This window comes from Leptodactylus fuscus, chromosome 8 (genome assembly GCF_031893055.1).
Source record: "Leptodactylus fuscus isolate aLepFus1 chromosome 8, aLepFus1.hap2, whole genome shotgun sequence".
In the NCBI taxonomy this organism is placed as follows: Eukaryota; Metazoa; Chordata; class Amphibia; order Anura; family Leptodactylidae; genus Leptodactylus; species Leptodactylus fuscus.
In genome coordinates, this window is record NC_134272.1 from 28871884 (window position 1) to 29016062 (window position 144179).

Here is a 144179-nt window from a genome sequence, read left to right on the forward strand (position 1 = left end):
GACAGCTTTCTCACCCATTCAAATGAATGGGTGAGAAAGACTCCTGCAGGTTTCCGTATCCTGCCTGTGTTTTAGGCAGGAAACGGAAACCTAAGTACGGAGACCGGGCCGCAGATGTGAACGAGCCCTGAAGCCTGTCAGAGCGTAGCAGAGGTAAGTAACACTGTTCTTTATGTTCCCTCACCTCATTATATGGTTCACGGGCCCATGGTCTTACTTACGCCATGAGCAGGAGCTAGGATCTGTAAGTAAATAGAGGTAATGGCCTATTAAAAAAAAAAATCAGCAGCAGTAGTGGCTGCTGCCGGGCCCCCTAATGTCCCAGGCCCTGTGGCAGCCGCTACCGCTGCTACCCCGGTAGATACGCCCCTGGGAGTGCTCTGACTCTCCCCTATTGACTGTTGTGGGAAGGAAGGATGGCCTTTGTTGAATTTCAAAATGCCAGATCCTTTGTTCTCAAAGTAAATAGGCTTCCCCCAAAACATGTCTGGCATCAGGTTAAGGCCCTATTAGACATACGAAAAACATGTCCCGATTTATGTTATATATAAAAAATAGATGTGGTGTGTATATGTGTACAATTTGTTTTGGTCTCAAATCTTCCAAGACAAGAGATGCCCTTTTCTATGTCGTCCATTGTAAGTTACTTATACTAAATAGTAGAACTTATAGTATGAGTGAAATATGTTTTAGAAGTAGAAATAATTTGGATTATCATGATTTTGCCAAGTTAAACAATGTGTAGTGTAGAATAATGAAACTAGATTTACTAGATGTAATGACAAAGACATTCCAGTAAAAAGTCAACAATGGGTCTGTGCTCTACTCACTCATCACAACACTGATATTGTGATATAGTCTGGAAGTATATTATATGGAAGAAGGTAGAAATTAAGGCCTAATGCACACAAGTGAGTGTGCAGGCTGATGGTCCTACAAGGGGGCGTCCAATGGCTCGTTCTATTCCGATGAACATAGAGCAGGTCCTATCCTGTTCCGTGTTATCAGAACAGAACGCATTGGAAGCTGCCATAGAAGGAAATACAAGCCCATGGGGTATTAGTTAAGTACAGTACCTATACATTTATCATAAAGATTGGTTGGAAGAGTATGATAACTTTTCTGTGTTTCTTCAATTGATCTTGCTGTTTTTCTTCTCTGTCTTATAGCCAGACTGTCACATTGACGATAAAGCTATATTTATAGGCTCCATGTTACAGTAGAGGAGGATTTGAGTAGACTGATGTATGGTTTTGAGTGATAAAATTCAGCATAACTCCAATTAATTTATTTACATTTTCACTTCCTCTGGGTTTAGGAGTCCAGTGGGCGGTCCCATTGATCAGCCTTATATATCTACAGATGAAATGAATGGTCAGTCACTGGTTAGGACCACCCACTGGATGCTCAAGCTCAGAATGAGCAGGAATTAAATGAAAAATTGCAGAGAAAAAATTAAAAAAACAGTCTCTTCCCACAAAACTATACATCAATCCCCTCAGCTCCCATTACTCTATAACACACTGCGTTTTCAATGTGGTGGAAGCCCACTGTAAAGTTTTAGGTGACCACCTGAAATTGAATTTAAATCTGGTCTTCTAGGTGATTGATTTCTTAAAGATAACCAATGTGCCTAATACTGTATATGGTGGGACTAAAAATCTGTATGTGGTAGCGATTATGGGGTGGTCCTCTTAAAGAGGTGGTCTTTTGGAGAGAATTTATAGTCTACTGATGATGTTTCCTTTGTTCTATAAGCTTTGTGAAATATTGTACATTAACAAGGAACCAGTTTCACAAGGAGATCAGAGATCCTTCACCAACAGGCAGCTGTTAACATTCTTCTCGCTAGGCTATCATGTGTCCAGTTATAACTTTAAGTCTTGTCGTGGAACATTAGAAAGACACACAGACCTCTTTCATTACATTGCTGAAGACTACTTATGGCTTAAAAGTGATTTCGAGAAGCAGATTGCAATGTAGTGGGTACTCAGGTTCTTCTACTCCAGGAATGTCCATAGTATAAGGCCCTTCAGGGTGATAGGAGAGGGTTTTTTCTCTGATCTTATAGAACACGACCACTGTGAGAAGTAATATGTATCAAGTAAAGGCTGTCGCTCCTTGGTTGCAACATTTACGCATTTGCTAGCTCCATTGCTAGAGAGTGAGCTGCTAAAATACAGCCTCATTGTATTCTAGGAAGTAGCATACAGACCTGAGGTCATCTTGTATAATGCCAAGTGCTGACTATAGCACACCTAAAGCTAAAACTAATAGTAATAATTACAATGTATTGGTTTTCACGTCAGTACGCTTTAGTTCCTTCTCTTCCGCTTTGCTCGAGACGGCTAGTTATAGTTATGTGGACTGCTTTGTTTTACCTTCACTAGATTTGTGATTCCTTGGATTTTAAACATAGGGTTGGGATTGTAAATGTCCAATATGAATGCTTCTATGGGGAAGAAGACTGCCATGAAATCTTTTTAGATTGTATTTAACTAAGGGGACATTGACACTACCGTTGGATTCCATCAGCAGTGTCCGTGGCTATTGTCCATACAAGATTTTAGCAACGGACACTAGCTGGTCCATCTGAAATTTCCATTCCTTTCAATGGGATTTTATCTTGTGTCCATTTAAATCCATGTCCATTTTTTCAAGCGGACAAAAAAATCCTACATGCTGGACTTTTCTTCAAAAACGGACAGCAAGTGTCCCTTATTTTTTTAACATTGAAGTCTATGGGCAACAGACTTCTAACGGATAATAGCTGTCCGTTTGTGTCCATTATAATAGGTGTCCATTTTTTTTTTTTTTAACAGACACCTTCTGAACGGAATCCAACGGTAGAATTTCCCAGCATATGCTATTGTATAGTAACATATGTCAGTCATAGGTACCCATGTTAAAGGAAACATAAACCACATAGTACTGTATATGTTTTTAATGATGGAAGGAGCATAGTTAATGTGGACAGAGGCAAAAGTAAGGGATAGCCATATAATTCTCCATTCATATTAGCAGAAGTCTTGTCCCAATTTGTTAAGGTCTTTGAAAAGGACCATACACATTGCCTAAAATTTCTTACATGTGGAGGACGCCTCCAGCAATAATCCTTTGGGACAGATAACCTACAAAATGGGGCAGGATTAAAGAAAATGAACCACTCCTTGAACGGGATTCCTGTAGCCTTGGTAGATTTATTTTTACTGTTTTGCTGACTAGTCACTCGATCAGGTGATGGGTGGATACCTCGACAAGAATTTGCGCCATCTGTCCAGCATTATGGTGGCTGTTACCAGTAGATCCTGAAAGAAGGGGTTTTCCCATTAAACCTTTTCTTTGAAGGATAGGAATCGATGGACTATGATACCATGAAACAAACAAGTCTCGCATTCCCAAAATACTTGTACTATGATGGGTTTCCTCTGTTCTCGAGCTTAAACACTAAACTACCAGTAATGTATGCAAACAGTATAATCGATATACCTTTGCTCTTTTCACCTTTGGTCACGTTTGATAAGATGGTGTTTTTCTGTGGGTTGGACAATTTTGAGTTTGCAGAAACATTTGTAGACAATAGACGCTGTGATACGGGACCAGAGACCTTTTCTCATTTCTGGAGTTCTTCAGTAAGGGGGCACATTGAGTTTCTATTCTCTATTCAATAAGTCATCCCAATTTCCCATGACCGAAGTTGTGGCTTTATTAATACTGGAGTAGCCGACACCTGACCCTCAAAGTTACAACATAAGTCTACCAAAAGTAGACTTGTATATCGGGGGCCGTGTATAAACTTATTTTAGTGATTGAAAAAGAGAGCCAGGTATCCATTGGTAAATCCAGCAGAATGTCCCTACAATCCTCAGAGAACACATACTGTAGTTGGTGTCATCTACACTAAACAATGTCCTGCGGACAACTTGTAGGGTGATGGTGTAATTGTGCCTTGTTATTGGATAAAAATGAATAAAGAAAGTGATAGACATATAGATTGTGATATAGTGGATTGCAAATACATATGGATCCAGTAAATTGCTTTATATATTCAGTTACCTGTGGTTATATTTATTGTTCAGTGTCTTCCTCTTCCTGGTTATTTGTCTATAGGTCCTCACAGTTCTCTAGCGTGATACTATTGCACAGAATAGTGTTCAGGCTGAAATCTTCTGACCCTGGTCCAGCCATGTGATGCCAGCTACTGACTGCCACGTAAGGCAATGGCATAAAGAGGTGACCAATAACATGAATGTTTGCAAAGTCCAGGGACAGGTTTAGGTGTTACAGTCTGGTAAGTTGTCAGGGGTGTAACTTGAAAGGATACAGAGACTTTGGTCGCACCTGGCCCAGGTACATTAGGAGGCCCCATCAGGTTTCTTTTCCAATATGAAGAGCTCAGTACTGTGAAAGATACATTATACTTCTACTTATTATACATTATATTTGTGGGGGCCACGGATTTGGCATCAGGGCCTGGGAGCTTCATGTTACGCCTCTGTGAGTGGTAAGGAACAGTCTTAGTAACTTTTTGGAGCTGGTCTTGTTGTTGGTGCTTGTCTTAAATCAGATCACAATACACAAGTGTCTACACACAGCTCATGCCCTTTCTCCACTCACTTGTGGGGGTACTTTCTCCGTTGGACCACTACTCAACTGCAGCACTGTCAACTTTTGTTCTATGCTTCATAGCAATGCAGTGGAAATAGGCTGCCTTTAGTGTTCATTCAAATAACTAACCTCTGCACACCATTGTGGAACATGGTGCTTACCTCACCATGACCAGTGCCTCATTCTGCAGCGGCCAACATGCTGCTCGGCTGGTTGGTCTTCAGAAAGTTCATCATTTCTGGAGGGGAGTCTGGTCATCCATTACAGTACATCTCTGTGACTCTTTCCATTTACAGTACAACTATGGAAGTTTTTTTTTTTTTTTTTTTTTTTTTTAAAAGAAGCCAGGTTCTCCTAATAGGTTGGTGTCCCAAATGTCAGACTTCTGTGTCATATAATGTGTCAAGTACCACCAAATGTGATTTCCATTGTTCTTTATTGTGCCCTTATCCCTCACCAGACATATGACGCTACACTGCTATTATACACTGGCATACTGCCTGTATTTTGTTTTATTTTTACACTGTGTAATTATATTATTATCGTTCCTGGAAATAAACCTGCAGTGCACATTGTAGATGGCTACTACTCTTGTATACATTTCTATGATATACTCGTGTACTAATAAGGGAGCTGGCCGTGAGTACAGTGCTTGACTTTTCTCAGCTGTCCAGTTATGGATCTTGAAATATGTCCTGGTACATTTAATATCCTACCAAGTGTTTGAGGTTACTGGTGAATGCTGCGTATGGTAACAGCCCCCAAATGTACATAACAGTGGCTTATCCATCAGAGCTACTGGCATAGTTTCCAACTGGCCTTGATATCCAGGGACAGGTCCATACATGCGCTTCAAAGCTTTCCTTGCAAGAAAATGTGTTCTTTTCCTCCGGAGACCAGCTGGATTTTTCCATTGACTTGTATATTGTATTATATCTTCATTCTCCAGGCCTCATATCTATATACTTCATAATTCGCCATCATAAATCTCAGTATCTTGCAGTATGTTGCAGGAACTCAGTGTCTGTCATCTGTATTTGCATTTAACCTACAGACTGTATAAGGAGTCTTTCTCTGCAAAATCATATATAGTTGTCCGAAAGCTATTGTACTGCAGCCTATTGTATCAGGATTATAACAGTTCTACTTCCAGGTGTGCAGGGACCTAGTCATGCCTTCCACTTGTTCAAAAGACAGGAGGGTTATATGTAAATTAGATATTATTCACCAAGTGGGCGGGAAAACAAAGTTACCATCCACTTACTAAAGTGTGATAATGTAATGTAATAAACGCTGATACTCACCTCTTCTGGGTTCCATTGCGGCACCTGGCATGCTAACATGGTCCTTTTCTATAGTATTTTGACCTACTGAGTGACGTCATTTGTCCTGCCATGGGCACATGTCATGAGATAGGTGTACTCCACGTATGGTTCAGACCAAGGCACAGGCCTCAGTGGTCCCCCGAGGTCTGTGACGTCACAGAAGAAGCTGGCAGAGGCCCACAATGGGGCACCAGATGCTGCCAGGGAGCCCAAGAGAGATGAGAGAAGGTAAGTATTAGTGTTTATTATTTTACTGCACCTCCCCTGGGCCTCTTTTCATTAAATTCTGGGACCTGAAAATTCAGCTTTACGAATTTGAAGCAAAATTTTCCACTTATCCAAAGTCCACATCATATTCCGCACATGCCAGGCAGTATTATCCACCTCCTAATCACTTCACGTGGAATTTGCCTTAGGGTTGAATGTCATGCTTAGCATCTAACTCCCAATTCAATATAGGGAGGTTGGTTTTAGGTGGAACTTACCACCTCAAAATCGGCTCCAAATACCGCCTGAAACAGCCTCTATTGATTTCAATGGGAGGCAGACGCTGACTTTTTTCTCTACCTGATTTTTTTCTGCTACCAATGCCATACCTCCCAACTTTTGAAGAACTGAAAGAGGGACAAAATGTGCGGCGCGCGTAGTGCGCCGCGGCAAATTTAGCCCCGCCCACTTTTTGTTGACTCCGCCCATTCGTTAATTTTTCATGTGCCCGCACACAGTATAATCCTCCTACAGTCACCCGTAAATTATATGTCCCCCCTCTATCTCTCCCCCAGTTTCATATACACCCTTCATCTGCCCCCAGTTTCATGTCCCTCTTCCATCTCTGCCCCCAGATTCATGTCCCTCCATCTCTGCCCCCAGATTCATGTCCCTCCATCTCTGCCCCCAGATTCATGTCCCCACATCTCTGCCCCCAGATTCATGTCCCCATCTCTGCCCCCAGATTCATGTCCCTCCATCTCTGCCCCCAGATTGATGTCTCCACATCTCTGCCCCCAGATTCATGTCCCCATCTCTGCCCCCAGATTCATGTCCCTCCATCTCTGCCCCCAGATTCATGTCCCTCCATCTCTGCCCCCAGATTCATGTCCTCTCCATCTCTGCCCCCAGATTGATGTCTCCACATCTCTCCCCCCAGATTCATGTCCCCCCATCTCTGCCCCAGATTCATGTCCCCCCATCTCTGCCCCCAGATTCATGTCCCTCCATCTCTGCCCCGAGATTCATGTCCCCATCTCTGCCCCCAGATTCATGTCCCCCCATCTCTGCCCCTAGATTCATGTCCCCACATCTCTGCCCCCAGTTTCATGTCCACTCCATCTCTGCCCCCAGATTCATGTCCCCACATCTCTGCCCCCAGTTTCATGTCCACTCCATCTCTGCCCCCAGAGTCATGTCCCTCCATCTCTTCCCCCAGATTCATGACCCCACATCTCTGCCCCCAGTTTCATGTCCACTCCATCTCTGCCCCCAGATTCATGTCCCTCCATCTCTTCCCCCAGATTCATGTCCCCACATCTCTGCCCCCAGATTCATGTCCCTCCATCTCTGCCCCCAGATTCATGTCCCTCCATCTCTGCCCCCAGATTAATGTCCCCCATCTCTGCCCCCAGATTCATGTCCCTCCATCTCTGCCCCCAGATTCATGTCCTCTCCATCTCTGCCCCCAGATTCATGTCCCCACATCTCTGCCCCCAGATTCATGTCCTCTCCATCTCTGCCCCCACTGTCATGCCGTCCTCTCCTTCATCTGCTCCCAGATTCACGTTCCACCTCCACATTAAACTTACCTTCTCCTCCGCTCCCTCGCCGCTCTCTGCCCGCCTCTCTCGCTGACTCATGCGGCTGAAGGAAGGAGCTGACACAGGTCAGCTCCTCGCTTCGCCGCTGCCCGCCTCTCTCCCTGACACATGCGGCTGAAGCTGCTCGCGTGCTCGCTTCGCCGCTGCGTGTCTCTCTCGCTGACACGTGAGGCTGAAGCGAGGAGCTGACCTGTGTCAACTCCTCGCTTCGCCGCTGCCGCCGGCTCCTGGCTTGTACATCGCGTCTACAAGCCAGGAGCCGGCGGCAGCGGCGAAGCGAGGAGTTGACACAGGTCAGCTCCTCGCTTCAGCCTCACGTGTCAGCGAGAGAGACACGCAGTGGCGAAGCGAGCACGCGAGCAGCTTCAGCCGCATGTGTCAGGGAGAGAGGCGGGCAGCGGCGAAGCGAGGAGCTGACCTGTGTCAGCTCCTTCCTTCAGCCGCATATGTGTTCAACTCAGATCTGCGTCCTCTGGACGCAGATCTGAGTTGAAATCGGGACATACCTCCCTCCAACCGGGACCGCGGGACATGTCACCCAAATCGTGACTGTCCCGCGGAAATCGGGACGATTGGGAGGTATGCCAATGCCTGTAACAGCCATTCAGATTCCAGATCTCATTTTTTATCATTTCTTGTGGAGAAAGATTTTGGAATACTGTGTCATAAGGTGAACCATATGACCAAACATGGAGGATCTATAACTCCATTATATGATGTCCCAGATATGTTCATCTTTACAGCCTCCATGAACATGACTCTGTATTTATTTATTATGCTTACTTATATAGCGCCATCATATTCCGCAGTGCTTCATAGACATTGTCAGTCACTGTCCCATATAGCACTCACAATCTACATTCCCTATTAGTAGGTCTTTGGAGTGTGGAAGGAAACCGGAGTACCTGGAGGAAACCCACGCAAACACTAGGCGAACATACAAACTCCTTGCAGATGTTGTCCAAAGTCTTAGTCTAACCTGACTGTCTTGTGAATTTTACATGATGTAAAACATATATTTGCCATTCTAATACATCCTCTATTCATTAACCACTTACCAGGTTTTATGCTGATATGGTAATGATTAGGGTTGTTCCGATCTTGAGATTTCAGGATCGATTTTAAAATCCGATTTCCGATCATTTTCCAACTGATCCTGATCGTGAAATATGCTCGATCGCCGATTGGGATCCGATTTTTCCCGATCCCGATCGCTCAACCCTAGTCAATGCTTCTCTATGGGAAAAGTCACTTTTGGGGTTGAGCCAACCTTGAGATTTCAAAATTCGATTTCTGATCATTTTCGTAAAATTTGCTCGATTGCCGATCGGGATCCGATCTTTTCCAATCCTGATCGCTCAACCCTAGTAATGATGATAATATTAATAATATGATAATGTGTGATAAGAAGTGCCCAGTAGAGCTATTATACTGGTGCATCATCTGTAAGAGAGTCTAATTTCCCAGTCTACATTGATGGTAGCTCCTCAGACAGTGAAGTACTCTTCCTTCCGTGTAGTGAATTTCTCTTAACCCTTTTTCCATCTTTAGAGGTTCACTGAATTCAATTTCGCTAAGTGCTATTGTATAGGAGAGCCCCTCTGCCCACTAATGTATTTATTCTGTCTAAGGAAATGTGCTCGTGCTCTTATAGGAAGCCCCCAGCTAAATGCTGCTCAGACTGCTCAAGCAGAAATCCATGACATGGGAATATTCGTGTAAATGGATCTGTGCACTTACTATATATATAAATGTATGCTGTGAACATACTGATGGGTATTTTTTCATACACATGTACAGTAAGTATGAACATTAAACTGAAATGCTAGTGACAAGTAATCTGCCTACATAACACCTGCAAAGGTTGTGGTTGTCACCCAGCATTCCCGGATACCGGTATGACAGTGATAAATTTGCAGCTTTTGTACAATATATTAAGCGTCTCAGTTCAGTTTGGAGTTGCGTTACATGGTTTTTCCTTTTTGAAATATGGCTGTGCAAAATAAGCTATTGGCATCCTCCATATGTATATATTTTTATATATGTATGTATATAGTAGTATACCCCCTGACTTCAACTGCTGGATGACGGCAGGTTTCTTCCCTCTTTTTGGATGTTTTATAATCTGCCTTATTTAACCTTCCATTAATAATTTGGCATTGGTTGCTGATTTGTTGGTGTTTTCTATAGGCAAAGGCCGAAGTGGCTTCAATAGGAATGGGAAATATAAAGAAAGCTCTTATACTTCTCCCTTTTGCTAAATCCACTACTGGCTGTGGCTGAAAATCAGAGCAAAATCCGCCACAATCCACCCCCCCCCCCCACACACACACACACACACCCCACCCCCGAAAAGAGAAAGTTTTCTTTGCAATGTCTAGCCAAATGGTTTCTTTACATAAAGAACTTCAGACAAACTTTAGTACAGACAAAGGGGCTATTTGTACCCTACTTTATAGGGGTTGGCCCATGAGAGTGAGGATCCTGTTACCCCATCCAAATGGTGTGGCAGGCCAAGCATGCATACTGATGCACCTTTCATTTTCTATGGTACTGTGCTTGACTATCTTCACCAATTCCATAAAGGTTGAATGGGGTGATAGCAATCATGTTTGGCCTGCTCTACCCTTCAGATGGTAGAATGGGATCCTCGATTTTGTGATTGTTGGAGGCTCTAGTGATTGTATCCCCATCAATCAACATGCAACACCCAGGGGCATAACTTTGAGGGGGTACAGAGGGTGCAGGAACCTTAGGGGGCCCATAAGCACTGGCATCACTATTGACATTGCAGTGTCCATAAGCCAAGGAGACCCACAGATTACCCTAACCACACTAAGGTGGATTAAACTCCTTAGCACCCATAACCATCTCTATCAAAAACTCACTGTAAGGGGGCAACACGGTAGCTCAGTGCACTGCAGCCTTGCAGTACTGGAGTCCTGGGTTCGTATCCTGCCAAGGACATCTGCAAGTAGTTTGCATGTTCTTCCTATGTTCGTGTGGATCTCTTCCCATACTCCAAAGACATACTGATAGGGAAAAATGTAGATTGTGAGTTCTATATGGTGCTTACACAAAAAAAAAATGCTGTAGGGATAAGGTAGGGGGCCCTGGACAAAAGATTTTAGACTTTAGTTACGCCACTTCTGACACCCCTAGTTGTAATGAAGCTAAAGGTTCAAAGTGGTTGTCTCTTTACTTTAACACAATATCGAAAGATTAATTCACACCTGGCAGTTTTCCTGCACAAATTTCTGTAACTGCAAACCTTATTAAAATGTATGATGTAGTCACAGATGTTTTTGCAGGAAACCCTGCCACACATGAAGAAGAAGTGATTCCTTGTTTTCTCCTCTCTATACATGAATACTAATAATGTACCAAACACCTACATAATATATGACAGGTATTGCATAACTGCATTGTCTCAGAAATCTCTTGGGGAGATTTACTAAGCAAAATACACCACAATTCTGGGGTAATTTGTGCCAAAAACTGTCTAACATATCTATGTGTGTGGGTCGTAAAAAACGGATGATACATGGTTGTCATCCACTATGTCACCCCATAAACTTTTATTTCTAATGGATCAACATCATTTAAAAGCAAAAAAACAAAAAAAAACTTCCACTGACAGTGAAAAGAATAGAATGTCTGAATGAGTACAATGAAATGCAGACGTGTGAATAAGGCTTGTGCAGTGGCGTAACTAGGAATGGCGGGGCCCCATGGCGAACTTTTGACATGGCCCCCCCGACCGACACCGACGACCTCGACCACCCCCCTCCTACTCATTCCTGCGCACTCTATTATGTCCCATAGTGGCCCCTGCACACAGTATTATGTCCCTTAGTGGCCCCTGCAAACACTATTATGTCCCTCAGTGGCCCCTCTGCACAGTATTATCCCCCATAGTGGCCCCTGCACACAGTATTATCCCCCATAGTGGCCCCTGCACACAGTATTATCCCCCATAGTGGCCCCTGCACACAGTATTATGCCCCATAGTGGCCCCTGCACACAGTATTATGTCCCATAGTGGCCCCTGCACACAGTATTATCCCCCATAGTGGCCCCTGCACACAGTATTATGCCCCATAGTGGCCCCTGTACACAGTATTATCCCCAATAGTGGCCCCTGCACACAGTATTATGCCTCATAGTGGCCCCCGCACACAGTATTATCCCCAATAGTGGCCCCTGCACACAGTATTATGCCCCATAGTGGCCCCTGCACACAGTATTATGTCCCTTAGTGGCCCCTGCACACAGTATTATCCCCTATAGTGGCGCCTGCACACAGTATTATTCCACATAGTGGCTCCTGCACACAGTATTATCCCCCATAGTGGCCCCTGCACACAGTATTATCCCCCATAGTGGCTCCTGCACACAGTATTATCCCCCATAGTGGCCCCTGCACACAGTATTATGTCCCACTGTGGACACCCATAAACAATTATTATACTCTGGGGTCTTTTCAGACCCCAGAGTATAATAATCGGAGACCCAGGGGGAGAAAAACATTAAAAAACCTCTGTTACTCACCAATCTCCCATCTCCTATGCTGTCGGCCTCCGAAGTAGTCGCTCTTCAATGACGTCAGACGTCACATGACCCGGGACGCAGGCCGGGGTCATGAGACGTCAGACAACTAGGCCGAAGCCTGTACGGATCGTGGAGAGGTAAGTAACAGTGTTTTTTTATGTTTCTTACCTCTCCCGGTCCGCCAATCATTATACTCGGGGGTCCGAAAAGACCCCCGAGTATAATGGTAGCAGCGGTAGCAGCTGTCACTGGGCCCCTAATGTCCCGGGCCCTGTGGCAGCTGCCTCTGCTGCTATGGCGGTAGTTACGCCACTGGGCTTGTGCAAAAAAGATGCCTGGCTTTGCTGAAACTTGGCATGGTTTATTAAAAAGTGATCATGGCCTAAGTTGCGGTACGGTATGCCAAAAAATGCACAAAAATGTTGTCAATCTTTTTTTTTTTTTGTTGTAATCTAAACCAACTAGTAAGTGGTATAATGTTAGACAATCTAAACATACAGTATGTCAAATTTATCAAATAGCATTAGACTCTGATAACATTGGTGGAATTTGAGGCTCTCGTACATATATATATATATATATATATATATATATATATATATATATACAGTATATATATATATATATATATATATATATATATATATATATATATGATTCTCCTATCTTCATTTGATATTATATGTGTATTCTTTGCAGATACTGTACCTACTCACTTTAGCAAGTTGTGATTGGATAATAGTTTGATTCGACATCACACTCACCTCTGTATCATTGCACTATAGCTATGGGCCCATGAGTGGTATGAAACATGTTGGGGGGGGGGGCATTGATTGTCACCATGGACTTTAAGGAATCTCGAAAGATTTTATTCCTATTACGGGCACTGGACTGTTTTCCTTCCAGAACAGTAGCATGATAAATAATAATAATAATAATAATAATAATGTAATATATAGCAATAATAACTCATATGTGCCCTTGTCAATCCCAGGTAAATAAGTGATTATCAAGATTTCTAGACCACAGAAGGATCTTTACTTCCAATATATACCATGCCTATAAATTTCAGGTTCTTAGCCCAGCTGTCACGACTAGGCAGCCCCTTCAGATTACTCCCTACACCCTACCTATATTCATGTGTGTGTAGATATATACGTATATATGTATGAATATAATAAATATGTACGTAATGTATTCTGCACGTATCCATCTATTTCTATATAGATGTACATTTAGGATTTGTGCGCCTCGGATGGCTGCCCTTTTAGCACTTGCAGGCACATGATGGCTGGCTGTGATTGGTAGGCTCGGCTTATTCGTTGATTTCCCAGGGAGGGCCAGCTGCATGTGCGGTGTTCGGTATTGGCTGCTCTTCGCTCCCCCTTCCAGCTCAGCTCATTGTGGACGTCACTGCGAGCTCCGTGCTGAATCCTAAAGCAGCTCATCCCTCTCCATTCATGAATCTCCTGTGACGTCAGAAGAGCCCTGGGCTCTCTTTGCAGTGGGCTGCAAGATTGTGTGGGTGGCATCTTTCCTACCCCTACAATTTCATTTTCCAACCCCCCCTCCACCTCCGTCCACATCTCAGTGTATCTATATTTCCTGATTTGTTACTAGTCCATTCTTTTTCTTGGCATCCTTAAAGACACAACATGGACACCGGTCTTATGCAGCAATGTGAGTATCAGCTGTCAGCGTAACCTCTTTGTTTAATTCCTTACAACGGGGGTACAGAGGTAGTAGGGAGGGTGGGGGGAGTGCGTGTTCGTGCTATGAAGGACAGATGGATGGGTGATGGTCCATCTGTCTCATAAGATCTCTAGGGCAAATAATGATGCTGTGGGACCAGAAACCTGATACCTCCCTTTGCAGGATGGATCCTGCCACACAGATGCTCAGCTGCTGTATTGTAACCATCGCTGCCCTGTCAAACCCCTTTCTAAATGAAGTGCAATTTTCCTTTGTAAGACTATACTGGGCCACAGCTGAGCAGAGATAAGCAGCAGGGGACCAGTAGATTTCTGTAGGAGGCTCACAACCTTTATTATCCTCTATAGCCATATAGCTGGAATCTTCAGAAACCCTGGATGATCCCATCTGCAAGTTTCGGATCTTCTGGTAAATCATCATTTCCTATGTTTTAATATATATATTCTCATTTTGTGAATCTTGGTCCATGGGACAGTTCCTCGGTTATAGATAGTAGGTGAGAGATTATGAAAGATTTATTTCCATTGCATTTTACACAAGTGTGTTTTAGGCCTGAGGGTCGGGGGTGCTGTATACGTTATCATCACCCCTCCCATCAATAGGTAACTTTTATATCTATAAGGAATAATCACAACAACGTAAAAGCATTGCAATATAACTGCTTGTAGAATTGTACTGTATACTTTGTATCAAAGCACCGTATAAAATATGGGGGGTCAGATCCGATCTGGAGCTAGGTTTGTGAATGGGGCTTAGATTGATACGTGCCGTCCCCTTCTATTACTGCCATGTGTCAAATGGAAATAACACTTAAGTAAAGCAAAGTATGGCAGGTATTTGTGATCCCAATGCAGGGATAACTTGATGAATCCTTATTTATTTGTACTTGTTGGTAAGTTGATACATTATTATATATTGATACAGTCTTCTGATACTTGAATACATGATGGTGACTTGATGTATTCTCATATATTGATGCAGTCATCTGAAACATAGCTTCATGTATTTTTATATATTTATAGTAGATGGTACCTTGATGTATTCTTATATCTTGATGTATGGATACTTGCTGGTAGCTCTTATATATGTTGATCCATTCTACTGATACCTGTATACTTGCTTTATATAATCTTATATATATCTGTGCCTCGCATTGAGTTACTGAGATGTCTCATTTTTTCTCCTATGATTAATTGCTTGCAGATTCTCATCCTTCGAGGAGTTGGAATAATGCAGATACCCGATGCACTTTATAGATAGATACCTTTCAATACATGCAATGCTTGGTAGACAACCTATGTTTTATTACTGCTGTAGAACAGCAAACCCCAGGGCATGCTGGGACTTGTTGTGTCTCCTACTGTAACTATGCATTGGTTTATAAAACTTAGTCCATATGCGTAGAAGTAAGACATATTATGTAAGATATTGACATGTTATTCCTTTTTGCATTGTTGAAATGCATGCGTGCTCCTAGCCTAGGAGTATGACACAGGCAGATGCCATCGAATATGCTCTGAAACCTATATTGTCACGTGACCCCCACTAATACATCCTTGACGTCCACGTATGTCCATTATGGGTGATGCAGACCAGAGACTTATTTGTATTATCACATATTCCATATTTAATGGCATATCTCAAGGCATGGACAGGATTCTTGTGTCTAGGGTAAGTGTATCGGTCATCATTAACAATGACAACAAAGGACAGCTCCAAGCCCATGAACCCTGGTATCTATACGATATGCATCCTAGCAATGGATATTTCACTTTACATATCATCTAAAGAGAAACCTCCAGAGGTGCATCTGAATAGGCCATTTAAGGACACAGCACGGCTATTAGTTTATTGTAAAGGAGAATGGCTTTGTGCTAGCGGATACATATATTTATAAAGGTTAGATAAATACTTAATAATTCATGGTATTCCAATGATTTTATTTTGCACCAGCCATGTAGCGGGTAGTTTTGGATTGTAGTAATAGACTTTATCTACATATACAGAGGTTTGTAATGTTTATGCTCATCCACAGCAGTCTGCCATCTTATAATGGGATGTTCAATAACTAAACACAATGATGTGATGGCTTTATCTACGGTTATTCCACAGTAATCATATACAAAGGATGGAGAGACCTCTGGCTACTGAGTCATAGACCCTTCCTCACATTCAGAGATGGCCTGGTACTTACTTTTTCATTCATCTTCAGGCCTTTTCATACTGTGCTACCTGTAGAAAGAGAGAGCGATGAGGATGTTCATACAATCAGGATGTTGATACTACCCCTGGGGAAGGAAGGTGGAGTTATTATGTGAGATCATCACTTTTCAGGGACCCTATAAGCTGTTGTAGAGTCTGTCATTCTGATATATTCACTTTCCACCAATGGCTCCAGCTTGTATACTACAGCTGACACTATACTGTATATTCTTATACTACAGCTGATACTATATATTCTGATACTACAGCTGATATTACATAGTCTTATACTACAGCTGATACTACATATTCCTACAGCTGATACTATATATTCCTACAGCTGATACTATATATTCTTATACTACAGTTCATGCTGCATATTCTTATACTATAGCTGATACTATATATTCTTATACTACAGCTGATACTATATATTCTTATGCTACAGCTGATACTACATAGTCTTATACTTCAGCTGATACTATATATTCTTATACTACAACTGAAACGTCATATTTTGATACTACAGTTGGTGCTACATATTCTTATACTACAGTGAATACTACATATTCTGATTCTACAGCTGTAGATGATACTACATATTCTTATACTATAGTGGATACATATTCTGATACTATAGCTGATGCTATATATTCTTATACTACAGCGGATACTACATATTCTGATACTACAGCCGATACTGTATATTTTTATACTACAGCAAATACTACATATTCATTTACTACAGCTGCAGCTGATACTACATATTCTGATACCACAGTGGATACTACATATTCTTATACTACAGCTGCAGATGATACTACATATTCTTATACTACAGTTGATGCTGCATATTCTTATACTATAGCTGATACTACATGTTCTTACACTACAGCGGATACTACATAGTCTTATAATACAGCTGATACTATATATTCTTATACTACAGTGGATACTACATATTTTGATACTACGGCTGTAGATGGTACTACATATTCTTATACTATATTGGATACATATTCTGATACTATCGCTGATGATACATATTTTTATACTACAGTGGATACTACATATTCTGATACTACAACATATTCTTTTACTACAACTGCAGCTGATACTATATATTCTGATACTATAGTGGATACTCCATATTCTTATACTACAGCTGCAGATGATACTACATGTTCTTATACTACAGCAGATACTACATATTCATATACTATAGCTGATACTACATATTCTGATACTACAGCTGCAGCTGATACTACATATTCTGATACTATAGCTGATACTACATATTCTTATACCACAGCAGATACTACATATTCATATACTACAACTGCAGTTGATACACATATTCTTATACTACAGCGGATACTACATATTCCTATACTACAGTTGATGCTACACATTCTTATACTATAGCCGATACTACATATTCTGATACTACAGCTGCAGCTGATATTTTTTATTCTACAGCTGATATTACATATTCTGATATTACAGCTGATATTACATATTCTTATACTATAGCTGATGTTACATATTCTAATATTACAGCTGCAGCTGATGTTACATATTCTTATACTCCTGCTGATACTACTTATTCTTATACTATAACGGATACTACATAGTCTTATATTAAAGCTGATACTACATATTTTTATACTACAGCTGATACTACATATTCTTATACTATAACGGATACTACATATTCTTATACTATAACGGATACTACATATTCTTATACTACAGCTGATACTACATATTCTTATACTATAACGGATACTACATATTCTTATACTATAACGGATACTACATATTCTTATACTACAGCTGATACTACATATTCTTATACTACAGCTGATACTACATATTCTTATACTATTAACGGATACTACATATACTTATACTACAGCTGATACTACATATTCTTATACTATAACGGATACTACATATTCTTATACTATAACGGATACTACATATTTTTATACTACAGCTGATACTACATATTCTTATACTATTAACGGATACTACATATACTTATACTACAGCTGATACTACATATTCTTATATTACAGTTGATATTACATATTCTTATATTACAGCTGCAGTTGCTACTACATATACATACTGATACTACATTTCTTGCACTGATTATTATGGTATATGTATATTAGAATTGGAAATAATAAGGTTTACTATATTTTCTATATTTTAACATCAGTTTTTCTGTGAGCCACATAATAAATTATAATAATTTTCCACACTTGTCACATTATCTGCATCATATCCCGACTGGCGTCAGGTTTCCCTGGAAACAGAGGGGTGGATGCCGTAAGTCTAGTGCTAGAAAGCAGCCTGTCTATGAGCTGGGAATCATATGACCCTTCTTGCAGCTCCCAACTGTGCCATCCGATAGTGACTGTATGCTGTGTACAATGCACACGTCTATATTATGACCTGTCCAGGGGTGTGATGGAACGTCACACCAATCACAGCTTGGGAACCCAGTGGTGGTAAAAGGTGGGGATAGACTCCAAGTGTATAATTGCTACTAAAAATTCTGATTAACTGGGTAAATGGGCTCCGCTAAAAGAGGTGGAGTTGTGACCTCTTCTATAAAAAAAAATGGATATTTTTCACTAGGCTGCCGTCAATGCCTAACAAATACTGTTAAACACATACAATGCAACAATGACCCCTCATTAAGCATAGAAAAAACGCGTAGGGTCATAACAATGGAGAAAAAGAGTAGCACAGAATAGTATAGTTTTATCTTGTTAGTGTATATACTAAATCCAAATACACAGAAATCTATATGGTAATATAACTCAGATCCCATAAGCTCAAAACATATGCATAGAATTACAAACATCCCAATATACTCTCACCTGGCCTGCACTCCCGCCCAACACGCGTTTCGCTGACAAGCTTCGTCTAGGGGGCATGTCCATGTTTTTTTCGTAACGTAAAGAACATGGACACGCCCCCTAGATGAATCCTGTTGGCAAAACGTCTAGGTAGGCAATACAAAGTTTTAACTCATCCCTCATCCCAATTAGTCTGTGTTATCAGCCCATAAAGGCTTTTCTAGGAGTAAGACATCAATGGGAAATCCTTAGTACAGGCTCTCAATGTCTCATTGTTGTCTCTAGGTTCTGATCCGCTCAAATGAGACATTGATGGTCTATCCTAAGGATACATCATGAAATGCTTTCTCCTTGAAAAACCCTGTTAGAACATCTTAAAGATGGATCTTCTGGCAGCTTTTGATTATCTTGCTTAAGAGCTAACTGAATGTCTACCTTTGTAGATGGGAATTCAGAGATTTTGATTCCATGGCCTTTTCGCACACACAGTTCTTCAGGGTTATGGTTTCAGTAGAGACATCTTTTCCTTAAGATGTATAGGATTTATATAGTACATTTCTGTAATATAAAGTTTTGGCAAATATACTGTAGGACAGAACTGACATTTCAGTAATTGATGGTATCTGATACTCTTGTTCCTTATGGTTGACATGATTGATAGTCTTCACAAGGAACATGGAATCCTGTTTGGCCTGTAGATATATGTAGGGTTTATTGGTAGAGATGAGCAAACAGTAAAATGTTCGAGGTTCGATACTCGTTTCGAGCAGCCCCTCAATATTCGACTACTCGAATCGAATATCGAACCCTATTATAGTCTATGGGGGGAAAATGCTCGTTTCAGGGGTAGGCAACGTTCGATCAAATTATACTTACCAAGTCCACGAGTGAGGGTCGGGCTGGATCCTCCGAGAAGTCTTCTCCTTGCAGCGTCCCCGCAGCATCTTCCGGCTCTGAATTCACTCTGCTAGGCATCGGGCCTGGGCAGAGCCAACTGCACATGCCCGCACTACAAGCGGGCATGCGCAGTCGGCTCTGCCTAGGCCCGATGCCTGGCAGAGTGAATTCAGAGCTGGAAGACGCCGCGGGGAAGCTGCACGGAGAAGACTTCTAAAGGTAGGAGAAGAACCAGCGTTGATTGGCCGACTGTATAGCATTCGGCCAATCAATGCTGGTTCTGCATCGAACTTTTACATTTGAATAGCGAGTGGTACTCGATCGAGTACAAGTATTTCGAATACCGTAGTATTCGATCGAATACCTACTCGATCGAGTACTATTCGCTCATCTCTATTTATTGGGTGTTTTATAAATACAGTGAACCCTCTTTGTGGCGGCCATCCAAACTTGTATTGTAAAGTGGAGGGTGGGCTTTTCAAAGAAGATGGCTGGTACTTATGATAAGAAAATTGAGCGTAGCGTTTGCCAAAAAGATGGCCAGCATGCAAGTACTGTATAATGGTCTTGGAAGTGGTTCCAAAGAGAGAGTGGCAAGTGGTAGGCCTAAATCTTTTCATCCATACACAACCTGGTTCATGGCAATCTTTCCTATGTACATAATCGTCTTTTTCTGTGCGATCCGTAACATGTAAGGCAATAATTTGGTTGCCACTTTCTTATTCCTGAATAGCCCTAAGCTAAAAACAACTTTTTACGTAACCCTGAGATTATGTAAAAAACAGCGTCAGTAATTCATTAAAAAAAGACGAAGAAATCAATCTTTGGAACATGTTAAAAATTAAAGTTGATTATGTCATTGCACAGCGCATTAACCTTATTTGGGTTTGCATAATTTATATTCATGAAAATGAAATTGGGACATTTTTGATATGCAGATTCCCTGCTGGAGTATAGTAAACTATTTGTGTGATGGCTTTTAGGTATTTTGAAATAATTGATATACAGGTTCCTTCACCTCTAAGGCCTACATTTACATATTTACATCCCCTGGACAAGAAAAACAAAGATGGGGCTGGATAACCTCGCATCAGGGGTGTAACTACCAAGGCAGCAGCGGTAGTGGCTGCCATAGGGCTCAGGACACTAGGGGGTCCGGTGGTAGCTGCTATCACTGTAGATTTTTTTTTTAATAGGCTGATACCTGCTGGAGTAATCCCAGCAGGTAATGGGTCCTATTTACTGCAGCACCGGAAGATGGAGAGGAGCTGTTTCCTCCACACTCCATCTTTCAACAGTAGTGAAGCCAGCAATTGCCGGCTTCACTACTGTACCCCAGCAGGGGCCGCATGCTGACTGGGCTCCTGCCTCATGGCACTTGCATAATGACAGCCTTATCGTTGTCCTTTTCTTGCATCTATTTTGGCAGCACTTTTATGACTTAAGTAGAAGAAGCCTAAGTTATAAGTTGGGCATACATATTAGACTTAGACTGACCAATATTGACCAACTAATATGTATGATGTGATTGGCCAAAACTTATTTGGTGTATGTTGGGAAATAATGTATCAGCATGAAGTATATTCTATCATATCTGATTCTTTGTACTCCGGGTTATAATGTGCAGACAGAGGTGTTTGGCTCCAATTTACTGTGCTCTCCTGCCCCTATTGATACGCACCCATGCTGATAAAACCAAATGTTTATGGGGGAACAGGAAGAACAATAGCTTTTAAACATGTATAGACACCTATAACACAGCTCTAATCTTTTTTTGCTCTTGCTAGATTTCTATAGAATTTGAAGGATATTAATAGTACCGTCGAAAGTACTGAAAATGATGATGGCTATAATGGAGGTCACCCAATGTCAAACAAGTTAAGAGGCATCTACGACAGTCAGGTGCTATTGTTAGGCGACGCACAACGTAAAGCACTAGGCAATGGCACGTCGGATCTTCTTTGGCTAATAATGATGTAATTATACAACATATAACAAGAAGTTGTTACATTCGCATCTGTGTGAGTTTGGATATTGAGCAATGTTAGGCCTGTGTTTCCATCCTAACCTAGCTGCATAAAAACATACAATATCCTCATAATTTTCTTGATGTTGGTCTGATCGGGTGGAAGAAACCTTGTATACTGAGCTGAGCAGTGACCTGGCTTGTACGAGAGGTCCATTTGGTAGAACAAAGTAGGCGCAGCACAAGACCTTTTACTTTTGCATTGTATGAACTTTAGAAACACCTTTTGCAAATAGCACGTATTACAAGGTAGGGGGTGACTCTACAGCAAGTATGTTAGATTAGGAACTGAACACAATTCAGGGACAGGACCTAGGAACTGACTTCTGGGAGGCTCTACATGACAACTTCAATGTGCATCTGTCACTAAGCAGATTAAGCAGCAATGACCTTAATTTTTACCATCCCATAGGTGCGTCTAGATTCTGAAGGTCACTATCTGCACCTTCTTATACCTATCACTTCACCCTACCACCCCATAAGCCACACTACATTACTGCAGCTGTCAGGGCATGCTGGGAATTGTAGTTTCACAGCAGTTGTAGCGCTTTGCTGCAGGACCCTGTACATCGGTATATTTTACTGTGTATACAACCGTGCTTGTTCTTAGTCCTACTTACGCCCATCCAATATTTCTCCCTAAAATATAGGCCGATGTGGATAATTTGTGTCAGCAATATGGCTGTAGAAAGCCACCACTATATTGACAGTACATGGAACAGGCGTTTTGCACTTTGGGTATGTCTGTACATGGCAGGGAGAAAAAATGCTGAGTGCCTGTCACACTGGAGATGATAGGCTGTGTGAATGGCATCCTTGTCTGATATTCAATACAGACTTGTATCCAGAAGAAGACTTTCTTGTGTAAATTGTTGCCTACACAGGGTAATATGGGTTCAGTGTTGACGAACTTGGTAAACATTGATCAGACTTGTTTTTGTAAGCTGCAGTCTTCCCGTCCGCACATGCAAAACCGCTTCTATTACTCACTGGTTTTAGTGTTTGTATTGATTTAGTCTTGGCCTAACCTTGAATGTACTGTCTGGAGGGTTACATGGGAACAAGTAAAATATTACTGTGTACCAACATCTTATATACGTCATGTAAGATAAGACCAAGTGTCCTGAACATAGGTTATTTTCTCTCTTTGTAGTTAACGTATGCAAAAATACCAATAGGTTTATGTAAAAGTGTCCTGCTGTCTTTGTGGTTGTCACTAAATATATATAGACTATGGTTATTGGGGTTTTCCAGGACATTTAAGTTGATGGCCTATCTTTAGGATAGGTCATTAATTGAAGATTTGTGGAGGTCTGATATCTGGGACCGCCATGGATCAGCTTCCACTTCACAAGACATCTGAGGTTAGTTTCACATCTGCGTTCGGGTTTCCATTCAGGGAGTCCGCCTAGGGACCCCCCGAACGGCAACCTAATCTGCATAAAAAAAGCGGTTACCGTAGGTAATTGCGGACCCCATGGACTATAATGGCATCCGTGTGGTTTCTGTTCGGTTTATGCGCAAAAAATGTGGAGAGGGGAACAGAATTTTTTTTCATTCGGAGAGGGGAATGGAATCCCCGAGCCTGACATCACGTTCATTGGTCAAGTGAATGAGCTAAGCTACGATTCCAAGATGTACAGCACTGTGCTTGGTGAATACTGAATAAACTGCAGCGCTCACCTGAATGCTGAAGCCTCTTCAGACAGCTGATCAGTCAAGGCCTGGGTGACTTGGCCTCTGGAGCCTCTTGATAAATTGGGTGTGCCTGGTGCATATCCGCCCATTATAAAACGGCAGTCCAATCCATCAATCTAGTAACTATCATGGCCTAAGTAATAAAGTAAGGCCTCGTTCACATCTGCGTTGGTATTCCGTTTGGAGGAGTCCGCATGGGCATCCCCCCCGAATGGAATACTAAACGCACTGGCAAGTGGTGTGCTAGTGAAAGCACACGGACCCCATAGACTATAATGGGGTCCGTGTGCTTGCCGCTAGATCTCTGCAGGGAACATGTGGACAGAAAAGTACTTCTCAATCTACTTTCATGTTCTCATGACTCTCAGAGATCTCGGTGCAAGCACATGCACCCCATTATAGTCCATGGCGTCCATGTGCTTTTACTGCACACCGCTTGCAAATGCGTTCAGTAGTCCGTTTGGGGGGTCCGCATGTGGACTCCCCAAATGGATTACCGAACGCAGATGTGAACCAAGGGTAAGCCAAAGTAAATGTGACCCCACTAAGACATATTTTACTATGGGAAAACCTATAAACATATAGTGTGAATTTGAAATCATTGCCCATGAGATGGTTTCCAGACTTATACTAACTATGGTCTTGTACAAAGAACCTTTTGGAAACCTTGACAAACATTGTGAAGAAGGAGGACACTCTGAGCCAAAGAGCCAGCTGTTACCCGAACGAAATAATCCCTCCGTGACGGCAACACCTGCTACATTGGGATTCCTTGTATACATATAATCTAATGTAAACGGTTTCACTGTGCTTAATATAATAACCCATTATTATACACTACACATATTTGGGAAGCCTTTAAATCTTCCAAGAATGTATGCAGATTGGGATTATACGTCCTTTCTACCTACACAATTCAATTACATAAATCAGTTGAACAATACAAAGCAAGTGGGCAGCTGCTGAGATGGCAGAGTCCACAGGGACCTATGCAGGGGACAGGAGGAAATGAAGGAGAATTGATTTAAAAGATCCGGTCCAGCTGCATTGCACTTGTCTTATTCCAGGCCATCTCAGGTCCCCATGGGATAGAGACCAAAAAAAAAAAACCTTTGTAGAGATATATAGTTATATTAGCTTTATGTAAATCTCACAAATTAGTATTGGGTCTTTTGTAAAATCCGTACTTTTTTAAAAATTGACTTTTTTTTTCTTTTGCATCTACGTCGTTTTGTCTAAGAGCTTTTTGTGGTAAAATTAGGGGCCTCAGCTTATATTTGGGTCGGCTTATACTCGAGTATATACGGTATATAGATTCTATACTACTCATAGATTGTTAACTCTTGCGAGCAAGGCCTTCAATCCCATCGTGTGAATTAACTTTTACTCTGTATTGTATCTTCTTGTCTGTATTTGAATTCTACAATTAGTAAAATTTTGCGGGATACGTCGGCGCAACTACACGTTCTGAAACGCGTAAGCTTCCTTCTGATGGATGGCGCCTCGCATACTTTGATCATGGATACAATAAACGTTAAGTTTTAATTTTTGGGACACTCCTGGATGGCCGTATTTCTTTTTTTTCTTCCTATTCTTTATATAGGTGTAGACTAAACCTTTTCTGTTCTTTGCCCTATTGTTTTGTGGTTAAAACGTGGAACAAAGCTGCAGTGAATTACAAAACTAGGCCTCGAAATCAGTGAATGCCACATATAGCGATGTATTTCACATTTGTTCTATTGCAAAGGCAATTCTTTGTAGACTGCAGATTCGGTGGTGTGGGGATTGCTCTGGGTTTTTGTGGTTTTAAAGCAGCCATGGAGAAAAGCAGGTCTAAAACATGACCATAGAGCTAAAACAGAAAATGCACTTAGAAATGGAGCTGCTAGCAGGAAGCCTTACATGTAAATCACATTATATTACACTTGTTTCCCTGAATACTTGCTCGCTTGTATCACGTAAGCTTTCCACTGCAGAGAGAAAGTCTGAAATGTGAAGAGATCAATGTTGGTTCTTCCTGGTATAGGCTTCTGCAGTTTCTGTTGTCTTACCATGAGGTCTGTTATCTGGATAAATCATATACCTTCTATAGCTGCCAGTCATACACAACCGCTATTCCTTCCTTCTCCTCCATACTGAAGCTGGCCCATCAATCCCACTAGTGTGATTGTGTTTTCTAACATTGCATTGTAGCCTATTGAATGGCCCTCATTCACCTTAAAGGGAGTTTGTCATCAGAACCCAGCATATAAACCAAACCCCAGAGATAGGTTACGGTCACCTGACTCAAATAGTCTTTGTTCCTTGGAATTGTTACTCCTATTGCTGAGATATCACCATTGTTATCAATATGCGAATGAGCTCTTTGGAGCAATGAGGGCCTTGTCATTTACCTCTTTGGAGCAACGACAATGCCATTGTTGCAAGAGTACATTTGACTATGGAGGAAACCAGCAGTATCTCTGCAACACAAGCACCGAATCATAAGGAGTAAACACTGTTTGATTCAGGTAACCCTATCTTTATACAGGGATGGGCTGATATGATGAGTTCTGGTGACAGACTCTCTTTAAAGGGTTTTTCTGGGATTATGGTATTGGTTGTAGTGGCCTCTTCACTATTTATCAACCACAGCACCATCTATTGCATACCTTAGTGGTTGCCCTTGCTATTGTAGCTCAGACCCATTTATTTGACTTTGGGACTGAGCTGGAGCATGATCACGTGACCAATGGACATGATGTCTCTGGCCTGAGAAGACAAAGTGGAACTCAATATCATAATCCTGGAAAATCCCTTTAATGAGCCACCGTGTAATGCACCCAGCTATAGGACAGTCATATCTAGTTTTCTTATTTATAATGGTGTACTGTTGCAGAGGATTGGTTTTGTGAATGTTATGTCCATTTTTGCCATAACCTTGCTGAATATGTTTTTTTGCTATATTATTAGTTCCATTGTTCTCTCCAGACCTTGAAGAGCTATAGCTTGTCAAGGTCCAAGCTTACACAGTATCTCATGCTTGAAATAGACTAAATGGTAATAATTTGTAACAATGTCAGTGGAAAGAAATGTGATTAAAAGGGTTGTCTGATGTAGAAAATTCATTTTCATATACCCTATGATACAATTTGGATTTAAAGGCGTTCTCTACGTTCCTAACAAATTTCAGGACATGTAATGACACAACAAATTGCAATGCTCTTCATGGTTTCCTTTAGCTCCCCCGCTGGTGCCCATGGCTATCAATGCATATACAGAACCATGTATATTGAATATATTGAAGCATAGTGTACTTTTTATGTAACAGTCAATGCTACAATACAGATAAAGCCTTAAAGGGATTCTACCATTAAAATCGATTTTTTTTTTTTGTTCCTAACACGTAGGAATAGCCTTAAAAAAGGTTACTCGTCCCCTACCTTTAGAAGTCTTCATCGCACCGCCATTCAGTATAAATCCTGGTTTTCTCCGGTATGCAAATGAGTTCTCTCGCAGCACTGGGGGCAGTCTTCAGCGCTCAAACAGCACTGGGGGCGTCCCCAAAGCTGCGAGAGAACTCTCCAGCACCGCCTCCATCTTCTTCAGGAACGGGTCTTCTTCCGGGGGTTGGCTTCAAACTTCTAGACCTTGGGCCTAGGGCAAAGCCGACTGTGCATGCCCGCCAGCCACAAGAAAATGGCCGCTTACACAGTATTGTAAGTGGCCATGATCTTGTGGCTGGCAGGCATGTGCAGAAGCCTAGAAGTTTGAAGCCACCGCCGGAAGAAGACGCAAAGAAGACCTGTTCCTGAAGAAGATGGAGGCAGCGCTGGAGAGTTGTCTCGCAGCTGTTTGAGTGCTGGGGCCTGTCCCCAATGCTGTGAGAGAACTCATTTTCATACTGGAGAAAACCGGGATTTCTACAGAATGGCAGCGCTGAGAAGACATCTAAAGGTAGGAGACGAATAGCCTTTCTTAAGGCTATCCCTACATGTAAGGGACAAAAAAATTTAATTTTGGGGTATCATGGTGGCTCAGTGGTTAGCACTGCAGCCTTGCAGTGCTGGAGTCCTGGGTTCATATCCCACCAGGAACAACATCTGAAAGGCGTTTGTATGTTCTCCCCGTGTTTGTGTGGACTTCCTCCCATTCTACAAAGACATACTGATAGGTTAAAAAAATGTACATTGTGATCCCCAGGCTCGGACTGGCCCACCGGTGTACCGGGGAATCCCCCGGTGGGCCCCCGAGCCCTGACTTAAAGTTTTGATTTTTACCAAGTTTTGATTTTTACTGGCCAACCGGGCACCTGGCCAATGCATCTGCCTCCACACACAGGGGCCCCCATTAGCTGATGCTGAAGAAGTACACATCGGAGGACAACGTGTCTTTCTTCAGCATCAGCTAATGGCTTCTCCCTTCACTTACCTGCAGCTGCTGTCCTGTGAGATCTCCCCTGCTGCACACACGCACTTCCTCCCCCCTCCCCCTCCTCCTCACACTGAGTCCTGTTACATCGCAGCGTGTGGGGAGGACAGGGAGCCGACTGCTGCTGGAATAGGTGAGTAAACTCTTTGTAAAATCTGTATGTTTAATATGTATATATGTACATTTGTGTAAAGTATGTGTCTTGTATACTGTGTGAGTACTGTATGTTTGTATACAGGTATGTGTGAGTATATACTGTATGCTATAATAATGTGTATGTATATATGTGTGTGTGTATATATAGTATTCATACAAGTATATATATGACTTATATGGTATATGAATGTATATAAATGTATATGTGCTATAGTATTGTATGTGTATATTGTATTGTATATGTGTGAGTATATATGGTATATGTATAAGGCCTTGTTCACATCTGCGTTCGGTGATCTGTTTGGGGAGTCTGCATGGGAACCCCCTTCCCCCCGAACGGATTACCAAACGCATTAGCAAGCGGTGTGCAGTGAAAGTACGCGGACCGCATAGACTATAATGGGGTCCGTGTGATTTCCACGCGGTGTCCGCATGAGTCATGTGGACAGGAAAGTAGATTGTAAAGTACTTTTCTGTCCGCATGTTGTATGCAGACACCGCACGGAAAGCACATGGACCCCATTATAGTCTATGTGTGCTTTCACTGCATACCACTTGCTAATGCGTTCGGTAGTCTGTTTGGGAGGGTCCCCATGCGGACTCCCCGAATACATTACTGAACGCAGATGTGAACCAGGCCTGAGTGTGTAGGTATATAGTGAGTGCAATCCCATCCACACATTGCAGAAAAACACACACGGCGGACACACTGCAATTTCCAAAACTGTTGCGGTTTTGGAAATCGCAGCATGTCACTTATATCTACAGAAACACCTGCAGTTTCACTATAGGTATAAGGCTAAGTTCACACGGGGTTTTTTGGTCCGGAACCTGAGGCAGAGGCCGCCTCAGGTTCCAGACCAAAAATCGGGTAGCCGCGACTGGATGCACCGGCATCCAGTCACGCACTCTGCTCCAGATTAGGCCCAATAAATGGGAATCGCGAGGCGAAACGACCTGAAGAATGAGCACCACGCTTCTTTTTCTGGGAGCTGGAACAAACCGGCTCCCGGAAAAAAAAGAACTGACCGGCTCCCATTGATTTCAATGGGAGCCATCTCTTTGGTCAGGATTTTGAGGCAGATACGGCCTCAAAATCTTGACCAAAAATCCCCGCGTGAACTTACCCTAAAGGAAACAAAGTCCTCAGAGGAAACCTCTGCGGAGTTTCTGCAATAAGCGCTGCAGGAAAAACTGATGTGTTGCCGCCGGGGTTTTTCCTGCAGCGCTTTTTGCTTTGTCTTGCTACATGGGGCTTTAGGCTGACGCTAGGTTCACACTAGCGTTCGGCAGTCCGTTCTCAGCTTTCCGTCTTCTGCATGTAGAAGACAGAAAGCTGTCAGACCGGGTGCGGCGGTGTGCGTTTTATGCTCTCCGCCGCAAAACCGTTTAACCGCTAAGGACAGATGAGTATTCTTTTTTTATTTATTTGTTTTTTTATTTTACACCTCCCTCCCACCACATGAGTTGCTCCAATTCCTGGACAACCACTTTAAAGGATTTATCCATCTTTCTAATATTGATGGTCTGTCCTTAGGATAGGCCATCAATATTACATCTGCGATGATACAACAGCCAGGACCTCTGCAGATCAGCTTTTCCAGGACACTTCAGCTACGGGTAATGGTAACATTTCTAGGAGCCATGCTGTTCACTTGCCATACAGGCTGTAGCAGTAGGGATATGTAGTGCACATGGTATAGTGCGTGAGTAGCATGGCTCCCAACATGTTATTACCTTTAACCGCCCTGTCTCGGTACCGCTGATCTGCAGGGTCCTGGCGGTGGGCCCCTAGAAACAATTCCACTGGTGGGCCCTAGACATCCCAGTCCGACCCTGGTGATCCCTATAAGGGGCTCACAATGTACATGAAAATAAATAATTTGATTTTAATGGTAGAATCCCTTTAAACAGCCTCCATTTTCTTTAGGAGTGATTATTGTCCAGTCCATTTCTCCTATTACATTTAACCTCTCGAGCTTCCATTAATCTGCACTGTTGCGATTTCAGTGGATTTGCTGCTTCCGCCCAATTTATATTTTTGTGTTTGTTTTACTAATCCTTTTCCCCGCAGTATCTATATATTTTTTTTTATTCCCTGAATCACAAATTTCTGCTTGTCAGATTTACTCTAGGGAGTAATACAGCGAGGGTAACGTGGGTCTAGAAATCCGTTCTTCCCGGCACTGGCTCAACCAAATCCTCTTAGTGTGGCTCTCCTAAGGATTACCAGTGCTTATAGGCTCAGAGCTTGCTCTCAGAATCATACTCTGCACTCAGAACCACTGTGAGGTGAAATCCAGGGTTTGGTACATGCCAGGCAGCCATTCTGTATACAGAAGCAGCCAGAATGACTTCACTATAGAGAAATACCTTCAGGAAAACCGTCATTGCCTTACATTTTCATGTTGGCTTAAATCGAAACGTGCCCCGCATATAATAAATCCATAGGACAGGCATGGATGTGACTGAAACATCTACAGTCTCTTGTCTGCTCTCTATTAATCCTTTCTGTCTAGAGATGCTACCAGGAAAGTATCTGAAGGATCTGACAGACTGCGTTACAGACAGGGCGGCCATTTTGAATTTTCCCATGTAGGGATGGAAAAGAGCACACAGTTATATCTAATACTAACCTCACATATATAATGGATGCTGTAAGCCAGTGGTCAACTGAGGCCCAATTGACATCTGCGCATGGGTGTCCTTTCAAGGAGTCCACTCTCTCCCTCCCACAAACAGAAACCTAATCCGGATAAAAAAAGTGGTTACCCATAATGGGGTCCGTTTGGTCTCTGCTCAGTTTCCGCACGAAAAATGTGAAGAGGAAAGTGCTGATCATGCGGAAACGGGAACAGAATGGCGTGAAAACAGATGTGAACTAGGCCGTAGAAGCTACATGCAGGCTCTATAGCCATTCAGTGGTCCCCAATAGAGATGAGCGAACACTGTTCGAATCAGCCGATCCGAACAGCACGCACCCATAGAAATGAATGGAAGCACCTGTGACGCCGGCCGGCTGCCGGCAAAGTGTACGTGCCAGGTGCTTCCATTCATTTCTATGGGTGCATGCTGTTCGGATCGGCTGATCCGAACAGTGTTCGCTCATCTCTAGTCCCCAACCATCTGCAGCACACGTGGCGGAGAGAAGAGGAGTGGTACATAGCACGGAGCAGAGATGGACAAGTACTGTGTAGCCATTCCTGAGTCCCCGATATATCTGGTGAATATGGACCTTTGACATCAGTTTTCCACCCTAGAAAGAAGTAGATGAGTAGGCGAGGTGCATTCTCCATACAAATAGCTCTCTCTATTGTAGTGTTTAGGACAGAGGTAGGGAATCTTCAGCTCTCCAGCTGCTGTGAAACTACAACTCCTAACATGCTCCATTCACTTCCATGGGAGTTCCAAGAACAGCAGAGTAAGTATGCATGCTGGGAGTTGTAGTTTTGCAACAGCTGGAGAGCCGAACGTTCCCTACCCCTGTTCTAGGAGGTGTGACATGTCTCTTTAATGGAGAGAACTGCACGCATACATGGTTTCCCCCTGTCCACAGTGCTGCCGGCTGGAATAGAGGACCCCTGATGGGAGTTCTGATATTGGAGCTGAACTTATCAGACATATGATATATACATTTGATATGCCGTCAGTATATCAGATAATACTACTACTTTTCACAGTTTTTATTGGTTCAGTATTACAGTGTGGCCTTTGGACTAGAAAACCAAACACAGTAGATTGGTAAATTCTGCAGGTTTATTTAGATCTGTGAGACTGTGCTTTGTCTTGGAGCTCATAGGTCAGCAGAAACTGCCTGCAAGCAGTACAATAACTCTCGGAGAAGAACTATTTCCCGGCTTTCATTTCAGTGTTTACCTGCTGCCCAGGTGATATTTTGTGTTTGTGTACATTTAAGAACACCTCCTTATTTATCAGCCGGATGCAGGCATGGCACACGCTGAGCAATGCTAAATACTAATACGTGCCAGGTATTACCCGCAGCATGATGCTGGGATCTATTAGCTAAAGTTTATAACTAGTAATGCAGAAAAATCTGCTCCAAAGTGTTAGGTGACAGTGCAGTATGGCTGAGCACAACAATAGGCCAATAAGGCTGGTCTTACACGGCTGTAATGGAAGTCCACAAATGGTCCGCAATTGAGGGTTTTCAATGGCGGACACATTATATTCAATGCGGCCTCTTACACCACTGGATATTTACTCCGTGGTGTGCCGGGCCACAACCGAGGTCTGAGATTTGCATAGCAGGTCCGTAATGGCGGTGAATTGTGGCACTGCACGGACTCGCCCATAGAACGCCAATAGAACAGTTCACGGGCGTCTGAGGTGTCTATGTTGGTGATCAGCAGCTTGAGGACCGTAAAGTCATTACAGCCGTATAAGACCGGCCTAAAGACCAGTAATATCTGCAAAAATGGCGGCACAAGAGACAAGCCAGTTCTTTGGAGCAGCCTCTGAAATCCTTTCAGGACATTTGCTCCTAACGTAGGACACATTTTCCTAAATTTTTACATATTTAATAAGTAGTTCTCCCTTTTGTCATCTCATGAATATTAAGTAAGTAATGTGCAACCACAAGAAATTTCTAATTTTTCACTATTTATTGTGTATGTGAGTGGGATAAAGAGGACTCTTACTGTATCACTAGGAGTCCGGTCAGGATTTACTCTGCTTTTTGCTTAGATTTCCTGCTCCAAATCATGTAATCCTATATATTACAGAGCTCAGCTTCTTTTCCTATAGTCATATCATATTTTGGATTCTATAATAAGTATGATTTAAACTAACTATAGACACAAGATTTTCTTTACCCTTCCTAACAACAAAATCTTAACAATGTTATATAAAGTGTCAGGGTCTGGGGTTGCTAGGTGGGGTGGCATAGACACACAAGTCCAGTTTCCTTTAGTCCAAAACAAAGGTAGAGTTTATTTTCACTCGAAAAGGTAGTGCAGGAACAAAAGGAAACAATACAAAAATTAATACCTGCCTGGCTAGGCTCTAACTAAACATAGAATAGGTTACCTCACCTAGAATAACAGAAATCCAAAAGTCAGTAGAATCATTCAGGACACAGATCCAAGAATATGACCTCTCTGTTTGTTCTGCAGCCAAGCTCTGCCAAAGTGTTGCTGCTGGAGCTGGCTTCTTAAGCCTCCTTAACGAGGAGACTCTCTGCAGCTGATTCGCTGCCGGAACATCCCCAAAGTGTGGACTGGAGGGGGGTGGAATGACAGGTCCCACTGCCAACCTACCTGCCATTCCTAAAAATCCAGCCCAGTAGCCGGAACCTTGAAATAACACTCAGCAGACAGAATTATCTGCTGAGAACCAGTCTTTCTGAAGTTTTCTCATCTCACCCACCTGAGTAGTCTGGGTGAGATGTACACCCCCTCCATTATCTGACCGGCCATCGGCTTACAATAGTCACTGCCCTTCTCGTCAGACATTACTTCTTAAGTAATCTAGATAGACTAGGTTTTTCTCTACCCATTACAGTCAATGGGAGCTGCTAAGAATTTGACATTAGTGGGGACTTACTGATTATCCCCAACATGGGGAGACTCCAGGATTTAACAGGTTTATTTCAATCTGATCCTTTTGATTTTCCTGAATTGAGTGACATTAGAGATATATGGTAGGCTGTGCTCTCCCTATTGAAAGAAAATGGCCTCTGAAAAGCGTTTGCCTCTCTATGTCCAACTTTAGTCATGTGCTCAAATATAAGGGAATACAGATATAATGCCCAAACATAACCAGAAAGTATTACCTTTATTTGTACAGCCAGTATGTTTTCTCAGTACACAAGAGTGCTATACCATGAAACCTGGGCTGTACTTTGCCTTCCTCTGTGTGATAAAAGTCCAGGACTCTTCACACTACCTGGTCCCTGTCACATGCTGTTTGATTTGGCTTTCCTACAAGATGTTCAAGTGTACAGATATTTACACACAAAACGGAACTGCTGATCAGACAGTCCATGCCAGCGCTGTTCTAATTTGGGTGGAAAACAGTAAAACAAACAGGTTAAGAGTATTATCCCGGATAATAAGTCTCCAGCTGTCCTCTTATAGTATGTGAAATTTGTTTTGCTGTTTCTTAAGCTGGCTATATACTTTGCTGTCACCCACACATTTGCCAAAACCTATACCTTACAGCCAGGGGTATAACTTGAGGGGGTGCAGAGGGTGCAGTCGCAGCGGGGCCCAGGAGCCTTAGGGGGCCCATAAGCTCTGTCATCAGTATTGAGATTACAGCTTCCATCTGGTCCATAAATCAAGGAGACCCACAGATTACTCCAACCACACTAAGGTGGATTAAACTCCTTCAGTCCCGTAACCATCACTATTAAGAATTCACTGTAAGGATGAGGTAGGGGCCCCGGACAAAAGACTGCACCTGGGCCCACAAGACTTTAGCTACGCCAATGCTTACAGCCCCCTCCCCATACACATATATGTTCAAGGAGAAGTTGGGCAAACTAAGTGACAACCAGTTTGGGTGCCATTATATACTGGATCACACGTTCTCTATAACAAACCTGCTTAGTTATGTAATAATATAGGACATTGAAGTATAAGACATGAAGAAAGGGGTAACAACACAAATAAAAATGGGGTCCTTTCTGGTATTTCTTGATACCACCACACTCCTGTATGCCAAGAACAGTAGGATTGGGGGCTTGTTTACCCCTAATTCCTCTTTATGTGACTGGATCCATGTGCATGTTCTTAACACCCATTGGATATAAATGATTACAATAGAAAAAGAAAAAGTCACAGCCTGTGCTTATTTGTAATAAACATGAATTCTGATAAATCACTCTTACGGTTCTGATGTGGGAGGTACCGCAGTTAGATGGACCTGAGTGCTCGGAAAGTCTCGTCCGGCTCAGACAGGAGATGTAGCAAAAAAGGTGAAGATCCAGCACACCGTTTCCATTTACTTGTGTCCCACCGGAATCTGCACTCAGACCTAGATGTATACACATGGTCACATGGTTTTTAATTGAAGAATGATTTTTGCAAATAAAGTATGAATTTTTAAACTACAAGCAAATGGAAATGGTGTGCTGGATCTTCACCTTTTTTTGCGATATAAATGATTAGGCCAACCTAGACTGGGCTCCCTCTCACCAGGGGCCCATAGCAGTTCCAGAGTGTATACACCATTGACATAAGAATAGGGAATGTATCATTAATTCTGTGCAGGAGTATAAAAGAGCTGGAGACAACTTGTGAGCAGATGCAGTACATAGATTATCAGATAGCATTCCTAGAAATCCTCACAACATCCTATCATTGTATTGCACTTGCCTCTTATGTTGTATGTGCTTATTCTTTAGCATTGTTACATTGTATGTGCTTATTCTTTAGAACTGTTACAATATATGTGCTTATTATTTAGTACTGTTACATTGTATGTTTTTATTCCTTTACATTGTATGTGCTTATTCTTTAGCACTTTTACATTGTATATTTTTGTTCCTTTACATTCTGTTTATTCCTTAGCACTGTTACATTGTTTGTGCTTATTCTTTTACACTGTTACATTGTAGGTGCTTATTCTTTAGCACTGTTACATTCATTGTATGTGCTTATTATTTAGTACTGTTACATTGTATGTGCTTGTTATTTAGTACTGTTACATTGAATGTATTTATTCTATAGCACTGTTACATTGTATGTGCTTATTCTTTAGCACTGTTACATTGTATGTGCTTATTATTTAGTACTGTTACATTGTATGTCACTCTCACCAGAAAACGGTAAACTAACTGGATACTAAACTAGGGTAAAATATAACTTTTATTAGGGATATTAAAATATAAACTTTAAAATATTTTCTTAAAGGCTTCCCACATTGGACAAATGAGGATATAAATGTGACAGCTAGGAATGGGTTAAAGTTGCTAAACCCAGATGGAGTATACAGATGACAACCTCCCCTCTGGGATAACAAACTACCCCCACGATGTCTATCCCCTCCGTTTTGTTATCCCAGAGGGGAGGTTGTCATCTAAATACTCCATCTGGGTTTAGCAACTTTAACCCATTCCTAGCTGTCACATTTATATCCTCATTTGTCCAATGTGGGAAGCCTTTAAGGAAATATTTTAAAGTTTATATTTTAATATCCCTAATAAAAGTTATATTTTACCCTAGTTTAGTATCCAGTTAGTTTACCGTTTTCTGGTGAGTGTGATTAGTAACGGTAGTGGACCTCTGTGATAGTGTTTAAGACCACTTAGTGGTTTTGGTCCGGGGATATCTAACCCCATTTGTCTTTGATTAAAATGGCAGGTTTCCTGTCAGAGACAGACTTGACATCTAAATGGTTGGAGGAGTCAAACAATGTTTTCTCTGATAGGGAGTTCACTCAAACAGAACAGTTCAGCAATCTCAAAGATACATTTAAACACCTAACCAAGACCTATAGAGACTATGTCAAGATATGGTGGGAGGTACAGGGTCTTAGTAAATATCTTGAAAATAAGATCGTACCTAGGGGTCTAAGGAACACAGTACAACCATCAGCCAAAATTAGATCTCCGGTTTTCTGTGCAAAGTGGGAACAAGAAATCACAGACTCTTCATTGAGACTAATAGCTCTCATTATTGAGGAGGAGAAATTGGTTTTACACAAGAGTTCTGAAACATTAAGGGAGGCAATTGAGAAAGCAAAAGCCTTCTCCTCTGACCCAGACTTTAGCAAAAAAGAGAGGGAGTTACAGAATAATATCGAAAAATTTACGTATTTCATTAAGCAAAGAAAACACATGCAGTTCCAAAGAGACCTTACTGAATTTAAGGAGAATCGTGCATATGTGAACTTAACTAGAAATACTGCTACCAATGAGTTGTCTTCATCCGAATATGACACCTCGGATAATGAGAATCCCTCTGTCAGATTCAAGGAAAGGAATGTGAGAGGGAGAGGGAGGACAATGGGAGGGCCACCTCGGGGAAGGGGCCGTCCCACAAAAAGGAATGAGGCAAACAGCACAGAAGGCACTAACTCCAATAAGGGTCAGGGAAATACGGGGGTTTTTTTATCTCAAGGGCCCCCGATTTCACACTATCTATTGAGGGGCCGCACAGAGACACAGGAGCAATACATTTGGATATAAGAACATGTACTAGTGACACCGTATCTGTTACTAATGATGATATGTTGAATGAACGTGATGACAGAATGCAAATTATTAATCTGTCATCGCGCAACATTTCTGAAACAGAGACATCAGTATTATCAAAAGGTCTCTCATTTGTCCCATCCACACGTCTAGACCTATTTACCTGGGTCAAGGACATTTCGTTGTTCACTAGGAAACTGAGGTGGACAAAGTTTATGTCGCTAATAGAACAAAGACATTTACAAGAGGGGGGACTGACCAACAGAGAAATGAGAGATCTGGAAGTCTTGGAGGGTCTTTTTGATGAGAGTGAGGGCATTTCAGGCCCAGGTCCATTCACAGATTTACATATTAGGAGCACAGCCACACCACCACCCTGTGAAACCTCCGCCATTGATATTTTTGAAAAAATGGCTATTAGATCCCTGACGGAAGCAGCCTCAAAAATGAAAGGCAGGAGTCATTCCTAGCTGTCACATTTATATCCTCATTTGTCCAATGTGGGAAGCCTTTAAGAAAATATTTTAAAGTTTATATTTTAATATCCCTAATAAAAGTTATATTTTACCCTAGTTTAGTATCCAGTTAGTTTACCGTTTTCTGGTGAGTGTGATTAGTAACGGTAGTGGACCTCTGTGATAGTGTTACATTGTATGTGCTTATTCTTTAGCACTGTTACATTGTATATTTTTGTTCCTTTACATTCTGTTTATTCTTTAGCACTGTTACATTGTATGTGCTTATTTTATAGCACTGTTATGTTGTATGTGCTTATTGTTTAGCACTGTTACATAGTATGTGCTTTTTGTTTAGTACTGTTACATTGTATGTCCATATAGTCTATGAAATTCATTTCTATTCTGAAGCTGCTTTCTACGTGTTCATTTGCAAAACTATTAAAGACACTGCTAAAAGCCTAGAAATGTCAGAACATGGAGCGAGGCCGCCGGACTGCGGGGTATGTCATTAAGCAGGGTTGTCTTCACATTCCTATAAACCTGCAGAACATCTCTAATGAACTTCGAGTTGAATGGGTTTATTCCACCCAAGGACAGGCTGTGGTAGGCAGCTGTCACCAGAGGTTCTGCTCTGATATAGTCACGCTCTGTTAATTCCTGTATAGTGCATTCTGGGTAATTGAATGTGAGCACTGCACAGGGCATGGGCAGAGTCTGCATGCTAAAGCAGACACCACCTATAGTCATATCAGTTATTTACTTATCTAATTGGCTTGCCTGTCTGCTGTGGTCAAGCTCTTCTATAGTTTAACCCTTTCCTAGACAGAAAATAGCACCAATGAGGAAATCATTTAGAACAGACGACACGAGTGGTCATGTAAGCATTGTATGATTAAAAATAGACATGATACACTACAAAATAAATATATTTACATACAGAAAATGACTATTGTAGAGCAAAATAAATGTGTGTGCATATAAATATCAAGCTTTTGTCCAGTTCAACAAACGATTGAGGTGTCCTATAGTGCAATACAATTGGTGCTACTGATATATGATGTCAACCAAATTTCTAGTCCTGTGGTTTAGTTTGGCGTATTGTAATCTTAACTTTGTGTTCACGCGATACCATACACTTATCATGTGCCAATTTCTTCCTTTACAGGTCCATGTGAGCTGCTTCCAGTTCCAAATCTGAGCTGAACAAACCACCTCAAGATCTGGTGTCTTGGGGTTGGTTACCCTATGCACATCGATGGTACCATGGCCAGTCCGCACGATCCATTGAGTTGGTCATCTTCTCCAAATCTTATTGTTGATACAATACGGGAAGATAAGGAGTACATAGTGGGATATGGTGATCACACCACATCTGGTCACCATCAGTCTCAAGAGACTCAGGAGAAGTGTGATAACTTAGAAACTGCCAACAGCCCGGTCACTGCAGCTGTCCTGACCTCCATCAGTGAGGACTCGAGAGATCAGTTTGAGAACAGCGTCTTGCAACTGAGGGACCAAGATGAAGTCGAAAATATTGCACCTCAAGGCAGCAGCCACTCAGGAGACGGAGGCAGTAATAGTGGTACTGAAGACATCAAGATACATTTTAGTCGCTCTGGGAGTGGAAATGGAGGATTCTTGGAGGGACTCTTTGGCTGTCTGCGGCCTGTATGGAATATGATAGGCAAAGCTTATTCTACGGATTATAAACTGCAACAGCAAGGTAAGATAGAAATGCAATGAAAAAAATATTACGTTGTTTTAGAAAATGGACAATTTCTATCGAAAACACGTGGTGCAGTCGACCATTTTGTATGTGATATACCCATAGTGCACATCATATACATATCAATTGTTCTGTATAATGAAACCCTATACAGAGCACTCTGCTTTGAAGCTGTGAATTACAGCTCAGTATATACAGAGCTGTAATATGGATCCCACAGACTGCTACCGTGTTTCCCCGAAAATAAGACAGTGTCTTATATTAAATTTTGGTCCCAAAAATATGCTATGTCTTATTTTCAGGGGATGTTTTATTTTATTTTTGTGTGCTGCTGCCACCACTGCGCTACGCTTAGATGTGCTTGCTGCGCAAAGACATTATGAAGAAAAACCATTGCAGCCAGCTGTGTGCGGTGCTCCGTGTGCACAGGAAAGCCGGCTGCTGTGATACCATACGTTGTATCCACTGTTCCTGCTGCTGTGGGATGAGCTGGGAGAGTGGACCCCCCTTACCGCATACGATGCTTAGTGTATGTACAGCAGGCATCTCCCAGCTCATCCTACAGCAGCAGGAACAGTGGATACAACGTATCGCAATGGCATCAGCTGCCGGCATACCTGTGCACACGGAACATCGCGCACAGTGTTCAGCCGGCTGCAATGTTTTTCTTCATACAATCTGTACGCAGAAAGATTATTATTATTGGGGGATGTCTTACTTTCGGGGAGTGCCTTATATTAGGCAATTCAACAAAACCTCTGCTATGTCTTACTTTCGGGGTATGACTTATTTTCGGGCCTCCTAATGTTTCTTTATGTGCCTCCAATTCTATGTGACTTTTTTTTTCTCAGTTTTGCTTCATTTTACAAGCCATATAAGGATTGGTTCACACTAGCGCTTGTATTCCGTATGCAAGGAGTCCGAATGGAGACCCCCCAAACGGAATACCAACGCTAATGCAAGCGCTGTGCAGATAAGAACACGGAGCCCATAGACTACAATGGGCTCCGTGTGCTTGCCGCGCACTGCCCGCACAATTCATTCGTTCGGGCAGTGCGCGGCAAGCACACGGAGCCCATTATAGTCTATGGGCTCCATGTGCTTTGCAAGCACATCGCTTGCAATTGCGATTGCATTCCGTCCGGGGGGGTCTCCATGCGGACTCCTTGTGGACGGAATACAAGCGCTAGTGTGAACCAATCCTTAAAGAGGCTTCTAGGAGCAAATATGATGATGATGGTGGTTGCATGGACGCCAAGTCCTGCCTTATACAAGTCACAATTTAGGGATAATGCAAACTTGTAGAAATGAAGGACATCCCATAGCTTCATTTAGGACATACAGAAAAATTGAAATCCAAATAGCTTAGATGTTTTGAGCATGTAACATTCACTTATTTATCTGTTGGGTCCTGAGATGTCAGAATCTGCTGACATGCCACTTCGAAGACTTTCCAAAGAGCTGTACAGATCTTGTGGCTCTGATGAGAACGGATTAAGGGAACGTTGCAGCTGTATTATAATTCACTCCAAATGTTTGCGGCCAAAATAAATAGAGAAACAAATATTGATGTCAGCATCTGCTCGATCTATAACACTCGGCAGCGCATCAGCAAAATACCAAAATAAATGCCCATTGTGGCACAAATCTCTGTATTTTTCTGGTCTGGGAGATGCATTGAAGTTTCTCCATCTTTCCTGATGTCGCCGAGCAGATGGCTAACCCCCTCCCCTCCACTGACTATTGTCTGCAGCAGCAGGACATGGATTATAGTACTTATTGTTTACTAGTGAGTGAAGAGCTTGTGTGTCAGTCTGTGTCCATGTCTTCTAGTCATGTGGAGGGCAAGGCGAGGCTGGAAAGGTGGGAGTGGGGTCTAGGACACAGAATATATTATATATTCTACTGTCAAGGGGATTCTGCCTGCAATGACAGACTTGTGGGTGTTTATCATTGGAGAAGGGGTGAATATATAGTTAGCAGCTGTTTGTTACTCCCTAGACAGTAGCAACATTAAATATCTCTGCACTACACGGTATAGTGCCTATTATTCTGCATGCTAGATGCCCTTCTGTTCCCCAGGTTCAACATAATTATGGAAGAGGATAATTAAAAATAACAAATAATTAAGACATTAAGTGGTCGTCTCACTAGGACAACCTCTTTCCATATGTCCTATAAGGAGTGCAAATGCTAGTCTTCCCCGCAATGTTATCACCTCTCCATACTGAAGCATTCAGGACACAATTTTTGCCAGAAAGGGAAGACTATTCTTATGTAGTAACAAAATAAACATCTTAGGGAGCAAACTGTGGCACCTCAACTACATTACATTGTCCTCGGCCATTTACTTGGAGTCAGCACCTGGGGCTGCTCACCTACATTGATGGACCAATGGCCCAAGCTGTGTCTCCTCACTACAGGAGTTGACTTGGTGCCCAACCAAAGCCCTACTGGCACTGGGGTCACCAGATTTCCTCATCCTTGTTGGTTGAAGCGCCGTGATTCTTCCTTACATAAGTTCCAATGTAACATATATTCTTATGACGTAGTAAATACATTCAGTGAAACTAAAACTATGGGGGAGGGCAGTTAACTCAGAAATTTTATTAGCTATTCCCTCCCCTTATTTTTTATACCCCTAAGGCACCACCTGATCACTCTGACCTATCACCTCTCTGTAACCCCTTTCTCCCAAATTAACCTTCATTCTAAGCAAACATCCCCACTTGTTGCCTGACTTGACTCTTTTCATCTGCATCTTACTAAGACCCTACAGAAATACCCTGTCCCACATTATAGCCCCAAAATCTCTATCACCTCCATTCTGGGAAGTCACAATGGTTCTGTTCTTCTGTGTACTAGAACTGAAGTCTACACCAGTCAGAAAATGTCATAGATTTCAGGTGTAAGTCATGCCAGCTTTCAAAGCAAATTTGTCAGGCCAGGGCATCGCCATTTTGCCCAATTTGATCTCTGGCTTGCTCCATTCATATTCATAAAAAGTGAGCAACATGGTGGCTCAGTGGTTAGCACTGCAACCTTGCAATGCTGGAGTCCTAGGTTCAAATCCTGCCAAGAACAATAACTGCAAGGAGTTTGTATGTTCTCCCTGTGTTTGCATGGCTTTCCTCCCATACTGATGTAGATTATGAACCACATATGGGGCTCACAATCTACATTAAAAAAAAGTGGTGAGCAGACTATGTGCCACAACCATTCCCATCTATGCTGTTTCCTAGCATAAAGGGAATAGTAAACTCATTCCATAGTCATTCCGTTTTACAAGTATTTTATTACATATAAACAATTATAATAAAACAGTAGGTGACGTTTCCTACATAGGGGGAAAGGGCAAATAAAAGAACAAGAGCATATCCAACAGATAAAGAAATGACTTCTTAATATCCTGTCTATAAAAGGTGTGAATTGTATCCAGAGCTGTGGAGCTGCTAGGCCAAACCACCGACTCCGATTCCTCTATTTTTCCTCAGGCTGCCTCTGACTCCTCCTCAGGCTCCTTCATACATGGCAGCCAGGGTCAGTCACAAGCAGTAAAGATCCTCTAATTTATTAAAAACCTAGTGACTATACATCTTATTAATTATGCCACTTTAATAATTGTATAATATAATTAAAAATCATCATCATCATTGTATTTTTAAGCCTGAGTCATCTGGTAGTTGTTTTTCGACTTCAACTCTACCCAAAAGTGGTCTTGACTTCAACTACAGCCCTAATTGTAAGATCTAAGATATATGTGGTAAAATGTCATAGAGGTGAGATCCTTGATAGCTGTGTATAAAGCAGCAATGGCACCATCTTCTATACAATATCATAGTGTGCTTAGATACTACAGTAGATTCATGAAAATAACTAATAAATAGCAACATGATCAGATACAATTCATTTAAATCAACAAGGCCCGGTTCACATCTACGTTTTTGGTATTCCGTCTCGGAAGTCCTCTTGGGGACCCCCCCCCAAACGCATTGACAAGCGGTGAGCAATGAAAGCACACGGACCCCATAGACTATAATAAGGTCCGTGTGTTTTCCATGCGATGTCCGCACAAGTCATCCGGAGACGATAGTAGTTCATGAACTACTTTTCTCTCCGCATGTTCCACTAGTCAATGCGTTTAGTATTCCGTTTGGGGATCCCATGACCAAGCAGAAGACAAGGATTCCAATAGAACGGAATACCTAATGCTATAATATATGTATTCTTACTGCCGAGCATATACATTTTGCTATATATATATATATATATATATATATATATATATATATAGCTGACAATATGTAACGTCCTGTATAATGTACACTTAAGTACCTTTGATCTTTTGGTTATTTCTTAGACACTTGGGAGGTGCCATTCGAGGAGATTTCGGAGCTGCAGTGGCTGGGCAGTGGGGCACAAGGAGCCGTTTTCCTGGGGAAGTTTCGAGGAGAAGAAGTTGCAATCAAGAAAGTGAGAGAACAAAAAGAGACTGATATTAAGCACCTGAGGAAGTTGAAGCACCCCAACATCATTGCTTTCAAGTATGTACCGTGATTACTGCCCATTACATGACTCATCCATATACCTTTTAAATCCTGTGAATGAATCATCTATAATAATCCTTTTTGGGCTAATGCCTTGCTTGTAAGAATTATGGTTAGGAAAAATACAGATTGTCACCATAAAACGTATTTATTGCAGAAGAAATCTGAAAATGGTCATCCAATTTTACCTTCATTCTTACAGTTTTCGTAGCAGAGAGCTTTGATTTATAATGACCTTGTAAAAACCTTACTTTTCACTTGTCCGTAACAAGGCCGGACTTCCTTCAAAATATATTCCATTATTTATTATGCTTACTTATATAGCGCCATCATATTCTGCAGCGCTTTACAGATATTGTCAGTCACTGCCCCATATAGGGCTCACAATCTACATTCCCTATCAGTATGTCTTTGATGTATGGGGAAACCGGAGTACCCAGAGGAAACCCATGCAAAAACGGGGAGAACATACAAACTCCTTGCAGATGTTGCCCTTGGCAGGATTTGAACCTAGGACTCCAGCGCAGCAAAGCTGCAGTGCTAACCACTGAGCCATGGTTACTTTGAAGTAGGTCTTAAGAAAATCTTAACACCTCCTTTTCTAAATGAGGACCCACTGGCAGTCGGTGGAGTCTCACCCAACAAAGTTCTTCTGTCTTGATATATGGGGTCTTTATGGGACATTGCCTTAAAGGGGTTGTCCAGTTAACTTTTAAATCAGCTGGGGGCATTGTAAAAACTAAAAAAAATTCATACTCACCTGTTCCCAATGCTCTGGTGTCCACTCAGCGCCTTCCGATCCTTCTGCTGAACAGGTCTTTTCCATAGTTTCACTGAAGCTGGTGATTGGACTTGGCATCAGGGACAGGTGAGTATGAATTTTTTGAATTTTATTCACTGCCCCCAGTTGATTTAAAAATTAAAATGGTTGTCCAATTTTGCCTAGACAACCCCTTTAAGGGATTATCATTCTCCTTGACAGTACAACAGAAGAGCACTGGGCCTCTGGTATAATGACAAATTCAGGCACAAAGTAGGGAAGTTATAAATAATTCTTTTATTGGTTCTGGTTCTCACCTGCAGAAACCACACGGACCCCATTTCAGTCTATGGGGTACACGGGTTTCCTTAGGTAACTGCCCTTTAATGCGTATAGGTTTCCATTCGGGGGAGGGGTCTCCAAGTGAAAACCGAACACAGTTGTTCGTCACATTCAACGTTCCTTTCGAGGCAGCATCGCACTTGTATACCTTTTTATAGTTAGATTTTATTATCTTTTTATGACATTGTTTTGCAGTCTGTGATGCAATGATGTTCGGAGTACAAGTGTAGAATAACTTGCGTGAGAACACTTGACATGATTTTTGGCCATTTAATGAGTCTAAAAATTTACACATTTCAACATAACTTAGATAAAGGTGAAAAAAAGAGTATTGACTACATTACCAACTTTACTTTTAGGTTGTGGTGACTTTGTCCTGGGATGCCAATACAAATAACACCTAAATGTGGTAAATGGACAAAAGTTCAAAATTCAAGAGGTCAGGGCACCAACCCTGTAAATAAATCCCATAGTCCCAAAATCTCAGATAGACACCATCCTTTGCCTGGCAAGTTGACAACATCCAAAGATTTTGCAGGTCTTGTTGTGTTTCTGCCTGAAAACCATATCTAAGGCCAACCTAAAGATTAGGATTATCTGTAAGGATGTAGGATAATCTAAGGATGGCATGGTTTTATGGAGGAATCAGAGACTGGCATCTGCAGGCTGCACAAGGTTATTGGCATAGGTATAATGATATAGTGACATCTCTATGCTATAGTGACTGATATGGAGCATATGTGGCTTGAACTCTTATGAAAGAATATTGTGGCCACTCAAAAATTTACATTAATGTATGTATGATTCACTAAAAGCCAGAACGTAGCTATTTTTCTTTTTTTTTGGGTACTGGAGACATGCTTCTTATTATGCTCAATTTGAAATATCTGATTTTCTGTATTTTGTCTGGACAGACCTATAAATATGTTTGTCTTCCTGAGATACGACGTTAGGAGAAACATTGGGCAGATGGTATTTTAATATGGCCGATCCCTTTTCCGCCGGAGGTTTGTCAGTAGCTTATTTCCCTCTTCCGATTAAAATATGGGCAAGAATATGCAAATCACTTTTCCTTGATGGGAAAAAAAACCCCGCATCTAGCATTGTGACTTGGAAGGTAAGCTTGACTTTCAAGAAGCCTTGTGATATGATTTGGGATATAAACCAAAGCAGAAAATCACTTTGATCAGGAGAAGACACCATTTTCCTTTAGGAAGAGATTTACTGCTTTGGCACAAGGCATCTTCAAGGTCGGGCACTAGCTTATAATGACCTAACTTTCAATAGGTGGTGATAGAGATAGTTTGCCTTTCTCCTTCAAGGAAAACCTTTACGCATATTCTTCCCCAGAATTCATAGGAGAGCATGCATGGCGTTGAAGATTGTGTATATCTGGAATGATGACCAAGGAGATATTGTACTCAGTTGCAACATGATGGCTCAGTGGTTAGCATTGCCACCTTGCAGCTCTGGAGTCCTGGGTTCGAATCTGGCCAGAAACAACATCTGCAAGGAGTTTGTATGTTCTCCCCATGTTTGCATGGATTTCCTCTCATTCTACAAAGACATACTGATAGGGGAAAAAAAAAGTACATTGTGAGTCCTATATGGGGCTCAAAATCTACGTAAAAAAGGAGATATTGTACTCCACCTGCCCTATTAAAATAAACATGCACTTATAGCCAATTTCATGTGTATGGTGAGCACTATAACTCATTCATGCTAACACTTAAAGGAGTTTTCTAACAAACATTACAATATCTAATTTGTAGACAATTAAAATTATGCTTTTTTGTAAATATAAATAATTATAAATTGTGTGCTTAAACTTTTTTAAAGATTTTAAAGATGTCATCTTAGTAGTGAGATTTTTTGTCTTCATTGGTTACCAATGGATATGACCATGAATTCAGGAACTTTCAGGCGCCCATCCATGATTTCCTTATTGTGGACAGGTTACCTTCTCATAGTTTCCCTGCCTGACAACTTGTCAGAGGTATAATTTGAACCTTCTGGGCTCCAATGTAATATCTGTAATGGAACCCCTATCTACCTTGTCCCATTTAGGGTTTATTGACACAGAGTTTCCGTGCGCGGATTCTGACGCGGAATTCGTCAAAAGCCTTCCAGTGACTTGAACGGATTTGACTGAGATTTTGCACATACCTAGATATTTTGCCGGAAGGAAACATAGGCCACTTCACGAGACGCGCACTACCCCGACAGCCCGGCCGAGACTGGCAAAACAATACGCCGGTGCCGCTGCAGGACCTGAGATAACGTTATCACAGGTCTGTCAGCGGCTCTCCCATTGGTGCGAGGCAGGCTCTGGGCGGGCTGGTGGAGAAGTAGTGCGGACCGATACGTCCAAGGCAGTCTGTGGGCGGGCCGGGCTCCTCTGTGCCCTGGCCAACATGTCGGCTACTCACGGCTCCGGAGCGCTGCAGCTACGCCGCCTGCTCCGCATGCCACGACAACTCTATCGACGGCAGCGGCGATTGTGCAACATGCCATGGGAACCGACACGGCCAAGCTGCGGTACTCTGCGCGGGACAACATGTCCATCGGCTCGGCCGGCTCAGTAAGTACACCTGGAGACTGTAGGGTGCAGGTAGGGTGAGCCAACCATTGGGCCACGGGCAAGGTGTGTAGGGCCCTGGGGAGCCCCGGGGGACTGTAGGGTGCCGGTACGTCGGGTCGACCGTGTAAGGGCCCACGGGCAAAACATTGGTGACCCTGAGTAGCGCGTGGGAGGATGGTGCACAGGCTACAGTTTGGAGGGTACAAGGGGGAGACCCGGACACACAAGGCAGGGAGAGCACGGGAGAAGGCTTGCCGCGGGAGCAGAGGTGCAACCGCGGGGGAGGATGGGGGCCCCCGGAAAGGTGGGTCCACAGAGGGGTGCAAGCGGTGCCGCAAGATGGGGGACCCGTAGGAGGTAAGAGGGTGGGGGGGCACGGGAGGTACAGCGGGAGAAAGAGAACACCACTACAGCAGCGAAAAGGGTCCGCCTTGGCGCACGGCGGAACCTCTGCCCCAGCAATACACCAACTGTACGCAGCTCAGCACCACCGCCAACCCACGGATGAAGTCGCGGGCAGATGCTAATTCTCTATAAATGTAAATATAGTTATGTTCAATGGAAACCTTCCAATCTGATAACCGTATTTTAGGGCATTGACATTTTGCATTAAAGAACATAGTACAGCATATAGGAGCTTGTTCTTGTTTTATAAAGCGTTGCTCGTGTAATGTCGTCCTTTCTTCCCGTCTTCTGCCGCCTTCCTCCCTGCCCACTCATCATCATTGCATCCCTTTAACACATAACCTGCTGTCGCTCACATTTACATAATCCCTTTTCTTGATACGCTGTCCCCTCTCCTAAGCCTTTTCTTTACATTCTCCTGCGTTTCTCTCTGTTTCCCCCTATCTGATTTTTGTGGCACATACAGTAAACAGGCTGGAGCTCGTAGCGAGTTCATTTAAGGTGAGGGAGGCTGCTAAGTTAGGATGTTCAGGAGACACCGTATGCAGATGCGCACTGCACCATCATCGTCTCCATCACCAGACGACAGGTTTTACTTTGATCTCCAAATCCGAAGCGTTTCATCCCATCCTCCATCCGTTCTGCAAGTGAAAATTAAAATCAGCGAACATTCAGGCACAAAGCTGGAATCTCACAATTGTTTGGCTTTGCGTTTATTTTTGGGTTGATACCATATATAGAATTACATTTTTTTGTTAGGGTTTAGCCGATCTTGAGATTTCAGGATCGTTTTTAAAATCCGATTTCTGATCATTTTCCATTCGAACCCGATCCCAAACCCAATTCCGATCCTAATGCAAGTCAGTGGGATTTTTTTAATAATCGAAGATCGGATTTTAAAAACGATCCTATTCACTACACAGCATGGAGTCTAAAAATTGAATGCTTTAATTTTTAGACTCCACGCTGTGTAGTGATTAAAAAAAAAATCCTCTGGCTACTTAGTCCCCTCTGGTGTCCACTTACCTGCACAGATCGCTGCCGCTCCCTGCTGCTCTTGCTCCTCTTCTCGCCTCGCTGCCCCCGCCTCCCAGGTTAGTGTTACAGACCTAGGAAGAAAGCGGGGCTTGTGGCTTAGGAGAGTGTGGGTGGGGAGACGTGAGTGCATCACTCACGTCTGCCCTCCCAGTACCTGCCCAAACTCTCCTAAGCCACAAGCCCGCCTTCTTCCTAGGTCTGTAACACTAACCTGGGAGGTGGGGGCAGCGAGGCGAGAAGAGGAGCGAGAACAGCGGAGAGCGGCAGCGATCTGTGCAGGTAAGTGTTACTAGAGATGTTAGCTAGCCGGCACAGGCTGCGTGCTGGCTGCATCCATTCATTCTTATGGAAGCGTGCTATTGGAAATGGCAGTTTCGAATAGTACTCGCTCATCTCGCTTTTCACACTTTGGCCAGTAGCATGTTTCATGTGGACATCGCGCAAAAAACACACAAACCCTATTATAGTCTATGGGGTCCGTGTGCTCTCTTAGCTAACTACTTTGTAATGCGTTTGGTATTCCATTTAGGGGGGTCCCCAAGTGGACTCCCCAAACGGAATACTGAACGGAGATGGGAACCAGGTCTAAAAAAGCGGTTACAAAAAAAGGAACAACCCCTATAAAGAGCACATACATAGTCTGATGTCCTTGACTACATAGGGGTACACTTCTTTGACAAGGCAATGATGAATGGCACTACCACAATGCGTAAACCCAGTCGTAACTACATAAACTCTGTAGTTTCCCTATGATTACATACTAGACTATCTGTTTTTATTTGCTGTATATATCTTTATTGCCATATATGATACATTATGTGCTCCCTTTATTAACCTGATCTCTTATATCCCCCTCTTTGCTCCCTACAGAGGTGTTTGTACCCAGGCTCCTTGTTACTGCCTTATCATGGAGTACTGTGCTCATGGACAGCTTTACGAGGTACTCAGGGCTGGAAGAAAGGTCACCCCAAGGCTCCTGGTGGACTGGTCAAGTGGGATCGCTAGTGGCATGAACTACCTCCACCTGCACAAGATAATCCATAGGGATCTCAAATCACCCAAGTAAGTGTTAAATATATCATGATACAAATATAGGAACTGCCATAGTCACCTTATTATTAGTAGTGGTAGAAGATGTATTGTATGGACAGCACAAATTATGGACAGCACAAATTATGGACAGCACATGTCATTTCAGTGTTAATAAAAAATGAGACTATTGTGATGTTTTTGTGAAGGCAGATACTGAGTATAATTTTCTCCTTTGCAGTGTCCTAGTCACCCACACAGATACAGTGAAGATTTCGGACTTTGGTACATCCAAAGAACTAAGCGACAAAAGCACCAAGATGTCGTTTGCGGGCACTGTGGCATGGATGGCTCCTGAAGTTATCCGCAATGAGCCTGTCTCAGAAAAAGTGGACATTTGGTTAGTAGTCACTATTGTACATGTACCGTATATGTGTCTGTATTCTGTCCTATCGACATTTATGTCATGAGTTATATGAGATAGTAAAGAAGCAAATAATGATCATCTCAATAATGAATTTTACACCGGGGACTCAAACTGAGTTATGCATTACTGCATACAGCTCCATTACAGCTCCATTCGTCTTCTGACTTATACCAATAGTCGCGTCTCAGGCTCAAAACACCCACCTGCTTAGACCCTTTCGTCAGGGCCCAATCAGGAGTGGGATGCTGCAAAGTCTTCTACCATGGGAACTTACCCTAATATGGCTCTAACAGACGTGTAAGCAGCCCCATTATACCCCCATAAGCCTCTGATTTCATGTCAAGGCATGCAAAAGTAATCCAGTAGATCCCTGGCTTTTATCTACATATACAGTACAAATGATATTTTCATGTTCATGTATGATATTTTATGTCTGTTTTATAATAACTCTGTATTGATGATGTGTCAGGTCTTTTGGGGTTTTGCTGTGGGAGTTATTGACCGGAGAGATCCCATACAAGGATGTGGATTCATCAGCCATTATCTGGGGTGTCGGAAGCAACAGTCTCCATCTTCCAGTTCCCTCTACTTGTCCCGATGGCTTCAAAATCCTCATGAAGCAGACATGGTAAGCGTCTTTGTCTCTATTGAGATATATATATATATATATATATATATATATATATATATATATATTAGAAAATACAGTGAAATTGTTGGCAGGTCACATTGAAGTGTAGTACAAGGCCCCAGTATAACACTACTTTTAGGGTTCTTTTTACACTATATGAATGTTTTGCAGTCTTCATATTAAGTTTATTTTAAAAAAAAAAGATGAATTTGATAAAGCATTCTGCCTCAAAATCCTCTCCAAAAAGGTAATTCTGTGTCCCACTATTTTCAATGGGAGGCAGTGATTTGTTTCCAGTACGCTGTATTAAAGGGGAGATGGTGAGCACTTCTTGACACCTTGTGAACTACAACAGTTATATGGTTAAGGCATTGACACCTACCTGGCATCTGGCCAGTTTCTTTTGGGTGGCTCAGTGGTTAGCACAGTTGCCTTGCAGTACTGGAGTCCTAAGTAGAGATGAGCGAACACTGTTCGGATCAGCCGATCCGAACAGCACGCTCCCATAGAAATGAATGGAAGCACCGCTTAACCGCCCCCTCGTGCCGGCCGCTTCCATTCATTTCCATGGGAGCGTGCTGTGAGTGTGCTGTTCGGAACGGCTGTTCCGAACAGTGTTCGCTCATCTCTAGTCCTAAGTTCAAACCTGACAAAGGACAAGCTCTCCAAGGAGATTGTACAAATGTAGACGTTTTTTCAATGGCTTCTGTTGTGAGTTATTAAGATCAATCAAGATATCAGATTCAAGTTGAATATGGCTACATCTGTATGTTCTTCCCCTTATTTGCATGGGTTTCCTCTGGGTACTCCAGTTTCCTCCCTCACTCCAAGACGTACCAATAGGGAATTTAGATCGTGAGCCCTATATGGGACAGTAATTGGCAGTGGGTGTAAAGTGCTGCAGAAAATGTTGATCTTACTGCAGTTTCTACAGCAAGATCACTGTTATACCCATGGCAGAAGATCGAAGCTCAGCCTCAACACATGGTTGGGTTTTGGAGAGGATTTTTGTGTGAACATACTCTAAAAACATAGAGTGCCATTGGCTGCTAATACTGGAGTTGCAGACACTGCAGACACTGAAAATGCTATGAACCTGTTAAAAACAAAAAACTTGCTTTCTGAATGCTGTCTGTAGTCTGTGTCTGTACTTATTTGGCAGGTGCTTGGTGTCCATGTTCATGGCTGGCTTTAGTTTGGTGTCTCATGCCATTTTTTGCCTTTCCCAACCACTTTCCAGGTGTGACACTTCTCTGGTTAAAACTAGGTTTCACACAGAGGAAGTTGGTGCTGATTCTGGTGTGGACTCCACATCAGAATCAGCGCTGAAAAAAGCCTCCCATTGACTTGGAAGGGTTTTTTCACCCATTGATTTCAATGGGTTACACGCGGGAAACGGAATCCATTGAAGTCAATTGGAGGCTTTTTTTTCAGCGCTGATTCTGATGCATAGTCCAAGCCAGAATCAGCCCCAACTTCCTCCGTGTGAATGCCCCCTACAGGAAAGCTAAACAAAAATAGTGAGATGAGTGTGTTATATAGCAGAGTCAGTGTCCAAATAACAAATTCGATATAAAAGTAACATAAAGGCCCAAATAATGACACTATACAGACCTGAAGGTGCTAGGACTCCTTGTCTGTGACTTCGGAGGAAAGTATCAGGGGAAGCATAGGTGATAAAAGGGCTGCACAGAGATGGAGGGTGTTGCTGGGTGTTGTGTACATTAGTAAAGACAGCAAGAAATAAAATGGCAACACACTAAGCAACTTGGAGGGGTAAAAGAAGATGTTCAGAAAAAGCAGGTCATTGAGGAATAAAAGGACTATATGATATAGTACATGGTTGCATGTGGAGCTACACAATTGACCCAGCAGCCATAATACACTCTACAAGACAGTCCAGTAAAACACCACTATGGAATACAGTACATAGAATAAAAAGAATGCCCAATCCATGTGCGGCGAAGAATACCGACTGACTCCTTAACAAGATGAGTCTTAGACAGGGTGTTGATATATTGCTGTAGTATATTGAAGGCGGTATATCTTTTGGCAGTGTCCCCTGACAAGTCTGGCATTGAATATACAATATGATTTGCTGTGCAAAAGCATATGCAGAGTATAATATGTGAATAGGGTTGAGCAATCGGGATCGCGATCGGCGATCGAGCAAATTTAACGATCGGGATCGGCTGGAAAATGATCAAAAATCGGATTTTTAAGACGATCCTGAAATCTCATGATCGGCTCAACCCTACATGTGAATACTGATACCATTAATGCACTGCATACGGAATACACAAATGTGGTACAGCCCTTGTGTTCCCTATTATAACCTATAGGCATGACCCTGCAGGAATCAGCACTTCCAGTTCTATGTAACCTACAGAAAACATATGATATTCAAAAGGTCTTATTCTGTATGTATATTGTAAGTTGTACTGTAGATTTTTTTCAGGCCCAATAATGCTGACAATATTTATTGCTATTAGAGATGAGCGAACAGTGTTCTATCGAACACATGTTCGATCGGATATCAGGGTGTTCGCCATGTTCGAATCGAATCGAACACCACGTGGTAAAGTGCGCCAAAATTTGATTCCCCTCCCACCTTCCCTGGCGCCTTTTTTGCACCAATAACAGCGCAGGGGAGGTGGGACAGGAACTACGACACTGGGGGCATTGAAAAAAATTGGAAAAAGTCATTGGCTGCCGAAATCAGGTGACCTCCATTTTAGACGAATAGTGGATTTCAAATCCGGGTCATATGAGAATGTGAACTTTGTGACTATGAGACAGGGATAGCTGTACAGGCAGGGATAGCTAGGGATAACCTTTATTTAGGGGGGAATGTTATTAAAAATAACTTTTTGGGGCTCTATCGGGTGTGTAATTGTGATTTTTGTGAGATAAACTTTTTCCCATAGGGATGCATTGGCCAGCGCTGATTGGCCGAATTCCGTACTCTGGCCAATCAGTGCTGGCCAATGCATTCTATTAGCTTGATGAAGCAGAGTGTGCACAAGGGTTCAAGCGCACCCTCGGCTCTGATGTAGCAGAGCCGAGGCTGCACAAGGGTTCAAGCGCACCCTCGGCTCTGATGTAGGAGAGCCGAGGGTGCACTTGAACCCTTGTGCACCCTCAGCTCTGCTACATCAGAGCCGAGGGTGCGCTTGAACCCTTGTGCACACTCTGCTTCATCAAGCTAATAGAATGCATTGGCCAGCGCTGATTGGCCAATGTATTCTATTAGCCTGATGAAGTAGAGCTGAATGTGTGTGCTAAGCACACACATTCAGCTCTACTTCATCGGGCTAATAGAATGCATTGGCCAGCGCTGATTGGCCAGAGTACGGAACTCGACCAATCAGCGCTGGCTCTGCTGGAGGAGGCGGAGTCTAAGATCGCTCCACACCAGTCTCCATTCAGGTCCGACCTTAGACTCCGCCTCCTCCGGCAGAGCCAGCGCTGATTGGCCGAAGGCTGGCCAATGCATTCCTATGCGAATGCAGAGACTTAGCAGTGCTGAGTCAGTTTTGCTCAACTACACATCTGATGCACACTCGGCACTGCTACATCAGATGTAGCAATCTGATGTAGCAGAGCCGAGGGTGCACTAGAACCCCTGTGCAAACTCAGTTCACGCTAATAGAATGCATTGGCCAGCGCTGATTGGCCAATGCATTCTATTAGCCCGATGAAGTAGAGCTGAATGTGTGTGCTAAGCACACACATTCAGCACTGCTTCATCACGCCAATACAATGCATTAGCCAGTGCTGATTGGCCAGAGTACGGAATTCGGCCAATCAGCGCTGGCTCTGCTGGAGGAGGCGGAGTCTAAGGTCGGACCTGAATGGAGACTGGTGTGGAGCGATCTTAGACTCCGCCTCCTCCAGCAGAGCCAGCGCTGATTGGTCGAGTTCCGTACTCTGGCCAATCAGCGCTGGCCAATGCATTCTATTAGCCCGATGAAGTAGAGCTGAATGTGTGTGCTAAGCACACACATTCAGCACTGCTTCATCACGCCAATACAATGCATTAGCCAGTGCTGATTGGCCAGAGTACGGAATTCGGCCAATCAGCGCTGGCTCTGCTGGAGGAGGCGGAGTCTAAGATCGCTCCACACCAGTCTCCATTCAGGTCCGACCTTAGACTCCGCCTCCTCCAGCAGAGCCAGCGCTGATTGGCCGAATTCCGTACTCTGGCCAATCAGCACTGGCTAATGCATTGTATTGGCTTGATGAAGCAGTGCTGAATGTGTGTGCTTAGCACACACATTCAGCTCTACTTCATCGGACTAATAGAATGCATTGGCCAATCAGCGCTGGCCAATGCATTCTATTAGCGTGAACTGAGTTTGCACAGGGGTTCTAGTGCACCCTCGGCTCTGCTACATCAGATTGCTACATCTGATGTAGCAGTGCCGAGTGTGCATCAGATGTGTAGTTGAGCAAAACTGACTCAGCACTGCTAAGTCTGCATTCGCATAGGAATGCATTGGCCAGCCTTCGGCTAATCAGCGCTGGCTCTGCCGGAGGAGGCGGAGTCTAAGGTCGGACCTGAATGGAGACTGGTGTGGAGCGATCTTAGACTCCGCCTCCTCCAGCAGAGCCAGCGCTGATTGGCCGAATTCCGTACTCTGGCCAATCAGCACTGGCTAATGCATTGTATTGGCTTGATGAAGCAGTGCTGAATGTGTGTGCTTAGCACACACATTCAGCTCTACTTCATCGGGCTAATAGAATGCATTGGCCAGCGCTGATTGGCCGAATTCCGTACTCTGGCCAATCAGCACTGGCTAATGCATTGTATTGGCTTGATGAAGCAGTGCTGAATGTGTGTGCTTAGCACACACATTCAGCTCTACTTCATCGGGCTAATAGAATGCATTGGCCAATCAGCGCTGGCCAATGCATTCTATTAGCGTGAACTGAGTTTGCACAGGGGTTCTAGTGCACCCTCGGCTCTGCTACATCAGATTGCTACATCTGATGTAGCAGTGCCGAGTGTGCATCAGATGTGTAGTTGAGCAAAACTGACTCAGCACTGCTAAGTCTGCATTCGCATAGGAATGCATTGGCCAGCCTTCGGCCAATCAGCGCTGGCTCTGCCGGAGGAGGCGGAGTCTAAGGTCGGACCTGAATGGAGACTGGTGTGGAGCTATCTTAGACTCCGCCTCCTCCAGCAGAGCCAGCGCTGATTGGTCGAGTTCCGTACTCTGGCCAATCAGCACTGGCCAATGCATTTCTATGGGGAAAAGTTAGCTTGCGAAAATCGCAAACTGACAGGGATTTCCATGAAATAAAGTGACTTTTATGCCCCCAGACATGCTTCCCCTGCTGTCCCAGTGTCATTCCAGGGTGTTGGTATCATTTCCTGGGGTGTCATAGTGGACTTGGTGACCCTCCAGACACGAATTTGGGTTTCCCCCTTAACGAGTTTATGTTCCCCATAGACTATAATGGGGTTCGAAACCCATTCGAACACTCGAACAGTGAGCGGCTGTTCGAATCGAATTTCGAACCTCGAACATTTTAGTGTTCGCTCATCTCTAATTGCTATATAATATCTGTCTAGATCAGGGGTAGGGAACCTTCGGCTCTCCAGCTGCTGTGAAACTACAACTCCCAACATGCTCCATTCACTTACATGGGACTTCCAAGAACAGCAGAGCAAGTATGCATGCTGGGAGTTGTAGTTCTGTAACAGCTGGAGAGCCAAGGTTCCCTACCACTGGTCTAGATGCTTGAGAGACTAGGCCTCACCCTCGCTGTACTGGAAAATCTTGACATATATTCAGTTGTCAGCACGTCTTTGTCACTCTTTATACCCCGGGACAATATTTCTCCTCCAGTCGTGTTCTGGCAATGATATCTTCCCTATAACGCATAGAATATTTGAATGATTCATGAAGTAAATGTGTAAATGAACGTCTCAGGCCCATTATACTGTACTGTGACACCTACATTTATTTACATCCTCTATACAGTAATTATCTCAGTTAATCTATTCAGCATCCTAATTTTAATCATTGCCTCTTCTATGTACAGAGACTTTAATTTTACGTCTATTTTACATAAATTACATTGGCAGGAGCTCGTACAAAATCTATGTATTAATATTTCATGCCGGCTATGCTAATTACAGGAAATGATATGCAGGATGTGATATTGATTTGTCAATGATGTTCATAGGCAGAACATTCTAACAGATCTGGAGACATGAAAAATTTTGTATTCTCATTTTGCTTACATAAAAAAAAAATTAAAATTCATTGGTTTTTGGTATCGCACAAAGTGATGGAATTCTACTAGGGTTTATTGTCGCTGTATGATCTGCCGGGCTTTGGGTGCGGGGATGCGAACCAATCTTAAGATTGAAGGGTCCACAACCCGGAGGATGGCGGTACAGCTCCATGCAAGTGAATGGGGCCATGATGCAAACTTTGAAGGGGAGGCAGTCCTAAATTAGAAGCCTTCATTCTTCATCAGAAAGTGATAGGATATCCAGTGATATATTATATCATAACTTTATATGACTGGAATACCCCTTTAATGTAAGTCAGTGTTTCTCAATGCTGTATTTAATGATCTGTAATTAAACTTTTATGTGATGATCCAAGAACAGATTGTGAAATGGATTACTTCTTTCCTTGTTACTTGTATATCTTGCAATAATTAAAGGGTTTGCCAACAAGACAACAATTGGCTCACTCGGCTGATTTCTGTGGGTGACGCACCAAAAAACTCAGGTGGTCATTGGTAATCACTAGAGATGAGCGAACAGTAAAATGTTCGAGATTCGATATTCGTTTCGAGTAGTCCCTCAATATTCGACTACTCGAATCGAATATTGAACCCCATTATAGTCTATGGGGGAAAATGCTCGTTTCAGGGGTAGGCAACGTTCGATCAAATTACACTTACCAAGTCCACGGGTGAGGGTCGGGCTGGATCCTCCGAGCAGTCTTCTCCTTGCAGCATCCCCGCGGCATCTTCCGGCTCTGAATTCACTCTGCCAGGCATCGGGCCTGGGCAGAGCCGACTGCCCATGTCCGCACTACAAGCGCAGTCGGCTCTGCCCAGGCCCGATGCCTGGCAGAGTGAATTCAGAGCCGGAAGACGCCGTGGGGAAGCTGCACAGAGAAGACTTCTAAAGGTAGGAGAAGAACCAGCGTTTATTGGCCGACTGTATAGCATCCGGCCAATCAATGCTGGTTCTGCATCGAATTTTTCCATTTGAATAGCGAGTCGTACTCGATCGAGTACGAGTATTTCGAATACCGTAGTATTCGTTCGAATACTACTCGCTCATCTCTAGTAATCACCAAGGTAAGCCACACCTAGCTGCTGCAGAGGACATGTGTTATTGAATGGTGGCCATTCAAATGGTTGCGCCCACCAGAGTCTCACTGTTCTGACCTATAAAAAGGGGGTTCAAAATGTACCCCCATGGTCTTAGTTCTTACCTTTTAATGCTCATTATCTCTTAGGTTCCTTTTACGTGGGCAGATTAGTTGCCTTTACAAGCCAAAAAAGACAACTTTTATACCAAGTGTTTAAATAACCTTTTCGGAGTGGGCAGTGGGGAATCTATTCATCATAACTTAATAAAATTCAGAACTACTGATCATTTTCTGCTGCCATTCGTTTCCATTATTGTCGACAGCACAGCCCATGTTTACTCAGATTCCTGGGGATGTGCTGCCAATACAGGATATTTTGTCCAGTAAAATGAAGGACACAATGATAGAAACCCAACAGACCCCATAGTAGTCACGGGAGTATGGCGGACACCATTGGTGTGAGGGATCCAACAATGCAATTTTTTACAAACACAGTTTGATATATGGTAGATGTATATTTTTTAACTATATGCTTTTAAAAGGGTTGTCTGAAATTAGAGAACCTTGTTACGTGATGCTTAAAGTATATTATGTTATAATCAATCACTTGTCACTTGCATTGTACAGGCAAAGCAAACCCAGGAACCGTCCATCTTTCAGACAGATCCTCATGCACTTGGACATAGCCTCAGCCGACGTCCTGGGTACGCCTCAGGAGACATATTTTAAATCGCAGGTATGACAATATTCTTTACTTTTCCTGGGTAGAACAGCCATCTTTTTGTCGTTTTGTTCTGTATAAATGTGAATAGATCAATAACAATGAATTATTGAGCTTTGGTTTGTGACTTCATTCCGTGCTGCTCGGGTCTTGTTACATTTACTGTATATGATACAGGGAAGGGTTGTAAGAAAGATAATATTGTTATTGAATTTCTGGGCAGAGTCAGCCACTTTGCTGGCATATTGGATCAAGTTTTAATTATTCAGAAATATCATATTTTAAGCTTCGGAGCCACTTTAGCTAGATCACGCAGTGCTTTTGTGCCATCGAGGGGGTCCCCGACTCAAAACCTTTCGCTATTAGCGGTCTAAGCCGTGCATGTCTCATCTCCGCAGTTATCTGGGCTCCATGTCAGGCCTCGCTACAGGAATACATGAAGGCCATTTCCTAACATATATCAGAATAGGGGCAGTCCAAACGGGAAAAACCCTTTAATATAAATATATTATGTCTGCTACTCGGTTTCCTTATAGTAGGGACTGTATATAATACCCTAAATGTGCTATATAACAGTACCCACTATATGGTCAAGTTTGGACCGACAGATAGGGTGTCATTGTAAAATAATATATTTTTGTCTTCAGAAACATTGCTTTTCTCGTCCATGGGATGCGTTTGTTGTTGCAGTTCGGCCTCCATTGAGTAAATGGGCTGAGCTGCAATTCGAGACCACAACCCATGAAAAAATGTGTTGGTGCGGCAAAAAAGCAGACCATTTTTTTCTAACCACAGAGAACCCCTTTCACTAAAACCTTGAAGAATAGTTTTTCATAGCAGTTTTGCCTTCTTCTTTTTTGGAGATGTATTTGAAATGGTTTACATGAAGATGATGTAGATTAGGAGGGGGGGAAATAGCAATCATTATGTCTTTTGTGTTGAAACAAGCCCCCTGCAGCCCCCAGGTGAGTCAGTGCACATCTTGCACGTTACAGATAATGTGCGAGCTGATGCAGCCTCCTCCGTGCGCACATGACTCAGAGGTTTTCAGCACAAGACAAAAATAGCCCATTTTTCTGCTCTGATGACGGCTGAAGTGGCTAGAGCATTTGTGAGCATATTATGCTCCTCTTGTATTGTCAGCTCCTCTGAAAGAGCTTTAATAGCCTTCTAGAACTAGAGTGCTTCCGCTCGCTGCAGCTTTCTATTCTTCTCCTGCTTTATTAATTCAGTGCCTCAGACTGCCCAGATATTGCCTCTATTTTGCCTTTAGTACCCAAAGTGAAAACCTCTGTCTTCTGATAGAACGTACATATTATCTCTACCATAAGCCGTATATAGAAGGGTAATAATCAATTATACTATATGTCAATCAGCCTTAACATTAAAACCAGGAATAACATCATCTCATGACAATGGCATCTCTCAAAGGGTAGGATGTATTAGGTAGCAAGTGAACAGTTCTCAATGTTGATGTATTAGTAGCAGGATGAATTTGAGTGACTTGGCCGATAAACTGTGATGGCTAAACAGCTGGGTCAGAGCATTTCCAAAGCAGCCATTATAAGGTGTTACCGGCATGCAGTGATTGGTACTTACAAAAAATGGTCCAAGGAGGGACGAGGTCAAGGTCATGGGCAATGAAGGCTCATTGATGCACATAAGGAGTCAAGGCTTACCCATCTGGTCCGTACCCACAGAAGGGAAAATATATAGGGAAAATTGCTGTATAAGTTAAATCACAGTAGAATGTAATTTTCCAGTATACTTCCTGTATCAATTGCTCATGGTTTTCTAGATCTCTGCTTGATGTCATGTAGTATGCTTACTTCCAAGAATAAAAATCAGTCTATTGTCATGTAATGTACAGTCCATTATCATGTGATATACAGTCCATGGACTTGTGATATACAGTCCATGGTCATGTGATATACAGTCCATGGTCTTGTGATATACAGTCCTTGGTCATGTAATATACAGTCCATGATTGTGTGATATACAGTCCATGGTCATGTGATATACAGTCCATGGTCATGTGATATACAGTCCATGATTGTGTGATATACAGTCCATGGTCTTGTGATATACAGTCCTTGGTCATGTAATATACAGTCCATGATTGTGTGATATACAGTCCATGGTCATGTGATATACAGTCCATGGTCTTGTGATATACAGTCCTTGGTCATGTAATATACAGTCCATGATTGTGTGATATACAGTCCATGGTCATGTGATATACAGTCCATGGTCATGTGATATACAGTCCATGATTGTGTGATATACAGTCCATGGTCTTGTGATATACAGTCCTTGGTCATGTAATATACAGTCCATGATTGTGTGATATACAGTCCATGGTCATGTGATATACAGTCCATGGTCATGTGATGGACAAACAGGTGCACAGCTCGCTATAGTCACAACACAGTAATCAAACATCTGCCTGGTAACGGGCTGTGAACCTGTGTGTCCATTACATGACCATGGACCGTATATCACACGCATATCCCTGCCTCCTCTTCACTATATATACAGCTACTGAGCTGCTTCTACCTATGCCTGGGACGCATCCTACATGCATTGTATTCACACTATAGATCAGTTCAGATGAAGGTCTACACGACCGAAACGTCAACTATTGTGATCTATTAGTCTTTTTCATATTACTGCGACCCCTATGTCCAAAGGCACAACAAATGATGTACACAGTGTTGTAAATAAATTTATTTCCCTTTTTGGCAACAAAACCTGTGTGTGCGACAACATTTTTTGATTAATCTCATTACATGACCATGGACTGTATATCACATGACTATGGACCGTATATATCACATGACTTTGGAATGATTTTTTTTTTATCCACTAGAGGTAAACAGAATGACTGACAGCAAGCAGAGATCCAAAAAACCCATAAGGAATAGTATAACTTTTTATTATACATTAATATGTGTCTGAAAGTGGACAAACCATTTAATGTTGGCTATGACAGCAAGGTGTAGTCACAAAACAGCCAGAATGACCAGACTGATCACCTTCTACTATAGAAAGTGACTGTAGAGGGCATGTGGGCATTAGAACTGGATAGTGCAGGCTTGGTTCATAATAGTACAGTGTTAGGCTTGGTTCACATCTGAGTTCAGTATTCTGTTAGGGTATCTGCTTGAGGACCCCCTGAACGGAAAACCAAACGCATTAAAAAGAGTTTAGCTAAGAAACCCCATGGAACCCATACACTATAATAGGGCCTGTGTGTGTCAGCTTCATGCAGAGAAAAAAGTATTGTTTGGTTTACAAATAATTGCCAAATGATAATGAAATGTGTTTGTGACCTGCACTAGCTACTGCAGCTGATATACGTTCATTTCCTATACAGCAATACAGTGTCAGTCTGAGGTTCCTTGGAGCCACCAGTTTAAATGATTCTAGTGGCCCAGTTTCAAACAACCCCTAGAAAATGGACCTCAGGACCCTTTAAATTTAGATGTCTTCTGCTGGACCCATTATTGTGTATTCTTCCCTAAAAGTAAAACTTTATATGAAGTTGTATACTTCTCATTCCAGTGGAATAACTACATGTTTTTTTACTAAACCACAGAGATATGGAGGTACACTACGGGTCCAATGAATGATTTCAGTGACTTGACACAACTGTCTTTTATCCATTTCAGGCTGAATGGAGAGAAGAAGTGAAGAAGCATTTTGAGAAAATCAAGAGTGAGGGAACCTGTATTCATCGGTTAGATGAGGAGCTGATCCGAAGGCGCAGGGAAGAGCTACGGTAAGTCTATTACTATTGTACATGTAAAAAGAAAATGTTTGGTTTTGTACCGTGTTAGCCAGTGGGTAGGAAATATAAAAAACAAAAAACTTGAGAGTCTTCAGTAGTTGATACCTTTTTTAATGGCTAACTAATAATGACGACAGATTACAATGTTTCAAAGCTCTGGGCTTCTTCTTCAGGTATATCTAAAAACAATTTCTGAAGGATGCATATTTATGTACAAAAGGACACTCAGGAATAGAATTCTAGGAGGGAGGGTGGAAAAAGTTTATTGGTACATACAAATAAACAATTCATCAGTTTGCAATGTTCTTATCAGTTCAGAGAGTGCCTATGGCTGTTTCAGTTCAGTGATCTCTGTAGGATGCCATGAACCCATGTGACAGATTAATCCCTTCTTGCAATGTTTGAAGCAGGGTCATAAACTTGTACTCATAAATCCGTCACTCTTTCCTTGATTTAAAATTCCCTCTTAAAACCAAAATTTTCTTGCCATTGATGATATTATGATCTTCATTGCTGAAATGTTTTGACACGGGAAGGTCCATTCTTTGTTCTCTAATTGTATGACGATGTTAGTTCATCCGCATTCTAAGCTTCTGGACCATCTCTCCAACATACAGATTTTCAGTGGAACATTTGGTGCATATTATTAAATACACTACATTAGATGTGTTACAGGTGAACGAGCCTGGGATTTTATATTCCCTGTTGGAATTTGGTATCTCTATCTTGTCGGTGGTCAGTATGTGCGGACAGGTTTTGCACCTTTTCTGTCCGCATGGAAATGTTCCTGTGTTAGTTGGAGGTGACAGTGAGCTGCTAATAACCATATTCCTGAGGTTTGGTGGCTGTCTATAGCACAGGAGAGGAGGGTCTGGAAATATGGATTTTAGACGGTGGTCTTTTTGCAGTAGTGGATATAATTTGCATGTGATTCCTCTCAGCGACTCCAGCTGTGGGTTATATGTGACGACCAGGGGCACCCAATTGTTTTCCTGTTTGGTATTGTATTTTAATAACTCTGATCTTGGTAACCTGGTGGCCCTGGTGATTTGGTTTTTAATTGTTCTTGGATGGTAACCCTGCCTTAAGAATGTGTTTTTGAGGCCCCCAAGGTGTTTGTCTCTATCTGCAGGGTCTGAACATATGCAATGGTATCTGATAGCCTGACTGTAGACAATGGAGTTCTTTAGGTATTTAGGATAAAAGCTATCCCATCTTAGGTAGGTAGGGTAGTCAATTGGTTTCCGATACAGTGATATGTAAAAAGACTCATCTAAAACATTAGAAACTGAGCACCAGATTATTAGCAAGTGCTAGTTCTGTTTATTGCAGTGTAACCATATAAAGATATTAGACGTGCTCTTGTTTCCTTGTATATGAACAAGATGACTTATTTTGGTGTATATATTTCCTAGATTCTAAAATAACAAGAAGTTATAGTTCTAAGTTGTAGCATTTGTTTAGTTATTATTGGTGTTTGAGATAAATGTATAAATTCCCGGCAGGCATGCACTGGATATCCGCGAGCACTACGAACGTAAGCTGGAGAGAGCGAATAATCTGTACATGGAGCTGAGTGCAATAATGCTACAGCTAGAAGTCCGGGAGAAGGAACTTATCAGGTACCTACAGAAATGTCCTGCCACAAATCATACTGCACAAACATTTATCACCAGTTATCCTGTTCTTGTAGATATGGTTCAGTACAAGATTGTCATTGTTATTTTCCTAATAATATCAGCCTAACCCTTAGTTCACATCTGCGTTGGTAATCCATTCGGGAAGTCCGTATGGGGACCCCCCTGAACAGAATACCAAATGCAGATGGAATGCGGTGTGCAGTGAAAGCACATGGATCCCATAGACTATAATGGGGTACTTGTGCTTTCCGCAAGATCTCCGCATGTGTCATGTGGACAGAAAAGTAGTAGATTCATGCGGGCAGTAAGAGGGGGAGCACACGGATGCCATTATAGTCTAGGGGGATCCGTGTGCTTTCATTGCACATCACTTGCCATCTGCATTTGATATTACGTTTGGGGGGTCCCCATGCGGACTCACCCGAATGGAATACAAATGCAGATGTGAACGAAGCCTAAGGCTAGGGCTACAATCTGACTTTGGTCACAACACATGTTGCACAGGCAAAGATTGTTGAGTAATAAAAAGCATAACTTGAATCTCCTGGGCTGGCAAACTTTGGAATATGGCCCCTTCCTATCTTGTGCCATTTAGAATAGTGGCATATTTTATATGGCAGAGGAACTTTTTAGGGTCTGTCAGGGTCCAGGACCTGGTAGTGACTGCTATCACTGCATCCTTTCTAGTTAGAGATCTTGTGTATTGTCCTGCTTGCATCATATCTAATGGCAGCAATTGGGATTATGTTGCAGCTCACAAGTTGCCATAACCTCAGCATAATGGTGACAGCGAATCCATCAGGCTTCAATTTCTTGTGACCATTGTGTTGTGGTCTCAGCATCTTGTAAGTTGCAATACAAGCCCATTTACTTTCATTAGATGCAATGCTGGCAAAGCGACAGTGCGGTCTTAGGCCCTTCAACAAGTGTTGCCGCCAGACTCTAACCCTAGTCTAAGCCATGCAGAATCAGACTGCCGTGTGAAGTCAAATATGTATCCTGTTGCTTAAGTCTGTGGGTTGTGTTCACACTTAGGATTAGCTAAGTGTGCTAATTACTAATTGCTAATTACTTTTTTAGGCGTGAACAAGCCGTAGAGAAAAAATACCCCGGGACATATAAGCGACACCCTGTTCGTCCTATAGTCCATCCCAATGCAGTGGAGAAACTGATCAAAAAGAAAGGTGCTTCCTCTAAGCCATCATCTCAAACTAGGCGGTGAGGAACTACTACAGTTAGAACATCTAAGCCTTTCCCATTTTGATCATAGAGCATTAATCTAAATGTGTTTTTTGTAGGCCTGACCTATTAAAATCAGATGGCATTGCTAGCGTGGAATCTAATGTTCCTAGTTCTTCTCCCATATCTGGAAGTCCAAAGATATCCTCAGGAGGAAAAAATCGTTACCGAAGCAAACCACGTCATCGGCGAGGGAACAGCAAGGGTAGTCATGCTGACTTCTTAGGTGCAATAAAAAACCAGGACTCTCCTTCACCATCTCAAGCTACTCATCATTTGCCTTCTGCTTCTCCCCCATTTACCCCACCCAGCCCTCGGCATGAACCTGCTCAGCCTATATTGACCCGCCATCAAACCCTCAATGTGCATGGGCAGAATATTGCTAACTGTGCCAACAATTTGCGTTACTTTGGCCCTGCAGCTGCACTAAGAAGTCCTCTGAGCTGCCACGCTCAGCGGTGTATGTCAGGCTCCAGCCCTGATCTTCTGTCCAGTACACTGGAAGCTGACAGTCGCATGCAGTCACAAACAGACTGGGACTACTGTCAACAAGATCCTTATAAACCTTCTCTTGGTTGTCCAGAGGCCTCCCCTCCTCCAGATATGGACCATGAAACTTGGGAAAATTCTAGAAGTGATAACACAGAGCTGAGGAACTCTGAGAGAAACCCTGCAGAGTCTCCAAGACATCATCATACACAGGAGGCTCCTGAGCCACAGCAAATTGGACTTGACCAGTTTCCTACAATTAGGGCAGCAGTGGGTGTGAGTGCTCTTGCTGTTCCTACACCTCCTGCTCTTCCACGAAGAATACGGACCCTTAGAAAGGTAATATCAACGTAGCAGTTCTGTATTTGAAGCTAGTGCTTGGTGTCTTGGTATGACTGAGAAAACCTCATGATGGCTTATGGCCATGTGGCCTATAATTAGATCAGTAGATGGATATCTTCTGAGGCTGTGAGTGCTCAGTGAAGCATTTGGTGAAGTCTTGCCAAGAGGGACAGGAATGCATATTTCTACAAGCAATTTTAGATAGGCGTAAGCTTCTAGGGAAAAGGCTGGAAAAATTTCCCAATGAAATATTTTTATGGAAAATTACTTACATTTTGATATGATATATGTCAGTGGTCTGATACAGACATATATAGATACCGTTTTTTCGTTTTTGTCATTTGTTATATTTTCTGCATATTTCATGTCTGTGAAGGCTACATTTCCGATAATGTCTTAATTGTCTTTCAACAGTAGACATTAGATCTAAGTATCTGTAAATGGGCAGGAAGTTGAACAATTGCTATTGTACCTACATCTATAGAGAAGAAGAGGAGGAATCTAAAAATTCTATAAACCACATAGCAAATATACACACAGACACATATATAACTATTCCATAGATGAGGAAGGTCAATGGGTAACAGAGCACAAACAGTTTTGAGGAAGTAATTATTCCTGCCCAAAATTGCCACAACTGTTTAATGCAAGAGTGGAAACACATTATCGTAATGGAACGCATTAGTGAGTTACCTTCCATTTTGAGAGAGCAATATGCTGTCTCATTGGAGCTGGTAAATTCTTAAAATAGTTGGTGTTGGTAGGCGATGTATAATGTAAAATAATGAAATGCAATATCTGGATGGATCCCTAGAGAAGCCGTCTTAGAAGTGATGTAAGAAAAAGTAGTGGGACATGATGAATTTGGCACATGGTCTCAGTGCAAGTGCAGAGTGCTATTGGTGTAGTTTACTAAAAAGGTATTCCCCAATATATTTCAACCCTTAAGAGCCTGTTTGCTGTGTAATGGTGTCCAATGAATGTCACAATTTCTGTGGTACGTCTTGTCAAGAGTAGGAGCTTCACATATTACCTTGGTTTTGAGTAGAGATGAGCGAGTAGTATTTGATCAAGTAGGTATTCGATCGAATACTACGGTATTCGAAATACTCGTACTCGATCGAGTACCACTCGCTATTCGAATGGAAAAGTTCGATGCAGAACCAGCATTGATTGGCCGAATGCTATACAGTCTGCCAATCAACGCTGGTTCTTCTCCTACCTTTAGAAGTCTTCTCCGTGCAGCTTCCCCGCGGCGTCTTCTGGCTCTGAATTCACTCTGCCAGGCATCGGGCCTAGGCAGAGCCGACTGCGCATGCCCGCGCTACAAGAAAATGGCCGCTTTGACTGTAAGCTTGTAGTGCGGACATGCGCTGTCGGCTCTGTCCAGGCCCGATGCCTGGCAGAGTGAATTCAGAGCCGGATGATGCCGCGGGGACGCTGCACGGAGAAGACTTCTCGGAGAATCCAGCCCGACCCTCACTCGTGGACTTGGTAAGTGTAATTTGATCGAATGTTGCCTACCCCTAAAACGAGCATTTTCCCCCCATAGACTATAATAGGATTCGATATTCGATTTGAGTAGTCGAATACTGAGCGGCTACTCGATACGAATATCGAATATCGAACAGTTTACTGTTCGCTCATCTCTAGTTTTGAACATTCTGGCAATTCTTAGTAGACTGTCCATGTATCATTAGGCCAGCAAATAAAAACTAAAAAACACCTAGTACAATATCTAATAAATAATGTAGGCATCATGCATATTATTGGATAGAAAGTCTAATAAATCAGTTTTGCACCTACTCTACAGACCGGGGATGAATCATCAGAAGAGGAAGAAGGAGAAGTTGATAGTGAAGTTGAATTTCCAAGAAGACATCGTCCACCCCGAGGAATGAGCAGCTGCCAGTCTTACTCTACCTTCAGTTCCGAAAATTTCTCAGTGTCTGATGGAGAAGAGGGAAACACTAGTGATCACTCTAACAGCCCCGATGACCTAGCAAGCAACCGCAAGGACCCACTAGGTGATAAGTTAGAAGACCTGCTGTCCCAAACCCCAGAGATTCCGATTGAAATCTCTACACAATCAGATGGGTTGTCTGACAAAGAGTGTGCGGTGAGAAGGGTCAAGACTCAAATGTCCTTGGGCAAGCTCTGTACAGAGGACCACAGCTACGAGGTAAGGGGGAGGTTGATGTCTCCTAAAACATACCTAGCTAGGGAAAGTCACTGTAGCAGTTATGGGGAACATGAGTACTGGGATTCCATATTTAGGTTGGGTACATGTCCCATAACAATGGGAGTATGAAGCTCTTCTTTAAATATTGGAAAAGAAGAAACAAATTACCCATAGTTATTTTATTCATACATACAAAAATTGAGGAAAAGAGTATAGGATGGGAGATAAATGTCTGACTGCTCTGAGTTCCAAGCTGAGACCCTTACAGAACATGAGAACAGGGGTCCTCAGTAGAGATGAGCGAACACTGTTCGGATCAGCCGATCCGAACAGCACGCACCCATAGAAATGAATGGAAGCACCTGTGACGCCGGACGCCGGCAAAGTCAGCGTCACAGGTGCTTCCATTCATTTCTATGGGTGCGTGCTGTTCGTATCGGCTGATCCGAACAGTGTTCGCTCATCTCTAGTCCTCAGGTCTCCACTGTGAATGGAGTGGTAGTGTGCTTGCATGACCACCACTCCATTCACTTCTTTGGGACTGACAAAAACAGCCTCATAGAAGTGAATGCAGTAGCGGTCATATATGTGCACGACTGCTCCATGCAGACAAGAGACTCCTGTTTTCCCAATCAGACACTTCGCCTCTACCTGTGTTGTTCGTGAGATAACCCTTTAAACCAGAGCTAAACAAAAAAGAAATAAAATAACATTATGAAAAACAAGACTGCAAGGATTTTGTGGTAGCACTTCGTAATCTATAGCGTATTCTAATTTTTGCAGAACCCAGGGAATTTTGCAGAATCGGACTGTGATTCCTCAGAAGCAGAATGTTCTGATGCAACTGTACGAACCAACAACCCCGGCAACACTTCCACCTGGTGAAACCAGTCTGCCAAGAACAGTATTTCATAGCCCCTACATATGCCAATTGTGAACTTTTCTAGCAACCTATACCAGAAATTTAACAACCCCTTCCCATTCCCTTAAATCTTTTGGAACATCACTAAGCGAGGGGCAGCAAACTATTGCAAAGCAATATGTCGTTGGTTCTCCAGTCCAATTTTAGGAATAGAGTTAACTGAAGTCTGCAATAATGAGGGCCCAAAGACTTGTGGGAGACCCCTCCTCGAAAAGAACAAGCTTCGTAATGGAAGCATGTCACTCAATGTATGGCAGGGATAAATATTTTAACAAACTAAGGTACTGTAAAATTCCAGATTTATTTTTATTTTCTGTGTGTTTTGGACCCTTTTTATTGTACGATAGGCTGAAAGGAGAAGGGTATAATAGCACTAATTGAACGGATCACTGGGAAAAGCATTTATTTCTGATGGACATCTCAATGTCTAGAGGATCTGCTGCTGTTTTTTAGGGACCAAATGTTTTTGTTTTTTTTTTTCCCTTGGATGAATTAGTCTTGAAAATTTGCCCTTCCTATAGAAATACTGAAGGGTTACATACGCTTAAGAACAAAGCCCGGAACACGGTATCCTCAAGGATATTTCTGTGGACAAAGATCATGTGCTTATGTTTGTTAGTATTGCTGCATGATCCTTCACATAGAATAAGAGTTGGTGGATACAAATATGAGGACGAGAGCAGCAAAAGACTGAAGATGTTCTTACTTTATCCGAAAGAAGCAAAAGCCACTGGAGTTGGTTCCCAGACAGGACTGCTGGCTGATGTTTTCTATAAATTCCCTTAACTTTCAGTCGCTGTTGAGAAGAACTTTCTGCCCTTCCGGATCGGCAGAAGTGGAGAAATCCTTAAGCTGTAGTGGGTAAATGTTTTGGGGCAAGCTTTTACAAACTCTGTTCGAAGACACCAGCACTTGGAAACATCTCCCATGATGTCTGTTCATATTCTGTTTCTCCTGGATACAGATCAAATTCAGGGAGTAGAGAGGTCACCCGCCCCACCGCTCAGGAGAGTTCCCAGCCATACCTCCCATTATCTCATAGTGGTGACCTTTCGCCTCTCTCAGTACCCATAACCTATCCCCCCATACTAGTATGCACATGTCATTTTGAATGCTCCTCTCACCACCACCTAAAAGCACATGATGGGATATACAGGACCGTTGACACACAAAGGAGCAGAGAACTAAATAACCCCTCTGATGTGGATTCTTTGGCTTCAAGAGAATGTATCAAAGAGCCAATTCCAGTGTGGTATTCATTGGTGCACTTCCAGCTCCACCATATGGGATGGCACATGTGGTGGAGAATATTTCCAACCAAATTTTTTTTGCGATTCCCAAGATTAGTTTAACCAGCAAACCTGACAGAGGCAACAAAATGTATGCAACCCCAAAATATATATTACTCGGCTTGAAAATACGTTTCTTTTTGCGTAATGACTGGATATATTTTTTTCCCAAAAGTTTGATCCAACTACCCCAACTAAAAGACTGCACTTATATTACATTACAGGGAAGGGAACAGCGTTTCTTATTGGCTAATGTTAAAAAAAAAGACGTTTTTCGCCTTTGACAGATCCATGCATTTGCGCTGGGAGGTGGAACATGTCACGCGTTTTACTTGTCCGAAGGGTCTACCGTATGTGGTGACGGAACTCCAAAGTTAATTAGCCAATCAGAATTGACCATAGGGTATGGATCATTGGACCATTCTTCCATTTACTGTATTGTTGTCGTTTTGTTTTTTTTATGTTTTTTTGTTCATTTTTATGTTTGTGTTTTATTTCGTGTGAATTAAGCCATAATTTTATTTCTATGGCAAGTAATTTATTTCCCTGAAAACCTCAGGACCCAGATTCAAGTCACCTGGGATTAAAAGGGAACCGATCACCTAAACACAGTGCATACAGCCATTTTGGGGTAGTTTACGTGAATACGGTCTATCAATTGACAAGGCACTATCGAGATAGGCGCGTGACGTGTAGCTGTACCCGTGTATCTCTATGGAATTGTTAGGCTGGACACGATGGCGTCTTGCACTGTGTATAATGGTTCTTGGTTCCCTTTAGGCTCGGAGCACAACTCTACACTTGGTTCTTCCAGTGTAAGCCCCAATTCATATACCTGAATCTGGAAGTTTTTTTTTAATTTTGATTTTGTTTACACATAGCTGCGACTTTAACCCTTCTGCTGCTGGAAGACCGTGAGTATCAATGTATAAAGGAAAAAAAAACACTGAATCATAAATACAATATTTTTTAGATAGAATTTAGTACAAATTGCGTAAATAATTTATTTGGCTCCCCATATCATTACCCGGGCTCACTTTTTCACTCCGGTGTAAGACACTTGAAGCCTAGATGAGCCATAAGTACTGGCACGTTTTGTCAGACCTCTGATTTCATTATACCACCTATCAAGGAAGTATTACTTACCATAATAGCTGCCTGGACTCTGGCCATAATTATGTGAATGTTTACTGCAAATCTGAAAATTTCTCGACCTCTTAATGCGATGTCTTTTACCTATACAGGTCGGGGCTGCCATCTTTCTTACAGCAATATCTGACTTAATGCGATCTAAAAAAAAATCTTCATGCCAGTCACGACCCTCTCAAAAGAGTCAAGATGGGAAATAAAATGACTGCCAATGGCTGCTGATAGCAAAGGCAAGCAGCAATGGGTCCAAACAGTTAGGTCTCCACTAGAGATGAGTTGTTTGGCCAAAGTGATCCTATGACTGTATTAATTGCTGCGTACTGGCTTGATCAGAAAAATGGCAGCCGCCACCATGTAGGATAAGTCACCTTTAAGATGATATTGGTGCTACTTTTATAATTCTTGTATAAAGTGATGTAGGTAGTCACCTAGTTACAAGCTATATTATAGTATATTTATACAAGTCTATATATTAACATAGGTATACTGAATTGGAGTGTTTACTGCAGAAACAGGGACCTGAACAATAGACTATAGTATATCCAGACTGTCATCTAATGTATATCAGGGCCTTACAACTCCCCAAAAGGAAGATGCCAGGGGAGGGAAGGGTCGGGCATGTTGACATAGCAGGAAAGGGAGCATAGCTTAAAGAGGTTTTCCCTTGAAAGACACTTATGACATATCCACAGAATGAGAGATGCTGTTCCCGCATAAGGGACCTGTACCAGATCTCAAATATGAAACCTCCCCATCCTCCCTGCCACAGCTGTTACCTGACTGCGACCTCACTTTATGGAAAGTATGGTCATGCTTTATAGAAAGAGTGTAGCTCGAAGCTACACTGTTTCCGTAACTCCCATAGAAGTAGGTTCACATCTGCGCCCCAGTCTCCGTTATGCAAAGATGGAAACCTGCAGGCATTTTTCAAACCCATTCATCTGAATGGGTTTGGAAAGTGTCCGGCCATGAGCACCCATCAGCGTTTTAAGCTTATACCGTTTTTTTTTTTTTAACCGGACTTGCAGGACTTTGTGTCCGGTTAAGAAAACCCGGTTTTGCCGCAGAGAGCACAAAACGCTCACGGGCACTCACGGCCGGACACTGCCTGTCGGGTTTCCATCTTCTGTCAGCAGCTGTTTCCTTAACTTCCATTCACTTCTCTAGGAGTTACAGAAGCAGCATAGCTCGGAGGGCTACGCTATTTTCATAAGCCCAACCATCGGACAGTCTTTTCAGCAAGGTAAGAGCAGGAACAGGGAGGAGAAAGGGGGGTTCATTGTAGAGATAGGTTTGAGTCCCAGAGGTGGGATCTGCATCTAACCTATGGATATGCCATACATTTCTGTTGTGGGAAAACCCCTTTAAGATGTGCCAACATGAAACAAAGTTAGCCAATAGGTCATGTCACTTTAAACAAAGGTGTCTAAAAACGGACCATATTTTTCCTATAGCATGAACCACTTTGATAAATTTGGCGCACCTTTAGACTGTCTAGTCCAGGTTTACCCTGTCTAAATATTAGGCATAATTCACCTTATTAACTACCATATATCAGTGTTGATTTTCCAGCAGCATTTGAGTTAAATGTATAATTAACATTGTGGCTGCCAGAGACTCCAGCAACGTTATGTTATGTTGCCAGCCTCGTGGCAGACAACTGCGAGTGTTAAGTTTTGTGTAGCACCTTAGGACGAATGAAGGGAAATGTTTTATTGTTATGGGAAACAGTATTGTATGATGTTTAAATTATTTAATTTTCTCATGTAGCCGGACTACATTAAGATCTTAAGTTATGCAACATTTAATTATTATTTCTGTAATGATTTGTTTTCTGTAGATCGGAACCTCTGTGTCATTGGCAGCACAATAATTCATTTGTGTAGGAAGGGAACAAAAGGGTTTTGAGATCAATCTAAATGTTTACTGATTTGTGTTCGGAGGGATCTGCTAAATGCGTCGGAGGGGTTAGACCCTGGGATCATGAACCAACTTGTTTGTTTCTATTGCCGTAAAGGTTTGGAGATACAGCAGTGGATTCTCATATGCAGCTCATGGATATCCATATAGATGTATTATGCTTCCCTTGTCCTATCCCTGACACTATTCAAAGGCAAGAATAGTGAATGATAAGTTGTCTGCACCCCTGACATATCAGATTTAGTTAATAATTGCATTGCCCATTAAATAACCAATTTGGAGCATCTTTTCTTAGACGTTTGCTATATGCCGTCCCTCTGTTATTCCTCCTAGCAATAACAGAACAGCATTACACTGACCAATTATTGTTGCCAATGTCTGTCTGTACCAGGACGCACTCCCAACTGGTAACACCCAGTTATCAATTCTTAAATTTCTAGGACAGGGGTAGGGAACCTTCGGCTCTCCAGCTGCTGTGAAACTACAACTCCCAACATGCTCCATTCACATCCATGGGAGTTCCAAGAACAGCAGAGTAAGTATGCATGCTGGGAGTTGTATTTTTGCAACAGCTGGAGAGCCGTACGTTACCTACCACTGGTCTAGGAGGAATAACAGAGGGCCGACACAAAACAGAACTCTATGACAAGATGATCTAATATCAGGAACACAGTTATTTACTAAACCAGATATGGGTGGTAAAAGGTCCTCCGTACAGCGGCATTCACGCTGGAAAACCTCTTCCACATTCCTTTATTTGGGGGCATGGTCATTAATTCATCATAATAAGGAGCTGCTGCAAAGAACAAGTTTTGCTCTGTCTTGGAACAACCTTATATGAATTTATAAGATGCCGTACTGTACATTAATACGTTTCCCCTGGTCCTTTGTCACAGGGGAAACCGTGTGCGCCAGCCCATTCTCTGGCATCAGCTCCCTGCCACGGCCATGCTGCTCTAGGGGTATTAATTTTAGGGATGCATCAATGAAATTAAAGCACCTACTGCAAATATGAGATATCAGTGAGGTGCCTGAATCTAATCTGTTGCAGATATGACTATAGAGGCTATATTCTCTGACATGTTCTAGCCAAAAAGATTCCCCTTTGGCAGCAGCATTTACTTTTTAGCAGTGCAACCTAATCTGTAGCCTGCAGGTGGCAGTATATGTTTGCCTAAATAAATGCAGCAACGTCACCTGCAATATCGCGGCTCAAACCAATTTTACAAACATAGTAATATTTGGACCAGTCAGCTGCATACAATATCCAATGTTGTATGTCCTTTCCTGTGTATCTCCATAAAATAACATTCCTTCATTTTCTTGCTAATCGGTCATAGCTTCGTGTAGCATCTTTAGCTTTGTGTCACCCAAAGCTCACCTCTCTCTAATTCTCAATATATCACCTCTTTGCTGTGTTAGTACATCAATGGCGAAGTGGAAGACTGCATGTAAGAATAAGACTACCATTGGAGGAATAAATGCTGTAGATACCAGATCTTCCCTTTACCGCAGGCTCTTTGTAATATCGGATTATATACAGCTGCCCTGAAAGATCCCTGTATATGTTCTCCATTACAGTCCAGGTCTTTCCGTCTTTTATCTCGCAGCACATTCCTTGACTAGCGATGACACCTTGCTCTGTGTAAAGCCATTGTTGTCATTAGTTGTGACATAACCTTCTTTTCTTAACTTTTTTTTTTCTTCCCTCGATCACCTTGTCCTTCTGTCCTGTTTGTACATTTGTCTTTGGACCAGCCTGACCTTTCCTTCTTGTTGTTTGTATGGGGATGGGAAATCAGAATGAATATCAAAGCAAACAAATGCATGGAATAAAAAGCCAGTGTACCTTACTGAGTTGTACGACTTTTCTTCCTTTTTTTAAAAAATCTCATTTTATTAACATTTTCCAAAATTTTTTCAAGAAAATAAAACATAAAAAGGAGGTAGCAGCAGTATGAACATTTTGAGCATATGAGATCAAGCAATACAAAGAGGGTCAAACCCTCAAATTATCTGAAAAAGACTGAATAACTACCATGTATGTGTCGGGGTCATAATAGCCCCAGAGCTTATGTTGTTGTAGTTTCAAATTAAATAACAGGCCAAGATCGGCTAAAGCCATCCTTTGGCCTGGAGAACCACAAGACACAGATGGTATTGTATCAAAATGGATTCTGATTTATTGTTACAGAAAGTTAGCATTTATACAGACAAAAGCAGGTTGGACTTTGACATGATTGGTTATAACATAAGCTGTGGCACATGACTATTGGATAAGGTCTGCATCTCATTATTATACTCCAACCTGGGATGACCTTTCTCATGACATACAGAAGAATTTACAATATTTATGTGTAAACCAACATCTTACACTAATTCTAGATGTATATATCACAGCAAGAGAGATAATGATCATATGCTATCTGACCAGTCCGGTTTGTGGCTAAGGATCACCACAAACAGATAAGGAGTTATAACCCAACCATCAACATTCCACACGCCTTATCCCCTAAAGGGGTCTCTTAGACTCTAAACTGACATCCTTATGAAGCTTATATAAGAAAAAGGTTACAAGATGGATGAGAAAAATACAAGATGGAGGATGTGATCCTAACATATGTAAAGTAAAGTACAGGGATTCTTGTTCTTAAAGAGGACCTTTCATCAGATTGGGCACAGGCAGTTCTATATACTGCTGGAAAGCCGACAGTGCGCTGAATTCAGCGCACTGTTGGCTTTCCCAATCTGTGCCCCGGGTAAAGCGCTATCGGTCCCGGTACTGTAGCGTTTTACAGTCAGAAGGGCGTTTCTGACACTTAGCCAGGGACGCCCTTCTGCCCAGCAGCGCCTATCGCACTGTACAGTGTGAGCGGGGAGGAACGCCCCCCTCCCCTCCTGATAATACTCGTCTATGGACGAGCTGTGTGAGCAGAGGGAGGAGGCGTTCCTCCCCACTCACACTGTGCAGCATGATAGGCGCAGCTGGGCAGAAGGGCGTCCCTGGCTAAGTGTCAGAAACGCCCTTCTGACTGTAAAGCGCTACAGTACCGGGACCGATAACGTACTGTCGGCTTTCCAGCAGTATATGGAACTGCCTGTGCCCCAAAGGTCCTCTTTAAGGAAAGAAAATGGGAGAAAAAGTCATAAAAATGAAAAAAGGGAGAGTGAGGGGGAGGGCAGGGGATATAAAGGTCTGGTGAAAGGTGAGAGAAGGGTCTGTCAGTCTGTAATAGTCTCGTGAGTTTGGGTCTTTGGTAAAGAACAACCTTTGAAGACGTCTACTGAGTATCTGCTGATATACTAATTTGGTTGAATTTAGACCACGGTGACCACGTCTTCAAGAATCGGTTGTGTGAGCCGATGGACCAGCTAAGCATCTCTTCAAATTTAAAAATTTGCATCACTTTTTCTCTCCATTCAGCAGTCGAAGGGATGGTGGGTTGGAGCCAATATTTAGGTATGAGGGACTTTGCTGCCTCAAATAAGTGCGTTGTGAGATTAGCTTTGTTGGGCGAATAGTAAGATGTAGGGCATGAGAGAAGGACTGCAGCAGGTGGGTAGATTAGAGTGGACGAGGTGATATGTTGGATCTCTTGCATTATTTGGGACCAGAAAGCCTTAATCTTTGGCAGGTCCATCATATCTGATAAGGGGAACTTCTTTCCGTTCGGCATCTCCAGCACAAGTCGTCTTGACGCCTGTTTGTGAGCGTTGTAGCCAATCTGGAGTACGGTGCCATCTCACTAGAAGTTTAAAATGTGATTCCTAAAGCCGCACACAGTTTGAGAAGCCATGTGAGGATTGTAAGATGGATGTGATTTCATCTTGAGTGAAGGTTGTATCGAGCTCAGCTTCCCATGCTGAAAGATACCCCGGCTTGGAATCTGGAATGGTATCTAGCAAAGCTGCTTTACAGTTAGCTAATCTTCTGTTTCTTGGAGATTTAAGGACAACCATCCTCTCGAACCTGGACACTGGTTCGTCAGTTGTAACTGGGCGAGGTAAGGATGCGATACTGTGTCTGAAATGTTGATAATGCAAGAAAGAGAGTTGTTTATTGCCAATTATTGTCTGCAGAGCGTCTTTATCTAGAGGTTCCAGGAGATGTGTCAGTCTCTTATCTTTTAGTAATCTCCACAAATCGTCATATGCGCTGTTGGGCTTCTGGAGGAGATGTGGTAAAGGATGAGCAGGAAAATATTTTTCATAATGCGTCATGAGTCGGGTGCTTAATTCACGCCAGATTTGGCATAGTCCTTTTAGAAGGGGATCAAAATGGGGATCTCTTAGTGTGGTGAGGTCTGGGGTCCAAAGGTGCTTGTCTAGTAATTCACCATACTGTAGAGCTGCCATCTCTCTTACCATTGAGTCCTGTGGAGGCACACTTAGGGTAAGCCATCTGGTCAGGAGATTCGCCTTGTAGTAGGTCGTCACATCAGGTAAGGAAATTCCGCCCCTGTCTTTGCTCAGAGTTAGGGCTCGTTCACATCTGCGGCCCGGCACTCCGTACTTAGGTTTCCGTTTCCTGCCTAAAACACAGGCAGGATACGGAAACCTGCAGGAGTCTCTCTCACCCATTCATTTGAATGGGTGAGAGAGATGTCCGGCTGTGCGCGGCGGTGAGCGTTTTAGGCTCTCCGCCGCGAAACCGGGTTTTATAATCCGGACACAGAGTCGGACATGCAGTACTCTGTGTCCGGATAAAAAAAAATCTGGTTTCGCGGCGGAGAGCCTAAAACGCTCACCGCCGCGCACGGCCGGACCCGGTCTATGGTTTCCGTCTTCTGGCATGCAGAAGACAGAAACCATAGAACGGAGACCCCAAACGCAGGTGTGAACCCAGCGTAAGCAGTCTAAAGGTTAGTCGTGTTGCTTCATTTTTCCAACAAAACTTGATAAAGAGAGTTCTTAGAGAGGCAAGGAAGGAGCGATGAATGGGGATGGGCAGCATTCTAATTGTGTACAGTAGCTTAGGTAGGACATAGGTTTGGAGGATATTCTTTCTCCCGAACCATGAGACGTAGGGTATGTCATAGGAGTGTATCAAAGGTTTCACTTCCTAAAGGGGGGAAGTTAGCCGAGAATAGTTTCTGTAAATCACTAGTCAGTTTAACGCCTAGGTAGGAGATGTGGTCTGACTTCCATACAAAAGGGGAGTCCTTTTTCAACGATTTCTCCAAAGCTGTGGGTAGTGAAATAACTAGGATTTCTGATTTGGAGAGATTTGGTTTGAAGTTGGACATCTTGCCATAGTCATGAAAGAGATTTGTTAGAGCAGGTAGTCCTCTTTCAGGATTCGAAAGCAAAAACAAAACGTTGTCAGCAAAGGTGACAGAGTGCAAGGAAGATGCACCTATGGGGACTCCCTCTATCTCAGGGTGTATGCGAACTGCCTGCAGGAGAGTCTCTATTGTTAAGATAAACAATGAAGGTGAGAGGGGACACCCTGCCTCGTCCCATTAGAGATGTTGAAGAATGGCGACAATGTTCCATTGATTTTAAGTCTTGCATGGGGTTGGGCATAGAGGGAGAAGATCGCAGAGATGAAAGAAGATGGGAAACCAAAAATCTCCAGTGTGTCGTGCATAAAATCTCAGATCACCTTATCAAATGCCTTCTCAGCATCTATGCCGAGAAGGAACAGCTTGTTTCTCAACTTGCGGGACAGGGATATTGCATGTAATAATTTGTGGTAGTTATCTTTCCCCTCTCTATTCTTGATGAAGCCAAATTGTTCTTCATTGATGAGGGAAGAAGCCTGGTTGAGAGGTTGTAGCCTGGCGGCCAACAGTTTGGCCCAAATTTTTAGATCCGAATTAAGTAGGGAAATCGGGCGGTAGCTCCCGCAGTCGGTAGGATCTTTGCCGCTTTTAGCAATCAGAGTTATATGGGCTTCTTGCGTCTGTCTGGGAAGAGGGGAACCTTCAAGTAGGGAGTTACAAAATTCTGCAAGTCTGGGTAGTAGGACATTTTCAAATTTTCTATAATACAAGAAGGTAAGTCCATCTGGGCCTGGGCTCTTGCCAAGTGAGAAACTTTGTATAATCGTTTTGAGTTCCGCGTAGGAAATTGGGTCCAATAGCTTATTTGCTGCTTCATCCGACAGCTTTGGAAGGTTTAAAGAGGCCAGAAAGTTGGAAGTGGCTTCTATGGCATCATTCGCTATGGGTGCATCACAGGGAGGGGAGATGTTGTAAAGTTTGGAATAAAATTTCTGGAAAGCATTAGCTATTTTGTCCCCCGATTGGTTGAAATCCGGTGCGTGCGCAGTAGCGTTCCGTCCGGAGCTACTGCGCACGTGCCGGATTTCAACCAATCGGATTTGAACCGCCAGAAGGAGATGAAGATGGAGCCGGGGAAGAGCCAGGACCGGAGGGCGTTGACGAAAGAAGAAGAAAGAAGAGGTAGGCATGCCAGAAGATGAGGTCGGATCGTGCATCACCGCCCAGGGTGCACGTTCAGCTATTATTTACCTATATGTTTTTATAGTTTTATTTTAAAACGGGAGCAGGGGTTTAAAATAAGATTAGCGGTGCCTGAATAGCCTTTTTAAAGGCTATTCACGTATATGTGGGGCTCATACAGCAACATTTTGCTGATAAAGCCCCTTTAATACTGTGGGGCATTTGGAAGGGAACATTACCATGTGGGGACATATAATGTATGGGTGACTGTAGGAGGATTATACTGTGTTGGGGACATGAAAAATGAATGAGAATGGGTGGAGTCAACATAAAAGTGGGCAGAGCTAAATTTGCCGCAGCGTGCTATGCGCACCGCTCATTTTGTCCCTCTTCCTGTTGTTCAAAAGTTGGGAGGTGAGAGATGAACAATTCATCTTCATCCAGAAAAGCTGGAGCACGAAACGTTCTATCACGTGTAAAATAGAAAGTGAAGCGGCACTCACGTTTCTCTAAAAACTAGTCGATCTTTATTTGTAGCTCAATGCAGGACAAACATCGTGCAGCAACAATATGTCATGGCTACAAACTGCAAGGGCAATGGCCGTTTCGCGTTTCCACGCTTTCTATGGCCCGCAGTCGTAAAATGCTCTATATATATATACTTTAGAAAGAGGAATGAAGTCATTGTAAGATCCCCGTCTTTTATGCCTGACTGCCCAAGAAACCAAATAGGCTCCTTTCAGCAGACTCACTAATATCATTTATCACCTACATCTTAGATTTTGATGGTCTGATTGATGGAAGTTGGGAAGGTGATTATTTGTATGAGGTTATGGTCATTCATGAATGTTGTTGATAGGAAGACCCCTTTATAGTAAATGGCTTATATGCCCTTTCCATCCATCACACTTCCATAAAACAGTTTCATATACGTACAAATGGCTAAAATTGCAGAAGTTCACCCCTAGCAGATCCCTTATATTCATGAATTCATCCATTGTGACAGCTTGCAACAAGATGAAAGTTTTAGGGGCAGAAAAAAGTGATCAAAACATCAGACATTCTATGTTCTGTGTAAGAAAATGTGTTCTCGCAACCAATTAGAATCCACTTTTCCATTTTTCCAGGCAGGTTTTTAAAATAACGCTTTGGTCTGTCTGGTTACTATAACAACCATAGAACTCGTTGTTGCAATAGTGTGACATAATAGACAAGCAGTAAAGTAGTTGTGTATACAACGATTACATAATATAACCACTCTCGCATACATTAACATATGAAATTATAAAATTAACTGAAAAAAATTGTAACAATTATTTGTTCCAGATAATCATGTGGATGGAGTGAAAATAGGACAATAAGGTTATCAGACAGACTCACTACAGAAAGTGACTGTAGTAAAGGTGGACAGTCACTACAGAGACATGCAGTATATTGGAAGGCTGTCTTGGGCAGTCACTACATAGACATTTGAAAGGCTATCTTGGACAGCTACAACACAAACCCTTGTGAAGGATGTCTAGGACAGGCAGTATATAGACTTTGTTGAGGCTGTTTTGGACAGTCACTACAGACTTGGTAAGGCTGTCTTAGATAGTCACTATATAGGCCCAAGAAGGATGTCTTGAACAGTTATATTACATAGACTTGGGAAGGCTGTCTTGGACAGAAATTATATAGATAGTTGAAAGGCTGTCTAGGACAGCTACAGCATAAACCCTTGTGAAGGATGTCTTGGACAGGCAGTATATAGACTTTGTTGCCATTTTTCATAGACTTGGAAAATTTGTCTTAGATAGTCACTACATAGGCTTGGGAAGGGCTGTCTTGGATAATCACTACATAGACTTAAAGGGGTTGTCCCACGTCGCATACTCACCACTCTTCGCTGCAGTAAATTCTTCTGTCTTCCGGCTTTGTTGCGTCATTGGTGGGCGGGGTTACATATGCAAAGCCAGCGGCGAGAAGTCGTCGCTTCTATGCCGCTGGCCCTACGTGTGCGCTGCCGATGCACTAGGCATCGGACGTACAGCCTTCACAATGTAATACAGACCCGGCATCCGCGGTAATAGAGAGGAGGATGCCAGGGAGTGTAGACGCCGGCACAGGTGAAGCCAGCAGCGGCAGGAGCGATGCTGCTATTCCGCTCCTTCGCCCCCCCCCCCCCTCCGGAATAGCAGCATCACTCTTGCCGCTGCTGGCTTCACCTGTGCTGGCGTCTACACTCCCCGGCATCCACCTCTCTATTACAGCGGATGCCGGGTCTGTATTGGTGGCCCCTCCCCCCCCCCCAAAGTGTAAACTACCCCCCTCCAGGCTCGCTCCCGTGCACTTAGCCCCTCCTCCCTCCCCCCTCAGAGCAGCAGATACAACACTTGACTTATGACCAGATAAGTCAAGGGATGTGTAAAAAAAAAAAAAAAAAAAAAAAAAAAAGAATAAAGTAAGATAGTGGACAAACAAAGCAGTTTTGCTGAAGCAATGTATTTAGGAAAAGTCTTACATTCACATTAACAAGCAGTATAGATAGGATCCTTGTGATGGGACAACCCCTTTAAGAAGGATGTCTTGGACAATAACTACATAGACTTGGAAAAGCTGTCTTAGACAGTCACAACATTGATATTTGAAAGTCCATCTTGCACAAGACAAACCCTTCAGTCTTGGATAGTCAATACATCTTGGACAGTCATTAACTTAAACTGATTATCCAACAAACAAACGTTTACTCTTTGTCAGCTGGTCAGTGTGCTGTTTACACAGGTCAATGGTCTGGAACAAGCACTGACATAAATGCTTTTTTGCCCTATCACTGGCCACTGTAAAAGGGTCTTCTGTATGGAGGTCATATAAGATCATGCTGAACAGGTGGGTGGCTGAACCTTACATCATCTCTGCATAGCCCTGTCCTGATGTCTTTGTCATTGAGAAGAGAAGAAAGAAGCCACAGCGGTCCACAGGAATCGCTTGAAAGTGTGTCTGCGGGTAGACCCTATACCCTGAGTGCTCTCCTCATCATTCCCCTGAGGGTAGGTCAGATGAGGTCCTCATTCCAGAGTCAGTCACAGTCCCAGCAGCACCAGGGGACCTTCGTAACGGCATACATCCAGAGTTCTCTGTCACCAAATAATTGTTCATGGATGTCCACAATGGAGCATAATACTGTGTGCAGGCGCCATTATGGAGCACAGTACTGTGTACAGGAATGCAGGGGAGCGGGGGTGGTATTATGGCTCTCACGGAATTACATTTCAAACTATGTGGTGTTCATGGCTCTCTCAGCCAAAAAGGTTCCCGACCCCTGATATATTGTATGTAACACATATGGCCAGTGTATAAACTCGTTCCTTTCCATCGGATTTACAGAGGATACAAAAAAAAAAAAATCAAACAAAACACTAGAGGCAAATACTGATTTATTCATAGATAGACAACAGCAGCTTAATACTTCAATATATTAAAATATATTTTTTCTAATAGAACATCCAATATAAACCAAATCATTTTACAATGTTCTCCACGTAAACAATACCAGGGGTAAGGCACATGTGCATAAAACCAGGTAAAAGTACGAACAAACCTCGCAAGGAATACAATACACCTCAGAGGAAAATCCAAGCACAAAGGGGAAGTCAATGGTACTGTACAAGGAAAGAGAACCACAAAGCTGGTCTGGAGTTCCTGATGCCTATGTGTTGACGGCAGCAACAATGTGGTCCAAACCCAAATTCATGAGAACGGAAAATGAATCTGTGATGAGACTGATGAGAAAACTTCACATAAATAGTACAGACTCCTACAAGATATTTTATGGTGTGGAGCCATAGGCAGACCCCATGTGGTGGAAAAGGTTGTGCAATATACAAATATCCTATGCTCTCTTCTAGTAGCGATTATGTGACGGTGCTTCCTTGCTACACACTAGGTCACTTCTTGACTGAAGTATGGTTTATTTTGTCCCCATTGTGACACTCAACTGTTATACTATCCATAATTACATTCCTTTATTTTAATGTAGATTGTGAGGCCCATATAGGGATCATTTTTTTCTCCTATCAATATGTCTTTGTAGAATGGGAGGAAATCCACGCAAACACAGGGAGAACATACAAACTCCTTGCAGATGTTGTTCCTGGTGGGATTCGAACCCAGGACTCCAACGCTGCAAGGCTGCAGTGCTAACCACTGACCCACCGTGTTGCCCCCAATCCATAATTACATTTCTATAGAGGGATCAGATGTTGTCAAACTACTGTAAAAGAACTAAATAGCACATAGGGCTAATCTCATGTGGCTACAAACAAGTGGCGTTGTTCAATATTCATAGAACAATAAAGCCAAATAATAAGAAACAGAACTGACATGAAGTGTGCCTTCCATTATTCACATTTTATTATACTTGTAATACTAGGCACAGCTTCACTGAGAACCGCCAAAATTAATGTAATTGTTGTAGGTAAATGCAGGTTCACATCTGTGCCTTCTTCAAGTGCTTTTAACCGGACACAAAGTCAGACATACAGGACTTTGTGTCTGGTTAAAAAAAAGCCAGTTTCGCCGTGGACAGGTACAAAACGCTCACGGGCGCTCACTTTTCAAACCCATTCACTTGAATGGGTTTGAAAACTGACTGCCGGGTTTCCGTCCCCTGTCCGGTTTCTCGGGGCAGAAGATGGAAACCCAGCAGGATTGCTTAAAGTGCGCATGGGTGCAGATGTGAACCTGCCCTTACTTTCATGGGGTTTCTTTCTCAGAGTTTCACAGTGAAGAATCATCTCGGTCATTCAACTGGGTTTTAAAACTGACTTCCGGGAAACAGTCTCTTAGGCTGAGGACCCACAGAGCGGAAACGCAGATTCTTTTGTGGTTTTTTGAGCCAAAGCCAAAAATGGCTACAGAGGGAATGGAGAATATATAGGAAGTTCTTATACTTCTCCCTTCTGCTCAATCTACTCCTGAGTTTGACTCAATAAACCGCAACAAAATCTGCAACAAAAGAAGCTGCGTTTCCGCACCGTGGGGCCTCAGCTTTATGCAGTTTCTCTGGGGAATAGGACAGAGACCCTGCAGACTGGCACAGGGTGCAAGTGTGAACGCCCCCTAACCTGTAAGATGAGGATATAACAATAGACAGACAGACAGACAGACAGATAGATAGAATATAGAAATGTAAACCTATTTTAGCTTTAGTAAACACTGCGAGATTACAGATGAAAATAGGTTCTCCACAATTTAGAACTAGGCTCAAAAAGAGAGAGGGTGAAAGTTTCTATTGACTTGGAAGTCATGAACAAAATGAAAAGAGCTTTGACCAATCTGTGGACTTAGACACATATATTCCCTTCTTTTTCTGACATATACAGTAGTTACATAGTTGTATATTAAGACAATTTCTCTAGGTTCAACATAAGATTTAGTTTCATCCTATGCTGATCCAGAATTAAAATGCCCCTGTGTATTAGCTGCCATTTTGTCTACATGACTGGAGTATACGTTGCAGTCCTCGATATTTCTTACTTTATTTCCCCATACTGTAAGTATGAGTTCTAGTGTTGTGACGGGTCACACTGACACCTGCAGCATTAAGTAACTGGAGAATTGAGGAAAAACAAAAGATTTATAGATTTACAATGGCTGAGGATTAGAACATAAAAACATGACTATTGGCACAAAAATTCCCTTGTGTAATATACCAAGCTGAGAACTATGTCAGACTACCCTTACAATAGATGTGATGCATGTATTAAGAAGTGAATAGCTGCAAATCATATTCACTGTGGGGTCTACATCATTTTAGTATTGCGGCAGGAAGCAGGGAAAGGTGAATAAAAACAAAAAAGAAACCATACCCACCTGTCCCCAGTGTCCATGGCTGCTGTCCTGTCCCAGCGGCGCCCCTGGGGCTTTGCAGATGTCCCTGCTGCTTTCCCAGCAGCCTAAAAAATGGAACCAGGAGGTCATCTGTGATTTCCCATGTCCTTAAGTAAGATGCTGACTGGCTTCAGAAGTCGTTGGTGTAGGGGACTTCTGCTGGAAAAGCCACGGGTGCTGCAGACACCAGACATCAGTCTAGGACACTGGAGCTTCGGGAAAAGGGGAGTATGTTTTTTTTTTTGTTTTCACCTTCCCTGGCCTCCTGCCACAATCCTAAAGTATTGTGCAAAGCACCTTTAAGGCATTATGCTTAAAGAGCATTTAGTGTTCTGTTAAATGGGAGGAAGGGTTAGGGTTTTATAGGTGCAACTACAAAGATAACACCTTGAACCTTTAAGCTGGGTTCACGCAGGGTTTTTTGGTCTGGAACCTTAGGCAGACGACACCTCAGGTTCCAGTCCAAAATACAGGTAGCTGCAACTGGATGCCAGAGCAGTATACCGGCATCCAGTCACGCACTCCGCTCCGGATTAGGCCCAAGGAATGGGCCTAGTCGGGAGTGTCCTCAGGCGGATTGGCGAGGCGACTCCGCCTGAAGAACGAGCATATCAATGGGATGAATAATCAAAGAAAAAAAGTAGAACAACATACAGCCCAAGTGAATTTGCAATATTTAAAGTCCAATTAAAGACAAAAAAAATACACTTACATGCCCCGTTGTTGTAGAAAAGATGATCGTCACCACGGAGTTGCTGATGCACGGGAAGTATCCTCCGTAGGAACCTAGTTCATAATAGGAAGCCAAAACCAGAATTTTCCCAGCACGATGCAGACTCCTAATACCAGAGTCTGCAACGTGCTGGGACAATTCTGGTTTTGGCTTTCATATCAAGGGGAGCCATCTTTTTGGTCTGGATTTTGAGGTGGATACGGCCTCAAAATCCTGAACGAAATATCCCATGTGAACATGAAGCCCCATGTTGCTTCTTTTGTTGCAGATTTTGCTGCGGTTTTTTGAGCTGAACCTAGGAAAAGCTACAAAAGGAATGGGAATTATATAGGAAGTTTTTATACTTCTACCTTCTGCTCAATCCACTCCTGGCTTTGTCTCAAAAAAGCACAGCAAAATCTGCAACAAAAGAAGCTGTGTTTCCGCAATGTAGGGCCTGAGCCTTAAACAGGTTTAACAGAATGAATACATGTTGCATAATTCACTAAAATAGTACAAGTTACACCTTCCAAAGTGCTGTGTGTCAGGGGTCACATATTGGGTGGTACTGAGCTCTGATGGATGATACAGTATGTGGTCGGTCAGTGCTTGTTAAAAAGGTCTTCGCATAAGGCACACAGAATGGGGGATACAACTGGTTATCCCCCATAAAGTTTGCATTATGCCGGCAGCACTGCTCCTCTGTCCATGAGGCAATGTGATGCTAAACAACGATCATTTTCAGTATTACATTAAATATGAGATCAACTGGAAAAACCCATTGTGACCCATGCAAAAATGTCCTTAACATACTCTGTCAGGTGACAAAGTGTTTCCCTTCTCCGCTAACTTAGGTAGCTTAGATCTCTATAAAATCAGTTCGAAATAGAACAGACAATAGGTAAGAAGAAATACTCATTCATCAACAAACTCTACAGATTTTCTTACTAAACACAAAATATAAAAGGATTGTTTAAAATTTGACTGAGAAGCCCCCAGTCAATCTAAGACTTTCCATGCTGAAACCTCTTCTCTACAAGAGATGCTAAGGACACCTAACGTAAGACAAAACGATCCATTGCGAAATCCGTACAGTAAGAGATGTGGTCACCTGTCTACAAGAAAAAATACAAGATATTTTCATTAGTCTCTGAGATTCGTTAAGATAAGGACTTAGCACTAGAATCTTCACGTAGATTTTCTGCCATTCATCATGTGTTCTTTATCTTCTCCTCCCAGCTTGTGATGACTGAACCTCTTGACAATGGTGCCAGGGATTAGGGCAACAAGCGCTATGGCCAATAACTTCAGTAAGGTTCCCCAAGAAAACATGTCATCTAGAGATTTAATCTTTGACAAAATGGAGCCTGTCTGGACGCAGATGAAATTGTACGGCAGGAGACCTATGTGTGAAGCAACACATGATAAATATATAGCTCAGGTTAATCTATAGTACGTACATGTTATATTAGAAATGATTCACCTACCAATGAGGACCGAGAAGAAAAACTGCCCCACTGGGATGTTCAGGATGGGCGAAGAGAGGTTCAGGAACCAGTTAGGGGTCATTGGAAATAAACGCAGGAAAAGAAGAAAGAAGAACAGGCCACTTCGGTTTTCCTCAATCTATATAAAACACAAAAGAAAGGGAATCATTACACCAAAGACAATCCTATATTTCCAACACTGACATGTTCAGTAGCTCTGTCTGACCTTTACGCTCACACGTTCAATTATTAAAGAGATGTTCTAGTTAATATAAATTAACTGTCTGGTTGGTGAGGGGCCCCTACTGACTGCCAGAACATGGTGGTAAAGTGGTTAGCACTGCAGCCTTGGAGAGCTGGGGTCCTGAGTTCGAATCCAAGCAAGGACAACATCTGCAAGGAGTTTGTATGTTCTCCCCGTGTTTGCGTGGGTTTTCTTCCACACTCCAAAGACATACTGATAGGGCAAAAAAAAAAAACAGGGATCCTGTCTGCCCCATGTAAATGCAAAACAAGTTGCGCACATATGCTGCCTCTTCATTCAGTTGTGGCCTGAGGATGATAGCGAAGCTTTGTACTCTGCTTCTCTTTTTCATCGATGAATAGAGTAGCAACGTACATACACAATTTGCTACTTCATTCGTAGTGGGAACTTATTATATTCACATCTTGTGATCAGTGAGGGTCTTGTAAATTGGGTAATGAGATTGAGAAAGTTACCTTATTCTGCATCGTGGAGATCTTCTCAGGGAAATACATAGTCACAATCTGCTTGCCAAATGCTTGAGACAGTAGGTAACAGAATGTGGCACCCAGAGAGGTTAGTGAGCAGCAAAGAAACAGGCCTATCCATGGACCGAACAATGCTCCAGCTAGCAAGTTCTAGAAAGAGGCAGAAAGGGTTAATTACTACAAATAAGGCAAGGCATTAAGGTACGATAAGTCAGACCCAATATGATAATACAGTCTCATTGTGATAAACTGATATCTCAACATGTCCACATGCCAGAGAACTACATGCAGTGCCTAATGGGATACAGGTAAAGGGTCACATGTGAGGATGAGTAATTTTAATTTGAAGCCACAGATGGAGTTGGTCACGATTTTTCAAGTCTTATTGCACCAAAAATGGTCCATACTTAAAGGGATTCTACCATTAAAACTTTTATTTTTGTGGATAAGACGTCGGAATAGCCTTTAGAAAGGCTATTCGTCTCTTGACGTGATCTCCGCCGCGCCATTCTTTAGAAATACCGTTTTTTTACCAGTATACAAATGAGTTCTCTCGCAGCCATGGGGGTGGGCCCCAGCACTCAAACAGCGATGAGGGCATCCCCACCGCTGCCAGAGAAGTGTCTCCAAGCGCCGCCTCCTTCATCGTCCACCGCGTCATCTTCAATGTCTTCCGGTGCAGGCTTGTAACTTCTAGCAGAGCAGAGCAGACACTGCAGGCGCACAGGTCACAGGAAAATGGCCGCTTGCACTGTATTGTTAGCGGCCATTTGCCCCTGGCCTGTGCACCTGCGCAGTCTGCTCTGCTAGGTTACGAGCCTGCACCGGAAGAAGACATTGAACATGACACGGCGGACGAAGAAGGAGGCGGCGCTTGGAGACAATTCTCTGGCAGCAGTGGGGACGCCCCCATCGCTGCCAGAGAACTCATTTGCATACCGGTAAAAATCGGTATTTCTGAGGAACAGTGCAGCGGAGACCACGTCTAAAGGTAAGAGACGAATAGCATTTCTAAAGGCTATTTCGACGTCTTATCCACAAAAAAAAAAAAATTTAATGGTAGAATCCCTTTAAACTTCTTGACTCCATAGCAGGGGTTATAATGGTGGCATCCTATTACACTACCATGCAGGAATTCAGTGAACGACCCATTTTTTCACAGATCTGTGTAAAGACAGACTGTATAGCTAGGTGATGGATTTTATACATCTGTGGCCTTGGGACTAAATGAATCTGCAGAATTCAATAGTTACAAAGGGTGTGCCGATACTTTCCTCCATGTTATATACATATGTAGATGTGTTCCTCTCTTCTCTGCCACTCCCTTATGTAAGAAGCATTGTACATCACTACATTATATAACCATGGCCAAAATCCCAGGCATGTGAGAGGAAAACACTACAGGAGGCGTCCAGTAGTGTAGACCACTTAATGATAAGGATTATTACTTATGGGGAATTATAGAAATAAACTTTTATTCCTAATTGAGGATATGATGTCTGCAGGATCCAAGGAAAAATTTGTATGGTGAATGAAGTTTCCCCAAATCCAATACTACACTAACAACAATGCAATAAATTTAAAGTGTCCACCTTCCTAAAGATAAGGGTAAGATGGACCAAGACTGGTGTTTCATAGGCGCTAGCCTTTACCTAACCTTGCACTGAGATCAGATGCGCCTAATGACCCTGCTCGTGCACCAGGAGCTGATGTAGGCTGGAATTATATTAACCAGTTTCAGCCATAAATTTTAGAAAATCTGCTGGGCTACAGAAGACCACACTCTTACTCACTAGGCCCTGCCCCGACATGTTCAGTTTCGAGTATAGTGACACACAGGTCCCAAGTTCATGAAAAGTTGCAAATTCCAGTGTTAAAATGTTAGTGCATCAAATTTTGCAACATTATCATACACTTCGCACCAAAGACTAGCATCAAATGTATGATACAAAGTGTTTTACACCATCTTAAAATATTATAGCACTAGCAAAATAGATGACTCCAATAATCCAATAACTTATTTACCAGAAAGCTGGACCCCGGGATGGCAAAGGTTTGCTTATACAAGTACGCACTACAAAACAGGAGGGTGACATAGGACTGGTGCTCCCTCTTATATTCCTGCAAGAAGTCGGCCAATTCACGAAGTTCATCCAGATCTGAAGGAAACACCAGAGACCTGAAATGACAACAAAATGAACAAGATAAAAGAGCAAGATAAGATAATGCTTCAAGTCATGTGCAGCTGAATGTAGACAAGCCCCTGCTGTATATGACACTTCGTACTCCCATTCACTTTACACCACCACAGATAGCCGAAATACAGCACTTGGCTATTTCCGACACTCATCTAATCACACAGGGGTACTCAATCTTAGGCACAAAGACAATAAAACCTAACTTTTATTAAATACGGTAAAAATAAAATCTCTATATACACCCAGTGATCATTCCCAAAATAAAGAAAGTGAATAAAAACAAATATCTGATGCTAATTTATAGTTGGTGCAATCACCACAAGTTGCTGGGTGATACCATCTGTTCCTCTCTATATAACTCCCTTCCAATATAATATTTGTTAAAGGAGATTGAGTGAACGGCGTGACAGCAGATGCATTCCCAGCAGAACTAGATTCTAGCAACTAGGCAGTAACTATGTTGCATATAGGCAGGTATACCTAAGTATACAGTTGTATATAGTGAGAGGTGGAAACTAAGGCTAGATGATGAGTCAGGTCAACCTATAGCTAATCTTATGGTTCTCCAAAGTGACCACACTAAATACTCAACTAAATTGCCATTTCTATACTGCGGTGCCCTGCCTGCTAGTATAATAATTTGCAAGCATAATGGTTAGCTTCCTCTACGCGTTTCGCTGCTATGGCTCATCAGGAGATTAAGTATTGCTAGACAGACGATGTACTGCGATAAAAACCGCACTTCCTGGGGCCTTAGTGGTAGACCCCAGTACTCGTGTAGGTATGACACTGAGCGTTGTAGGGACGGACTTTAAATAGTATTGAGACCGTCCCAGCTCCACCCATTCGACACGCCCATACAGCTATTCCACCAGTCCACAGCGTCATTTGGACTGGCCTCCAGAAGGCGCGCTAAGTTAGAAAGGATGCTGGCTACGTTCCTGATAGGCAGACAAAACCGAAGCCCGAAAAATGAAGATAATGAGACGAATGGTAAGTATCTGAAGTAAGTATTATCAGTATAATAATCTTGAGCGTTAATGAATCAGGCATTACTACTCCACTCAAAGACTCTCTGGCTTGGAACATGAGCACATAAGAGCAAAAAGGCTAATCACATCTGTGTAACCTACGGGGTCATGAAGATAGATACATTCATTGTCAATACAGCATCAGTCTGTGGATGTCAGAACTGATTTCCTTATTGTTGCAGATCTCTTGTCAAGCATCAGAGTGGACCTAAACTGGGCCAGATAACCCTCTTATCCATACTGCCACATTTTATTTACACCGGGAAACTCGATATCATATCCCGATGCGCAATACCACATCGGTTACATACTCCGATTCCTAAAATTAACCCCATAGAGGCTGGATCTCTTTTTGCTCATTTACTCGCGTCATTGTTCCAAGAACATAAGGAAGGACAGAGCTTCTCCTGCGCACACATCTAGATGCCTAAAACCTGGAATGTGAAGCCGCACCGTGGAAATAGATACCAACACACGCGTGCAGTGCACAAGTTCCAGATTTATTTGTAATGCATTACGAAGAGTTAGGAAAAGGGTAAGCCTCTGTCTACTAGGTTCGAATTCCAATATTGCAACAAATAAAATAAATAAAAAATACTCATATGTATCAAAATGGAGTGTGTTATTTCTTTCATAAATACATTGTAACGCTATTGATACATGCCACTATACGTCTCTATGCGCTACTACATTAAGAAGCCAGAGGGAGGGAACGGAGAGGGGGGGGGGGGGGGGGGGTAGGAGGCAGAAAGATCCGGGGGGCAGACCGAACCACGGATACATCTACAGAAAGGGTAAAAATGATATAGAGTCATTAAGACCCAATGGTTTGACAGATCTACACCTAATAATCCATTGGGCCTCCTTTTGCAAAATCAACTTATTCCAATCCCCTCTCCTCACAGATTTAGGCACCCTCTCTATCCCTTGAAATTTTAATGCAAAGGGATCACCACCATGGCAGGCCCACATATGGTTTGCAACACTCCCATTAAAGTGAATGGGACTGTGATGTGTTCCGTCCTGCAATATTCAAGCGGAACTGAACAACGGGGGTAAAACACACCCATTTGCCGGATCCATGGGGGGCCCTTAGTAGTCAGACCACCATCTATCAGCTATTTATTTTCTATTATTGTTAAGAGATTAATATGGTTATGGATAGAGGATAAATATCCATCATGGCATAACCCCTTTCAAAGGACCACTCCTCTATATTTTGTCCAGCGACATAACAATGGAGAAGATTATCTCCATGGACTAAATAATTTGCCATAAAAAAGTGGAACCCTAGGGTTTACAAATTTTTGAATGTCATTTGAACAAATTTTTTTGCAATAATAGCCTTATAATGCTGGCTTTGTCACCTCCTAAAACAGATGTGGGTACCCTGTGGGCAGGGTCTGTGCCCCTAACAGGTTTTTCAGCATTTAGCCACTTAGCTGATGCAAATGATGACTGATATTGCCATCTGGGAGTGTGGACTGCTAAAGGATGCAGGTTTTATATGACAAGGTGTGAGCCTTGTCATAAATTAAGCGCATCCTCCGCCAGAGCAGGGCCTACCAAGACCATGGCATCTGAAATGCTGGTATCAATAAATATGCCCCAAAGTGTCACTGCTAAAGTCATTGTAACTAAAACAACCTGACGTCTCAGTGACAGTACAACAATCCCTGTAGTAAACAGTTTTCTGTCCAGACCTCGGCCTGTTCTCCCCCTCCCTTGAATACCCAACAAGTAAATGGCTATCTGATTTCGCACACACACGCGCCTACTAAATTTAGCTCTGGATATGCCACACCATGTTATCTGCATAGCTTTCAAGTCTGGGGTTAGACAAGACATCCAATACATTTATTTTGGGGAGACCGGTGGTATAGATGATCCCACTGAAGCACCCTGAAAAGATATTCACTTTTTAAACAGAATCTTGTTCCTAAATAAGTCATTTATTTCTGAAGATGAGAAGGATGACGAGGATGCACTACGGCAGTCACTTACCACTGGGGCTCATGCACTTCCAAGGGATCGCACCGTAACTCCATAATACAGCATTTTTATATAGCACCAATAGTTTGGCAAATGCAATATGGAATAGCAGAGAATCCTTCCGACATACCAGTGGGTTGTACCTGTATCTCTCATGCAATCTCACAAATGACTTTCATAAGAAAACGGGAAACTCAACTATTTAAAGGGATTCTTCGATTAAATTCAAATTTGTTCTCATTGACACATAGGAATAGCCTTAAGAAAGGCTATTCTTCTCCTATCTTTAGATGTCTTCTCCGTGCTGCCGTTCGGTATAAATCCCGATTTTCGTCAGTATGCAAATGAGTTCTCTCGCAGCACTGGGTGCGTGCTCTTGCGCTCAAACAAAACTGGGGACATCCCCAATGCTGTGAGAGAACTCTCCAGCACCGCCTCTTCTTCAGGAACGGCCTCTTCACTAGTCTTCTTCCGGTCAAACTTCTAGGCCTTACCACGTAAGCGGCCATTTTCTTGTGGCCGCGGGCATGCGTAGTCAGTTCTGCCTGAGGCCTAGAAGTTTGACCACCAGCACCGGAAGAAGACGTGCATAGAGGCTGTTCCTGAAGAACATGGAGGCGGCGCTGGAGAGTTCTCTCGCAGCATTGGGGACATCCCCAGTGCTGTTTGAGTGCTGGGGCCCGCCCCCAGTGCTGCGAAAGAATTCATTTGCATACCAACAAAAAACGGGATTTATACCGAACAGCGGCGCGGAGAAGACATCTAAAGGTAGGAGAAGGATAACCTTTCTTAAGGCTATTCCAACGTGTCAATGAGAAAAAAAATTGATTTTAATGGTAGAATCCCTTTAACAAGTTTGGCGAAGAATACTTTCACTTTACGTTTTTTGGGAAAAAAAGGAACATTTTTTGTAGTAGTTTACCATTCAGTTTTTTAGAGACGAAGCCAGAAGAGGATTAAAAGAAATAGGAAATTTATGGAAAAAGAACTTTTTAATACATCTTCCTTTTGCATACATGTCTGGCTATGGCTGAAGAACTACATCAAAACTGCAGTGGTGCTTTTTTTTAAAAAAAAAACAAAAAAAAAAAACACGCAATGTGAAACTACTCTTGATTACATTATATTGTAAAATTATTGGGGAGAATTATAAAGACTATGCTTTTGGTGACCGATCAGGTTATTATTTTCTTATGAATATATATAAAAATGAGTTTCTGTCTCTGTCTGTTCTTTATGCATGACCAAACGACTGGACCGATCTTCAGCAAATTTGGCAGACAGGTACATTAGTTGTCCATGAAGGTTTTAGCCCAGGTCACAGCTGTCTAGGACGTTCCGTTTCTGATATACAGTATACCCAAAAAAATTACCTGCATTAGCCAATAGAAGCCTGCAAGTCTTTCACCCATATTCCAACAGCCAAACACACAATCAATTGTCCCTTATCAACCAATAGAAGCTCGCAGGCGCTTAGTCTCCACATGCACACAGTTTTACTCCAAGTTTCCATAACAACCCAGCCATTTTTCTCCACTGCTGTAGGTCAGTTTTAAAGGCGCAGGCCACTGTGGATGATACTGTTACACAAGGTCACCTACAAACAGTTTTACTCCAGGTTTCCAAAACAACCAATCACAAACTCAAAAATCTCCTATCCAAACTGAGATACACATGATCACATGACACTTGTGGACCGATGGACACTCGAAGGCTCTTCAGTCTTGACATACACACAGCTTTACACCTGGTTTCCATAGCACCTGTATTAGTCAATAGCAGTTTGTAGGTCCTTAAATATTCAGTAGTATGACGTGCATCAGCCGATATAAGTTCACGTTTCATTTACCAGGTTTTCATAACAACACAGCTATAAATAGACTGTACCTTTTCTGGACTGCCATACTGGATGTCAACATTCTTAGAATTTGAAACATATTTAAACTACACACAAAAAAGACATAGAAAATAGACCAGAGCCAATTCTTATGGGGCCACTACATAAACAAAAAAACAAAATAAACCCGTGCGAAGCCGGATCCTTCTACTAGTTATCACCTAAAAATTGTGATCTGCTATGAGATAGGTTTTTACTCATTGCAGCATTAGACTGTCAGTTACGATCATAGCAGTGGGTGTTTTGTGTTCACATCTGTGTAATTTTTATAACACAATGCAGTGTTTATTCTGTCGCATGCTGTATACCTACATATTCAAACCAAATGAATCCTCCCAAAGCTGTGTGAGCTTTACTCTCTGATCTGATACTGGATGAAGACACATAACAACACTATAGGACATGCATGATACTTGCGTCTGTAACAGTACTGCCCAATGTGCTGCTACATGTCTACACATCTCATGTCAGATCAGGAGCAAGAATAAATGTAGAGGTATATGTTCATCCACCCCAATTTGACCAGTATTTAAATATGTTTTACTATTAGGACTCTGGTACACTGTAAAGTACAATAAATTATGTTTTTCCTTTTCTCTACTAAAAAGAGACACTTTGGCAAATTTGACATGCAACGTGGTGACTCATTTGAGCTGGCACCATATCTCAATGGACCCCTCGTGAGCCGCCAATTACCTGAGAAATGTCATTTCTCAGATGGGTTGTCCATTTGGGACTGGTATGGTATAGCTGGAAATCAGGGGAGGGAGATGAATACATCATCAGGCACAGACCAACAATAACATAGCCCACAGCCCAACAGATTAACATTAGTTGTCTAATCATTGTGAATCATTTTCTTTTCAAATGAAGATCGCCAGTGCCAGGAGGTAGTGCACTAATAATCTCTCATGTGAATTTGAGGAATACTTGGAGGGCAGTCACTACTGTGCAAATGGCAGAAGCCTGTCATGTGTGAAGCAACTACTACGTGTGCAAGGACTCTTTATTTGATGACATTTCACCCCCCTGGGCGCTCCCTTTACAAATATATCAGTTCCAGAATATGACATAACTCACAGATACGGAGAATAAGGAAAAATATATCTTTGTACCGTATTAGACAGTGGATATGAAATATAAAGATCGAGAGTCCTCAGGAGTTGATACCTTTTTAATGGCTAACAAAAAAGAGGACAGATTGCAAGCTTTCGAGACTACTCTGGTCTCTTCATCCGACATGGTGTGACACAATCCTTTGAATTGATAATTTGTTTTGTAATGTATCTATTTATTTGTGTATATATTGTTTTCCATCACCTATCGCACCAAACACTTGAGTCCTGTGCCCTTGCCTTCAGAATTTGTGCCTGATGAAGGGACCCGAATAGTCTTGAAAGCTTGCAATCTGTCATCTTTTTTGTTAGCCATTAAAAAGATATCAATTACGGAGTTCTCTCAATCTTTAGATCTGGAGAATGTCATATTATATATGAGCTGCTATGGATTTAGCTGAATCCCCCCTGGCTATTGCATGACGTCTGTGTTCCTAGCAGCAATGTACCAGGACAGACACTACCTGCCAGCTGCTTGGACCTTGACCACACACAGCCAGTGTATCCTCTACCTGGCACATACACTCGTCACATACCCGGTTACTACATGATACTACCCCCCTCTTCCACTCAGGCAAACCCCCCACTCTCAGTGCCCACCTTTCGGCTTCTCGTCCTCGGCCCGGGCGCAGGCGAGTGCTCAGGACATACAGGTAGAAGGTGGCGCAGCCAAACACCAAGAAGAAGCCGGCCAGAGAGCGCATGATGCCGGTAACAGGCAGCGGAACCAAGCTACTCCGGAACTCACTACCATTGCCCACTGAGGCCGGGGACACACGAATAGCCTGGACCGGAAGTAAGGGGGCGGTGTGCAGTAACCATGGTTGCCGTGTACGCTAGGAATCAGTAACAACACCCTAGCGGCGCACAGTGCTGGGGCAGAACATGAATAGGTCAGATATCTGATATTAATACATCTCTTCATAGGAAAGCTGGGTGACAGCCATCTCTGCGCCCACAGCTTGTGTCAGTCACGAGTATTTGCCATGCAAGTGCTGAAACTTTTGCTTCTTTTTAATAAAGTTGCATAAACATTTAATTGCTCATAATTGGCCTTTTTTTTTTAATTGCCAAGCTTTATTAAAAGGAACCAGGAAGCAGCTCTGTTCAGGGGAGAATAGTAGCAGCAATCTTATTGGGTGCTATGGTTTTCTCCTGTATTAGGAATAGTAGTGAGGAGAGCGGTCAGGTTGTCACTGACACACTGTGACACCTCCACCTGTGCTACCACATTAGTCCTGCCACCTGGCCACACCCACTAAGCTGCTGATTGGTCTAGGACAGACTAGCTCGTATTGTGATTGGTCACAGTAAAGGGGCGGCTTGTTATGGTTGACATTTCTTCCCGTCTCTGGCTGTGAACTTTGTCCTAGGGCTGCAGGCAGTGAACATGGCGGCGACACGACGTCTATCCCACACAGTGGCTGTCATCACCATTAACAATCCTCCTGTCAATGCATTGGGGTAATTACTACAACGCCTCTGTGGTCTGTGGCTGCTCTCCATGATGGATCAGTTTAGCCAGGGCATGCCGGGACTTGTAGTTCCAGGACAGCAGAGCAATCCTAGATTATGTGGTCAGGCCTTATCCCTGCTGGGAGTTGTAGTGTCACAGCATATGTATTATTATTTGTATTCAGTCACATGGCTAGTTTTGCCAGGTCACTGTAATCTATATGGCCATGTATCATGTGATCAGCAGATTACCTGGGAGAATTAGGAAACCTGTTGCCCTTGTGTACTAGTGGGTGCGCGGGGTGACTGGTAGCACTTTGTACTAGTGGGTGCACGGTGTGACTGGTAGCACTTTGTACTAGTGGGTGCGCGGTGTGACTGGTAGCACTTTGTACTAGTGGGTGCGCGGTGTGACTGGTAGCCCTTTGTACTAGTGGGTGCGCGGTGTGACTGGTAGCCCTTTGTACTAGTGGGTGCGCGGTGTGACTGGTAGCCCTTTGTACTAGTGGGTGCGCGGTGTGACTGGTAGCCCTTTGTACTAGTGGGTGCGCGGTGTGACTGGTAGCCCTTTGTACTAGTGGGTGCGCGGTGTGACTGGTAGCCCTTTGTACTAGTGGGTGCGCGGTGTGACTGGTAGCACTTTGTACTAGTGGGTGCGCGGTGTGACTGGTAGCACTTTGTACTAGTGGGTGCGCGGTGTGACTGGTAGCACTTTGTACTAGTGGGTGCGCGGGGTGACTGGTAGCACTTTGTACTAGTGGGTGCGCGGGGTGACTGGTAGCACTTTGTACTAGTGGGTGCGCGGTGTGACTGGTAGCACTTTGTACTAGTGGGTGCGCGGGGTGACTGGTAGCACTTTGTACTAGTGGGTGCGCGGGGTGACTGGTAGCACTTTGTACTAGTGGGTGCGCGGTGTGACTGGTAGCACTTTGTACTAGTGGGTGCGCGGTGTGACTGGTAGCACTTTGTACTAGTGGGTGCGCGGTGTGACTGGTAGCACTTTGTACTAGTGGGTGCGCGGTGTGACTGGTAGCACTTTGTACTAGTGGGTGCGCGGTGTGACTGGTAGCACTTTGTACTAGTGGGTGCGCGGTGTGACTGGTAGCACTTTGTACTAGTGGGTGCGCGGTGTGACTGGTAGCACTTTGTACTAGTGGGTGCGCGGTGTGACTGGTAGCACTTTGTACTAGTGGGTGCGCGGTGTGACTGGTAGCACTTTGTACTAGTGGGTGCGCGGTGTGACTGGTAGCACTTTGTACTAGTGGGTGCGCGGTGTGACTGGTAGCACTTTGTACTAGTGGGTGCGCGGTGTGACTGGTAGCACTTTGTACTAGTGGGTGCGCGGTGTGACTGGTAGCACTTTGTACTAGTGGGTGCGCGGTGTGACTGGTAGCACTTTGTACTAGTGGGTGCGCGGTGTGACTGGTAGCACTTTGTACTAGTGGGTGCGCGGTGTGACTGGTAGCACTTTGTACTAGTGGGTGCGCGGTGTGACTGGTAGCACTTTGTACTAGTGGGTGCGCGGTGTGACTGGTAGCACTTTGTACTAGTGGGTGCGCGGTGTGACTGGTAGCACTTTGTACTAGTGGGTGCGCGGTGTGACTGGTAGCACTTTGTACTAGTGGGTGCGCGGTGTGACTGGTAGAACTTTGTACTAGTGGGTGCACGGTGTGACTGGTAGCACTTTGTACCCCATCTACCTGTGTAGCATGGTGGCTCAGTGGTTACAAATGTTGGAATCCTGACCAAGTACACGCACCCCCAGCCTGTCAGGACTGATCCACACCCCCTAAAAAACAGAAGGCAATGGATGGCCCTGTACTGTCCCACGTATCATGCTGCGATAGCATGCGCCCTGCTGCTGTGTACTTATATACTGAAGAGCAGGGTGCTACGTTACCATACAGTATGCTCACCACTGGGTTCATGTGGAGCTCTGCACTGCTATTGATATCTATAATTCAGGGTGCGACTATAAATCAGGTAGCCAGTCCAATATATTGATATTGGATATCAATATGATATTCTCATTAAAGGGAGTCTGTCAGCAGGAATATTGGTATCTAATGACAGTACCTTTTAGGGCGGCTTCTACACTTTCCAAAGATGCCTTTCCTATTCTGTATTACAGCTCTATTTTCATGAATATGGGGATGATATCCATATGCAAATCAGCTGAAAAGGGCTTTAGGGGCGTTTCTTCTCCTGTACAGGCTTCACTTTCTGCTCTGGATAGCCAACTCTAACTGCAGACAAAGTGGCAGATGACACTCAAGTGATAGGGCAGAACTGGGTGACATTTGGGGTTGTTATCTAGAGTAGAGAGTAAAGCCCCAGCAGGTGGAGAAATGCTCCTAAATGCCTTTTTAGTTAATTTGCATAAGAATAAAATCCAGATTTTCATGAAAATGGCGCTGCAAAGCGGAATAAGAAAGACATCTTTGGAAAGTGTAAAAGCAGGCCTGCAAGGTACTGTCATTCGTTTGATACAGATTTTCCTGCTGACAGACTCCCTTTAACACCTGTTTCTTGACTGCTGTGTTCATCTATAAATGGATATTTCTGGAATACGTACATGCGAGTAGACCTACAGGATATGGAGGTTCATATTTTATAAAAAAAAATTGTTCATCTGAATCAGTGTGACATTGTGTAATGCAATGTTTCAATAACTAAGCAAGTTTGTGTAATGGGCTTAGTGACATAAGGGTTAGTTAGTGTCATTCATGTTCCTAGGAATGGATTTCGGTCTAAAAAAATTTATTTATTTATTTTTTACAGTTTTTTGTTAATACTTTTGGCCCATTTGGTTTCTGCAGCTGACCTGTAAATACACTACATTGTAAGCTGTAGCATGCCATTCAGTAGAATATCCATTGGATGAGGTCTCTGATGGCTCCATTTACAGACCCTCTCTTTTCTGCTCCTAAATAATCTTCTATGCTGATTTCTTACCAAATAAAGGGCAATTACCATCTCAACGAATCATTGGTGAGACGGGAATAACTGGCTGCGAGTCTCAACCGCCAGGGCAGGGCTTGTGGAAACAGTTGTGTGGCGCTGCTCTACGCTATTGCTGTAACTCCAATAGAAATGAAGAAGATCTATAGAAACAGCGTAATGCATTTCACTATGGAGGGATGGCTAGTGAGAACTGCCAAGCTGTGACTTTGACATCGCTCTCATCACTTTGATCTACTCATTCTCAGCCAGGGACGGCGTTTGCAGCCTGAACCTTGAAAACGTTTCCTTACTCCCTGCAGATATGGGATGAATGGGCGCCACCTTGTGTGTAATGTAGATTCATTCCTCCAACTCCTGAGTATAGGGGATATACATCAATGTACACTATACACTGTCTACCAATAAGTATTTGGACACCTATATTGTATAGTTGGTAGACCCCAGCAGATGCTTCCTTACAGATGGTATTGAGTGACACAATACTCCCGGATGCCTGGTGACACTCCTGGTGTATGTGAGCCATCGGTTGGGTGCGGTTTCTCTGCCCAGCACTCGTCGGTCTCTATCTCCCAGTTTCGGGGGTTTGCCGACTTGGAGCACATTCTGACAATCACCGTTCACCTTCCACTTCGTAATCACATAGGCCACTGTGGATTTTGGGTAATTCAGTTCGCTTGCTATGTCGACCATTTCTGTGGTACCCCACAATTACCCCTTTCTCAAAATCGGACAACTCTGCACTTCGTGGCATCTTGCATGCGACTAATGCCAATGCTGTTTCCTGTTTAATGGTGGAAGGTGTGACGTACATCACGACTGCAGATATTGTCATTTGCATGGGTGTCCAAATACTTATTAGCAGACAGTGTATACTGCAACTCACTTTCTGTACCATTTGAAATTTCCTAGCTTGCACACCCTCTAACCCTTAGCCGTTTCTTGTTTAGTGAACTGTTTACCTTGTTATTTCTCAGACTTCTTTTCCATTCGCAGTTCCTCTGTTTGTCATGCACTAGTAAAAGAATTTGGAGAAGCCATTAAAGACTCCTCGGTGAAGGCAATTGTGTTGTCTGGAGCCAATGGAAAGTTCAGCGCTGGTATGTTTTATCTTGAAGGATTTATCTCATAACTAAATGCTCATTTACATTAGGCAAGCAGAACAAATTACTGATATAAAGTCAGCACTACCTTATAGAGCTGTCAGCAGAGTTTATAATGATATATTTATTATTCAGGGCCACTGTTCCATTCTTGGAAGAACTGTCATTTTATTCCTATGTAAAATTGCAGAAAAGGGCCTTAAGGGCGTTGCTTTCCATCAACGGCTTTCACTATCTGCTGCAGCTAAGGGTCGGTTCACATTAGCGTATGTATTCCGTCCGGTTAGAGTCCGCATGGAGACCCCTCGGACGGAATACAATCACAATTGCAAGCACTGTGCTGACAAAGCGCACGGACCCCCTAGACTATAATGGGTCATTGTACTTGCCGTGTACTGCCCGCACGAATGATTCACGGAATATCTCATCTGTAGCTGCACAAGCAGCCAGACATAGATACAACTACATAGAAGATATTTCTTATATTGTAAGCAGTGAGATTTGCAGAATGCTTAGTCTTTTCAACACAGCAACAGTTTGTAGACGTGTCTGTGCAGGTTATGAAAAGAATCAACACCTCCCTCTCCATTCACTGTGTAAAGAGAGAAAAGGACCTCCCTCTACACCTGGGATGGAATGTATCTAGGGACGGACTTCCTTAGTAACAAGAGACTGAACAATTAACTTGCCTGGAAGGAGACACCTAGAGGCAGGAACTTTAGAGAGGTTTTTCAGACAGATAGCAGCCATGTTTTTAATTAAGGACCTTTTTTTTTTTTTTTTTTTTTTCTTTTGGTCCAGAATCACATGCTCTGTGAAATGAGTCTGTTAGTGACCATTTAGGCCAGTCTTTTCTTCTTTTATGTAATTTTTTTGCGCACACTGGATGAGACCGACCATATTCTTTTTCTTTTTTTTTTTTAAATCCTCTTTCGTTTATGTTTTTTTAGGTGCAGACATTCGTGAATTTAGCACCTCGGCTTTAAAAACCATCTCCTTAGAAGATATAAATGCTACAATTGAAGCTAGCCGGAAACCTGTAGTGGCTGCCATTGATGGTGTTGCCCTTGGCGGAGGGCTTGAGCTAGCCTTGGCATGTCATTATAGAGTGGCAAATGCACAGGTACGTGTCTAGCTATCTACTACTATTCATCCTGATCATCAGCTTATTCCTCTATTTTCTAGATATACAAAGCTGTTTAAGGTCTAAAAGTTTAAAAAAAAAAAAAATGTTCAAGGTTATTTACTCACTTTGAGCTTCTGTGTATGAACACAGCAATAGGGCTTGAATATTTCTTTCTCAGTTGAAAAATCCCTCAACCTACCGAATCTAATGTGTTCAGTATGTATACATTCATGTATGTAAATATTAGCAGACAGACCACACAGCTAGGTCCCATGACCCTGTGGTCTGACTCCTTGAAAAGCCTGTACTAAAAACACTTAAAGGGAACCTATCCGGTCGATGTGGGACACTAAACCACCCATAGGTCCTTATAGAACAGGAGTTTAGTGTCCCAAATTGCCCTGTTGTGAATCATTACATATCCGCATTTAACAAAAATAAACCTTTATACTTACCTAGAGATGAGACCAATGACTCCTCTCTGCTGTCCCTCGGTGCCTGCCCAGTTCTTCAGTGAAATCGAGGACTTGCTGTGGCTTCACTGTGCAAGTGCCCAAGGTACAGGGCATACACATTGAAGCCGAGGTATACTCCTTTTGCTTCAGTGAAGAAGTGAGTTGGCACAAGTAGTACAGCGGCAAGGTGAGTATAAAGCTTTTTTATTTTCATTGGCTTTATAACAGGGCGATTTGAGACCCTAAACCCCCAGTCCATAAGGTCTTGTAGATGGTTTAGTGTCCCAAATTTCCCTGACAGATTCCTTTTAAAGGGGGTTTCCTTAGGACAGGTCATCCATTTTATTTATTTTTTCTGGAAAGCACCCTTAAAGGAGTATTCCCATCTTAAAGGGGCTCTATCAGCAAAATCATGCTGATAGAGCCCCACATATGCGTGAATAGCCTTTAAAAAGGCTATCCAGGGACCGTAAATGTTATATTAAACTACCCCCCAGTTTTAAAATAATACCCTAAAAAAGAATGTGATCAACTTACCCATCGTGCACGGTGGGCGGGCATTCAGGGTCTGCCATCTTCTTCATCCACGCCTCCTCTTTCTGTGATGTTCTCGGGTCCCGTCTTCCTCCAGCGCTCGTGAACTGACATTGCTAAAAAAAAAAAAAATGGCCTGAGCGCATGCTCAGTAGCATGCTGCTTCTACTACGGCTACTGCGCATGCGCCCAGGCCATTTTTTTTAAAGCAATGTCAGTTCGCGAGTGCCGGAGGAAGACGGGACCCGAGGACATCGCAGGAAGAAGAGGCGTGGATGAAGAAGACGGCAGACCCTGAATGCCCGCCCACCATGCACGTTCGGTAAGTTTATCACATTCTGTTTTAGGGTATTATTTTAAAACTGGGGGGTAGTTTAATATAACCTTTTTAAAGGCTATTCACACATATGTGGGGCTCTATCAGCATGATTTTGCTGATAGAGCCCCTTTAAGGATCCTATCTATAATTCTACGTTATGTAAATTGAAGAGTTTTCTTAAATATATGGCGTTAGCAATGCTGCTTTGTTTTTTTGCTATGTGAAATTATTCTTCCCATTGTTTACACATCGTTGCCATAGAGCCAGACCTGTGTGATTATACAGAACAGGAGATGTCACTCACTGATCTCACTCTTTTCTACAGCTGGGCTTCAGCTAATTGCAGTTTGCTGATAAAGCCTTGTCTATTATCTCTCAATGTAAACACACAGTTAGCACTAAGTCCATTTTCTAGAATGAGGTCCATATTATTTAATTAGCATTTATATTAGATTTCTAGTAACGATGATAAGTATTGTGATACTTCATATACCTTGTTCAGCAAGCTGGGGGGAGGCGGCTTTGACTGTTTGGTAAGGAATACAGGAAGTGAGAAGAAGAGACAGCAAACAAAGCTACTGAAACAAGGAGAATCCCTAAGTGCGAGTCACTGTAACACTGTCTACCACACTTTTGGGTATTACATTGGACAATGATATTGAAAAGTGGTGCCAGACAAATAACATCACACATCATGCTGAAAAGTGCTTGCATAGCATAAAACAAATGCACAAAACAGCCGTTTTATGGACTGAGCATAAGACATGGATCACATTTCTGTTAGTTTTTGGGTTTTTTTTTTTTTTTTCTTTAGTTTTTCAGTTCAGTCAGATCCATAGTGCTATGTAAATGTATGCCAGTGGCCAGTGACCGATTTGACTTCTAATAAGTTCCAAAACAGTGTTTGTTATTTTAATGGGGTGAATAACCCTGTAAGCTCTACTAGTCTTCATTGCAAGAATGAAAGAATCCCTTGACAGAGATCCTAATAGTGCACGGTCCTCTCTGTATTGTAAACGTTATTCTACTTATTTTTTCATTAGGAGTGATTGGGGTTTTGGAACCTGGAACTCGCCTAATGATATATAAGAAGCAGCTACTGCTTGAGCTACGGCTTCCATTATTGTCAATGGAAGGTTTTTCTGTTAGTAATAATAGTATTAAGGGGATATCGTCACTCCTTAGGGACAGACCAGCATTTAGGTGTGTGGAGTCTTATTAAGCCATTTGCGCACCACTGTGCAAAGGAACATGGGAAGAATATGCAAATCTGTCTTCCATGATGTAATTAGGAATCCATTGCCTCAGTCATGCAGCCCAATAGAGGGTGCTCTCTTTAATTTGGGCTGCATGACTGAAGCACTGTCTTCCTAATTACATCATTGAAGACAGATTTGCATATTCTTCCCATGTTCCTTTGCACAGTGGTGCGCAAATGGCTTAATAAGACTCCACACACCTAAATGGTGGTCTCTCCCTATGGAGTGACGATATCCCCTTAACCCTGTCTAGAAGCCTCTCGCCTCTGCCAAGTCAGTCTTCTCTGCACCGGGCTGAAGAGATCCAATCAGATCGAAACAGCTGTCCTCGGCTGAGAGACTGTACTTGGTAAAATCCCACATCATTGCAGCAAAGGCCTCTGGGAAGGTCGGGCATGATGTTAAAGGGAGCGCCCTCTATTGGGCTGCATGACTGAGGCACTGTCTTTCTAATTACATCATGGTAGACAGATTTGCATATTCTTCCCAAGTAATAATAGTAAGCGTACAATCATTAATTGTTATCATGGTGCCCTGTAATGAAAAAATAAATAGAATCAAAGTTTAAAAAATTGGGGGATCCTCCTGCAACCCCCTCATTGGTATTCTCTGCACTGTGATGTCACCCCTGTGCAGTAAATACTAATGAGCCAGCAGCTGGGTGAAAATGAACACTCATGGGAGGGGGGAACCTGAAAACTGGGAGGCTGTGAGGGGTTCACATCTCCACCAGGATTTTAATTTCCTGTTCAATGGGAATTGCGACGGATCCAACGAATCCCAGCGGACTCCGTTGATTATAATCGGTTGAGCTTGGTACATTATGTTGTCCACCGTTTTGCCAGATGGAAAAAGTTGTGCAGTTGTGAATATCAGAGCATTGTAATGACTTGGGCATAACACATAAGAAGGTTTTCTATGTCATTTTATGGATAAGCTAGAGATTGGTGGTCTGTCGCCTAGTGCCGTGAGCCTGGGGAAAGAGGGGGGGACCATCCTAAGTGGCGACATCGCAATCTGTCCATGTTTATTTTGGTTCCTGTTACTAGTTTTAAACTCATACATTTTTATTTTTTATATTAATTTGTGAAAATTATTTCTTTGCCTAGCAATTAGATCATAATCGTGAAAGGGACAAAGATTAATGCAAATCAATAAAGAATCTTTCACGGCATAGTGTTGTGTATAAATATCTTGACATGGCATAAATGAAAGAAAACAATAACATTGCATATTACTGTGTGCCTTGCGTCTTATCACGCTGTGCTTTGATTACAGTCCCGGGTGGGTCTTCCTGAAGTACTAATTGGCATTTTGCCAGCAGCCGGAGGAACGCAACGCCTACCCCGGCTAATTGGTGTTCCTGCAGCTCTAGATGTGATTGTACGAGGTGATTACATTTTATTTATGCATTATAAAGACACCAAAAATAATCAAATAAATCATCCACAATTTTTCTATTGGAAGCTGATCAATGTGGATAAAATCTGAGTGCTGTCTAGCGGCCGAGTTCGTAATCCATGTCCTCAGTAGGTTTTTCCTTTATGGGAAAAATACTACTTAATTAAAAAAAATGTATTATATCACATAAAAACTTGACAGTGCTCCTAGCTTCTCATGTGCATTATTGTGAATTTTTCCCTTACAAATTCAGCCTTACAAGCCCAGCATATATTATGTTTGATAGACACCCTTGCTAAGGGCTAGTTCACACAGAGTTTTTTGCAGGCGGATTTTGACGTGGAATCTGCCTCAAAATCCACCTGCACAAAAGGCTCCCGTTGACTTCAATGGGAGCTGCTCGCTTTTTTTTCTGCTAGTGTAACCTGCGGCTTGAGACACTCTGCTATTTAGGCCTATTCATTCGGGCCTAATCGGGTGCGGAATGCCGCGACGGTATACCGATGCTGCATTGGCATCCTGTCGCGGCTCGCCGTGGTGGAAAAGGTTTCCGCAATCTTTTCCTCCGTATGAACATACCCTAAAACCACAAAGACTGTCTGCTTCAGTTGGTGCTGATGCTGCTATGATCTCAGGAATTTCTAACTAGCTGGTTCCATCCACAGACACATTAACAACTTGTAAATCCCACTGTATGTATTTTTTTTTATTTTTTTATGTAGATTGTGAGCCCCACATCGGGATCACAATGTACATCCCCCCCCCGATCAGTATGTCTTTGTAGAATGGGAGGAAATCAACGCAAACACAGGGAAAACATATAAACTCCTCGCAGGTGTTGTTTCTGACGGGATTCGAACCCAGGACTGCAGCACTGCAAGGCTGCAGTGCTAACCACTGAGCCACCATGTTGCCCCCTCAATGTGTGTATTATACTTCTGCAGCCAAAATCAGCAGGGAGGAAGTATAGGACTGCAATAATAATGGCCTACTCCTACTTTGCCCATGTTGACATGAGTGGAGTATGTTAATACAGTTACACATTAAGGTGCTTTCCCTGTGAGCTTTTTAAGGCTGAGTTCACACAGAGTTTTTAGGACCAGATTTTGACATGGAGGTCGCCTCAGAATCCGGTCCAAAAAATGCCTCCTACGGCTAGCTGCAACTGGATGCTGGTGCATTCCGCTCCACAGTGGGCCCAAATGAATAGGCCTAGTCGGGAGGGAGTCTCGCGCTGCAGTGGCCGCTGCAGATTCAGCTGCAGAATCTGTGGCAAGATAGGGCAACTCGCTTCTTTCTTCCACGAGCAGCAAAAAAACGCTAGTGGAAAAAGAAGTGAAAGGCTCCCATTGAAGTCATTGGGAGGCGTTTTTTGAAGCCGGATTCTGAGGTGTCAAAATCTGGTCCAAAAAACTGTGTGAATTCTAGATGTGCCAATGTGGTGTTTCATGCCAGAACAGGTTGTTTGTTGTTTTTTTTTTAAAATTAAGAGTCTGATGAAATAATTGGTGCTTTGGATGTTATTTTCCTGCAGGAAGACACGTTCCTGCCACTGAAGCTCTACAACTGGGTATAGTTGATGAAGTGGTACAGGGTAATACTGTTAATGCCGCCATACAGTTAGCCCGGAAGGTTATAGGTAAGAACGTTTCTACGCATCATTTTCATACATTGCACCTCTGAATCGTTACATTTTGAACTAATATTAAAAGTGTATTCTAGAAATGAACCCGTATTATTTGTCAGATCCAAGTTTAGCCAATTGATCAATAATTTTGCGATTCACCAGTCACTGGGATCAATAGGCAAATAAATGTATAAAATTTGCTTGTATTTGTTTAATCCCTGTTGTTGTTTTGGGTCCTCAGTTTCCGATCCAAAAACCCCCGTGTGAACTTACCCATAGAGTGCTTTATAGATATACCACTTTCTATAGATTTCCCATTCTTTTTACAGTGAGCATTTCAGGCTTGGATATGTTATTTAAGACCCATCCTTGCAATAAAACTGCCAGTTCAAGTGGATAAAGTACATTTCTGCTATATGACTTATGCCCTAAAAGCACAAATTGCTCCTGACAGCGAAAAAAGTACTTTGGTTTCTTGTGATAAGCTGTATCGCTTGGTTATGTTTGCGAGAGAACATTTGATCAGTAGTAAAGTTATATGGTTGTCAATGGCAAGTCCTATATATTCAGCTTCTTGTTTCTATGGGTCCGTGGTATATTCATGCATTGTTCAGTGTCTAATACTTATCCGAAGTGCAAGGTCTTATTCACTTATCCCCGTTTGCTTAGCCTCACCCCCAACACACCTACTTTTCATAAAAGTGCCACAATTTGGCTTTAAGGGCACCTTTTTTGAACCAAAAAAAAAATATTTGCACAAAAATTCACATTTTTTTTATGGCAGTTTGCTGGCCGTTCCCAATCTGTTGTTCTGCAATTTCGGCGGACAGACATCAGGCGCAAGTGTGAATGAGGCATAATTTAGCCTATGACTTAGCACCTCTGATTATTTTAAGAGATAAGAGATAAGATAATCCTTTAATAGTCCCACCTTGGGGAAATTTCAGCGTGTTACAGCAGCATAGTAATACAGATACAGGATAATACAGAGTAATATGTTACAGACGTAGACACAGATAAGCTGAGAAGAGAAGATATACTAGGAGTCCATGGCAGCTAAGGAAAAACAGAAGAGAAAGAGGAAGACCTCATGGTCATCCTCATAATCATTAGTTCTCGGTGCGGAGAGCTCTTCGTTTGGTCTGATGTAGATTATACAGCCTGGTCGCGGTTGGAAGGAAGGACCTGCGATAGCGCTCCTTCTCACACTTGGGGTGAAGCAGACGGTCGCTTACAGTGCTGCCAAGTCCCATCAGGGTCCCATACATGGGGTGGGATTTGTTCTCCCGCATGGAGGTCACCACAGACAGTATCCTTCTGTCACCCACCACCTGTACTGGGTCCAAGGGGCTCCCCAGGACAGAGCTGGCCCTCCTGATCAGCCTGTCAAGTCTATTTCTGTCCCTGGTTGATATACTGCTTCCCCAGCAGGCCACACCGAAAAAGATGGCTGAAGCAACCACAGAGTTGAAGAAGGCCCTAAGAAGTGTCCCCCGGACTCCGAAGGCCCTCAGCCTCCTGAGCAGGTAGAGTCTGCTGTGGCCCTTTCTGTGCAGCGCCTCCAGGTGATCAGCCCAGTCTAGTTTATTATTGAGGAGCACGCCCAGGTACTTATAGGTCCTGACTATCTCAATACATGTTCCTTGGATCTCCACCGGGGTCGGAGCACCTCTCCGTTTACTAAAGTCCACCACCATCTCCTTGGTCTTCCCAGCATTAATCCTGAGCTGGTTCTGCTGGCACCATTCAACAAAATCCCGGTTTAAGTCTCTGTATTCCCTATCATCGCCATCAGTGATAAGACCGACTATAGCAGAGTCATCGGAGTACTTCTGTAAGTAACAGCTGGATGAGTTGTGCTTGAAGTCAGCAGTGTACAGTGTGAAGAGGAATGGGGCAAGAACTGTACCTTGAGGTGCCCCCGTACTACAGATCACAGTGTCAGACACACAGTCCTGGGCTCTCACATACTGAGGGCGGTTTGTCAGGTAGTCTAGGATCCAGTTGGACAGGTGATGGTCCACACCACCAAGGTTCAGCTTCTCCCTCAGTAGCCCTGGCTGAATGGTGTTGAACGCACTGGAGAAATCAAAGAACATTATTCTCACAGTGTTCCCGGGTTTCTCCAGGTGAGAGAGAGCTCTATGAAGAAGGTGGATGATGGCATCATCTACCCCAATGCCTGGCCGGTAGGCAAACTGGAGGGGGTCCAGAGCGAAGCTCACTAGGGGGCGTAGGTGTGTCAGGACCAGTCTCTCTAGGACCTTCATCAGGTGGGATGTCAGTGCTACAGGTCGGTAGTCATTGTAGCCCATCGGGTTGGGTTTCTTTGGGACTGGTACCACGCAAGATGTTTTCCACAGTTGAGGTACCACCCCCAGCTTCAGGCTCATATTGTACATGTGCGTTATAATACCACACAGCTGGTCACTGCACATTTTAAGAACTCTTGCGCTTATACCATCTGGTCCCCCCGCTTTGTTCGCTCTAATGTTCTTCATTTCCTTACACACCTGAGACTCCTGCAGGATCAGATAGTCAGATTGCAGTTGACCGCAGGTCGGTGGGGGTTGGGTCTTGGTGTGTGAGGGGAGGGCGGTTGGCTGACATGCTGGTGGAGGGAGCATTTGCTTGGAGTCAAATCTATTGAAGAATAGATTAAGCTCGTTAAGCCACTTCCTGTCCCCTACTGTTCGGTGCCCTGTCTTTTCCTTGTGTCCTGAAATTGCCTTAAGGCTGTCCCACACCTCAGAGATTCTACCCTCCCCCATCTGTAGCTCCATCTTCCGTCTGTAGTTGGCTTTCCCTTCCCTGATCAATTGTCTCAGCTGTTTCTGAACCGCCCCCAGGCCATCTTTGTCCCCAGACCTAAAAATTCTCTTTTTTTGCTTGAGGAGAGTTTTAATCTCAGAGTTAATCCATGGTTTGTTATTGGAGAAACACCTCACCTTCCTAGTTGGTACCGTGCTGTCCACACAGAAATTAATGTAGTCCGTTATGCAATGTGTGAGTCCCTCAATGTCCTCTGGAAATGAGTCTTGAAACACTTCCCATAAAGTTATATCAAAGCAGTCCCTTAGAGACTCGACACTTCCCTCTGACCAAATCTTCACGGTACGGGTAACCGCCGGTTCTCTGCGCACCAGTGGAATGTATGTGGGTCGCAGATGTACCAGGTTGTGATCTGACCTGCCTAGGGGTGGTAGGGCAGATGAGTTATATGCATCCCTTACATTGGCAAAGAGCAAGTCCAGCGTCTTGTTGTCTCTTGTATGGCAGGTTACATACTGTGTGAAGCCTGGTAGAGTGGATGCTGAGACATGGTTGAAGTCTCCAGACACTAGGAGCAGAGCATGGGAGTGAGATGATTGCAGCTCACTCACAACAGCATGGAGGACTTCACAGGCAGCGTCAGCTTTAGCAGAGGGGGGGACATATGCAGCTAGTACGATAACATGTGATAGTTCCCTTGGCAGGTAAAAAGGTCTCATGCCCACGGCTAGCAGTTCAATATCCTTTCCACACAATTGTTTCTTAACCACAATATGTCCTGGATTACACCATCTCTCATTGACAAATATTGCAATTCCTCCACCTATTCGCTTACCGCTCTCCAGTGTTCTGTCCGCCCGAAGAAGTTTGAAGCCCTCCACGGAGGCAAGTATGTCCGGAGTGATTTCAGTAAGCCAAGTCTCTGTAAACAGCATCATACTGCACTCACGAAACTCCTGTTGATGTCTGGTCAGTGCTGTCAGTTCATCCATCTTATTCACAATTGATCTCACATTCCCCATAATGATGGACGGGATCACATGCTTTTTGCGTTTTCTTCCTTCGCGTCTCAGTATGCCGGCTCGTTTTCCGCGTTTTCTGTGTTTTCTAAGTCTCCTTATTAGTTCGTGGGGGATGGTAAGAGCATGCTTGTTCTGTAGCTTGTCCAGCTTGTCCTGCAGCATGCTTCTAAGGTGTAATAGTGTCTCCTTAGTGTAAACCAGTCTTCCTTGTCTGTGTGGAGGCATGCTTCAGACAAAAAGGCTCAAAAAGGATTTCTTTATAAGAGTTTCTGCATCAAATTCCAGCCCATGGTAAGTTTAGCTTGCAATAGGCGAAGTTCACATGGGGGCGGTAAGGCGGATTTTGGTGCCCAGAGTGAAGCGGGGAGCCGTGTCACTCTCCGGTCAAAACCCGCCTGCCACGACTGTCGCGGCTTTCCCCTTCGGAGCAGGCTCAAATGAATGGGCCGACCCCAGAGGTTCATAGACCATCTTCATAGACCACCATTATGAGGGGGTGAATTATGACATGGATTTCGCACCATAATCCGCCCCTTAGTTCCTGTGTGAATGAGCCCTTACATATTATTTTGTTAACTGCCTGTCTTTTCCCGTATTATTATTATTATGCTTACTTATATAGCGCCATCATATTCCGCAGCGCTTTACAGATATTGACAGTCACTGTCCCATATAGGGTTCACAATCTACATTCCCTATCAGTATGTCTTTGCTGTGTGGGAGGAAACCGGAGTACCCGGAGGAAACGCACGCAAACACGGGGAGAACATACAAACTCCGTGCAGATGTTGTCCATGGCAGGATTTGAACCCAGGACTCCAGCGCTGCCAGGCTGCAGTGCTAACCACTGAGCCACCGTGTTGCCCAATATTGCCCAGACCTTGGACTTGTATGACTATTCTGACTATATTTTCTGGTCCCTGATCTGGAAATATCTTTCCGATTTCAGATAGCGACTTTTATTAAGATGGCTGCTTGTCTTCCAGGTTTACATGGAGACAGTACCTTATTAGTAATAGGGACAGCACTTCATGTATTACTATCATATGTGGCATTAGGCCTTTAGGCTGTGTTAACGAGGTATAGTAGAAATTTCTAGATCCTTAATTAGGAAAAAAGGAGGCAGATTTCCGAAGTGCAACGCCCCTTTAAATGGTAAGCTGTTCTGCATGTATATTTATGTTGTTGCGATGGATTTCCATTACTGATGCAAGTACTTGTTTGTGTATCTTTTCTGTACAATCCAAGAGTCTAAAGGTCAGCTTGTCTTCTGTCTATCTCCAGAAAAGTTAATGATTTAAGAACAAGCCCTCATTACTCTAAATGTTGTTAAATCCTTAATCTATGAAGTAGAATGAGCCCTTGACCTAGTGTTACAGGAGAAGATCATTAAACATCAGCAGACAGTTTGCTCGCATACTCTCATTAGCACAGATAAGCAATATATCAGCGACATCTATTGCCACGTGAGATTATTTTAGGCCTTTTTGGCTGATGCTGCCAGATCAACAGCAGAAAGGGACCTTGTCTCGAAGAAATTACTTGTTTGCATAAACCAGGTTTTTGGGGGCTTTTTTTTTGTTTCAAAAGCTAAAAGAAATCGCGTTTTGCCCTGCTAGAATACAACTTTTACAACTCTAGATATATATTTTAGTCATAGGCCCCATATTGCGGAAATGCTGTATTTTTTTTTATGTAGATTGTGATCCCCATTTACGGATCACAATATACATATTTTTTTTATTTTTTTATTTTTTTTCCCTATCAGTATGTCTTTGTTGAATGGAAGGAAATCCACACAAACACGGGGAGAACTTACAAACTCCTTGCAGATGTTGTTCCTGGCGGGATCCAAACCCAGGACTCCAGTGCTGCAAGGCTACAGTGCTAACCACTGAGCCACCATGTTGCCCCTTGCTGTATTTCTTTGTTCCAGATTTTGCTGCGTTTTTTTGAGCCAAAGTCAAGAGTGGATTTAACAAAAGGGAAACATCTAAGCAATATTGATCAAATAGCTTTCCATATATCATAATAAAGTCTGGCTTCAAATCATCAGCCGTACCAGTAATTGTCAGATTGCGTTCTGTAAATTGAGGATTTTGTATTTCCACTGAGTGCCTAGGGAGGGCGCTGTTGGACCATCTTTGTATAGCCCCTGGAAAGGATGTAAAAGTCAATAATATTCTCCTTTCTTTTTTAGTATTGAATCTGATGCATACATTGAAATATTGTTATTGCAGCTTTATTCTTATTTTCTGTTCCATTTGCCTGTAAATACAGTCACCGGCCCTTATACCGTATGCCCTTATACCGTATGCCCTTATACCGTATGCCCTTATACCGTATGCCCTTATAGCATATACTCTTCTAAGTAGGATAGAAATTCCCAATGGCTGCTTCCTGCCCCATCAGATGAATGCAGTCATATTGTCAATGAGATGCCAAGTGGGGCTGTCATGATGTGCTGATGGATATTTACTCGTGGGCACGGGAGAACTTTATATCAACACCACCATGTAATTCTGTAGGATGTGCTGTGAAGGATCTGTATCATAAAGACAACTGAAGCCTTATAGTTGCCACTTTGGCCAAGGACATTGCAGTCTGCTATACAGTGACAGATTAGTGGCCATTACAGAGAAAATGTAGTATTCTGCAACCATTAAAACAAATGGCCGACCCTGTAATACATGGACGTTATGAGTCCACCAGGGTGGTAGGTAGATTTTTGTTGTGGATTGGAGTGGGGAGACCCTCTCTCTGACATGTATGGGTCCTAATACCCAGGGGGTTGCTTTCTGACGCCTTTTAAACCATATGAATCTATGCTACTTCCCCAGGGGACAGTATGAATAGTTTCAGGGTGACCATTGTATGTTGAAAACCTTGAGATCCTATAACTGGAGGTCTAGTGAAACAAATGTAAGGCTGGGTTCACACTAAGCGCTCTGTCTCCATAGGGCGTTTCCATCCCCCGTTACGCTTGAAAAAGCAAGCAGGACTTTTCTCTCCACATTTTTCGGGCAGAAACCTAGCAGACTCCATTATAGTGGGTAACTGCTTTTTAAGCGAATTAGGTTTCTGGGTCCCCAAGCGGAAAGCTGAACGCTAGGGTGACAGAAAAAAATAAATTCAGATGAATCAAGTCCTTATATATAGAAGTCAGAAAGAGCTGCCGGAAGTTGTAAATCACTTTCTGCGTTGAGGACAGAAACTTCCTCTGTGTCCTGTGCAGTACACCAAGTGTACCAGAAGAAATATATACAGCCATTCTCACACAGAGAGAAGCTCATCGTGGCACAGGTAAAGGACAGTATAAGACATGTAGTTACGTACTCTACCAGGCTCAATCTGGTCCATTAGGGGATACAGGTGAATCCCCCAGTGGGCCCTGCTATTACCTTACCAATTCCCACTTCCACCCACAGCAGCGATCCTGTACCATACGTCGGACAATCACCGCTGTGGTGTTAGTATTGGGCAAACACTATGACTGGCAAGAAGCCACGCTGTGCAGCTTGAGAAACGACTATATCAGTGAAATAGTTTGGCATTACAGCAACCGTACTTTATACCATTGCCTACTGTCGGGTAAGTTTGTGAAAATACTGGAAAACCGCTTTACACTGAGGTCACACATTGCGGCGATGCAGCATTTTTTTTTATGCAGATTTTTTGAGACAAAGCCAAGATTGGCTACAAAAGGAATAGGAAATATGTGATAAGTACTTCTACTTCTCCCTTTTGCTCAATCCACTGGCATGGCTCAAAAAAAGCGCAGCAAAAATCTGCAAAAAATAAAGCTGCGTTTCTGCAATGTTGGGCCTCCGTTTCAAAGTCAAATTTCTTCCCAGTGTAGGGTATTAATGTATTGTAGCCGATCTCCTGCTCTTCTCTCTCCATGGGCACAAGTTATTTAATGTGACTGATGGTGGTTGTTCATTGCTATGTCATGTCCCTGGATCATATCACATAGCCATGTGACCACAAAAATCTATGCGGTACGCATTCAGTTAGTAGAACTGATGCACATTTTTGTCATTTGATGTTACCATAGGCACTACGACGTTTGTGGCTACAGTCATTATACTGTATTGGTATTGGATTTACACAGTCCAGTCATATTAATGTGACCACCGCCTACTTTTGACGTCAATGTTAAATAATCAATCACAGAAGGCACGTATCATCGGCCATCTGGGTGCACTCATCACTGTGGAAGGCACGATGGATCAACACAAGTATGCATCTATCCTTGCGGACCATGTTTACCCCTACATGCGAATTGGTTTTCCTCAGGATGATGGCATCTACCAGCAGGACAATGCGACGTGTCATAAAGCTGCGAGGTTCGAGGAGCACCAGGATGAGTTTACTGTACTCTCTTGGCCAGCAAATTCCCTGGACTTGAACCCAATCTAGAATCTGTGGGACCACCTCGATCGGGTTGTTTGCGCCATGCATGAGCAACCACGTAACCTAGTGCAGCTGGCCACGGCACTGGAGTCGGCATGGCTCAACATCCCAGTGACATCATCACAACATCCCCTCTCTTCCTGCACGTCTCGCAGCGGTCCGCTCTGCCAAAGGTGCTTATTCTGGAGTTTGACAGGTGGTCACATTAATGTACCTGGACTGTATTTTCATGGAGCAGATTTTTTACCTTAGTATAGTAAATCTCAGAATCTTCTCTAAGTTGCCAAGTGAGCCTGCCAAGAATCAGTGAATATAGTGAAGCAATGCACTTCTTAGACTATGTATTTGCAGCTAGCATCTAATGGAAGATATCAGCAGCCATAAACTTCTCTATTTCATTGCCGTCCAAAACCCATTTGCAAAGCAAATTATATTCATTGAAAGGTTTACTGTATACCAAGTAACCATGGAGATAATATTCTGTCTCCTAGGATTTTTGGTTCTACAGTCTCCTATAACCTATAAGGTCGGAGCCCTCTCCGGATAATAAGTTCTTGGCTGTGTTCTCTGTTTCATGCATGCGAATGGAGTTGAAAATTGGAAGTCGAACGTGATAACTATACAGCATAGAGGATACCGAAGCCCAGTAATTTTTTACAGAACACACCACTGCTGTAAATACAATAATGTTTCCTTTTCCCTTTGTACAACCTTGACATTATAAATCAGAAATCCATTCAATTGTTAGAATTATACGGTGTCTATTAATCCTCACGTGGAATATTGTCAGCCATATTAGATCACAATGGACTGTATCTTCACCTAGTCCTCCAATGGATAGTCCTTTTCCATCTCTTATCTCTGTCGGAGTACCTACCCAGACCTCTCATTGCGCAGAATTGATCATATGTAGTGTCACCAGGAGTTAGGGCTAGTTCACACTGGGCAAGATGGGGCGGATTTTGACGCCGAATCCACCCTCTCACAATAGAAGTCTATGTAGACCGCTAACGTTCTTTTTTCCTAGAGCAATTTGTTCTGGCTCACGGAAAAAAGAAGTGAAATGCCCTTTCTTCAGGCAGATTCCCCAGCTGATTCAGCCCCGGCGTCCACCTCGCGGCACCACCATACAGACTAGGCCCATTCATTTGGGCCTAATCCGGAGCGTAAAGCCGCGACAGAATGTGATGGCTCACTGATAGCTCCGCCTCCTTGACGTCTCAGCATAGAAAAAGCAGAGATTTCAATGGATAAATGAAAGGTTATACTGAATCTTGTCCAACAAAAATATGCATCTGCTCAACTCTAACATGCTGCCTGCAAATTGCCCGGCATGTTCCATGTGGAAGTAGCTTTGGTGCTGATTTTTGAGAGGAAAAGTATCTCAGTCAGTGACAAAGGGTGAATTGTGAACATACCCTAGGGCCTAAGGAATATCAATTAGGCTAACATTTATTCACTAAGGCCTCGCTCATATCTGCGTTGGTATTCCGTTCTGGGGAGTCCGCATGGGGACCCCCCCACCCCCCCCGAACGGAATACCAAACGCACTGGCAAGCGGTGTGCAGTGAAAGCACGCCGACCCCATAGATTATAATGTATTTAAAAGTACTTCACAATCTTCTTTCCTGTCCGCATAACTCGTGCGGAGATCTGGCGGCAAGCACATTATAGTCTATGGGGTCCATGTGCTTTCACTGCACACCTCTTACAAATGCATTCGGTAGTCCGTTTGGGGCGTCCCCATGTGGACTCCCTGAATGGATTACCAAACGCAGATGTGAATGAGGGGTAAGATTATCCTCCATTTGCCTTACCCCTCGTTCACATCTGTGTCTGGGGAGTCCGCATGGCGACCCCCCCCCCCAAATGGACTACTGAACGCAATTGCAAGCGGTGTGCAGTGAAAGCACACAAACCCCAAGATCTCCGCACAAATCATGTGGACAGAAAAGTAGATTGTGAAGTACTTTCCCGTCCACATGTTCCCTGCGGAGAGCTTGCAGCAAGCACACGGATCCCAATATAGTCTATGGAGTCTATGTGCTTTCCCTGCACACTGCTTGCAATTGTGTTTCCCCGAACAGAATACCAACGCAGATGTGAACAAGGCCTTATTCTCATGCCTTTCTCCCTGCCATAACTTACTAAAATAGAAAATACAAATTTATCACCTTCCCATTGGAAATGACATGCAGCAGTAAAGACAAGTGTACATTTTTTGCATAAATCTACTTCTCTGCCTTGAAGTTTCAGGAGAACAGTAATTGCTGATAACATTAACAGGCGCCATAGAAAGTTGGCATTGATGAGACAGGCAGCAGATTATGCCACTTATCTAAAAGTACAGCTTACTTAGGAATTTCCCAAATGCAGTTGAGTGAATGTGTAAGAAGTATATGTCTCCTTCTCTGCCAGAGGGGACGGGGAACTGAAGCGCTTCGCAGCTGGTGATAGCTTTTGAGGAACGGACTGAGACCATCTTGTTTGGAACATTCATTTTTCCTCAGGACAGGCGACGGAAATAAACTGCTTAGCAACTACCAGCATCCGACCTGCATTCCTTCCCAGCAGAACATATCATGAGATGCTGTCATTTTTCTGCTTCCCCAAATTGAAGGAGATGAAAGAGATGTTTCCATCTGTCACCTCCCTGCTTCAGGGGTGAAGGAGCATCCGATTTGCTTGTATTACACCAGTGCTTTATACAGCCTGCAGCAAGGAGAAAACTGAAAGACCGGGCAACAGAGGAAATAAGTGAAGAAACTATTATCCAGGAAAGTAAACTTTCCCGATGATAAAGCCGTGTCGGCACTGTCAGACTTGTGTGACGCTTTTCTTACGTGAAATGATATTAAGGCTGAGGCTCAACATTGCGGTAAAGCAGCTTTTTCTGTTGTAGATTTTACTTTGGTTTTTTGAGCCAACGTCAAGAGTGTCTTGGAAAGGGAAGTCTATAGGAAGCTTCTTATATTTCTCCATTTTTGGCTCAAAAAAAACTGAAAAATCTGTGGCAAAAAAAAACGCTTTCCGCAATGTGGGGCTATAACCTAAAAGCAAATTCTACAGCTACTTCTTATCCCTCCCCAGCTCATCGCTGTACGCTACTAAAGCCCCTTCTCACACCCCCAGTGTCGAGAAATTTTCAGTAATCCTCTTAGTTCTATGAATCTCTTTCTGTAAGCCATAAATTAAAAAAAAAAATGGAAAAAAAACGTCATAACTGCTTGTTTTTATGTATCTATGCCCCATTACATCCTGTCATTAGGCCTGCTCACATTAAGCTTAGAGCTCACGTTTGGTGTGTATAAAGACATAGACCCAAATATGCCAATTTGTTTCCTTTTATGATACATATGTGTGTTAGTGTCTGGATAGATAGATAGATGGATATTTATTTAACCCTTAAGTACTATCATGGTGTCTATCATAATGATGTGTATGATAGGGGTGTATGATAGACACCATGATAGTACTTAAGGGTTAAATAAATATCCTATCTATCTATCTATCTATCTATCTATCTATCTATCTATCTATCTATCTATCTATCTATCTATCTGTATAAGCAAGTATATATTGTGGCACGGTACACTGTCATGTATTCAGTATATACAGGAAATATAATACATTTAGTCATCTATATTGTTTTCTTTATTTTAGGAACCGATTTAGACAAGCGAAGACTCAGCACTAACCATGTACCATCCAATCCCAACATGGAAATATTCTTGGACAACGCTGTGGAGAAAGCCAAGAAGCAGTTTCGTAGGGCCCAAGCGCCTATAGCGTGTATACAGGCTATACGAGCTTCTGTCCAGAAACCATACCATCATGGTATAAAGAAAGAGAGAGAATTGTTCCAATCTCTCTGGGCTACTGGCCAGCCTCAAGCACTGCAATATGCCTTCTTCTCCGAGAGAAATGTTGGGAAGTGGACACATCCCTCAGGTGGTAGATGGGAAACTATTGCACCAAAACCGGTCCGTACCGCTGCAGTTATAGGTAAGTTATGTTACAGTTATTAGACTTTTTTTTTGTGCCATACATCCATCTTACTCTTTTAGTGATCCGGAGGTTTTCATGAACTTATGGGCAATGTGTTATACATATACATAAGCTCTAAAGCCTCCTGTTATGGCTGTAATGGGAAGTACAGATGTATCATTTGTTATCTTGACTGCCTCGGCTCACTAAGTTGCTAATGTAGCTTGCCTAGCTATATATCTACATAGCTTGCAGCTCATTTACTTTATATGAGAGCCATGCAAATAGTGTACTATGCCGTGGCGTACTATGATAGTCTCATAATGATAATGAATGATACATCTTTAACTGCAACTTAGTATGGCCAATTCTTTATTCATGTCCCACTTCAGCCCAGAGCTAGTAAAGCCACATGGGCAACAGGTAGATTCCAAATTTAGTCGAGGAATATACTATAGGGCTTTCTGCTGTTTCTGTTTTATATCGAAGTCACCCCACCTCAAAACCATACACTTCCATAGCACTGTACTGGGCACTCCTCACTGCTAAGCCATGATGCTGAGCTGTAAGGCCTGCCCTTCTTACAGTGACAACATGAATGGCACTGATATCTGCGTCACCCAGGCGTGTGCCTTCAAAGTTGACAGTGTTATCCATTTAGACCATCTCAAATTCCTCTCCAAATTCCTATGAATTACGGTAAGTGCCATTGCGTTTCTATGACACGTGCTCCATGCACTGCTATGAGGCTGCAATCTTTGGCAGCCCCATATAAGTGAATGGAGTGCCACTCATGTAAGTACTTCATTCACGGGGAAAATGCAGGGAGACTTTCAGGCCCCCATTTTCCTGATCACTGAGACATAAAGCAGTCAGACCCCCAGCAATGTGACACTTACCTCCTATGCTATGGATAGAGAAGAAGTGTCTAATGACACCACCCCTCTAAGCGCAATCTCAGAGACTCCCCCCTCCCCAACTTGGCAGAAGGTCAGGATGACTACCTGTACACCATAGTGTATCGTGTTAATAATGGACCTTCAGTCTTAATACTTGAGACCAGGGAAGCTAGCAGGACTCTCAATAGAGTGTAGATAATCTATTCTATTCCCTCTTGCCTCTTTATCTATCAGTTGTCGGGAATAATCCTTTAATAATCCGAGACACATCTGTGAAAATAATGGAGTTGTGGAGGTATCCACCTGTGCTTCACATAAAGAATATCCTCTGCAGCCTGAGGATCGTTGGTGGGAATTATTAATGACATCCATGATCAGATTATGTCCCATTATAATTACATATGAATAAGTTGTTGCTCAGAATAACCAACAGTATAAGAATGTAACCAAAAGTGTACCCTAGACAAATCCTGAAGAGCTTTGTTCTTAACGTTGTGTTCAGTCTGGAGGCGACCGGGTACGAGAGGCAAGTAAGACATTTGGAGTGTATGGCATTGAGTTCTGTAGTTGTGATTGCAGCTCATTGACCTGGGGCTGTAACAACTTACAGACAATCAGTACATAAGAGACTTCACTTCAACCTGCAAGATGTGGGCTTAGTGAATGGATTTTCTCCAGCCCTGTTATCGTTACGTAACCTGAACCTGTTATGAGGCTTGGCTTTCGTGGAAACTTTTCTAGCACTTTTCTAACTATAAAGCTGCAGTCTAGAGAGCACCTTGAGTTGTACAATCGTGCGGCCTCAGCTGTCACTTTTATAGTTACATCAATTATTAGCGCCACAGTGCAAAATAAGATCATTACTCCATTGTTCTCAATGATAGAGAATGGAGTCGTATTGTAACTTGCAAGGTAATATGCAAAAATTCAACTTTTATTCATGTGCATCTGCATGAAGAGGTACTGTCTAGTCCTTCCATTAACATCCATTCCCACCTGTGAAATAAAGACTCATACACCGAGGGTGGAGTTGAATTGGCCACAGCAGCCATTTTATTAACAAACAACAAATAATACTTGACAACAAATAACAATCCTGACTAAGGAGGTCCTCAGAGCCAACACCACAGGCCTATTAATTTCCCCCTTTAAGTTACCTCCAGCCGTAGTGGCAGTAACAACACCATCCCATGGTGTAATGTGAACCTGTAATTAAGATCCCATGATCCCAGGCCAGCTCAAAAAAACAGATATTTCCTTTCCAACTCCGAGGACCCCCCGCCTAAGCTTGCCAATCCTCTTCAATACCCCCCCCCCCCCCCCCCCAACGATTCATGAAAATTAACCCTTCCCCTAACCACTGAACCATAAGGGCGGGTGGGCAGGACCTTCCTGTCCTCTCAGCTTCCCACAATGACTGCCGTTATTCTTCGCGGGCTTTTCCTTATAAAGTCTGCCCCTCCTGCAACCAAACTTGTTAGCTATACTTACGCTTGAATCCTCCAATAAGGTCCCAGTCCATCCATACCCACGTCATGGGGGTCCTCCCCTGTGTCTCCGCCCTCGGTCCGTCCCTATCTTTCACAATCACTAGTTGTGACTGTCACATGGCCAAAAATCACTGTATAGGCCTAGTCAAAGGAAATTTGTAACGACCATAAACCTCAAGATTAAGGCATTATAGGTCCATCAAACACTCCTTGAAATTTTAGTCATGGGAATGGTAAGTTAGCACAGTATATGTAATTGGAAAACACTTATTCTCAGTGAATCATCTACGGCCTCGTTCACATCTGAGTTGGTAATCTGTTCGGGGGGAGTCCGCATGGGTACCCCTGAATACCAAATGCACTGGTAAGCGGTGTGCCAGTGAAAGCACACAGACCCCCTAGACTATAATTGGGTCCGTGTGCTTGCTGCGAGAGCTCTGCAGGGAACATGTGCACAGAAAAGTACTTCACAATCTACTTTCCTGCCCACATGACACATGCGGAGATCTCGCGGCAAGCACACGGACCTCATTATAGTTTTTGGGGTCCCTGTGCTTTCATTGCACACCACTTGCAAATGCATTCAGTAGTCTGTTCGGGGGGTCCCCATGTGGACTTCCTGAACGGATTACCAAATGCAGATGTGAACTAAGGGGTGAGTCAGTAAAAGAGCATTAGGATTTTGGCTAGGGCTACAGTTTTATCACATGCTGTCATTGCTCATTCTTGCATTGTACTCACCCATTTGTATAAGGTGTTCTGCACATTGCCTGGAATTTAGTGACTGTGTTTTGTTGACCATTTTGAGTATATATTCCTTTTAGCACAGAGCTTGTGTTTTTTTTTTTTTTTTTTTTTTTTTTTATAAATATATATATTTTCTACCAGATTTGAACCACTTCGAGTGCAGTCCGGCATTACGTGGTTTTGTCCTGGTGGAAGACTTCCTTAGTGATGTGATACAAATGCAGTTATATGCTGTATTAGCACGATGCCGAATCCAGCATCCACGGGGTTACAGTCCCCTTGTTTCACAGTGATGGACATCTTGTAATTAATTTACCTCTTATCTCGTCTGTACAAATAAGAGCAGCAGAAAAGACTTGTTTGTTGACACCTGAAAATGGGAAGAAGAAAAAAGCTTCAAGGCAGACTGCCTCCAGATATAATAGAGATATTAATTTTTCATAGACTACAATAAATGAGTTTCACAGCAATATGGCTGGTCTGTGAAAAGCTTTATGTATATTAATGCGATTAATCACCAGATATTTCTCCCTTCGCTAGCACTGCCCCGCTCGCTGCATCTTTCTTTAGGTGATTCCAGAGGAGAGAAATCTGAGTGCTGCCGGGATTTCTAGGGTTTCACAGGAAACAAGTAGATTGCATTTTCTTTCCCAGTATGCATATTCCCTATGTAAATTAACCCATTACATGCTGGAATATTTGATCTCTATACATACATTGTACATAATGGCAGCTCTGTGTCCAAGGCTTTATATTAAAGGTTGTAGAGAGACATTCTAGACATAGTCCTAACTCTGTAGAAGATTTCTATCTGTAGTTACCATTGAGCAATCCAAGGTCAGAGTCTTTTGCTCTTCGATCTGATAAAACCCTTCAATGCTTACTTGGTTATTTCTAGCAGTCCCCATCCAAATAAATGGACTGTTCGACTAGGCATTGTGATCGAAACCAGGGTGAAAGACACCCGGCTCTAGAGACTGTTGTGAGACACCCACCGACCCATACTTTGATAGGGCAACTTGTTCTAACTGGAATGCCTCTAATATTAATTTGTTTTGTTTATTTTTTAGGACTAGGAACGATGGGAAGAGGAATTGTCACATCATTAGCTAGGGTGAATATACCTGTGATTGCATTAGAACAGGATGCGCAGCAACTTGAGATCGGTAAGAAGGCAGTGAATGGTCTGCTGGAGCGTGAAGCTGAAAAGTTAATAAAGCAGGGGTTAGCTCCAGGTACCAAATTGGCTTCTGTGCGTTTCACACTTGATTTTGCAGAACTTAGCGATGTAGATTTAGTTATTGAGGCAGTGTATGAAAACATGGAGCTGAAAAAGCAAATCTTTCGTAAACTGTCAACCTTTTGTAAGCCGGATGCCTTTCTTTGCACCAACACGTCAGGCCTTGATATTGACGAAATTGCATCTGTCACAAACCGCCCTCATCTGGTCATTGGCACTCACTTTTTCTCCCCCGCCAATATCATGAGACTCCTTGAAGTGGTGAGAGGTCACCAAACTTCACTCACAACCATTTCTACAGCTATGAGCCTAGGTAAAACATTGGGAAAAGTGGCAGTACTTGTTGGAAACTGTCCATTATTTGTTGGAAATCGACTTTTAGGCCCATATCTTGACCAAGCAAATTATCTCTTAGAGGAAGGGTACTATCCGGAAGAGGTGGACAAAACTCTTGAAGATTTTGGGTTTGCAATGGGTCCTTTTCGTATGATGGACCTGGCTGGCTTGGATGTTGGCTGGAGGTCTAGAATGGAAAAAGGTCTAACTGGCAGTAAAGTTCCTCCAGGAACTCCTGCAAGACAGAGACAAGGTTATAGATACTGCCCACTCCCTGATATGTTATGTGAAATGGGAAGATTTGGACAAAAAGCTGGGAAAGGCTGGTACCAATATGAGAAACCTGGCGGCAGGATTGCGCAATCTGATCCTTGGATAAAAGATTTCCTCCAAGAATATAGAAACACTCACCAAATAAAGCCAAAACCAGCAAACCCAGAAGTGATCCTTGAACGTTGCCTGTATGCTCTTATTAATGAAGGATTCCGTGTCCTAGAAGATGGCATAGCCTCGGGTCCTGAGGACATTGATGTTATCTACAACAATGGCTATGGTTTTCCTAAGTACCGAGGAGGTATTATGTATCATGCCTCCACTGTAGGCTTAGCCAAAGTATTGGATGCACTGGGCAAATACCATAAAGAAAATCCAGATGTCCCAAGTATGAATCCTGCATTTTTATTGAAGAAGCTGGTCGCTGTGGGAGGCCCTCCAATAAAAGAGTGGAAAACACAGGTCGGAACTCTTGTGAACAAGCTCTGAAATTTTCCTATTGCATAGAAAGACACCAAGGCGTGCCAAGAAATCATTCACAATATCCAAGACTCCTAATCTCAGAATCCTGGTATCCTAGGAAGAAGGTGGAGCAGAACCTTTCTAGACATGTTCTACAAGGTCTCAGGTGTGATTCTACAATTCCTATTGAAAATCACAAGCATTCCCAATGATAGATCACACTATAATAATCACATTTATGACCCTGGACTCAATAACTCTGATCTACAAAAATACAGATTTGTTTCTAGTTGACATATACTTTGTAAATTTTTGTAAAAAATTAAGATTTACTTGTAAATTAAAAAAAAAAAGCATTTGTTTGTGCATTTATACATCAGGAAGGCATGTTTAGCCAAATGCTCCTGTGCCGATATTTTAGTGATTGTGTGGATCTTAGTCCGTGGAATTGCACTGATCAGAACTTCTGACACTGTGATATGTCAAAATATATATAAAAAGGTAAGTGCCCTTTAATGCTTTAAGATAATCCTTTAATAGTCTCACCATGGGGAAATTCAGTGTGTTACGGCAGCATAGATAATACAAATGCTCAGTGGTAGAGGCATTACAGTGACAGTAGGTACAGATAACGGGACAGATGATGGTAGGAGGGATGTCACAACTTAAAGATCTTTCAGTGCTCCTTCTCATGCATGGGATGGGAGTTGTTCTCCAGAATGGAGAACAACAAAGTTGAATGTGATGACAACAAAATCACACAAAAATCATCAATGGAAATCAAATTTATTGACCAATGGAGGCCTGGATTTGGAGTCCCCCCCAAAAAATCTAAGTGGAAAAATACACTACAGGCTGATCTAACTTTGACCTGCTGGAGGTCATATTGCAGGGCTCTGGCAGTGCTCCTCCTGTTCCTCCTTGCACAAGTCTGGAGGTAGCGGTCCTGCTGCTGGGTTGTTGCCCTCCTATGGCCCCTCCACATCTCCTGGTGTACTGGCCTGTCTGCTGGTAGCGCCTTCAGTGTGTCACATTGCACCACAGACTTTCCAGGACTTGGCAGATGCTTTAGTCCAGGTCTGGGAGGAGATCCATCAGGAGCATGCCCAGGCGTTGTAGGGAGGTCATACAGGTACGTGGAGGCCACACACACTACTGAGCCTCATTGGCATGTTTTAAGGACATTACATCAAAGTTGGATCAGCCTGTAGTGTGCTTTTCCACTTTAATTTGGGGGGTGACTCCAAGTCCAGGCCTCCATTGCTTGATAAATTTGATTTCCATTGATGATTTTGTTGTCACCACATTCAACTTTGTACAGAACAAAGTATTTAATTATTCGATTATATTTCATTCATTCAGATCTAGGATGTGCTATTGGAGTGTAGTCTGCATAGATTAGACACACTGAGCCAAGCAAGCTGATCCTTCCACATTGTAAGAAATCCAAGTATAGCCTCTAACAGAAAAAGAAGGTTTAATATGGAAAAAGTGATACAAGAATTAATTTATATACATTCCATCCCATGGCACCAAACTGTGGTATACAGTACCAAAAATGAACCATATATACTGTGTTCTGAAAACAAGAAGTACAGTGACAATACAATGACCCTTCTAATGAACCTGTTGAGTTTATTTCTATCCCTGGCTGGTATACTACTCCCCCCAAAGTCTATGTTTGAATGGAGAGAATACTCCGCTCCCAATCTAAAGCCACTCTTGTTCCGACTGCCTGGGTCCACCTTTGGTAATTTTCTGATCCCTCTCGACATTAAGGTAATCACTGTATAGACAGTTTGTTCCAGCAGCAGTGCCCTACCCCAGCCTGAGATTGCCTGAGCGGTTTTTCCTGTCTGTCGAGACTATGGAGGCTCGTACGGACCTGGCAGATTGCGAATGGGAGCAGCATGGGATCTGTTGGGTGGTGTATACTCTTATTTTTTTTCAACCCTTTCTGTACCTTTTAAGAGATTTTTATGGCTAACAGACTTCTTCTAATCAAACCTGTAGTACCATGGATCTCTATCAGTACTGTAAGTAGTCCAGCAGAGCCACACAAGTTTGGACTGTACTTCTGGATTAGACAAATCTCAGCCACTGGAACAATGTACCTTCTGATTGAGGACTATTCAACAAACACTTGACTGCATACAAGTGGTCGCCATTGCTAATTCTGTGATTTATAATCTGTGGTTACATACTGTGTTTTTATCTCAGTTTTGCCATACTTTTGCAAAACTGCATTGATGAAAGGAGAATTAAATTCTGGGTTATTATGCAATAAATCCTGACCGAGTGCAAGGGCCATGAATGTGTTTTAAGCTGTGTATGACTGTGTAGACAAGTCGGGAAAGGATTTGCGCTGCCCTTCTACCTTCAAGGACTTAAGACTATCTTTCTGCCTAAATCCCTTTCATTATTTATCCTTGAATATATTCTGCTGAATAACAGTCTGAAAACTTTTATATAATTCACACGATCACACTTTCTCAGAACACATTTTCTTTTTGAAATTCAATCCTCCTTTGCAAATGTTTCTAAAATTGATTATGCAAATGAGCAGATTGGAGCACTGAGGGCGTGTCCTGCACTCCAGGATGGTCCTACCCCCTGGATTATGGTGGCCACCTTGCCTCTTCTGATGTGATAATGCAGAGTGCTGAAGTCTCTCCTTGCCTTGTATTCTTGAGGTCATGCTGTGATTTGCAGGCCTGATTGGTTATAATGCGCATGCGCCAATACTGGAAACCTTGACGTAACTGTGAGAATACAGTGCCAAGAGAGAAGGGGAGTCCAGTATATAACAAAAGCAGAGTAGAACATATAGAGTAGTGGTCCAGTATATAACAGAACAGTGTAGAGGATATAGAGGAGTGGTACAGGTGAGAATGAAGTCTCATGGTCATGCCATGATTTGCAATATCTAGCAATGCGTACAACAGCTCCGCGTGTTAGTGGGTGTAGTATCTCATGCATCAATGCAGCAAATTGTGGCACAAATGTGACCCTGTCTTTCTTGCAGCGACAAGGTAGTCAAGCAAAGGGAGGGAGTTCAGAGAGTGGGAGCAGCCAGAAGCGCTGGAGATGCCCTCGGTGCTCCATGTTACTCATTTGCATAATCAATTTTATAAACATATCTTAGCAACAGAAGACATTCAGGTGACTCTTAAGTATATTACAGTGTGTTTACTTCCACTAACTCATTCCTAGCAAGAGACTCCCTTTAAACTCTTAGGACCTTTTCACACGACCAAGTCCCAGCCATGGGAAACAGTCCATGTGTGGGTGGTAGGACCCACTGCCTCATAGTCAGTTATAATGCAGTGAGCTCCCAATCAGACAATGAGTTCCTGACATAACACTATCAGTTCATTACTGTAGCGATCGGGTGTTCGGGACTTAACTATTATGCAGTGAGTCCTATGTACACGGCTCAGTTCAGACCAGATCCTACCACCCACACACACACACGGATGTTTTCTATGGATGGGACGTGGTCGCGTAAAAGGGCACTTGGTCTCTGTCCGCGACACAGCAGAACTATATTGTTGGAGCCAATGGCTGAATGGAATCCTCTCCTGGTAAGATTGATAGGGTGGAAATAAATCTTGTACTTATAAAATCTTCTTTACACTTTATATCCAAGATAAGATTGGTCATTCCTTATACACTTCTAAACCTACCATCAAATGGTCCAAATAATCCACATGGTAAAATCCAAGATAGATGATCTACCAAGAGACAATAGACAGGTACATATGGTACACAAAGGACACTGTTGTAATTTTGGTGGGACGGAGGTCATTTTTAATTTTTTTTTAGTTTATACTATTACCCTTGTTCCACAGCCATTTGACCTTCATACATGACCATGCTGCTGTTCCTGCCCACTCTATTACAGTATCCGTTACCCATTGAGGGCTGTGTAAGTTGGCCATACACATTACATTTTAGACTGTCATTGATTGTCTGAAACAAACTCTGGTTGGTTGGTTGATTGTTCGTATGGCCAATTGTCCCAAACACATGAACAACCACAAACCTTTTGCCAAACATTCGACTATTCCAGACACTCGGAAAGTTAACAGATGAAAGTCATCCAATACTAAAAGTGCTGAGAACAGAAAACGACGGAAACTTAGTATTACATCTTATTAGATGGTTGTCTGCAACTATGTGATCCACAACTAGTCTACAACAATACAATTTGATTGTGATTTTTTTACTGGATTTTTCACAGGTCATTTTATGGGGGAAAAGGAGGAATTCTGCATGATCGGATGCACCTTGTGGCTTCTCTAGTCAGCTGCAGATTAGAAAATCCTAACATAAACCTCAAAATATAAGGCTAAATATAAAGACAATATAAAAAATTAAAGAGGGGCAACACGGTGGCTCAGTGGTTCGCACTGCAGCCTTGTAGCGCTAGAGTCCTGGGCTCAAATCCTGCCAGGAACAACATCTGCAAGGAGTTTGTATGTTCTCCCCGTGTTTGTGTAGATTTCCTCCCATACTCCAAAGACATACTGATAGGGAAAAATGTACATTGTGATCTCTATATGGGGCTCACAATCTACATTAAAAATATATATATATATATATTAATATACATTTATGTAGAATAAAAAAATCTTTCTTTTGTAGCGTACTGGACACACAGTATGGATTAAAGAGACTATAATGAATACACTTGCCTCCATTCATCTAGCTACAACAAAAAAAATCCTTGTATTTATTCATTTATGTCTAGCATTTAAATACTGCCCTATATTGCCAAGAGTCAAAGGACTTTAGATGTTGGCTTATTAAAACTGGAGATAATCAAAAACTTGCTTTTAGTCTTCTAAATGGACTATAAAAAGCCGTTCAATGCTCATGTAATTGGTGTTTATGAGCAATTACCTCTCTCCTATTCATCAGTTTCCATAAATGTGTGTTCTGTACACACTGCTTTGGTTCCTGTGCCCCAAAGCTTTTCAGAATAAAAAAAAAAAAAAAAAATGCCGCGCTTTGGTGTACATATAGATAAAGGAAACAGATGAGCGCAGTGGAGGTTTTGTTTGTTTCTGCAAAAACCATAAAGCCAAAGACATTTTTTCTGAAATCATATTGTAATCTGGTTATGGCTTAGATCTGGTCACAATAAGGGGATAATAAAAAGAAAAAAATATAGATACTCTTTGTAAGTAGGTGCTCACCAGGCCTAGACTGCAACACACATGAGCCACAAAGCTCCAGTACAATGTACGATATGTATCCGAAACATGATGGATACTGACACAGAGATAAAGCTATGAGATAATGGGAACACGACATGGATGGCACAGTTTCACTTATAGCGCCAGCTTTCACATGACCCAAGAATGCCACTAGATGGTGGTTGATTCCCTTAAAGGGGTTGTCCCATCACAAGGATCCTATCTATACTGTTTGTTAATGTGAATGTAAGACTTTTCCTAAATACATTGCTTCAGCAAAACTGCTTTGTTTGTCCACTATCTTACTTTATTCATTTTTTTTGGGACACATCCCTTGACTTATCTGGTCATAAGTCAAGTGATGTATCAGCCTGCTCTCAGGGGTGAGGGAGGAGGGGCTAAGTGCACGGGAGCGAGCCTGGAGGGGGGGGTAGTTTACCCTTTGGGGAGAAGGGGCCGCCAATACAGACCAGGCATCCGCTGTAATAGAGAGGCGGATGCCGGGGACGGTTAGACGCCAGCACAGATGCCAGCAACATCGCTATGCTTCTGCCCTGCATGAAGCCAGCAGCGGCAGGAGCGGAATAACATCATTGCTTCTGCTGCTGCTGGCTTCATGCAGGGCAGAAGCATAGCGATGTTGCTGGCATCTGTGCTGGCGTATGTGCATCTGTGCCGGCGTCTACACTCCCCGGCATCCGCCTCTCTATTACAGCGGATGCCGGGTCACATATTCACATATGCATAAGCCAAGCGGCGAGATGCCGCTGGCCCTGTGTGCGCGCTCATAGACCAGTCTAGCCTTCACAATGCGAATACAGACCCGGCACCCGCTGTAATAGAGAGAGGCGGATGCCGGGTCTGTATTCGCATTGTGAAGGCTAGACTGGTCTATGAGCGCGCACACAGGGCCAGCGGCATCTCGCCGCTTGGCTTTGCATATGTGACCCCGCCCACCAATGACGCAACAAAGCCGGAAGACAGAAGATTTTGCAACAACGAAGACTGGTGAGTATGCGACGTGGGAATACCCCTTTAATAAAATTAACAGAAGGGGAATTGGACCAAATGCAAATAATAAAGGATAAGGATTCTGGGGGCAACAACAAACATGTCAGTGGGGTGCAGATGTAGAAGTTACATCCAGGCACAGATCAACAAAGGTAACCTTGACCACATTAGAAGTCATTAGCTTTATAAATGGCCCATGGTGAGTGGGGGCCTGTTACAGCTTATACAATGGGGACTAGTAGGCTAACGCTCTGCTAATAGTCTGTATCTCTATAATGTACTTATAGAGATCCAGAAAACATTAACAAGAGGCGGATAGATGGCTAGACATAGGTGAATTGCTAAATGTAGCGTGATAAGCTAACAATAATGGTAGTCAAGTAAAGCCAGGTAAGTGATACAGTACCAAAAAGTTCAGGAGCTTTATAAGGAGAATTGGAGACGCAGTGTGGTGGAGAACCGAAGAGTCAAACAAGCGTTGCCAAATGAATTGTATTTCTATAGAAGGAAAGCACGAGATTGGCAGTGGATGGAAGGGAGAAAATATATCTTCTACATTTACAGTATATGGTTTTTTGTTTCATTTTTTGCTACGAAAACCTTGCGACAAACTGATATTCTTGCCACCAAAGAGTAATAGAAGCCTGATGGTTAATAATGGACGCGTGAGAAGAACCATAAAGTCTGCAAATTATGCTTCTGTTCATTCTCCACACCAATATTTGCCATTTTTCAGCAAAAGTGGCTACCTGGACAAAACAACAAAAATTTCCAGTATTTCTGTATGTAAAATAAAGTTTCATTTATTGTATACTAAACTTTAGTAACCACTGTAATTTCCGAGTTGTTGGCATATGGGCAATTTTTACTTCTTAGATGGAAATTTCTCTTTAATGAGAACAAAGAGCGCGAGTAGTAAAGTAAGATCAGTGGAAGCGGGCACTTTATGTACTTTCTCAGACGGCACCATTCTAAATATATAGAACGTAGGCATGCCAGTAAAGTTCGTTCCCTGTATACATTGTTCAGAAGAAGCCATCTGCCAGCCACAGATGCACCTTTGTTTATCACAGCCATATGAGCTGTGCTTTTTTTAATAACAGTTTTGATGCATCCAAAAACTCAGCGGTAGCATCATACACAGTACAGTGTGCGAATCCACAAAAATTACATAGTCACGATCACAAAGTTCTTGTCGTGTGTGTAAATATTCTTTTCAAGCTCCTCCAGAAAATTGTGCGTTTGACGTTTGTACAGAAAATGTGATAAGCAGCTACCAACACTTCTTCTGGTGCTCATAATATAGCCCTCATGTCTGCCAGTCACATTGCAGGTTAACTGGCTTTGCAGAGTTTTATACAGCATGTGAATGACATTTAAGCCACATTATGATACTGTAATACATACCTCCCAACCGTCCCGATTTCCGCGGGACAGTCACGATTTGGGTGACATGTTCCGCGGTCCCGGTTGGAGGAAGGTATGTCCCGATTTCAACTCAGATCTGGGTCCGAAGGACGCAGATCTGAGTTGAACACATATGCGACTGAAGCGAGGAGCTGACCTGTGTCAGCTCCTCGCTTCGCCGCTGCCGCCGGTCTCGCTGACACATATGCGGCTGAAGCGAGGAGCTGACTGCTCCTCGCTTCAGCCGCATATGTGTCAGGGAGACCGGCGGCAGCGGGGAAGCGAGGAGCTGACACAGGTCAGCTCCTCGCTTCAGCCGCATATGTGTCAGGGAGAGAGGTGCGCAGCGGCGAAGCGAGGAGCTGACACAGGTCAGCTCTTAGCTTCAGCCGCATATGTCAGCGAGACCGGCGGCAGCGGGGAAGCGAGGAGCTGACACAGGTCAGCTCCTCGCTTCAGCCGCATATGTGTCAGCGAGAGAGGCGCGCAGAGAGCGGCGAGGGAGCGGAGGAGAAGGTAAGTTTAATGTGGAGGTGGAACGTGAAACTGGGGGCAGATGAAGGAGAGGACGGCATGACACTGGGGGCAGATGAAGGAGGGGGCGGCATGACACTGGGGGCAGGTGAAGGAGGGGACGGCATGACACTGGGGGCAGATGAAGGAGGGGATGGCATGACACTGGGGGCAGAGATGGAGGGGACATGAATCTGGGGGCAGAAATGGAGGGACATGAATCTGGGGGCAGAGATGGAGGGACATGAATCTGGGGGCAGATGAAGGGTGTATATGAAACTGGGGAGAGATAGAGGGGGGACATATAATTTACGGGTGACTGTAGGAGGATTATACTGTGTGCGGGCACATGAAAAATTAATGAGTGGGCGGAGTCAACACAAAAGTGGGCGGGGCTAAATTTTCATTTTGTCCCTCTTTCAGTTCTTCAAAAGTTGGGAGGTATGTGTAATATGCTGCGGATTTTGCACCTAAGCATAGAATTATTTTGCTGACAGTGACCAATCAGAGCTGAGCTATGAAGAAAGCCACGCCCTCAACTGTGACTCCATGCTGTGATGTCATAATGCCACAACTTGTATTCCATACGCACAGTGCGCCTGCTGCAGTCTTGTCCTGTCAGCACATACAGTAGATATGCAGCTCCTGTGAACTATGCAAATTTATATTCAAGAGTTGCCTAGATTTGCCAAGATATACTAAGTTAAGTAAACTAAAGAATACAAAATAATTAAGGGGTGTAGATAAGCGGGACTGGCAGTTCTTGTGCCCAGACAAGTAGGTGCCAGGTGGGTGTGGGGTTACACCTAGTAGGCGTAAGCTAGTAGGTGCGTTGGTTACAATATCTAGATACAGATACTGGACTACAGCTTTAGTCCAGTGAAGGAAACCTGAGATACAGCTCTGCAATTAATTCCTCCCAATAGGCCAACAATTAAAGCCTACAGATCTGACCACTGGTCATTCACGTGGGGCATGTGGATAGTTTTCGTCCTGATGGGTCCAGTGGCGTAACTAAAGTTTTTTGGGCCCGGTGCAATCTTTTGTTTGGGGCCCCCTACCTCATCCCTACAGTGAATCCTTGATAGTGATGGTTATGGGTGCTAAGGAGTTTAATCCACCTTAATATGGTTAGTGTAATCTGTGGGTCTCCTTGGTTTATGGGCCAGATGGAAGCTGCAATCTCAATACTGATGCCAGTGCTTATGGGTCCCCTAAGGTTCCTGGGCCCAGGTGTGACTGCAACCTCGGCACCCCCTCAAAATACGCCCCTGGATGGGTCATTTTCTACTGAAGTCTATGAAAAGAAGTCTTAGGAATGGACACATATGAAAGTCCCTGAGATGTCTTTCTGGTTTTACAGTGCATCCATTTTTACGGCTTCAACAATTTTAGACATCAGTAAAACATTTCCTACAGGTTGTGGCAGAGTTGCTATAGCGTTATGAAGCCATACAGAGACCCAGTGGCATAGTGGAGGTTGCTGCAGCGTAAGTAGCACATACAGTCATCCATTGACAGAGTGCAAAGGTGGCAGCAGTGTGAGGAGCCTATACTGTCACCCTGTGGCAGAGTGTGGAGGTGTCAGCAGTGTGAGTAGGCCACAGAGTGGTATGTTGATCTATTGTGGAGGTAGTAATAGCCTTAGGAGGCCATACAGATACCTGTTGACAGAGTGTGGTGAGGCAGCATTGATCATTTAAACTGCTGCATCAGGCATTGGTGGGTGGAAATCCTGCCTGATTCATGCCTGATTAATCTTCACAAAAGTGAGTATTTCCAAATTTGGGTGAATAGGCGAGTGCTCCTTGGGGTAACTATGGCCCCCGCTGCACTAAACACCCGTTCTGATGCCACACTGCTGGCTGGGCAGGATAGCTTTTCCAGGGAAAACTCGGCCAATTGTGGCCACAAATCCAATTTGACTGCCCAGAAGTATGCCATCACCTGCTGGTTCAAGTTCTGTTCTGTGTCTAGCTGCTGATGAGCAGCTTCTTGACTATGTGGGTGGCCTTCCAGCCTAAGTTTTTTTTTTTGTTTCCAGCTATAATTATACCAGATGCCACTCCTGCCATGGCCCTCCGGAAGAGGAGCCCTCTACCCGCGACATAGTCGTGTGGGTGAAGGAGTTCATGGTGAGTCCTGATTCTGCTGAGGTCTTAGGCTTCAGGCCTCTTAGCGTTCCTCTTTGTGTCTTCCTAGGAGGACTCGCTCAAGGACATTAGGAGCTACATGTCACAGCTCTCTAAAAGACAGCGGCTTGATAGGCGGTCAGTTTCCCTGCCGTCTATTGAAAACCTGCAGGTTGCTGATGATCTCTCCTTGGAAGAGATTGAATCTGAAAGTTCCAACAGACCTATGTTCCCGGTGGATAAGCTCCCTAGGCTGCTGAAGTCCATCCGGATGAGATGCCAGGATGTTGATGGCGAAGCCTCCACGTCCACCTCTGGGAGACAGAGGGTTTTCCATGTGGACGCTGCGCTGGCCAAACAGATGGAGCTTGAATGGAAGTGCCCTGAGAAATCCCACCACCATCGTCAGATCAAGACGCTGTACCCTGTATCACCTGTGTATCTTGACAGGTGGGGAGTGGTCCCCAAGGTGGACCTTGCAGTGGCCAAACTATCGCGCCACACGGTGGTCCCGGTTGAAGACAGCTCGAACCTCCAAGACCCATTAGACCAGAGCGCAGACGCCACACTCAGGAAGAATTACTCAGCTGCAGCCGCTCAAGCTTCCGTCTCAATTGCATCCTACGAAGTGGCCAATAGCCTAAGGGACCAGCTCTCTGGTCTGGAACAGGACATCGATACTGGGGTTGGCAGAGATGACATCATTGCTTCCATGCAATCTTTGTTCCTGGCAGCAGATTTTCTGGGTGAATCCTACTGCCAGCAGCTTCGACTAGCCTCAAAGTCCATGGCACACTCCACAGCTGCCAGAAGGCCTTTATGGCTCAAGCCATGGCAGGCGGATCTCCCTTCCAAGGCCTCCCTCTGTTCTTTACCCTTTGAGCCGGGTAAGCTTTTTGGTAGAGGCCTTGATGAGCTTATGGAAGGATTGGCAGACACTAAGGGTCAGTCCCTTCCTCAGGGATCTAGAGGCAGAGGCCGGGGTTCTCAAAGCAGACCCCAAGGACTAAGTTGTTCCCGTTACCGGGCTCATGGCTCTGGTCGTGGCTCTTCTAGGGGCGATAATAATAAGAAGCCCAATTTTTGATGGGATGCTGCTCCCAGTGACCAAGGTACCCGTGGGAGTCCACCTGTTCCATTTTTTCATGGCCTGGAAGGATTCTATCCAGAATCCTTGGGTTTTGCAGATAATAGAGTGGGGCTATGCCATAGAATTCATCTGGCCTCCCCGTGATCGGTTTGTGGTTACCCATTCTCTCACTCCAGATCGTCAATCCATCCTGGAGAACTCCATTGCAGAATACGTCAAGAAAGGGGCCCTGGAAAGAGTTTCCCTTTCAGAACGCGAATTAGGGGTCTATTCCTCTAGTTCCAAAGGCTACCGGCGATCATCGATTTGAGATTTCTGAATCGCTTCATAAGAAGAAAACATTTCAGAATGGAATCGGTAACCTCAGTAACCTCGTTCCTTCAACAAGGAGACGCTATGGTTACACTGGATTTAAAAGATGCCTACCTGCATATTCCCATTTTTTCCCCACACAGTAGATACCTAAGAATTTCTGTGGAAATCTCTGGTCACCGTGAGCACTATCAATTCGCCGCCTTTCCCTTCGGCATATCGTCCGCCTCTTTTGTGTTCACAAAAGTCATGACCCCAGTCGTTTCTGCCTTAAGACTACAAGGTCTATTTATAGTCCCTTACCTCGACGACTGGCTCATCAAAGCTTGGTCCAGCCCGGTTTTTCTCCAACATCTTCAAACAGCCATTTCCTTCCTCCAGAGGTTAGGGTGGCTGATAAATTTGGAGAAATCGGAAGTTGTGCCATCGACCCAGAGGAAATTCTTGGGGTTCCTCCTGGATTCCGAGAAACTGCAGATCTCTCTAACTGTTCCAAGAAAACAAAAATGGTACGGGCCGCCCGCTTTCTATACAAGATCCACCGTGTCTCCATCAGGATGGCAATAAAGGTCCTCGGTTTGATGTCATCCTCGGCCCTGGTGGTCCCCGGGGCTTTATGTCATTTACGTCCCCTCCAGATGGAAGTGTTAACAAATTGGAACAGATTATCACGGGCCCTGGACAAGAAGATCTGCCTTTCTCCCAGTACCCGTCTTTCCCTCAGATGGTGGATACACCTGAAAGATGGAAGGTCCTCGGTCCAACCAGTTTGGACCCTGTTGATTACAGATGCATCCCAGACAGGATGGGGAGCCCATCTGGATGCCAGGGCAGTGCAGGGATGTTGGAACAAATCATAGGTGGGGACATCATCCAATTACAAGGAGCTCAGAGTTGTTTACCTTGCCTTACTACATTTCGCCCCGCTCATCAAAGGAAAGGCGATCAAGGTACGGTCAGACAACATGACAACAAGTCATATCTGAACAAGCAAGGAGGAACCAGATCTCCAGCTCTGCTAAAAGTCTCCAAGATGATTTGCAGAGAAGAACCTGTTCCACCTGTCCGCTGTTCACATCAGAGGCTCCCTGAACATAGTAGCGGATAAGTTGAGTCAGAGTGTTACCATATCAGGAGAATGGTCCCTCAATCCAGAATTATTCCAACAGATCGTTGGGAGGTGTGGTCTCCTGGAAGTGGATCTGATGGCAACCCGACTCAACGCCAAGGTAGAGACATTCTGTTCCTTTTACAGGCAGGACAATCCCTTGGCCGTGGATGCCCTGTCCATCCCGTGGAGGTTCAGGCTGGTCTACATATTCCCTCCAGTTTCCAGTATTGATGAAACTCAGACAGGATCATGTCTCTGCAATTCTAATAATCCCATTCTGCCCAAAGAGATACTGGTTTGCGCAGCTCATGGAAATGAGCAGAGGCAATTATTGGAGGCTTCCCCCGTCCCAGAACCTGATCACATAAGGAGAGCTGGAATGTCAGGTTCTTAGGAAATTCAACCTGATATCCTGGAGGTTGAACAGTCCCTATTAGGGAATAGAGGACTGTCTAAGGCCATTCTCAGCACGCTGAGTCCACCAATAAATCTTATGGAAGAATTGTTATAATCTTCAAGAATTGGTGTCGAGACCACAATTTGAGTTCCATTGATGTGTTGGTGTGTTGGTGATCTTGGACTTCATGCAGGACGGCCTAGATAAAGGGCTATCTCCCCCCACTCTAAAGGTATATGTGGCCGCCCTTTCCACCTTTTTGGGAAGGCGGTTATCTCAGCACTTAGTAATAAGTGCATTTCTAAAAGGTGCTACAAGAATTAGGCCTGCAGTGGCCTATCTTCTCACTGCGGGCCTCCATTCCAGCCTTTGGAAGAGGTAGATCTAAAACATCTGACGTATAAGACAGTTTTTCTCCTCGCCATTACATCGGCAAAGAGGGTTGGCGAGCGGCAAGCTTTTTCATCTGAGTACCCCTATATTTCTTTTTTCGAAGATAGGATGCAGTTTCGCTTTCTTCCAATCTTCAGGCCAAAGGTGCCGTCTGTGGAGAATTTGTTTCAGTTGGTGGTTCTAACAACCTTCTTTCCGCATCCTTCTTCTTCTTAGGAAGAAAGGTTGCACAAATTAGATGTGGTGCGTTGTCTACAGATCTACATAGACCGATCCAGAGCTTTTAGAAGATCCGAGCATCTTCTACAGCCGGCAAACAGAAGGGGCTGAAGGCCTCAAAAGCATCTATTGCCCGCTTGATTAAAGAGACCATCAAGCTAGCATTCGAGATTCAAGGGGAACCTCCTCCGTCTTTTTTAAAGACTCATTCCACAAGAGCTGTTTCCACCTCCTGGGCGGAGATTAGAGCCCTTCCGATAGAGCAGATTTGTGTGGCAGTCACCTGAGCCACTTGTGTGGGTTGTAGAGTCCGTCTCATGCTACCACGAGTGTGAAAGCACAACCAACATTCAAAGTGATCAAAACACCAGCCAGAAAGCATTGGTACTGAGATGTGGTCAAGTGTGTTTCAGTAATTGCTAATAATTTCCATCTGTTGTCTATTCCATTTGCACAACAGCGTGTGAAATTGATTGTCAATCAGTGTTGCTTGTGTTCCCTATTTTATTGAACAGTGTATATAATCTTCTAGACCTTTGAATAGGTGGCTGGTTCAACAGCCAAGCACTTTAAAGTTGGCATTTACTCAAAAGCTGAGCGGGTGCAATAGCCAATTGATTTGTGCTTTTTTACACAGAATTAGTCTGGCTGCAGTGTCCTTGATCGGGAAATAAGTATTAACCCCTCAGATGCTATGGTCAGATGTGACCACAGCATCTGAATGATTATGTTCACTTTTGCTATAGCAACTCTATAAGCAACCTAGGACGAGATTGTGGAAACTGTTCAGTGGCCCTTGGGAGAGAACTACAAGTCACAGCATGTTCAGGCTCTTATACATACTTGCAGGGCTAGTATTAGTGGGGCAATTGCTCAGGGGTCACATACCCAAATGGGCCTGCCTGGGGATTCCCCAGTCAGCATAAATTTCAATTGTATCAATACAATCTATGATAGGACAGGGGGCCATAAGCTTATTGCTGTGACATTAAGGGGAACTATTTGTGGGGGACTCCAAGCTCTACTTCTCACCCATCTGTGTCTGGTGATCATCATCTATTTTTGGATGGCGGACATGGGTTTGCTGATTTTAAAATTTTGTGTGAAGATTGACATACAAAAACGGTAACCTCTACACGTATAATGACGGAATTATTTGTTGTCACACAGTTTTCCCAGAAATGGAAGATGCATTGCCACTCCATTTTATTTCAATGGGATTGCGGTAGCTGGTTTAAGAAAAAGTAGTCAACAATGACAGCGAGTTGCAATGCAGAATAAGAATGACATCTTTGGACAGTGTAGAAGCCGCCGTACAAGGTACTGTAATTATTTTAATACCTATGTTGCTGCTGACAGGCTCCCTTTCCTTCATCTTCAAATGTACACAGTCCAGTCACATTAATGTGATCACCTGTCAAAATCCAGAATAACCACCTTTAGCAGAGCGGACCGCTGCGAGACATGCAGGAAGAGAGGGGATGTTGTGATGATGCCAACTCCAGTGCCATGGCCAGCCGCACTGGGCTCCGCGGTTGAGCATCCATGGTGCAAACAACCTGATCAAGGTGGTCCCACAGATTCACGATTGGGAATTTGCTGGCCAAGGGAGTACGGTAAACTCATCCTGGTGCTCCTCGAACCACGCACGTACACTGCGAGCTTTATGACACGTCGCATTGTCCTGCTGGTAGATGCCATCATCCTGAAGAAAACCAATTCGCATGTAGGGGTGAACATGGTCCGCAAGGATAGATGCATACTTGTGTTGATCCATCGTGCCTTCCACAATGATGAGTGCACCCAGATGGCTGATGACACGTGCCTTCTGTGATTGGTTATTTAACATTGGCATCAAAAGTAGGCGGTGGTCACATTAATAGGACTGGGCTGTGTATATGCTCTTTGAGGAGTACATTGTAATGTGAATAGGATCTAACACCTTCAATGTTACTTCATTTTTGCTGCTAATGTGTAGGTTTATTTTATACATGTTTTATTTCAGCTCCCCTCTTCTGTGTCCAGTTCTGCTTGCTACTGCGGACGTTGCACCTTCTGCATTCACCTACTGACAGTAATTGTTTTTGGTACGATGTGCAAGTAAAACACAAGAAAGCGAACACGTGCTTGAACCTGCCGCGCGATGCATAATAATGACTCTCTAGTGCTCTTATTTCGGCATTACATGGAGAAGTCTAATTACTCATCCAGCATTTCGCTTCACTTTGTGCTAAACGGTCTTATCGGTCTGAGCTAATTATTTCCAACCTGATCTACCTATTGTGTCTGGCTGTATCTTTCTTCAAGCGCACGATACTGTGAAGACCAGACCAAGTCATTATGTCACGTCTCGTTGTTATGGTGCTGTACCTACACCAGTTCCTTCTTATATACCCTGACCAACCCTTTGGTGGTTGTGAAAATGGTCACATCTTTTGCAGTCCTTCTACATATATTTGTATCCCTGGAACGTCAAAGAAACAGATTCCTGCTTCCAACTTCACCTAGAGTCGTATATGAAAGTGACCATTTTCACAACCACCAAAGGTGATCTTCTGGATTCCTTCTCCTACGTATATATGGATTACTACACATAACTCTGTCCCCTCTACTTGAGTGGGGCAGCACCTCAATATCCTGCAGAACAGGGAAATATTATATTTCACA

General features: G+C 43.2%; 3 protein-coding genes and 1 non-coding gene across 5 annotated transcripts; 3 read left to right on the plus strand and 1 right to left on the minus strand.

Annotated features, from left to right (window-relative positions):
• Window positions 1-13727: 13727 nt before the first annotated feature.
• Window positions 13728-72280, plus strand: MAP3K13 (mitogen-activated protein kinase kinase kinase 13). 2 transcript variants are annotated; one of them, XM_075285057.1, is made up of 13 exons: window positions 13728-13975; window positions 39051-39608; window positions 43972-44155; window positions 50155-50346; window positions 50555-50713; window positions 51210-51368; window positions 59345-59453; window positions 63110-63219; window positions 64734-64850; window positions 65949-66086; window positions 66167-66935; window positions 68752-69120; window positions 69904-72280. In XM_075285057.1, exons 2-13 carry the CDS (start codon window positions 39131-39133, stop codon window positions 70003-70005), a joined length of 2886 nt encoding a protein of 961 aa, XP_075141158.1. In that variant the 5' UTR covers window positions 13728-13975; window positions 39051-39130; the 3' UTR covers window positions 70006-72280. The 2 variants fall into 2 exon arrangements, with proteins under 2 accessions (XP_075141158.1, XP_075141159.1); XM_075285058.1 differs by lacking the exon at window positions 13728-13975 and adding an exon at window positions 13984-14416.
• LOC142217784 (U6atac minor spliceosomal RNA) lies at window positions 51670-51776 on the plus strand. Its single transcript, XR_012717427.1, has one exon. It is a non-coding gene; the product is annotated as a U6atac minor spliceosomal RNA (small nuclear RNA).
• An 11943-nt stretch (window positions 72281-84223) lies between the features above and the next one.
• TMEM41A (transmembrane protein 41A) lies at window positions 84224-98594 on the minus strand. The gene is made up of 5 exons (XM_075284058.1): window positions 98443-98594; window positions 91635-91788; window positions 89598-89759; window positions 88878-89016; window positions 84224-88793 (listed from the first exon to the last, which is right to left on the minus strand). The coding sequence occupies exons 1-5, from the start codon at window positions 98544-98546 to the stop codon at window positions 88579-88581; spliced, it is 774 nt and encodes a 257-aa protein (XP_075140159.1). The 5' UTR covers window positions 98547-98594; the 3' UTR covers window positions 84224-88578.
• A 592-nt stretch (window positions 98595-99186) lies between these two features.
• On the plus strand, window positions 99187-128014 carry EHHADH (enoyl-CoA hydratase and 3-hydroxyacyl CoA dehydrogenase). Its single transcript, XM_075284048.1, has 7 exons — window positions 99187-99306; window positions 103255-103358; window positions 104312-104484; window positions 108333-108444; window positions 109990-110094; window positions 121956-122297; window positions 126486-128014. Exons 1-7 carry the CDS (start codon window positions 99233-99235, stop codon window positions 127751-127753), a joined length of 2178 nt encoding a protein of 725 aa, XP_075140149.1. The 5' UTR covers window positions 99187-99232; the 3' UTR covers window positions 127754-128014.
• The last annotated feature ends 16165 nt before the right edge of the window (window positions 128015-144179 follow it).

Coding starts and splice junctions, on each gene's coding strand:
- MAP3K13 (XM_075285057.1), top strand. CDS start 39,131: ATGCACATCGATGGTACCATGGCCAGTCCGCACGATCCATTGAGTTGG. Junction 44,156..50,154: donor CCCAACATCATTGCTTTCAA/GTATGTACCGTG, acceptor TGCTCCCTACAG/AGGTGTTTGTACCCAGGCTC. Junction 64,851..65,948: donor CGGGAGAAGGAACTTATCAG/GTACCTACAGAA, acceptor TTACTTTTTTAG/GCGTGAACAAGCCGTAGAGA.
- EHHADH (XM_075284048.1), top strand. CDS start 99,233: ATGGCGGCGACACGACGTCTATCCCACACAGTGGCTGTCATCACCATT. Junction 99,307..103,254: donor CCTCCTGTCAATGCATTGGG/GTAATTACTACA, acceptor TTCCATTCGCAG/TTCCTCTGTTTGTCATGCAC. Junction 103,359..104,311: donor CAATGGAAAGTTCAGCGCTG/GTATGTTTTATC, acceptor ATGTTTTTTTAG/GTGCAGACATTCGTGAATTT.
- TMEM41A (XM_075284058.1), bottom strand. CDS start 98,546: ATGCGCTCTCTGGCCGGCTTCTTCTTGGTGTTTGGCTGCGCCACCTTC. Junction 89,760..91,634: donor TCCCGGGGTCCAGCTTTCTG/GTAAATAAGTTA, acceptor GCCTCTTTCTAG/AACTTGCTAGCTGGAGCATT. Junction 89,017..89,597: donor TCTCCACGATGCAGAATAAG/GTAACTTTCTCA, acceptor TGTTTTATATAG/ATTGAGGAAAACCGAAGTGG.